General features: G+C 41.4%; 1 protein-coding gene across 1 annotated transcript; it reads left to right on the forward strand.

Annotated features, from left to right (window-relative positions):
- Nucleotides 1–8227: 8227 nt before the first annotated feature.
- On the forward strand, nucleotides 8228–53282 carry LOC124791666. The gene is made up of 2 exons (XM_047257878.1): nucleotides 8228–8263; nucleotides 49940–53282. Exon 2 carries the CDS (start codon nucleotides 49986–49988, stop codon nucleotides 51750–51752), a length of 1767 nt encoding a protein of 588 aa, XP_047113834.1. The 5' UTR covers nucleotides 8228–8263; nucleotides 49940–49985; the 3' UTR covers nucleotides 51753–53282.
- The last annotated feature ends 83097 nt before the right edge of the window (nucleotides 53283–136379 follow it).

The raw sequence follows: 136379 nt of genomic DNA on the forward strand, positions 1-136379 counted from the left end.
ATGATACAGGACAATGTTATAAATAATATGTTCATAGTACATACGATCCTCAGCAGCGGATGAAGAAGTGGAATTGTGAATACGATCATTCGGTTTTGTGCCCTGCCTTCATCAAAAATTTTATTATTCACCTTCACATTTCTGAGAGCTTCTGGGACTTGCCATTTTCAATACATTACTATTAAGCATGAAACTCAGAGATGTGTGTAAATATTCAAAACACGTTGCTTATCTGATAAAAAGAAACTACCACTCAGAACAATAAATATAACAAAGATTGACACACATGAGAAAGAATTAAAAGGTGACTTAGTCTCACTATCAGTTGTCTGTAATATATAAAGGAAAATTTACAAGCTAGTCATTTTAGGAGAATTCTTTTCAAAACAAGAACGTCTTCAAATAAAGCACATATGCAGATCAAATGTATTCTGGTACTGGTACAGGCATATTCCTGCTGGTGCTCTTTTTTGTTGTATCAGCTACTTTCAAGGGAAGAAGTTTACTTTTCTGGCTCTGCATTGTAATTTGTCGCACAAATTAGAACATATTTCACACAACCAGCATATTTATTTAGCAGTGGGGGAGCTTCTCATCAAGTACTTTTTGAAAGACATCTCGCTCCATATATAACGATCATTTAGTAGTCAGGTTCTCAAATTATGGCAATAGTTGTAATTCTTCACATAAATTAGAACACACTTTACACAACCACAACATTTATTTAGTATTAGGTGAACTTCTTAAGTACTTTTTGTAATACGTGACGCTATGTAAATAACGAGTATGCGGTGGCCAGGTTCTTCAGCTAAGCCATGCTGCAAGGTCAATACCTCGTTCCCGACTCACTAGTATGTCTGTGGTGCTCCAAGATGAGGCTCTATTTGGTTTGCATAGACAGAGCAGTCTGGGGCGCATCTCGGGAGAGATTTCTGGTAGTTGTCGTTGAAAGAGGTCACTGGAGGTGTGTTTTAGCTATGAGGCGCTTGGTATGGAAGGACTCTGTTTTGAGCTCGCTGGGAAAGTAAGGAGAAACAGCGTAAACATGCCAAGGAGGACGTTCCCGCACAGGAGAAGCGCCACAATGAGAAGACTTGCATCCTGTGCGACTTCTGTTTTCTAGATCTCGCTAACGGTGCTGGTTTATCTGGAGAATGAAGCCTTGCTGCTCCTGAAGTTATTTAGACTGGGTGAGCGCTGTAATTATCCTCATGACTTGATGGTTTTCCTCGGATCCGGCAGTGGAGTGTTTAGCACAGTTCTTGGAATATTATTTGGCAGCATGCCCGTTTGCCCTGCTGTGGTGCATCATTTCTTCTTTATTTCGAAACATGCCTATATTGCTTATTAAGTGTGACTTTGGAATGTTCATGTCGATCTAGGAATGCTGTGTTCAATCTACTTCTTGGATGTAATTTGTTTTCGCTATTGGCTCCTGTTGCCAGGCGTTTCTGTTTTATTGTGTTCATCTGTTTAGTGAGCTTTGTATGTTATCATGTTCTGGCTAGTGCAGCCGGTGTAAAGTTTTTGAAGCACGTGTGGCTGTTTGAGCCACCTTTTGGTATTTCACTTCTGAATTTGTTGAAATTTGCAACCTCTCTTGAGGCACCCTTTTTTTAAAATTATTTTAAAAAAGCCAGCTATAATACGCATTTCCGAACTTGTTTTAAAGAGTTTTGGTTTAGGGTAGAAATCAATTGTAACGTGGTCCCCCCTCAGTGTGTGCCTGTGCAGCCAGGGTGGATCTTGTGCATGCCTGTTATGGTTGACACATCAGCTGGGAGTTTTGACTGGTCTTAGGACATGCTGTTGGTGATCACCACTATTGTCTGTATTCTGCTAGTTGTGTTTGGTATTTCTATCTTTTATCATTTGTAAAGATTACTGTTGTGTGTGTGTGTGTGTGTGTGTGTGTGTGTGTGTGTGTGTGCGTGTGTGTGTGTTCATGTGTGTGGTTTTTTCTTATACGAAGCACTTCAAACCTGTTCCTTAGGGGATTTGGACAAAACTTAAATGATTCTTGAAAGAGCACTAAAATTCTGTTGTCTATCTTGTGTTTTCATGGTTCCATTTTACGTTCTTTCTAATGAAATTGTGATTCCCTCGTTATGATCACGTTAATTGACAATAATTATCTGGTGCTCAATTTGAATTTGTAATAATAATAATTTTGTGGCCCAATAAATTTAAAAATGTTTTAAATGAACAGTGCTCAATTCCTCCTCCATGGTCCAGCCATTCCTAATGTGAGAAGCTGAGTACATCCAGTGGTACCATAGTGCCACACCACAACAGCAATAGTTTCCAAATTTGCAATGAATGAACTAGCTGAACATACAAATAGCGGGCTTTAATATGTCTACTAGAATGGCTGCTGCATTCATGATGATACCTTGACAAAAGACACATCTGCCGATTGTGTCAAAAAGCCAAAGTATATCTTTGAAATGAATGGAGCTGCAGTATTTTTTTTCTTTGTTGTTATTTCAGTCCCCCACAAAGGGGCCGGCTGCCAGCATATAAAATCCGATCTTCAGCCAAAGGTTACATAAACTAGATTTGAAAGGCCATTAAAACATATAAAAAGGCGACAATAATAGATGATTTTGTAAAGAAAACTCAATGGTGGACGATATTTACGATTTTTACATAAAACAGATGATGATAAACGAGGTTTTTGTAAAATACACATAGATAGAAAGTAGTGATGGTTTTTAAATCTTATTTGACTATTTTATGCTATAGATAGTTTACAATCACTAATGAATGTATGTGATGCCATGGTGTTATGGTGATACTGGATGATACATGAGAAAATCATCATGATGAAGGTGCAATGATGAGTATGACTACAGGGCTCTGTATAACTGCAAGTAGCGACTAGGAGCCAGCAAGGTGAATGAAGGGGAAGGAGAAAATGGAAGGATGGTGCTAGGTGCAGTACTGTGGTTTCGGTTGGAGTGAGAGATATATCTCAGGACAAATATCGTTATTGACGAGCTAGAGTTGATTGAAACTCTGGTGGGAGAAAATAGATAAGACGTGAAGTTGCATGGAAAGTGGACTGTGGATGTAGTGGTGTAGCAGGGTTGTTAATGGGTGAAAAATTCTGTGTTGGTACTGGGTTTTGCGATTAATTTATCGGTTCTGAAGGTGCTCTAGGAAGAGAAGAAGATGTAGGAAGTGGATGAGTAGTATAATATTTGAGTTGGGGAAGGTAGGAGGATGCAGAAGACAAGGTGGTATTCATATCTTTCTGGAATTTCGAGGAACTTCCAGAATTTAGATAAGGAAGAGATCCAAGCAATGCTGGTGTAGGTTAGGATGGGGCGGACGAGCGGTTTATAGATGAGGATAATGGTAGAGGGATGTAGACCCCAGGTGCAACCTGCTAGTAGCTTCAGTAGTTTTAGTCAGTTTCAGGCTTTTGTTGCATGGAAGGGAATGTGAATTCCATGCTAATTTTCTGTCAGGAACTGATTCTAAATACTTTACTGTGTTAGTCAGAGGGATGAATTGGTTGTAGATGGAGAGGTGGAAATCTGGACGCCAGAAAAGCCAAGCAATGCGACCAAAGATGTTATCTTGGCTTTTCTGTGGACTTACTTCAAGTTTCCATGTACTGCACCGCTCGACCAGGAGATTCAGGTGGTACTGGAAGGACATGTGGGAGAGTTGATGGTTATGGTAAATGGGTAGGTAGATGGTGTCGTCAGTATACTGAAAAACGTAATTTTGAGGGACTGCAGTTTGAGAATGTCTACAGAGTACAGGATGTAAAGGAGGGATGAAAGGACAGAGTGTTGAGGCTCGCCTGCAGTGAGCTGAAAGGTTCAAGAGAAGGTGAGGTTGATTGCTACTTACATAGGACAGTGGTGAAGAAAGGATTCTATAAGCTGCACATAGTTACCTGTGAGTTCATAGGTTTGTTGCTTGAGGAGCAGTTCAGACAGCTACACCCATTCAAAAGCTTTTTGGATATCAAGGGAGACAAATTTGGCAAACTTCCGTCATTCAGTTGATAGGAGATAAGGTGGGTAAGAAAAAGAAGTTTGTCTTTGATGAAATAGGTAGGACAAAAGCCACACTGGGTTTTGGAAATGCGTATGTGGATTGCAAGGTGCTGATGGATTCGTGGACAACAACGGTTTCAAAGATTTTGATGAAAACTGACCTGAGGCTGATAGGCCAATGTGATGAAGTCTGTGAGGGTAGTTTATCAGGTTTCAGGAAGAAGAGGTCTTTTGATGTTTTCCACTGCTCTGAATAATAACCTGCATAATGGATGGTAAGGGTTACATGAAAGGCTCTGGGATATTACTTGAGGTGGCAGTAGGTAAATGTACTGTGTATGGGTGCAGTGTTTCGCTTTTTAGTGAGTGTTTATGTAATGTCACCAACTGTTATTGATGTGTTTAGTCCTGTTTGTGGAGTGCTGTGTAAGTACTGGAAGTTTGGAGCGAGAGATGGGATAGGTAGGTTGGTTTAAAAAGGGGGTGAGGGGGTGAGGGGGGAAGGGACAACACTTCATCATCAGTCCATACAGGTAGGATGGTTGTGTTGGTATGTTCATGTGCATGTGGGATGGTGAACGTGTTTTCCAGGTAGTGTTTGGCTTTGGTGAGGTAGTCTTAAAGTGGTCTGTTGTTCTATAGAATTGGATAGGTGGGATTGGGATATTTTCCAGAGAGTCTATGGAATGGTTTTAAATACTTTATAGAGTTTATAGTAATTTCGTTTAGTTTAGTGCGCATCAAGAGCCAGTCCGGACATAATTCTACTTGTAAGCAGCTGCCGACATATCACTGGAGCTGTCAGTGCTGTGTGAACATGTCCCAGACGTGAGTATGAAGGAATTCTCTGTATGTACGATGTGATTCTTGGAGTAGGGCAAGAGCACATGATGGGAGAATAGGACAGCTGTAGTAGACAGTACAGAGTAAGATAGGTTGGAAATTGCATCTGACATGGCGTATTGTAGGAAGCAGTTTCACTTTGGATGTCATCAGGATTTTGAAGGTTGGAACCATGGCTTTCGATTATGGTATGATTTTTGGCATTGGGTGCATCCCCGTCTGCATAGTAATAATCCTGGATATGTCAGGGCAGATGATTACGAGCGAGGCAGATTTGATTTGGTACATGATATGAGATCTGGAGAGAACACGTAGGTGATCACTCCCAGTTGGATCTAGGACTTCTACTGTGGTGCACCCCAAGAGATTTGTGGAGACAATAATGGAATTAGGGGTGGTATCTATGTTAGGATGGGTGTGGACAGGGATAGAGATAGTGTGGTCATTGAGGCTGTTGATAGATTGACACCACCGCCGTTTTCCAGCAGGTGTGTTGGGGTGAAGCTAAGGTCAGATGAACTTACGTATGTGGTAAAAGTTAAGTCTACATGGGTCAGGAAATCGTCAGGGGTAGGATGGTTAGGGTGGATGCAGATAGTAGCGAGGGTTAATGTGAGTTTTTGGAGAAAGAAGGTGGCAGCGAGCTGCTCAGTTGGATCGTTTAGGGATAGCTGAGGAATAAAGGCGACATTTTGGGGATGGACGATTGTTATTGCACCATGAGCAATGGAATTGGGATAAACAGTGCCATGTAGGATGTAAGGAGATAGGCATATGTAATGGTGGGGTTGGAGAAAGGTTTCGTTGAGGTGGGGGGCATGAATTTTGTGTTGTTGGAGGGCATGGATAAGAAGATGTTTATTGGAGCAGAGGGAATGGATATTTTAGCATAGAAGGTTGTATGTCTGCTTCGCCATTTTCACTAAAAGAAGGAGGAGTTTGAGGATAGATTAGATTAGTGTTTGGAGACGATCAAAAATGAAATAGGTTTGGGTTTGGGAGTGTGTACTGAAATGAAAGATGGTGATGGTGGCGAGGGTTATTTGTTTAGGATGTGGGGTCTTTCAAGAGGCTGTATCTCTTACAGGATTATTATTACCAAATTGATTATATCATCAGCTGTGGATGGAAGACAGAGGGAGTTGTTCATGGGGAGCAGTTTGTCAACTTTGAGTATGGGAATGATGAGTTCAGGCTTTTGGAGAGAGTGTTTGGATTTGCATTTGTGGGAGTAGGAAGAGTGAAGTTGGCCGCTGGTATTGCAGGAAGAGGGAGGGGGGGCTAGGTTTTGCTTGTAGTGAGGGCAGGTGGGTGGATTCCTGCAACGTCGTGTCGTGTGGCCATAGTATTGGAGGAATCGCTGACATCTATAAGCTTGTGTAGTGGATCTCCAAAAGATGATTCCTGTGGTAAATCGAGGCCCTTTTCTGCGATAAGTGTGTAAGTGTTGTCGGGTAATTCTGAGGATACTCATACTAAGTAGCGAGACTCGTTATAATTTTGAATGCAGAGTGCCTTGCTCACATCGATTCCTGGTTGTGTGTTGAGTTCATTTACAGTCTCTTTGCCTGTGGACTCTAAGTTAACCTTTTTGATCTCTGCTGTGAATGTTGGGCGTCGGTGTGGAGGCTGGTGTTGTTTGCACACAGGGGCTGTAAGGGTCATAACAGTTTATATTTCCTCTGAAAGAGGGGATAATTCGGTGGAGCGATGAATGGGAATGAGGATCATTAGTTTTAATGACGATGGAGCCTCTCCTGTTGACAAGCTGCTGAATTTGCATTGCTGGTATGTTGTACTCAGCAAAAAGGAAGAGGAATATAATTAGTATTGCAGTTCTGGGATGATTCGATCATCATGCTATCAGTAGTTTCACCCTGACGATCACTGGTATTCATACTTTCGTTAGTTTTAGTGACATTCTTTGGTTGGGTGTGTAAGGGTTGTTGTGGGATGACTGGAGGGAGGGAATGCTTACCTACTGGTATCGGCGTATTCATCGTAGATGGTATTGTGGCTGTCAGTGTTGGGGCTGCTCCTGTTGATGGTATGGCTACTGCTGACGATCCTGTGGTGGTGCCACTGTTGGCAATTATGCAGGTGGTGCTGGGAGAGCTGATGGTGATGGTGCTGTGTCCTGGGTCATTGGCAGTGTCATTGTTGGGGCTTGAGTGTTGTTAAAAGGATCTGCATACATTTCGCTGGTAGTTGTAGTTCATACTGTTGTCCAGGTAGCGGGTGGAGTTCCATAGATTGTGTCCATAGTTGTTGTGGCAACAGTTGTGGGTGATGTCCTCTTGATGACTCGATCGTTGTATAGCAGTCTGGCGAGGGAGGCAGCATATGTCCATGACAGAAGAAGCTGACTTCTCAACATCGATTTTGTGAACACTACTGGAGGGTGTAGTGGCGGCAGTGACATTTTGATACAATGACGGAGTGGTTTTAACCAACAGATTCCAAATATAGAGCTTCTAGTGATTCAGTCACTGTGAGTTAAGGGGTTCCAAGCCTTGCTGTGTCACCCACAGTACCTCTCGTGACGTATATGTAAATAAGTGCATGTATATAAGGATGGGAGCAACAATCAAAGACAGTCACTACTTGACCATGCCCAAGGAGTACTTGCCCGAAAGCTCGAAGATTTTAAACCTACACTGCTGGAAACTCGAGAATTTTGTCAGTTCATATTGGTGTGAAACCATGGATTCGTACAATTTATGTTCTTATTTACACACAGTGTAGGCCTCAGCTCTGTTCTGTTATTGAAAACTAAAACATTTTTCACCTTCAGGTATCTGGCCTTGCTCACTGAATGATACTCAGTGGAATAACTATTGCAATTAATCACGGAAATGAAAGCAAAATAATAAAAAGGTGATGATTAACAAGAAAGAAAAACGCACAAAATTTGCTACTATAACATAGAAGCACGAAATAAACTACTACAACTGGCGTTACGGCGCGTGAATATTTTAATGTACGATGTTAGCAGATGCCGGCAGAGTCAAAACTCCCTTCTAGAGAACCGTAACGGTGACGTGACTTTACGTGACGTAACATGACATTGATGGTATGTGCTATTGTCTCCATTTGAAACACAATACAGAATGTTTTGACGCGACGTAAAATGTCTGCCATACCTCCATCAGGACTCAGCTACCGTACGGTCGAACCTCTATCGCGCATACGCAACGTCAGCCACTTCTAATAAATCATGCTCATGTATTTTCTGTTTTCATGTCTGTGGTGTGGAAATTTTATCAGACATTCATTCACTATCGTTTAAATCGAAACTCATCGAACTGTCTAACTCATCGATATATCGTATAGGCGTGGGATTTGAAATTTCAAATAAGTGGCATGCTAGTGTTACGCACGTGTGACAGCAAAAATTTAATTCTATGGTAGTTACAAGATACTATATCTCATTGAAGTGCTTTACGAAAGTAAGTTCTGTACCTGCAACCCCTGTCTGAGAGACTGGTGGGTGGCAGATGGTAGTAAAAGACTTGCAGCACTGTGGAGCTACATTAGAGGAACACTGCTGGTTGTTTTTAAAATTAATAAATACGGGAAAACAGTTGTTTTTGGGCTAAGAGACCTTATATTCCGAACGTAAGAAAATGTAATGGAGATGTGCGGCGATATGCTTCATTGCCTGTTTGACAACGCACAACCTTATATTGTATACAGTATGTGTAATGTTTTACCTACTTTTTAGCCTATCCATAAGTATTAGCTTCATCCGACAGGTGCTTACCGCCCGACAGCACTTCCTATTTCCAAGTTTTCTATCCTCCATTTTGTCCATCGAAAAATATTTTGTCGCTAACATTTACTTTGGATTATTGCCTTAAATCACATATACAAAGTGTTACGATCACTCCCAAAGGAGGGCATAGTATATTTTTCCCTCCGACCAAGCCATTTTCATCGTTTATGATCCACTTGTGTAGGTGGAATGCAATATTTGTGTACCATCTTTTACTTTGTTTCTGTATACTTCGATGAATCGCAGTTAGAGTGGACATAATGTATTTTCCAAAATTCCCATCATTTTAAGTTGTGATACTATTTATCCCACGACAGTGCTACAGATTGTTACAAAAGTTCCTTTATTTGGGTATTCAAAATTCTTGCCTTCACCAACTGTCAACAGAATTGTCACGTTTGTGTAGTGAATACCATTAAAATGGAAATCCTGCCAGTTACTATAAAATCGTGACTAATAGCTACAGTACCTAATTATAAAATTTTCCTTACTGACATACACAGGTATTTTTAAAAGTGAACTAATCACTGGTGAACATTTACGGTAATTTACGTTACTATGACATACAGATATCTTTCACTTTCCACAGACAGTGAAAATCTGAATTTACGACAAGAAAGGGCAAAGAATGTGATCAATATAATATCTTTGATATTGTTGAGATAGAACTGATCATGATCATGTCATAGAAGTCAAAGTTCAAGCTTCACATTGTCAATGATGGATTTCTGTGGTTTGTACCTGTAAGAGCCTTTTTCCTGAAACCCCACCTGTGACCCCGCCCCTCCCCCCCCTCTCTTACGATAAAAATTGTTTTAATCCATGTTTCTCTTGTATACAAACTGATATTAAAGGTTAATACCTTCAAAACGGGCTGTTAACAAATTCCACAACTTCAGAAACCCTTTTCTTGCTATTGCCAGTCCGCATTGTACATCATTTCTGCTTTGACCGGTTTTTCATTCTTCTCTGTGAACTTTAATTTCCTCTCAACATTTCTTTTTGGTTTCTTCAGCGTCTGCAATGTACAGATTGAATAACATTGGAAACGCTACAACCCTCTCCCATGTCAGAAAAGCTACAACCCTGTCTCTCTCCCTTCTCAAATATTGCTTTCTTTCATGCCCACCAACCATTACAATTACAGACTAGTTTCTGTACAAATTGTGAAGAACCTTTTGCTCCATGTAATTTATTGCTGCTACTTTCAGAGTGTACTGAACTCAACATTGTCAAAAACTTTATATCTTAAATTTTTAGAAATGTAGATTCGCCTTTTTTGTGTGTCTTGTGATGTAAAAAACAGTGTCAGTATTACCACACTTGTTACTATATTTCTCAGGAACCCAAATTGATTTTTCCTGGGTTTGGCAGTTTTTCCATTTTTCTGTAAAAAATTTGTCAGTATTCTGCAGCTGTGACTGAACTGATAGTTCAGTAACATTCCCACTTTTTTATATATATAATTAAAATTGCAAAGTAAATTAAGATACATTGTGCTACAAACTATATATACAGTACGTATATTACACAAAAAATGGGAAATGCAGTCATAGCATTACTATATTTATAAAATATGGTTATGTTTTAACTGTAATAAATGGTAGCATTAGACCATTTTATGTCCTATACAGAATTGAACAATGCATTTAGTGTGAGAGTAGTCTCATCATCAGGTTGTCAAATCAGGTCAACACTTAAATCTGCCAACACATTTGCAACATGTGTAAAATTAAAATGAATAAAAAACACACTGGACTTAAGACCTTTGTCTTAAATTAAATTGTCAACTTCTGTCCCTTGCAAAATAACAGGGAGACAGAATGACTGGTTAGGAGCTCTTTCACCCATAACTGTGCCCAAACTTTGGAAGAAAACACAGGTGACACCTGTATGCAGGAAACATACTGGTAGAGATCTACAAAGTAACTATTCAGTTGCATTGACATATATCTGTTGTTGGACATATTCTGAGCCCAAGGGTAATGAGGTGACCATGCCAACGAGCATAAATTCTGATAATACTGTGTATTTTAAACTTATCTCAAGGCATTCAGGTGGATCGAGTCAAATATGTATATGAAAAAATTCGACTCATTACCACACCAACACTTTCAAGGTGTAATCATAAGGTTTTAGTTACCAACTCGAAAAAAATCTTCGTGTGGCCATGAAACTTGACTATGGTGTTAGTCTTCCTTTATATAGCCTTCTTTCTCGGCGATTCATGACTTGGTCGTCTTCGTTGTGGTAGTCTGCATTTAGGCTGTTCAGGAAGTTTTCCACCTTGAAAATCGCAGTGTCATCATTGTGGAAATGTCTCTAAAAATGGTTTCCTCATCCAACACAATTAAAGAATTTGCTGGACACCCAAAAATGTAACAAGGGTGACTGTCATGCACAGAATCAGCTGTAGTGATGTGATGGAACAAACACAGATCTTGGAAACTTTCCTGGACTTTGTCTTGATGTCCGTAACCTTGTCTGAAAATTTTAGTAATATATTGCTATAACAGTGCCCCTTATAAAAATCATCTGTTTGCAACACATCATGGCAGCCTTACCAGGGTACCCAGATATTTTTCAATTCTTGGTGCTTCAAAAAAGAATTTCTACAATTTCATTCATCATTCAGACCACACTTAGTAGCATCTGCACCATCTAACCATGTGCCATATGATGATGCATTGTAGCATTACATTTCCACTAATTCATCATGAGCTAGTGTAGCATTTTCCCCCTTGAGATGCAAGAAAATGAATTGCCGCACAACACTCCACTTTTCTGTGGTGAATATTTTGTTTCAACTCCTCTAGTGGTGTGCCATGACGCTGAGGCATGGGGATGTTAGTATGTACGAGAACTTTCATAATAGAAAATGTTATATCTGAGGGAACTTTGACCACTTGTAAGTATAATAGAAAAATACTGTCTGGGTCACTTTGGATGCTTATTGGGATAACTGCATCCAGCCTTTCGTACTGGTCATCCTGAGATCCAATATCTAATTACTGCAAAGTGCCCACTCTGCTGATGAGCTGTACTTCAGGTTAATAATTTGTTGAATCTTAGGATGAGCTATAACAAAAGCCATACACCAGGACTGCAGACTTGTACAATTAGTCTATGAAATGAAGTACTGTCTGAAAAAATTGCACACATACTCAGTAGGATCTTACAAAGATTTCAGAATTGTGCTAAATATGAGGCGTGTTTTCATTTTGAAATTAAAAAATGATGTGCTAAGATATCTCAATAATTTTATTTTTACATGAAAGCCTGTACCTTAATCTACTTTTTTACATAATTTCCGTCAATACTGAGCCACTTGTCATAACGTTGTAGCAGTTTTTGAATACCCCACTCATAGAAGTCTGCCGCCCGACTTGTTAACTACTGCATCACCACTGTTTTGACTTCGTCATTGTCTTGAAGACACTGACTGCTCAGGTGTTTCTTCAAGTGCAGGAACAGATGGTAGTCACTGGGGGCAAGATTGGGGCTGTACGGAGGATGATCTAGAGTTTCCCATCGAAAAGATGTGATGAGGTCTTTGGTCTGATTTGCCACATGCGGATAGGCATTGTCTTGCAGCAAAACGATGCCCTTGCCCAACTTGCCACGTCCATTTGTTCTGAATTGAATGGCGCAGTTTGTGCAATGTCTTACAGTAAGCTGCTGCATTTATTGTCTAATTATGAGGCAGAAATTCCACAAGCAATACTCCTTTTATGTCCCAAAAAACTGTGCACATGATTTTCCGGGTTGAAATTGTTTGCTTAAACTTCACTTTTCTGGGTGAATCTGAATGCCGCCTTCCATGGACTGTTGCTTTGATTCTGGTGTGTTGTAGGCCACCCATGTTTCATCGCCTGAAACAATTTGGCTTAAGAAATCACCACCGTTGTTGTGGTACCGCTCAAGGAAAGTCAATGCACTGTCTAAACGTTTGGTTTTGTGCACATCCGTCAACATTTTCGGTAATTCAAGTGCTCGGTCACAGTGCCATACAAACACTATGAGAAACATTAGGAAAGTCATCCCACAAGGAGGAAATCATAAGGTGTATGTTTTCTCTCACCTTCCTGCAACAAACTTTCATTAACGACCCAAGGACGCCCACTCCGTTGTTCATCAAGCACTTTTGTGTGGCCATCTTTAAATGCTTTCATCCACTTTCTTACCATTCGATCACTCATAATGTTTTCTCCGTAAACTGCACAGACCTCATCATGAATTCGATCACTTTTAGGCCTTTAGCACTAAGAAATCTTATAACAGCCCGTACTCCACAGTCAGCGGGACTCACGGTTATCGGAGGCATCTTACTCAGTCAGTACACAATGTAAACAAGGAAGAATCAGACTGTAATGGCGTCAGTGCATAGACAACAGATGTAGGTACACAGTGCGCATGCGCAGAACGCCGACTGCAGCGCTGCGACAGCAGTGTGACAAAACGGTACTTACTTAAAAAACACACCTCGTATTCAGAAATGTAGAACTTTACATTTCACATAACAAAAAAATATATTGATGTATCCTATGACTACAGTATGAATGAGTCAGCTCATACTAATACAAGGGGATCACAATTTGTACAGATACGAAATTGAATGTTTACATAGGCTGAGTGATAGGTAAAGCAGGTGGCAGACTTTCCTTACAAAGTTTCCTTACAAAGCACTTGTATAACTCACCTTACGAGGGTGGTTTGAAAGTTCTCTGAATCACCACGAGAGGTCAGCATGAGCGCAAAGAGTTGTTCACATGATATTTATTGGACTGTTGTGCATGCCACATCAGTGCTCTTGGAAGAGAGCTGTGGCATTGACATGGCTCTGTTGTTGTTCCTGCATAGTGATTTGTGAAGATGGAAAAAATTGAGATTCAAGCAGTGATTAAGTACTTCATAAAGAAAGGTATGAAAGCAAAGGACATTCATGCTGATTTCCAGAATACACTGGGGGACTCTGCTCCTTCATATTCATCTGTTGCCAAGTGGACAAATGAATTTAAATTTGGTCGCGAGAGCAAAACTGGAGGATTAGAAATGGAAGAATTACCTGCAAGATGGGTGCCGTGACTCATGACTCTGGATCAAAAACATATGAAAATGGACATATCGGAACAATGTTTGGCCCATTTTAGGACACGTGTGTGCACTACTATACCTGAGAGACAAAACAACAGTCAAAGCAGTGGAAACATGCTGATTCTCCACCGCCAAAGAAAGCAAAGACAATTTCTTCAGCAGGGAAGGTCATGGCGTCAGTGTTCTGGGATGCGAAGGGAATTCTGTTTGTAGATTATCTCCCCTTTAGGCGAACAATTACTGGAGAATACTATGCTAACCTCCTGGACAAATTGCAACAAAAGATACACGAGAAAAGGCCAGGTTTAGCAAGGAAGGAAGTCATCTTCCATCAAGACAATGCGCGCCTGCACACGTGCCATTGCCATGGCAAAATTACTCGAATTAAGGTATGAATTGTTGTGACACCCACCTTATTCACCTGATATGGCTCCGTCAGACTTCCATCTATTCCCAAAACTGAAAATTTTTCTTCGTGGACAAAGATTCACTTCAAACGGAGAATTGATAGCCGGAGTTGACAACTGTTTTGCAGGCCTGGAGGAAACTCATTTTTGAGATGAGACCAAGGCACTGGAACATTGTTGGACCAAGTGCATTAATCTACAAGGAGACTACATTGAAAAATAAAAAAAAGTTTCAGTGATACAAGTACTTTTTTTCTATTCTGTACTGAGAACTTTTCAAACCACCCTCATAGAATACTGAAACTGTGTGTGACTCATAGGAAATAGAATTAATGGAGGGTATTGAAAGTTTTCAAAGAAAAGCACCACTGATGGTCACTGATTTGTTTGGTATATGGGAGAGCATTATAGAAACACAGAAAAAAATGTAATGGGACATGCTTGAAGACAGACACCGATAAATTTCAAAACCGGTATTAAGTAAATAAAGTAAGAGTGTAGTAAAACGCCATAGATATTGCTACTGTCATGAGGACAAGATTAGATTAAATTCAGTGTGCACAGAGGTGTCTAAGCCACCAGCCTTCCTGTGCTCCATGCACGAATAGAACAGAAAGAAAATGTAATGTGTAGTACAATAGGAAGCACCCTCACATCCATTTTCAGTGTATAGATGTGGATAAAAATGAAAATACTAAAACATGAGAAAGTAGGAGATGAGCTACTGTGAGGCCGGGTCGTGAGTCGCATTTGGGTAGCTCAGTGGGCGGAGCACTTCCCTGCGAAAGGCAAAGGTCCCGAGTGCAAGTCTCGGTCCAGCACACAATTTTAATCTGCTAGGAAGTTTCATGTCAGTGCACACTCCACTGCAGAGTGAAAATTTCATTCTATGAAAATACTGTTTTACATACAAATCCCAAAAGCTTCATCCACAGTTCATTCAATGAACTGTGGATGATTCCCGACCGACAGGCATTACATGCATTGATAAAAAAAATGATAGTGCATTGAGAATGGCTAGTTTCTAGCTGAAATCTAGATCGTTGGTTGTTGTGGCCGAGCGGTTCTAGGCACTTCAGCCTGGAACCGTGCGACTACTACGGTCGCAGGTTCGAATCCTGTCTCGGGCATGGATGTGTGTGATGTCCTTAGGTTAGTTAGGTTTAAACAGTTCTAAGTTCTATGGGACTAATGATCTCAGATGTTTACTCCCATAGTGCTCAGAGCCATTTTGAAATTTAGATCTGCCAATAAAATTTAAAAAACGATGACTGATAGATTAAATATATTATTTACAAGTCAATATAACAGTCGCTGAGTGCAACAGCCTTCTGAATGGAAGGTAACCTGAGGTGAGAGTCTGAGAAGCCAACAAATGTTTTGAATGTTTTGTTATGGCACACATTGTATGCATATTGGATTTTGACAAATTGTTTATGTCTGCTGCTATTTTGATTACATCAGTGGTCAAAATTGATGGCTGATATCAACATGTTTGGCATTTGTAATTAGGGGTTATAATGAGTTAGTATTGGTATACTAGTATTGAAATTTTCATAGCTATTCACACGTGCTAATGAACACTATACAAGAGAAACATGTTATACTCGCTGCATTGCCAGCTATCTCACAGAACATAGTCAGCATGTGCGTTCAGAACAAGTTAGTGCGATTACTGGATGACACACTTTTAAAACATCAAGCTTAGCATTTCAGAAATATAATTGGTCTCATGTTACAGACACATGCAGAACAGCCATTTCCTCTTTCATAATGAAGTGGTAATTTCATGTAATATTGATGAGACTAACCACACATTTTGACCTATAGTGTAAAATATTCAAAAATTCTCTGAGAAGTTGGTGCTCAAGCAATGCAATTCTCACCAAAAAGTTGCAAACTATATCAGTATCTAGTTTTGGAATCATGAATATTCAGTTCGGTCTGTGGAAATTTTTTTCTGTGGCTACTGATCTACGTATCAGGGACTCAGTACAGACAAATGTGAGATGTTGAATCATGTGATGTGAACAAGCCATGGGGAAGATATTTTACTCAGCAATGTATTTTTAAAGAAATTATTTACTACTTGAGAGACTGTCTGTGTAATGGTTCTTACTAATTGTATTATGCTTGCATCGAAAATAGCATATTGGCCGTTACTTTTTTTTCCTCTTGGAGAGGCTTTGGAGTTCTTGTCTTTGTGCTTATCAATGACAAAGGTACTTGAACTTTTCCATCTCATGTTCCGTGCAAAATTTCTAAGTGAAATAATTCTCCTGAATGGATATTGGTTGGAGCCAACTTGGCTGATTTCAGTGACAAATAATTTCCCTATGATAGCCATTGTTTTCCACTTCTAACTGCAGAGAAAGTTAGGAAATTCTTGGTAGAAAGTAGTGCCTCACAGAAGCCCTATAAGCAGGAGCAAAAAATGGCCAATGAAAATACCTACAGTTTTCTCCTGATTCTGTCTGGCTGGAATGGTTAAATGTTAAATTAGTTTCATGGAACGGTTTGGAGCTTGAAAAATCAGGCAGATGGCCAGCAACCCTTGCAGGGTTGAGGTGGCAAGTTGGGGTCCTGCTGGAGTGGAGTTCATTGTGGAGTGGTTATTTGGGAAATCATGAGCCTGTGATCCTTTGTGATCGACAAGATTACTTTTTCAGTGTAGAAATCCTGCAAAGCATTTGAAAGTGCAGTTTCATCTGCAGTCATCGTATTTTGCTTAGACACGTTTCTGCTTTTCTTAGCGAGTGTTGTGTATTAGAGCCCACAGACCTGCTCCCCTCCAGGGAGCTCGTCACTCTTTTGCGGGTTTGGGCTTGGCTACCATGGGGCCGTGCTGCATGTCTATCCTCTTGCTATTCTTTTTACCCTCCCTTGGGGAACATGTCTGGGGTGTTATTGGGAATGTTCCGCATTGTTTGTAGCTGACATAAGAACAGTTGCACCACTGTCTTTTGTTCCCTTTTCCTTTCTTTGTTTCCCTTCTCCTCTCGTTCCTACTCTTTTTTTTCTCCCCCCTTTGCGCTCCTGATGGCCAGCCCATGTGTCTGCCGAGTAACAGGTGACTGTGTAATGCATAATTCCCAGCCCCGGATTGAAGGTAGGGTTTGCATGTACCCCCTGGTACAGGCCAGGCCCAGGAAGGGGTGACTGCCTCAGCTGCTACCTTCCCAAACTGCCGATTGATCCCTCTGTCAGGTGTTCGGGAGGTGTAAACAATCACCTAAGGCAAGTGCACAATTGGAGACGCTGGCAGTGATGGATTTTCTCACAATGAGCCAATCATCTCCACAATCAACATCTACGAAACGTAAATAGGATGAGGATAATGATTCAAAGACCCTTCCATCTGCACCATGGTTCCTTGTGGTTTTATGTACTGAAGTTGGTCAGTCCTTTGCAATGGTAAATCCATTTATTATTCAGAAATGTGTTGATGCCGTTGCCGGTCCTGTGAAGTCCTGCTCTCATTTATGGAATACACTTTGCTTTTGGAGACTGCTTCTGGTTCTCAAGTTCAACAACTGCTTGCCGCCTCGCTTCTCCAGGCTATTCCATTCGTGTCGAGGCCCATATAACTTTGGATTCTTCCCGCGGTGTTATTTACACTAGGCTGTTCAACGAGATCCAGTCTTATCTCTCTGATCAGGGTGTCATCGGCATCCATCGGGTGATGAAAAAGGTAGATTCCTCCTTAGTAACAACCACACTCTTTTTCTCACCTTTGATAGAGTGGTGCTTCCGTCCATCGTAAAGCAGGCTATGAAATTATCACAGTCCGACTGTACATTCCAAACCCAATGCGCTGCTACCAGTGTCATCATTTCAACCACACTAGAACGTCGTCGACACCCAGCCAAATGTGTAACCTATGGCAGGGATGTGCATGAGGGCGATTGTCTGCCTCCTCCTCCCCGCTGTATCAGCTGCAATGGCGGCCACCTCTTGATGAGCGGGCTGTCCAGGAGATATGGGTAAAGGAAGAAGTGCCTTACCCAGTCGCTCCCAAGTTATTGGCTTGCCGCAAATCCTGAGATCTCCCGTCTGTCACTTATAGTTCTGTTCTTTTTACCTCTCACTCCATGAAGGACATGGCCATGCAGACATGTGACCCCAAATTCATCTCTGAGATTGTGAAATTGCCCAGTGTCGAGGCAGCATCGCCATCTCCCCGTCCAGCTGTGCAACAAACCATCAAACTCTCGCTTCAAGGGGCAAAGCCACTGGCTACGCAAGTGGTAGGCCAGAAAGGACAGGAGGAGTACTCCCATGAAGGCTTCCTGCATTCTTCCAGCTAAGCAACACCTGAGTCTTCCTGTGCTAACCGAAATCCTCCTTTGTCAACTCAAAGATCCCCTTTGGCGGTGTTGCGACGTGATACCTTAGCCCTGCCTGTTGTACGAGATGACTAAAAGGAGTTTCACACATCTCGGCCTTTATGTGATGGTCCCCTGTAGGGTTTGACTTCCATTCTTCAAAATTTTCATGAAGAGCAAGACAATTGGGGGAAGGCGCCTTACAAGGTGCATTGTGTCCATCGTGCATTGAGATCTTTAGCCCACTTTCTCATCGTCGCATTGCAATCCTGCCCATTCTCCATCTCTGGGTGAGGACACCTTCCTGAGTGTGTTTTCCACCATGCACTATGCAGTGTCGATTTCTGCCTCGACGATGACCATGGACTTCTTTGCACCTGATATCCAGCACGGTAGCCAGTACATTGTGGTGGAGCCGCCATGTACCCTGTTGGCTGTAGCCCCCCGACCCCACAGGGATCGCTCTGCTGGTGCCTATGCTGTTAACTCCCCATGTATGCCATCCCCCTGGGGCATCGAGTCTCCTGGCAATGGCCATCCTGGCAGGTGGCATTTGCTGCGACTGGGTGGCGCCCGTGAGGAGGCCCCCTGGGCGGAGAGGGTGGCATCAGGGCAGATGACATGTGATGAAGCGTAGTCCATCATCTCATGCTGGTGGTGAAACACCAGCAGTCTCTAAGCATTCACGAGCTCAATTCAACACACAGAAGAACGACCCCAAATTGTTCCCCTCCCTGGGCACGCCATTGGAGGAACGTCAGGCTAAGGATGGCAGCAGATCTTATTCACCCCAGTACCTTGTATGTTCGAGAGCTGACGAGGAATCTTTCATGATCATGAAGCCTCATTTTTTTGTTGAGCATTTAGAGGAGAAGTTCAGAGAGGTGGAGGGTTTATCCAAAATGAGATCTGGGTCAGTCTTGATCAAAACAGCGTCCTCTGCCCAGTCATGGGAGTTACTCGCTTGTGACAAGCTGGGGGATGTTTCTGTAACCATCACACCCCATAAGAGCTTAAATATGGTCCAGGGTATCATATTTCACAGAGACCTTCTTTTGCAGTCCGAGATGAGCTGCGTGCCAATTTAGAGCGCCGAAGTGTACATTTCGTCCGGTGTGTCCACTGGGGTCCGCAGGATAATCAGGTTGCCACCGGTGCCTTCATCTTGGCCTTTGAGGGTGATACGTTGCACAAGAAGGTCAAGGTGATGGTCTACCAGTGTGATGTAAAGCCCTATATCCCTCCCCTGATGCTGTGCTTTAAGTGCTGGAAGTTTGGCCATATGTCTTCCCGCTGTACTTCCAGCGTCACATGCTGAGATTGCGGACACCGATCACATTCCGATACTCCATGTGCCCCACCTCCCATCTGTGTCAACTGTGGAGAGCACCATTCGCCGTGCTTGTCTGACTGCAGGATTCTCCAGAAAGAAAGGAAAATCATGGAGTACAAGACACTGGACCGACTGACCTACACTGAGGCTAAGAGAAAATTTTAACGCCTGCATCCTGTGCGTATGACATCGTCTTACACCGCCGCTACAACAGTTCTGGCACTATCAGCTCCGCCAACCCAGGTCACCTCTCAGAGCAGGAATACTGCACCTGGCCCCTTGATGGTGGGGGCATTTCCCTCCCTGTTGCTCCTGCACCACCTACTTCGGGAGCAACACCGTCCCAACCGTCAGGGATGTCCATCCCCACTTCTAAGTCGGAGAAGTGTAAGTCTTCTTCGGCTTCTCTCGCTAGGAAGGGGTCCTTGGGTCACTTCCTTCCCAGGTTTCTTCTAGTGGGAAAGACGACACCGCCAGTGGCTGAAGAGCCCAAAAGCAGCTGGTCGTAGGGCTTAATGGTCATCCTCAGTCCCGGAGACTGAGCCGGTGAAGTCCTCCCAGCCAGGGAAACCCAAGGAGCAGCGAGAGAAAACCCCTAAGACCAAGGAAATTGCGGTGGCACCCACACCACCACTACCTACAAGCTCTGCATCTGAGGATGGGGTGGAGATTTTGGCGTCTGCTGAGGACCTAGATCTCGCCAGACCCTCACTCACAATGGATATAGACTGCTCAGGCAATTAATCGGTGGCATCATGTGACTATGAGGCGGAAACTGCCTCATTGAACGTTCCATGCCTTCCCAGTGTCACAATATCATCCTCCAGTGGAATTGTGGCAGATTTTTGCACCGCCTGGCTGAGGTACAGCAACTTAACTAAGCTTTACACCTGCCATCTGCATTGCCCTTCATGAAACCTGATTCCCAGCAATGCGGACCCCTGCCCTCCGCGGCTATAAGGGATATTAGAGGAACCGTAGCGACTATAATTGAGTGTCAGGTGGAGTTTGCGTTTATGTCCTAAACTCGATCTGTAGTGTACATGTGCCTCTTCAAATCTCTCTTGAAACTGTGGCTGTCAGAATAAGGACGATGCAGTAAATAACTGTCTGCAATGTATCTCTTCCTCCAGATGGTGCAGTGCCTCTGAATGTATTATCTGCACCGATTGATCAACTCCCTGCACCTTTCCTACTTCTGGGTGATTTGAATGCCCATAACCCCTTGTGGGGTGGTACCATGCTTACTGGCCGAGGCAGAGATGTCGAAACTTTACTGTTGCAATGTGACCTCCACTTCTTAAATACTGGGACCGCCACACATTTCAGTGTGGCTCATGGTAGTTACTCTGCCATTGACTTCTCCCATCTATCCACTGGAGAGCACATGACGACCTGTGTGGTAGTGACCACTTCCCCATCTTCATGTCAATGCCCCAGTGTGAGGCATATGGACGCTTGCCCAGATGGGCTTTGAACAAGGCAGACTGGGGAACTTTCACCTCTGCTGTCACCACTGAATCTCCCCCACACGGTAACATCGATGTGATGGTTGAGCAGGTGACTAGCACAATTGTTTCTGCGGCCAAAAATGCAATCCCTCGTTCTTTAGGATGCCCGAGGCGTAAGGCAGTCCCTTGGTGGTCGCCGGAAGTCGCTGAAGCAAGTAAGGAGTGTCGGCGAGCTCTACAGTGGCACCTTATAGCCTTTAAATGGCACTGTGCCCGTGTTCGCTACCTTATCAAACAACAGAAGAAGGAGTGTTGGGAGAGATACGTCTCCACCATTGGGTGCCACACGTCACCTGCCCAAGTCTGGGCAAAGATCAAACGTCTTTTCGGGTACCAGGCCCCAACATCTGTCCCCGGTGTTACCATAAATACCGAGTTATGTACTGACGCAAACACAGTTGCCAAGTACTTTGCTCGAGCCTCTGCGTCAGAGAGTTACCCCCCCCCCCCCCTCTCCCCCCCAGCCTTTCATACACTCAAACGGCTGCTGGAAGGGAACGTCCTCTCATTCACTACACGCTGCAGTGAATCCTATAATGCGCCATTTACAGAGTGGGAGCTCCTCAGTGCCCTTGCACATTGCCGCAACACAGCTGCTGGGCCTGATCGCATCCACAACCAAATTGTATGAGTGGGGTCTCCGGGGACCACTCCCGATTTTTATCCAAAACTTCCTGTTGGCTCGGTACTTTCCATGTGCAAGTTGGTGACTCTGATAGTCCATCCATATCCAGGAGAAGGGAGTCTCGCAGGGCTCTGTATTGAGTGTCTCTCTCTCTTTTTAGTGGCCATTAACAGTCTAGCAGCAGCAGCTGTTGGGCCCTTTGTCTCACCTTCTCTGTATGCAGATTCTGCATTCCGTACTGCTGCTTCAGTACTGTTGTTGCTAAGCAGCACCTCCAGGGAGCCATCCACAAGGCGCAGTCATGGGCTCTAGCCCATGGCTTCCAGTTTTCAGCTGCAAATTCGCGTGTCATGCACTTCTGTCGGTGTCGTACCATTAATCTGGAACCCGCACTTTACCTTAATGATGATCCACTCACTGTAGTGGAGACATATCAATTCCTAGAACTAGTTTTCGACGCTCGATTGACTCGGCTCCCTCATCTTCGTCAGCTTAAACAGAAGTGCTGGCAGCATCTCAGTGCCCTCCGTTGCCTGAGCAACACCAATTGGGGTGCAGATCGCTGTACGCTGCTGCAGATCTACAGAGCCCTTGTCCAATCCCGAATTGACTATGGGAGTGTAGTTTATGGTTTGGCAGTGTCTTTAGCATTGCATTTACTTGACCCTGTGCACCACTGTTCGATTAGTGACAGGAGTGTGCTCCCTGCCGCTGTTGGATAAGCAGCTGCAGCAGCAAGTCGTATACCCCTAGCTTACTTATTTGTTACATAGTTTCATTCTTAATTTCTTTGCGTGCTTTTGGGTACTTGCATTGTTTAATTCATAAATTTCGGGCGTATTATAGTATTTGAGAGTTGTTGCATTGCGCTTTAGTACCTGAATAGTGTAAATTCGCGTAGTCGTCTGTCTTCTGTTTTTGTTTTGAACAGCCAGTGTCGGTTGGTCACAGCCAGTGTGCTCCCTGCCGCCGTTGGATAAGCAGCTACAGCAGCAAGTTGTATACCCCTAGCTCACTTATTTGTTACATAGTTTCATTCTTAATTTCTTTGCGTGTTTCTGGGTACTTGCATTGTTTAATTCATAAATTTCGGGCGTATTATAGTTTTTGAGAGTTGTAACATCGCGCTTTAGTGTTTACTTCGTAGATTCTTACTTAAATTGCGTGAGAGTTTCGTATAGGAGGTGTAATTTCGAGTTTTAGTTACTGTAATCGTAAATTCAGGCAGATTGTAGCTCAGTCGTTAGGCATTTGTACAGGTTAGTTAATACATTCTTTGCGTGTTTCCCTTGCGTTATCTAGGCATGGACTCGTGTTTCAGTAACTGTTGTTCAACATCGATTAAAATGGACAGGGACTGTGATTGCTGTGTTCGGATGAGGGCTGAGTTGGCATCCCTTCGCTCACAGCTGCAAGCGGTGCTGACTTCGGTCGCGCAGCTTGAGGCTGTTGCCAAGGGGCACCATTGTGGGGAGCCAGACTTGGGTATCACGGGGATGTCAACCTCGTCCCGTCTGTCCCCAGATCGGTCTGCCGCTGTGGTTGCCCCGGTTGCTGCCTGCAGTGGGGCTGAGCCCTTGCCTGTGGTTGATTGGGAGGTCGTTCCAAGGCGTGGCAGGCAGCGAAATACGTCCCCGGAGGCTGATCAGAAAGCCTCCCCGGTGCATCTGACAAACAGGTTTCAGGCATTGTCTCTGGCTGAGCCATATGCAGCTGCCTGCCCTGTTTCAGAGGATGATTCTCAGCCTTCAAGGTCCGGGCAATCACAGAGGGTGGGCTTATTGGTAGTTGGGAGCTCCAATGTTAGGTGCGTAATGGGGCCCCTTAGGGATATGGCGGCTAAGGAGGGGAAGAAATCCAGTGTGCACTCCGTGTGCATTCCGGGTGGAGTCATTCCTGATGTGGAAAGGATCCTTCCGGATGCCATGAAGAGCACAGGGTGCAGCCAGCTGCAGTTGGTGGCACATGTTGGCATTAATGAAGTGTGTCGCTTTGGATCTGAGGAAATTCTCTCTGGATTCCAGCGGCTATCTGATTTGGTGAAGGCTGCCAGTCTTGCTTACGAGATGAAGGCAGAGCTCACCATCTGCAGCATCGTTGACAGAACCGACTGCGGACCTTTGGTGCAGAGCTGGGTGGAGGGTCTGAATCAGAGGCTCAGACGGTTTTGCGATCGTGTTGGCTGCAGATTCCTTGACTTGCGCCATAGGGTGGTGGGGTTTCGGGTTCCGCTGAATAGGTCAGGAGTTCACTACACTCAGCTGGCGGCTACACGGGTAGCGGAGGCTGTGTGGCGTGGACTGGGCGGATTTTTAGGTTAGAAGGCCTCGGGAAAGTACAGGGTGGGCTGCAATCTCAAAGGGTGCATGGCAAATGCAGGACGTGCTTGGATCAAGGAACAGTCGGAATTGTAGTTGTCAATTGTTGTAGTTGTGCTGGGAAAGTCCCTGAGCTTCAAGCGCTAATAGAAAGCACAGAAGCTGAAATCGTTATAGGTACAGAAAGCTGGCTAAAGCCTGAAATAAGTTCTGCAGAAATTTTTACGAAGTCTCAGACGGTGTTCAGGAAAGATAGATTAGGCAGAATTGGTGGTGGAGTGTTTGTGTCTGTCAGTAGTGGTTTATCTTGTAGTGAAGTCAAAGTAGATACTCCTTGCGAATTGGTATGGGTGGAGGTTATACTTAACAGCCGAACTAAGTTAATAATTGGCTCCTTCTACCGACCCCCAGACTCCGATGATATAGTTGCTGAACAGAAAACTTGATCTCTTAGCCACAAACAATCCAGAGCTGATAGAGAGCATCATGACTGATACAGGGATTAGTGATCACAAGGTCATTGTAGCTATGCTCAATACCGTTTCTTCCAAATCCACCAGAAACAAACGCAAAACAATTTTATTTAAAAAAGCGGATAAAGTGTCACTAGAAGCCTTCCTAAGAGACAATCTCCATTCCTTCCGAACTGACTATGCAAATGTAGACGAGATGTGGCTCAAATTCAAAGCTATAGTAGCAACAGCAATTGAAAGATTCATAACTCATAAATTGGTAAGAGATGGAACTGATCCCCCGTGGTACACAAAACAGGTCCGAACGCTGTTGCAGAGGCAACGGAAAAAGCATGCGAAGTTCAGAAGAATGCAAAATCCTGAAGATTGGCTAAAATTTACAGACGCATGAAATTTGGCACGGACCTCAATGCGAGATGCCTTTAATAGGTTCCACAACAAACCATTGTCTCGAAATTTGGTAGAAAATCCGAAGAAATTCTGGTCGTATGTAAAGTACACAAGCGGCAAGACGCAGTCAATACCTTCGCTGCGCAGTGCCGATGGTACTGTTATCGACGACTGTGCCGCTGAAGCGGAGTTATTGAATGCAGTTTTCCGAAATTCCTTCACCAGGGAAGACATATGGAATATTCCAGAATCTGAAGCACGAACAGCTGCTAGCATGAGTTTCTTAGAAGTAGATACCTTAGGGGTTGTGAAACAACTCAAATCGCTTGATACGGGCAAGTCTTCAGGTCCAGATTGTATACCGATTAGGTTCCTTTCAGATTACGCTGATACAATAGCTCCCTACTTAGCAATCATATACAACCGCTCGCTCACTGATAGATCTGTACCTACAGATTGGAAAATTGCGCAGGTCGCACCAGTGTTTAAGAAGGGTAGTAGGAGTAATCCATCGAACTACAGACCTATATCATTGACGTCGGTTTGCAGTAGGGTTTTGGAGCATATACTGTATTCAAACATTATGAATCACCTCAAAGGGAACGATCTATTGATACGTAATCAGCATGGTTTCAGAAAACATCGTTTTTGTGCAACGCAGCTAGCTCTTTATTCGCACGAAGTAATGACCACTATTGACAGGGGATCTCAAGTTGATTCCGTATTTCTAGATTTCCGGAAAGCTTTTGATACCGTTCCTCACAAGCGACTTCTAATCAAGCTGCGTGCCTATGGGGTATCATCTCAGTTGTGCGACTGGATTCGTGATTTCCTGTCAGGAAGGTCGCAGTTCGTAGTAATAGACGGCAAATCATCGAGTAAAACTGAAGTGATATCAGGTGTTCCCCAGGGAAGCATCTTGGGACCTCTGCTGTTCCTGATCTATATAAATGACCTGGGTGACAATCTGAGTAGTTCTCTTAGGTTGTTCGCAGTGCTGTAATTTACCGTCTAGTAAGGTCATCCGATGACCAGTATCAGTTGCAAAGCGATTTAGAAAAGATTGCTGTATGGTGTGGCAGGTGGCAGTTGACGTTAAATAACGAAAAGTGTGAGGTGATCCACATGAGTTCCAAAATAAATCCGTTGGAATTCAATTACTCGATAAATAGTACAATTCTCAAGTCTGTCAATTCAACTAAGTACCTGGGTGTTAAAATTACAAACAACTTCAGTTAGAAAGACCACATAGATAATATTGTGGGGAAGGCGAGCCAAAGGTTGTATTTCATTGGCAGGAAACTTAGAAGATGCAACAAGTCCACTAAAGAGACAGCTTACACTACACTCGTTCGTCCTCTGTTAGAATATTGCTGCGCGGTGTGGGATCCTTACCAGCTGGGACTGACGGAGGACATCGAAAGGGTGCAAAAAAGGGCAGCTCGTTTTGTATTATCACGTAATAGGGGAGAGAGTGTGTCAGATATGATACGCGAGTTGGGATGGGAGTCATTAAAGCAAAGACATTTTTCGTCGCGGCGACATCTATTTACGAAATTTCAGTCACCAACTTTCTCTTCCAAATGCGAAAATATTTTGTTGAGCCCAACCTACATAGGTAGGAATGATCATCAAAATAAAATAAGAGAAATCAGAGCTCGAACAGAAAGGTTTAGGTGTTCGTTTTTCCCGTGCGCTGTTCGGGAGTGGAATGGTAGAGAGATAGTATGATTGTGGTTCGGTGAACCCTCTGCCAAGCACTTAAATGTGAATTGCAGAGTAGTTATGTAGATGTAGATGTAGATGTAGAGCTTTTAAGTCAAGTCCGGTGACCAGTGTACTGGTGGACGCTGGTGTCCCTCCACTGCAGATCAGACGTGCGCAACTGCTCGCCAGTTACGCAGCACACATTCATAGTTCCCCTGAGCATCCGAATTACTGTCTCCTTTTCCTGCCCGCGGCAGTCCACCTCCTGCATTGGCGGCCCAGATCGGGGGGGCTAACAATTGTGGTTTGCATGCGGTCCCTTTCTCTCTCAACTGGAGTCCTTTCCTTTACCACCTCTACTTGCAGTCCATTCACATACGCCGTCTCGGCCGCAGCTTTGTCTGGACCTTTTGCATGGCCTTAAGGACTCCGTTAACATCTCTGCTGTCACTTCCTCTTGATTCTTGACGTGTTCCGGGGCTCTGAAGGGGCTTACATCAATGGCTGATGGTCACATAAGCTTCGCATATGTTCATGGAGGACATACTGAGCCGCATTCCTTGCCAGTTGGCTACAGTGTTTTCACTACAGAGCTGGCGGCCGTATCTCATGTTCTTGAGTACATCCGCTCATGCCCTGGTGAGTCGTGTCTCCTGTGTACTGACTCATTGAGCAGCATACAAGCTAGAGAGAAGAAAAAGAAATTGGATTGGGCATATATTAAGAAAGAATGACGGACTGATAAAAACAGTTTTAGAAGGTTATGTAGAAGGGAAAAGAAAGCGAGGAAGAAAGAGATTCCAGATACTGGATGACATGATGGACGGTACAACATACAGCAGCCTTAAGAAGGAAGCAATGGATCGCAGAAAATGGAGAGGCAAAGGACCTGCTAATATAGCAGATAACTGATGATGAACTGATGATGATGACAAGCTATTGACCAGTGCTACCCACGCCACCATCTGGTAGCGTCCATTCAGGAGTCCATCTATGCCCTGGAACAGTCCCGCCATTCTGTGGTGTTTGTGTGGACCCCAGGACACGTTGGAATCCCCGGCAACGAACTTGCCGACAGGCTAGCCAAACAGGCAACGTGGAAACCGCTTCTGGAGATAGGCATCTCCGAAGCTGACCTGCGTTCTGTCTTATACTGCAGGGTTTCCCGGCTTTGGGAGATGGAATGGCGTAACAGCACGCACAACAAACTGTGTGTCATTCAGGAGACTATGAATGTGTGGAAGTCTTCCATGCAGGCCTTTCGCAGGGAATCAGTTGTCCTCTGCCGGCTCCGCCATTGGCTGTACGTGGCTAACGCAAGGTTACCTACTCCATTGCGAGGACCCACCTCAGTGTCGCCGTGGCTCCCAAATGACAGTCATCCACCTCTTGTTGGACTGCCCACTTTTAGCCGCTATGCGGCAGACTTTTAACTTTCCTAGCCTCCTGCCTTCGGTGTTGGGCAAAAATGCCTCCACAAGTTTTACGTTTTATCCGTGAGAGTGGGTTTTATACTTCTATGTAGGTTGTAGCGCATGTGCTTTGTCCCTCTGTGTCCTCCACCCTAGTGCTTTTAGGGTGTAGTTTTTAATGTGTTGCAGAGTGGCTGGCTTTCCCTTTTTATTCTCGTGATTGGCCAGGCACTGTAATCTGCTTTCATTTTTTACTCTCTTCTGTTTCTAGCATCTCTCTGTTGTTTTCTTGTCCTCTTTTGTTCCTTTTAGTGTTCGTTGCCTTCCCTTCGTTCTTGTGGCTTTTCCTTTCATTCCGTTTTGTGTTACATGTTTCGTCCGTTGTATTCTGACACTTGTGGCGTTGTGTTATAAGGAACAAGCAACCGATGACCTCGTAGTTTGGTCCCTTCTCCTGCCTTTAAACCAACCAACCAACCTTCCTACAAAGGCAAACATCATTCATTATAAACAGGTGCATGCAAAGTTTTCTTGCATTCTTCAGGGTAGCAAAAAAAACTAGCTCGATTTCATTCACAAGTTCTTTTAACAGTTCCACCACTTCCTCTGTTGTATGGGCCAATCCCTGACGGCTCTCTGGGACCAAGATCCATTCGCCAGTTTCCGACCTGACAGTATCAGACGATGTCATCGTGGACCCTATTGCTGTCTCCAACCCCTTGGGCCACCATTTTGTGATTTTTCGAGTTCTTCGTACTATGACCCTGCCTTCCTCTATTGGAAACAATCGGAGGCGGCTCGGGTGATACCCTTCTCTTCTCAGAGTCGTGAGTGCTACAATGTCGCCTTTACTATGAGGGAGCTAGATCATGCTCTCAGTTCATCTTCATCCTCCTCCCCTGGGCCAGGTGCTGTCCACACTCAGATGTTGCAGCACCTTTCTTATGCGGGCAAGCAGTTTCTGCTTAATACGTACAACTGCATCAGGGCAGAAGGCACATTTCCCGGATGTTGGCATGAAGCCACTGTCATGCCCATACCTAAGCCTAATAAGGACAAAAATCTTCCTTCTGCCTACCACCTTATCTCTCTCACCAGCTGCGTTTGCGAGTTGATGGAACATATGATTGATGCCCAGCTGGTATGGTGGCTCAAGTCTCTCAGTTTACTAATGACTGCATAGTGTGGATTTCAAGCACGCTGTTCTGCAGTTGACCATCTCATTACTTTGTCCACCCATGTCATGAATGGTTTTCTGTGGAAATCTCAGACTGTGGCCGTGTTTTTTGATTTGGAGATGGCCTATAACACCTGTTGGAGAACTGATATCCTCCGTAGTCTTTACACATGCGGCTCCTGTGGCCAGCTGCCCTGTTTCGTTCAGGAATTTTTAAAAAGATAGAGTTTTCAAGGTGCATCTTGGTTCTTCCTTGTCAGACACTTTATCCAGGAAACCCGGGTGCCTCAGGGTTCCATCCTGAGTGTCGTCCTCTTTGCTGACACCATTAACCCTACAGAATTGCCTATCTGCTGTCAGGCATCTCTGGCTCCCTTTTTGTTGATGATTTGCCGTTTATTGCAGTTCTCCATAGACCTGTCTCACTGTGCGGCATCTTCAGCAATGTCTTGATCGTCTTTACTCCTGGAGCATCGACAGTGGCTTTCATTTTTCCACTGACAAAACCGTCTGTATGAATTTCTGGTGGTGCAGTAGGTTTCTCCCACTGTCTTTACATCTTGGGCCTGTTGCTCTTCTATTCGTTGAAACTACAAAATTCTTGGGGCTCATGCTTTATAGGATACTCTCTTGGTTCTCCCATGTGTCTTACCTGGCAACCCGCTGTATGTGGTCCCTCAGTGTCGTATGTATCCTCAATGGTACTTCCTGGGGAGCAGATCGAATTACCGTCCTCCGTTTGTACCAGTCCCTTGTCCATTCAAAACTATGCTATGGGTGCTTTGTTAACCTTGGCCTTCTTTCACTTCCTAAGGACACTACTCCAGCCTCACTCATCACCTTCAGTTTCACAACCTTCGCATTGGAACTTTGCGATAGTGCCTTTGTGTACACTGATGGCTCTCAGACCGACCATGGTGTCGGGTTTGCCTTCATCACAGGCGTCTGTGCCTTTCAGTATCGGCTTCTGGTACGCTACTCAGTATTTATAGCCGAGCTCTTCGCCCTGTATCGGGCCACGGAGTAGATCCGGTGACAGAGACTTTTCAATTGTGTTCTCTGTTCAGACTCGCTCAGCGCCCTTCAAAGTCTATGTGCGCTGTACACTGCCCATCCCTTAGTGCAACAGGTCCAGGAAAACTGTCACTTGCTCACTCTTAGTGGAGCCAATGTGATGTTTATGTGGGTTTCTGGTCATGTCAGTCTGCCAGGAAATGAGGCTGCTGATGCTGCTGCCAAGCCTGCAGTCCTTGTACCTCAGCACACCAGTTCCTATATTTCCTCCAATGATCTCTGTGTTGCCGTCTGTCAGGACATGGTGTCCCTTTGGCATCGCCATTGGTCCTTCCTTCATGGGAATAAACTCTGGATTATTAACTTGGTTGCGTATTGGGCACTGCCTCTTTAGCCATTGTCATTTTACAAGTGATGTTCCTCCACCACTTTGTACACATTGCGCCCAAGTTTTAACTGTCCGCCACTTCCTGATGGAATGCCCATTTTTAACCGTTTATGTTCCCGCTTGGGTTTGCCGTCTGAGTTATCAGCTGTTCTAGCAAATGTTGGGTGTGTTGTCGACTGCTTTTACTTTTTAGCAGTCAAAGCAATATTGTGAAAGGCATTTAATTTTTACTTTTAGACCTCCGTAGTTGTATGGTGTCCTTTCTAGCTGTTTCTCCACATCCCTACATCTACATCGATACTCTGCAAATCACATTTAAGTGCCTGGCAGAGGATTCATCGAACCACCTTCACAATTCTCTATTATTCCAATTTTGTATAGTGCGCAAAAAGAAAGAACACCTATATCTTTCTGTACGAGCTCTGATTTCCCTTATTTTATTTTGGTGATTGTTTCTCCCTATGTAGGTCAGTGTCAAGAAAATATTTACGCCTTCACAGGAGAAAGTTGGTGACTGGAATTTTGTGAGAAGATTCTGTCGCAATGAAAAAGCCTATCTTTTAACGATGTCCAGCCCAAATCCTGTATCATTTCAGTGACCCTCTCTCTCATATTATGCGATAATAAAAAACGTGCTGCCCTTCTCTGAACTTTTTCGATGTACTCCATCAGTCCTATCTGGTAAGGATCCCACACCGCACAGCAATATTCAAAAGAGGATGGGCAAGTGTATTGTAGGCAGTCTCCTTAGTAGATCTGTTACATTTTCTAAGTGTCCTGCCAGTAAAATGCAGTCTTTGGTTAGCCTTCTCCACAACATTTTCTGTGTGCTCCTTCCAGTTTAAGTTGTTCATAATAGTAATTCCTAGGTATTTAGTTGAATTTACGGCCTTTATATTAGACTGATTTATCACGTAACTGAAGTTTAACAAGTTCCTTTGAGCACTCATGTGGATGACCTTACACTTGTCATTATTTAGGGTCAACTGCCAATTTTTGCACCATCCAAATATCTTTTTTAAATCGCTTTGCAATTTGATTTGATCTTATGATGACTTTATTAGTCGATAAACGACAGTGTCGTCTGCAAATGACCCGAGACAGTTGCTCAGATTGTCTCCCAAATCGTTTATATAGATAAGGAACAGCAAAGGCCCTGTAACACTACCTTGGGGAACACCAGAAATCACTTCTGGTTTACTCAATGATTTTCGATCAGCTACTATGAACTGTGACCTCTCTGATAGGAAATCACAAATCCAGTCACATAGCTGAGACATATTCCATAAGCACACAATTTCACAACAAGCCACTTTTGTGGTAGTGTCAAAAGCCTTCTGGAAATCCAGAAACATGGAATCGATTTGAAATCCCTTGTCAATAGCACTCAACACTTCATGCGAATAAAGAGCTAGTTGTGTTTTACAAGAACAATGTTTTCTAAACCCATGTTTACTGTGTTTCAATAGACCGTTTTCTTCAAGGTAATTCATAATGTTCGAGCACAATATATGTCCCAGAATCCTGCTGCATATCGTCGTTAATGATATGGATCTGTAAGTAATTGCTTGAATATTGGTGTGTCCTGTGCAACTTTCCAGTCTTTGGGCACGGATCTTTCGTCAAGCAAATGGTTGTATGTGATTGTTAAGTATGGAGCTAATGCATCAGCATACTCTGAAAGGAACCTAACTGGTATACAGTGTGGACCAGAAGACTTGCTTTTATTATGTGATTTAAGTTGCTTCACTACTCAGAGGATATTCACTTCTATGTTACTCATGTTGGCAGCTGTTCTTGATTCAAATTGTGGAATATTTACTTCGCCTTCTTTTGTGAAGGCATTTCGGAAGGCTGTGTTTAGTAACTCTGCTTTGGCAGCACTGTCTTCAATAGTATCTCCATTGCTGTCACTCAGAGAAGGCATTGATTGTTTCTTGCCACTAACATACTTCACAGATGACCATAATCTCTTTGGATTTTCTGCCAGGTTTTGAGACAAAGTTTCATTGTTGAAACTGTTATAAGCATCTCGCATTGAAGTCCACATTAAATTTCGAGCTTCTGTAAAAGATTGCCAATCTTGGGCATTTTGCATCTGTTTAAATTTGGCATGTTTGTTTCATTGTTTCTGCAACAGTGTTCTGACCTGTTTTGTGTACCAAGGAGGATCAGCTCCGTCGTTTGTTAATTTATTTGGTATAAATCTCTCAATTGCTGCTGATACTTTCTTTGAATTCAAGCCATATCTGGTCTACACTTATATTGTTAATTTGGAAGGAGTGGAGATTGTGTCTCAGGAAGGCGTCAAGTAGATTTTATCTGCTTTTTTGAATAGATATATTTTTGTTTATTTTTGGAGGGTTTGGGGGGTTTACAATATTCAGTCTTGCTACGGTAACCCTGTGTTCACTAATCCTTGTATCCCTGTTTCTAGCTGTCTTCTCTTATGTAAATTGGGATTGACGAATAGTTGTTGTTTAACTCCTCTCTGTCCTCGTGTTCTATAGTTTTGACTTGGGCGCATATGATCCCAGTTGTTTTTGCCCTGCGCCCTAAAACAAAACAAAACAAAACAAATAGGCCTGTTCAGTAACAGATGGCCTCACACCAGAGTGTGGAGCCATTAGGTAGCTAGAGGTGGCGTTCGATAAGAATGATGGACTTGATTCTAATAGAACTCATTTGTTTCCATGCACATTTCAGTGAGTTGTTTTCTGTGACTTTTCCTCAGTTAACTTTTTCTCTCAGTATTCCTGTTTTGTTGTGGAGATCATCATTGGAAAGTGCCAGGAGTGCTGTGTCAAACTGTGTGGTCGAACCCGGGAATCTTTTTGAAAGTGCTTAGATATTTATTGGGTTTTAATTATTGACTTTTGACTATCTCAAAGGTCAGAGACTGGCTACCCTTATTTAGACTGATTTTACATTTGTAAAGGATAGAGAATTAATCTGGCTCACCTAACAAATGTTTCTGACTAAATCTGTGGAGCAATATGTGGAATGCTGCACATCACCAAGAGTGATGCAGTCACAATAGGGATTTTGCTCAATGCCACATAAGCTCTGAAATTGGCAAAAACATTTTAAAGTGTATCGAATATTGCACAATTGTAGACATCAGTCAGTGTCACAGGTGAATCTATTACCACAGTCTTTACTTTGCAGTCTCATTTGTTGGCTTTGCAAATTCACAACGAGATTATCATCTTTCTGCTTAATCTAGACCATACAAACACTTCAGATCAGTCTGTCACCACAACCTAGATCTCAGGAAGAGGGAGGATGCTATCACTGTGTAGCGTACTGCTGTCACATTGTAGTACACTTTACCCCACAGGTAATGAACTATAAATGGACTCATTTGACATAAAAATGTGTGAAAGTAAAAAAGATATGAAGTGGACTATAATCTGTTCGGTTCATTTGTAGCTGAAGTGAATGGCAGAGTGCAATACATTGGTCAAATGTAGTTAAACTGTAGTTTGGCCACTAATATGGCCAGTGCTGATGTTGGAGAGAGAGAGATTAAAAAAATCACATATTATGTCAGTTTCGAAATTTATGACCAAGAGGGAATAGTGGAAAGAATATTAAAATAATATAGCAGATAGCTGTGGCTAGCTGATCATTTGACAAGGATGAGCCAATCATTTTGCAGGGCATTAAAGTCTTCAGCCTAAAAATTTACACCGGAGTCTAGACACTACATACAATTTTGAGAAACTTTATCAGAAACTTAAGTTCATCGCACATGTTTCTTTTGATAGTCCACAGGCCAGATAGGTCAGACCAAATGGCAAGCATCTCAGGAAACTGTTTTATTGGAGGAGTACAGATTTGGCAAATACTGTCAGTCCTCTCTAACAGTAAGCTCTGGTCTTCCTTCAGCAACCACCGTGATGACTGTTGGGCTAGACAGTTATTATTGTGCAACCTCTGGGGAGCATGCCACACTTCAGTTGTGTAATGTTTAATCAGGTAAGCTGGACTCTCCCTCTCTGGACTTTATAGATCCCTAGCTGTTCATGGTAACACCATGGAATTTAACATGAAAACAAATATCTAAACCAGGGTTGGACAAGCATGCTAAACTTCACCCATGTACAATATTCTGCCTGTGTGCACAAGGCTCTGTAGCCAGCATGTGCACCTCACCGTTGTTTTGATGCATTGAATGTTTATCGCAAATATGTCACCCTTGGTAGTGTGTCTTGTAATTAAATGGCAGTTAATGATGAATTGGCGGTGAAAGCCTAACATCAGTGATAATATTCTTAGCGATTGCCCACATTCAGTGTGGACCTGTGGCAAGAGATGTTGAGTTACGGAACAGGAGGAGGTAGGTTTGTGTCCTACTATATGTTAAGCTTTATTTTTTTTTTTTTTTACCTTGTTTGTGTTTGTAACAGATTCTTGGACCAGCAATGACACTTGTGTTTTTACTTGTTGTATATATTTGGCCTTTGTTTGTGAATTTGTCACAGTTTCTGAGGCTGTTGCTAGAAAACAGCCTAAGAGTACAGCTTCAGTTGCTGCAAATAAAATTGAGGAGCAATGTTGTCTCTAAATCCTCATTTGTTACAAATGGTTGCTGTTTATTTCCAAATATATTGCAATTTCTGAGGGTGTGGTTAGGCAGAGACCTAAGAGGACACCTTAAATTGCTGTGAGTGAAACGAGCAGCAGTGACATTTATATTCTTCATTGTCACAAATATTTAGCTGTTTTAGAAGTGTAAAGGGGGGGTGGGGGGCTTGTGTAGGCACAAGGTGATGAGGTGCGGATCTGGCTACAGAGTCTTGCCGTGCGTGTGTTTAGAGACTTGGCCTGTCACTGCTTTGAAAAGTCTTTCTTGGTATAGCATACCATTTCTATTAGCTTTGCAGTTAAACATTTCCTTTCAGCATTTGGTCCAGCTTATTTTGGTGGGCACAACTGTCTTTAGTTTGGTAGAATCATGGTGAAAGTGCTGTATATCATTTGCTACTAGTTCATGGCATAAAGGAAGCTCACAGGTCCAATGGCTGTTTGTACAAAAAGAGGGCAGTGTAGTGATCTATTGTTGTGATCCCTTACAAATGAATGGGAATTACAGAGGAGGAAGATAAGAACTCTCAATATCAATAATGTAGTTGCTTAATTGACAGGTGTTGCAACTTTGCTTGGAGATGGCATCACAATGCCATGCAGAAAGAATTTAAAGATTTGGTTGACAATGGAAGAGCTAGAACTTATAAGGATCAATAGACAGCCTGTATGGGATTCATTGTTCTGTACACCAAGAAGCACTTTTTGTTAAACATGCAGCCTTGGGAAATGTGATGAAATTGGTGGTGTGAATAGTAAATTTTCTGTATTTACTCGCAGAAGCACACCGGGAAACCTGCCGTGCTCTGACAAGAACTAAACCGATCAAGTCGAATATTACCAGCAGGGAGAGGGCAGTCATTCGAGACCTGAGACAGAGTCTTGAAATTGTTGTCTTACCGGCTGACAAAGGCAATGCTACGGTTGTTCTTTCCCATAAGGACTACATTGAGAAGTTGCAGAGCCTTCCAAATGACGAATCTTACAGGAAGATCAATGCTGATCCCACAAAAAAGTTGGAGAACAAGACTAGGACTCTTCTCAAGGACGCGGGGTTACCAGAGGATGTCGCCAAGAAATTGATATCTCAAGGACCTGAATCGCCAAGACTTTATGGACTCCCTAAAGTCTACAAAGAAGGGGTGCCATTACGCCCAACTGTCAACTGTCAGCAACATTAGGGCACCTACATATTTGCTGGCCAAATACCTGGCAGTATTACTGAGCCCTTATGTGGGTGCCCTCATCACGTTCATAAGTCTGTGGATTTCGTAAAATGTCTGGACAACTTCAAGCTGAAAGACTAGGATATCCTGGTGAGTTACGCCGTTGTTTCATTATTCACCAGGGTGCCTCTTCGAGAGTCAGTTGAGCTTATTGCACAGAAATTTGATGAGAAGACGATCGACCTTTTCAGGCACTTTCTGACCTCCAAATATTTTCTCTTTAATGGAGAATACTAACAGGGAATTGGATATGAGAAAATTATCTATCAGATGGATGCCACACCACTTCATTAAGAATCAGAAATGCATCAGAACTGAAATTTCTGAACAGTATTTGACTGGTCTTCAGAGCAATGAACAAGATTTTTTTGCAGTGGTTTGGGACCACGCATGAAATCCCAGAGACAAAACAACCATCAAAGTAGTGGAAAAATGTTGATTCACCACCACCAAAGAAAGCAAAGGCAATATGGTTGGCCAGAAAGGCCATGGCATCAGCTTTCTGGGATGTGAAAGGGATTCTTCCAATAAATTACCTTCCCAATGGTCAAAGAACTGCAGAAAAATACTACGCTAACCTCCAGAACCAGCTACAGAAAAAGAGAGACTAGGTCTGACAAGGAAGAAAGTCATTTTTCTTGAAGACAAAGTGCACCCAAGCACAACTCTCATTGCTGTAACAGCTTCACTGGGGTAAATTGTTCCCTTTCTTTCCATTCAGAGAACTTTCTACACTATGCTCATACAGCTTATGACAAGCAAAAAGACTATAACAGAACAGAATAAGTCTTCAATCACCATTTTGCCACAGCAGGCCAAAAACTAAGAGAAGAAACAAACACTAAACACAATAACACTTGACAAACATTTATTAGCTGGCACAAACGTCATGCTTCAAGTGACAAGAAACAATACAGATAATAAAAGACCTACAACAAAATCCTGTAGAACTAATAGATTATCATCTAGAGAAATTAAATATTATATGCTGGAACTCAAGAAACCTCTTAAAAAATTAATGAACACAACAGATACATTTTTGAAAAACTTTTTTCCTCTTTGCAACAGTAAAGACATTCTGACACTGTTGTTCCCTCTTACAGTCATTAAGGTTTTATTTTCATAATGCAATTCCAAGGGAATTATTCCAGTGAACCCTCTTAGCTGTGTGGATATTGGTGATCTCTTAATGGCCCACCCACACTGTTTCAGAGTGGGGTAAATGAAGAACTGCTCATGTGTGATGCTTGTGCACACCGGCAAATCTCTCTCGCCTGAGGGCACACTTCTCCTCTAATCACACCATGTTGTCTGAGAGGAAAAGGGGGAGGGGACTGCGAGAGCACAGCATGTGGCCTTGTTTTATATCCCACATTTCATAACAACAAAGATCGCGAGCAAAACAAATTTTAGTACCATTTGCTTATTTTTGGCGAGTTGAAGATGTATAATAAAATGTATATCTGGCACAATCTGTTGGCATGCATACAAATACACAGAGTTTCACAGATTTTCATCACTCATGTTGCCATGTAATCTTGAAGTATTTATTTTCGGAATAAAAAAAAAAAAGCCTTTCATGCACATATGTTGATCGAAACTTTGATATCATGTTTACATCATCATTATGGAGACGTAGAAACTCTTTCCAAGGAAAATAACATAGAACTACTGGACAGTTTTACCATAAAAGAATTTGCCTTTTAAACAGGAATTACACTGCAGATCAACCAGTTCCATCTGCAGATGGAGTGATTTAAACTGAAATAGTAAACACACTCAAAAACACAAAAAACAAATGCAAGACTGGCAGTGTTCTCAAATGTTTAATGAGCTATTTCTGTAATTCTTTCAATGCCACAATGGATTGTTCAAAATTTGACAGTGTTCCTCATCAGAAGTAGTCCCTTCGACAATTCCATTTACTTTTTAAATGCTTCCACTTTTGCCATGAAATCAGAAATAAGTTGCTTCTCATCTTGCAATGTCTTACTGAGGGCAGTCTGCAGTCAACACTATTTAAAATCCAAGGTCTATGATTCATTCCAGATCTTCTAATTTTCATTTTTGCTTTCCTTCTTCCTTCAAAAATTCAACAATAGTGGGTCTTAAACTGAGTACGTTCCAGGCACATCCTTTGACAAAACCAATGTACACTGCAGTAATATCTCCATACTCTTTGTTCAGTTCCATCAAAAACTATTGCAAGTAGCGTCACTCAATAGTCATATTACATACAGAAAACATACACTACAGAGAATGGATAGTATTGTCAGTAAGAGAGAACTTCATTACAGGTTTATATATGAGTAAAAGATGTAGCATCCGAAAACGAAAAGAAGAAAGAATGCTTCATAGCTCGGAGACCTAGTGCTCGCCACGCACTTGATGCAAGGATGTGTCCTCCTGAGGGCTTTTACATCATCTTATTTTTTCTTGGTGTTTGGCACTTGCTTATAGGCGTTCAGTTCAGTTATGTTATGTAGACGAAATAACCTTCCAGACTTTGGATACACTAACGTGTATGCATTTGGATGTGGCATAGACTGAATTTTGAATGGACCAATATAGATGTCAAAGAATTTCATATCGACCTGCCAGCACTTTCGTTCGGTAAGTCACATCATCTGTGTTTTTAGGTATAAATTTCGTTAATTCATTATTTATAGCCTTGGATTTTTCATGTGTTTTCACCAGATCTAGATCATCAATTTTAAAATATGTAGGTTTCAACTTCTCATAATGTTTGTTTTTCTCAGTTTCTTCCCCTGTTGTTCCATTACTTTCTTGACTATTTCTTCTCTTTCCTGTGGACTCATAACCTTACATGTTGGGAATTCAATTAAGTCGTTGATCAGATTTGGTGGTTTCCCGTGATACATTATTTCACATGGACAGAACCCAGTAGATGAATGTTGTAAGCTATTCAGTATATCTTCAAAGCTGTCTACATACTCTATCCAACTTACATGATGTTTGTTGCAGTAAGTTCTAAATAATCTCCCTATTGCTTGTTAGGTGATTAGCAGATATCAGAATTGGTTTATGTTCTCATCCTCAAAAAATGTTTTCCAAAGCTTAGAAGTAAATAGTGCTCCATTGTCAGAAAGTATGCTATTCGGTTTGCCTACCTATGTGAAATAGTCTCTTCTAATTTTCAAAATGATGTTCTTGCTTGTTGCTTTCTTCAATGCACATAGTTAAATGAATTTTGAAAAAAGATCCACCATGACAAATATGTAACAGAATCCTCCTTTTTAAGGCATCTATTTGTATTAGTTTGTCAAAAGGTTCGTCTGAGTGTACTAGTTTTATCAATTGGTTTTCACAAAAACACTTGAAACTAACGTCACCTTCCCTATACATTCAACCATTCAAAAGCTCACTTTTAATCCTAGCTTGCTCAGATTCTGACCAAAACTTAATTAAGATCTTTCTCTCAAATTCATCATGTGACATGGTAGAATTTACATTCTGATTGGCCCATGAGATTGCTTCTCCATCCAAAAACCGCTTAACAAATTTAATTTTAACATTGTCTGTCATGTCGTTACTAAAATTATCCTGACAATGGTGTAAAAAAATCAATAGGATGCAATTTCCCATCTCCTGGAAAACATTTTAAAGGTATGCCACCCCATACACAATTAAAATTGTTAGCAAAATTTCTTTGGGCTACACCCACTTGAAATTCTACAACTTTCTTACTTAAATCTATAACATTCTTTTTACACAAATCTATTTTTTCATCACACTTTAGATCTACATTACTTATTTGATTGGAAATGTCTGTAAGTTTTAGCTCAGTTCCTTTTGTAAGCTTCTACTTTTTCTTCTAAGATTCTCCTAGTCTGAACAACCTCTACTTTAAGTTTATAATTTTCTATTTCTACGCGCTCATCTAGTTTTTTGAATCTCTCCTTGTTTTTGGACAACTCTTGTTTGAAATTAGTTTCTAATATTTCTAACCTTCCTTCTACTGCTCCTACACAAGTACTGAGTTCCCCCTGCTCTGTCTCAACAGTAATTTTTAGTACTGCCAAACCATCCTGGATTTCCCTTATCTTACTAGTATCCTGCCTAATCTGTCCCATCTGTTCCTTCGCTTCTTGTCTAATCTGTCCCATCTGTTCCTTCACTTCTTGCCTCATCTGTTCCTTCGCTTCTTTCACATGCTGCATTAATAACATTAACAAATCATCTCCACCTACTCTCCCCTGTGCAATTGGAGTACTTGTGCTGACATTTTCACTGGACCCCTCTCCACCAAAGCTTTGATCTACACTTTGAATACTACTGGGTGATAGTTCACTGATACTTGTTCCTAGGTCTGAAGTGTTTTCCACTGGCTTGCAACCTAAAAGTTTTTCCTCACTTATTTTTACCTTGTCGTTATCGGCCATGGTAAAATATAAAACTTCCCACACAAATGTTTGTCACTTTCACAAAAACACTCCTTAAGAAAATGAACTGTTACTCATCTGATGGGGTGACAGTACTGTTCGAGAATGTGGTCCTTTTTATCCACACTAATTCTTCCCATGGGGCAACATCCATTCGTTCTGTGTGAGCATAAAACAAAGTTTTTCAAGACAATTTATGCTTGGCATTTGTCTTACGTTCACGTGAAACAGTCACTTGTTAAACATATTTCCACATTTCAGACATCAGTCACAGCTCAACTCCACCAAATGTAACGATTCATGTTGAATGTTACTTAACTTAAGTTTCTTCTGCCTGGTCCATTGATGAATGAATGCGAAATTTTCATGTTTAACAAGATTTACTGACATTAATTGACATCCAAACTGCACACTCGTCATGTAAACAAAACACAGACTTCACAGATCTCTTTGACTTCCAATCAAACTCTCTAGCAGACTCAACAACAATTAACTGACTGCCACACAGCCTCGCTGCTTTCCTTTATATAGAATTTTAACAATTGCTCACAAAATATTCCATTATTAATTTTGTATAATTTCAATGCTGCAATTAAATTTACAAAACATAAAGAAATTGATGTTCAGCTGAATAAGGTATAAAATACAATATTTGAATTACAATCATCTCTAGTAATATCTTTAGTTTTCCATATGAAAATCATTCTGAACTTTTATTACAATAATGCCCCTCATATTATTTTAGTTACGTAATTAATTACAGTTTGGATTTGTTTCCTAACATGTAATGATAGTACAGAGCTCGTGCTTTATCCAATTAAATACATTGAATTACGTACGAATAAGGCCTCAATTTCTGCAGTTGGAAAACTGTGAGATGTAAACAATTGGAGAGTTAATTAGAAATGTAATTACGAAGGATACTAATTGCACAGGAAGACATAAAAATAAATAACAAATGAAAGTACATCGCTTTGTAATAACTTTTAAACTGAATTTTAAGATAATGAGCTTCTTTGTGTTAACTCGTTACTCAATTGTAATTATAGGCACTGGCCACCTATGCCAACACTTCCACAGTATTTTAACATTTTCTGCCAAATATTTATGCCTTCAATTTCTTTACTATACATTCAATCCAGCATTTGTATGTAATTTTGTTAATGACAACAATCTCTTGATAATTATGACAATATACGTTTTTCCGGAACCTTCTGTTTGCTTTCACAATTAATATCAAGTATTATTAGCAAATTGGACAGAATGATATACATATAGACACACATACAAGTCCCTAGGAAGCACTAACTTGTCCAATAATTATCCGGATGCATATAAAAATGTGGCATCAGACATTTCGTATGAATTTTGGGGACGGCTGTATCATTATATGTCCTAGGGCAATTTCAGTTTAAATGTATCCCATCCGATCTTGGGCAATATCACATGGAAATTTGTTTTGGTCAGTGAATATAGCTCTAAAACAGTCACATTGGTCTGAAGAACAGTTTGTCTTGGAATTATATTTGTCATTCACTGACCTACTTTTTGTGATTACATGAAGTATGAGCTTGGATGCCACGTAGTCACTCCTTGTCACATGAACAATGTTCCTTGTATAGTTTGTAGTTTGTTCTTCGCAGTTACTGCTTCTCACCAAATTCATTTCAACATGTACAAAGACACCTCTGTAATTATGTTTAGGTTTGGAATCCAGTTCTGCCATTGCTTGTTTTGCATGTACTATATTTTTAAACCTACCACCATGGACCTTGCCGTTGGTGGGGAGGCTTGCGTGCCTCAGCGATACAGATGGCCGTACCGTAGGTGCAACCACAACGGAGGGGTATCTGTTGAGAGGCCAGACAAACATGTGGTTCCTGAAGAGGGGCAGCAGCCTTTTCAGTAGTTGCAGGGGCAACAGTCTGGATGATTGACTGATCTGGCCGTGTAACACTAACCAAAACAGCCTTGCTGTGCTGGTACTGTGAACAGCTGATAGCAAGGAGAAACGACAGCCGTAATTTTTCCTGAGGGCATGCAGCTTTACTGTATGGTTAAATGATGATGGCGTCCTCTTGGGTAAAATATTCCGGAGGTAAAATAGTCCCCCATTCGGATCTCCGGGCGAGGACTACTCAAGAGGACGTCGTTATCAGGAGAAAGAAAACTGGCATTCTCCGGATTGGAGCGTGGAATGTCAGATCCCTTACTTGGGCAGGTAGGCTAGAAAATTTAAAAAGGGAAATGGATAGGTTGAAGTTAGATATAGTGGGAATTAGTGAAGTTTGGTGGCAGGAGGAACAAGACTTGTGGTCAGGTGAATACTGGGTTATAAATACAAAATCAAATAGGGGTAATGCAGGAGTAGGTTTAATAACGAATAAAAAAAAAATAGGAATGCGGTTAAGCTACTACAAACAAAATAGTGAACGCATTATTGTGGCCAAGATAGACACGAAGCCCACGCCTACTACAGTAGTACAAGTTTATATGCCAACTAGCTCTGCAGATGATGAAGAAATTGATGAAATGTATGATGAGATAAAAGAAATTATTCAGGTAGTGAAGGGAGACGAAAATTTAATAGTCATGGGTGACTGGAATTCGAGAGTAGGAAAAGGGAGAGAAGGAAACATAGTGGGTGAATATAGATTGGGGGAGAGAAATGAAAGAGGAAGCCGCCTGGTAGAATTTTGCACAGAGCATAACTTAATCATAGCTAACACTTGGTTCAAGAATCATCAAAGAAGGTTGTATACATGGAAGAATCCTGGAGATACTAGAAGGTATCAGATAGATTATATAATGGTAAGACAGAGATTTAGGAACCAGGTTTTAAATTGTAAGACATTTCCAGGGGCAGACGTGGACTCTGACCACAATCTATTGGTTACGAACTTTAGATTAAAACTGAAAAAACTGCAAAAAGGTGGGAATTTAAGGAGATGGGACCTGGATAAACTGACTAAACCAGAGGTTGTACAGAGTTTCAGGGAGAGCATAAGGGAACAATTGACAGGAATGGGGAAAAGAAATACAGTAGAAGAAGAATGGGTAACTCTGAGGAATGAAGTAGTGAAGGCAGCAGAGGATCAAGTAGGTAAAAAGGCGAGGGCTGGTAGAAATCCTCTGGTAACAGAAGAAATATTGAATTTAATTGATGAAAGGAGAAAATATAAAAACGCAGTAAATGAAGCAGGCAAAAAGGAATACAAACGTCTCAAAAATGAGATCGACAGGAAGTGCAAAATGGCTAAGCAGGGATGGCTAGAGGACAAAAGTAAGGATGTAGAGGCTTATCTCACTAGGGGTAAGATAGATACTGCCTACAGGAAAATTAAAGAGACCTTTGGAGAAAAGAGAGCCACTTGTATGAATGTCAAGAGCTCAGATGGAAACCCAGTTCTAAGCAAAGAAGGGAAAGCAGAAAGGTGGAAGGAGTATATAGAGGGTCTATACAAGGGCGATGTACTTGAGGACAATATTATGGAAATGGAAGAGGATGTAGATGAAGATGAAATGGGAGATACGATACTGCGTGAAGAGTTTGACAGAGCACTGAAAGACCTGAGTCGAAACAAGGCCCCGGAAGTAGACAACATTCCGTTAGAACTACTAACGGCCTTGGGAGAGCCAGTCCTGACAAAACTCTATCATCTGGTGAGCAAGATGTATGAGACAGGCAAAATACCCTCAGACTTCAAGAAGAATATAATAATTCCAATCCCAAAGGAAGCAGGTGTTGACAGATGTGAAAATTATCAAACTATCAGTTTAATAAGTCACAGCTGCAAAATACTAACGCGTGTTCTTTACAGGGGAATGGAAAAACTGGTAGAAACCGACCGCAGCGAAGATCAGTTTGGATTCCGCAGAAATGTTGGGTCATGTGAGGCAATACTGACCCTACGACTTATCGTAGAAAATAGATTAAGGAAAGGCAAACCTACATTTCTAGCATTTGTAGACTTGGAGAAAGTTTTTGACAATGTTGACTGGAATACTCTCTTTCAAATTCTAAAGGTGGCAGGGGTAAAATACAGGGAGCGAAAGGCTATTTACAATTTGTACAGAAACCAGATGGCAGTTATAAGAGTCGAGGGGCATGAAAGGGAAGCAGTGGTTGGGAAGGGAGTGAGACAGGGTTGTAGCCTGTCCCCGATGTTATTCAATCTGTATATTGAGCAAGCAGCTATTTGGGGAGCAGAATAACTGATGATGGTTGAAGTAGAGAGGATATAAAATGTAGACTGGCAATGGCAAGGAAAGCGTTTCTGAAGAAGAGAAATTTGTTAACATCGAGTATAGATTTAAGTGTCAGGAAGTCGTTTCTGAAAGTATTTGTATGGAATGTGGCCATGTATGGAAGTGAAACATGGACGATAAATAGTTTGGACAAGAAGAGAATAGAAGCTTTCGAAATGTGGTGCTACAGAAGAATGCTGAAGATTAGATGGGTAGATCACATAACTAATGAGGAGGTATTGAATAGAATTAGGGAGAAGAGGAGTTTGTGTCACAACTTGACAAGAAGAGGGGACCCGTTGGTAGGACATGTTCTGAGGCATCAAGGGATCACAAATTTAGCAATAGAGGGCAGCGTGGGGGGTAAAAATCGTAGAGGGAGACCAAGAGGTGAATACACTAAGCAGATTCAGAAGGATGTAGGTTGCAGTAAGTACTGGGAGATGAAGGAGCTTGCACAGGATAGAGTAGCATGGAGAGCTGCATCAAACCAGTCTCAGGACTGAAGACAACAAAATATTTTTAAAATGTTTGCTGAGTTGTTGCATTCTAATTTCAAGACACATGTCAATTTTGTAGTTGGGAAGAGTGATATCCTCCAACAGTAAGTCATCACTTACTAAAAACTCACTTTTGTTTCCCTGCATAGCTGTGACCTTGTCTTTCCTCTTACTGTATGCCATCAACTTCCAGCTAAACAGTGGAAAATCCAGGATGGAATAATGACAATGTTATAAGAAGGATAGATTGCTAAGAAGTGGCATTTTGGCTGAAAGCTTACTTGTTTAGGAGTTGTGTGTGTGATTTTTTGTGCCTGACTGTCACTCAACATCTCCACTGTATGGCGAGTAACAATCTGTCCTTTTCATAGCATTTTCAAATTCCATATTTTATATTTATGTGCAGAGCTTAGGCTTGTTGGGTTTATTGTGATGTCATTGGAGGCACTGGGTATGTTGTAGAGTGTAGAGTTCTTATGCACACACTTATTTTTGGTATCATTTTGTATTTGTGTTTGACGGATTTGACTTTGACAGGACTGCTTTTTGTATTTATCTATCATTTTCTGTCTTTGCAGTTAATGTACTATTCAATAGCATGCTCATTGTTTGATGGAAGGGTCATACTTCATTGAGAAGATTAGTAATTATAGATGGTAAACAAAACAGCAGTCAATCAAATCGACCACCCATGTGTGGCTATCCTTGCATCACATTGATCTAAGGAAATAATGCTTCCCAGATCAGGGACTGGACACTGTCCATAGAAACAAAATTTCTCCTCCAGAAAGATAATCTACCAATATCTGAAGCTCATGAAATATCATTTTAATGCAACATATTTTTACTACATGCATTTCATATGGTGCACAAGGGCAACCCTCAGCGTGTCAGGAGATCTGTCCACCATCATATATATATATATATATATATATATATATATATATATAGGGAAACATTCCACGTGGGAAAAATTATATATAAAATCAAAGATGAGGTGACTTACTGAACGAAAGCGCTGGCAGGTCGATAGACACACAAACAAACACAAACATACACACAAAATTCAAGCTTTTGCAACAAACTGTTGCCTCATCAGGAAAGAGGGCAACAGTTTGTTGCGAAAGCTTGAATTTTGTGTGTATGTTTGTGTTTGTTTGTTTGTGTGTCTATCGACCTGCCAGCGCTTTCGTTCGGTAAGTCACCTCATCTTTGTTTTTTATATATATAAACAGACACACAAACATACACACAAAATTCAAGCTTTCGCAACAAACTGTTGCCTCATCAGGAAAGAGGGAAGGAGAGGGAAAGACGAAAGGATGTGGGTTTTAAGGGAGAGGGTAAGGAGTCATTCCAATCCCGCGAGCGGAAAGACTTACCTTAGGGGGAAAAAAGGACGGGTATACACTCGCGCGCGCGCACACACACACATATCCATCCACACATATACAGACACAAGCAGACATATATCTGCTTGTGTCTGTATATGTGTGGATGGATATGTGTGTGTGTGCGAGTGTATACCCGTCCTTTTTTCCCCCTAAGGTAAGTCTTTCCGCTCGCGGGATTGGAATGACTCCTTACCCTCTCCCTTAAAACCCACATCCTTTCGTCTTTCCCTCTCCTTCCCTCTTTCCTGATGAGGTAACAGTTTGTTGCGAAAGCTTGAATTTTGTGTGTATGTTTGTGTTTGTTTGTGTGCCTGTCGACCTGCCAGCACTTTCATTTGGTAAGTCACATCATCTTTGTTTTTAGATATATATTTCCTACGTGGAATGTTTCCCTCTATTATAACTATATATATATATGATTCTCATTCCATTAAGTAGCATCTCAAGTCAAGCTCAGTTTAGTTTTATGCGACTATGAAGACACCAGGGTAAATGTAGACACTAACTCTCTTATGGCTTTCTATATTCTCATCATTTATTCAAAGATAAGCAAACTTTTAATCATTCTGGCTCACTTATCAAAAAGAATTTTCTGAACCATTGTAATGTACCTTTTAGACACACTAAACTCACCCTATGGAAATTGCTAGAAGAATATTTTCAGTGTCATAGTTTAGTGCATCGTAAGGAAGTTGTTCCAAATGGTTGTTCGACTTTAATACATGATGAGATAACTTGAAAATGATTTTTGTCGGTGGTGAAATACGGTTCTGTGTCGACAAAGGCAGACATTCCAGAAAAGAAATCTGTTAAGTGTTCCTCAGGAATCATTGCAGCAATTTTGCTTGTATGTGATACCCAGTAAGTGTGATGATGAATATGCTGTGTTGAGCATCCGAAATTCATCACCACCTCCTGTACTCTTTCATATTGATCAGTTTTTGTGTACACATTTCTCTTATTTCATGTCACTGTACAATAGTTAATGTTAAATACACTAGTACACAAAAGTTAAGGACAAAAGTAACTTTCGCATGATATCACTGCCAGTTAACAGAGTTCGATAAAACTTGGACCATATGTTAAAGGAACTGTTACAGTGTACTACAGAAGATAACTGAAATAAATATGCGATGAGACAAACAGAAATGAGACTTTTATTCAAAAACAGTAATTACACTGAAGTTTAATAAATGTAAACATGGTCCGCAGTAGGCTATAATGGGATGTTTATTTAATTGTGCAATTAGCTAATTTCCACTAAGTTTCATTGTCAAGTACATTTCTAACATCTGTATTTTACGAAAGAATTACACTACAGTGACACCTTTTAAGATCATATTCTGAACTTTGCTCTATGTACAACAACATGCTAACTGACAGCAGCTGGTAATTCGTTGTCACAGGTACTTATTCATCCCTGAAGTCACCGCCATCCACATTGGTCCCCTGGACATTACAAATGATGGGACATGGTTCTTAATAGGGTGTGTGATCCCCATGGATGGCAGTGTGCGCTCTGCAACGTGCTTCTGTGCTGGCCACCAGGTTCATAATAATTTCTTGTGGCAGGGCATTCCATTCCTCCACCAGCATGGTGGACAACTGTTTGATGGTTGTTATTGTCCATGAAGATGCTCCAATACCTCTCCCCAATGCATCCTGCATGTGCTCCATGTGATTCAAGTTGAGGGAATGGGCAGGCCATTCCATTTGCCAAATATCCTCTCATTCCAAGAGCTCCTCCACCTGCGCTGTTTGATGCAGTTGCGCATTGTCATCCATAAAAATGAATTTGGGGCGAAAGCACCCCTGAAAAGATGCACATGGAGGAGTAGTACAGTGTCATAACAACACTGACCAGTGAGTGAACCATGTTCAAAGATGTGGAGCTCAATATGCCCATGCTATGTTATGCCTACCCACAATATAATACCTGGACCAACAAAGGGATCATGTTTGACAATGTTCCTGGCTGCATTACATATTCCCACGTGTCACCATATTAGTGTTCATCCAACACTGTTGTACATGATTCTTTTATATTATGGCTTGGGGAGGCATAACGTTGCATGGGCATACTAATCTCGAAATCTTTGAACTCAGTACACTCACTAGTCAACGTTACTGTGACAATGTGCACCTCCCCCATGTGCATATTTTCAAGGGTGTATCTGATCCTGACTTCATTTTTATGGATGACGGTGAACAACCACAGTGAAAAGTGTAAGTGGAGGAACTCTTGGAACAAAAGGATATTCAATGATTGGACTGGCCTGCCCATTCCCCTGACTTAACTGCCATCAAACATATGTGGGATGCATTGGTGAGAGTTTTGCAGCATGTCCATGTATACCAATGAGCATCTAGCAGCTGTCAACCACACTAGTGGAGGAGTTGAACGTCGTACCACAAGAATTCCTTATCAACCTTGAGGCCAGCATGGGAGCAAGTTGCAGATCATACATTGCAGTCCCTATTAAGACCAATGTCGCAACATTTGTAATCTCCAGGGGAACATTACGAATGGTGACTTCAGTATCAGTATTGTCATTAAAGACTCATTTCTGTTTGTCTCATTACACTCTGTACTATACTGTGGCAGTTCTTTATGCATATGGTCCACGTTTTGTCAAGCTATGTTACTTGGCAGTGACACATCATGCAAAAATTACTTTTATCCTTAAGGTTCGCATCATAATTCTGCAAGTGAAGTAGTATTGAAGTGTGTCACAGTGAATTCTGTCTCTAAAAAATCTTTTTCTTGTTTCAGGATTCAGTTTCTGCATTGCACAGGGCCATTTCTGTTGTTCGACAGAATGAGTCACATAAAAACAATAGAAGATTTAAAAACATCAGTTGCTGAATTAGCAAGCCTGATGGATGATACTTTCACATGCTGCAAGCGGAACTATGATGCCTTGCTACCATACATTGGGAAAAAGGAAACAAATTTTAAAATATATCACAAATTAATAAATGTTAATATAATGTTGAACAAGTTAAGTGAAGAACTTGTAGGACTTAGAGTTGAATATGTAACTCTGTCATCGTATGAACAAAGAATGGAGATTGCTCTGTTTGAAGGAGGTAGAAAGAGAAGAAAGTGTGATGTGCTCGAGTTAGGCAGACATGAGACCAAAAGTATAAAAATGGAAGTGCCATATTCTGATAACACCAAGTGTTGCATTTCATTAACTTCAGAGACTGGAATCAATATGCAGTCAAAGAATTTGGAATCTGAGGATACTGAAGAAACTAGACAGTCACCGTTGCCGAAGTCAGACATACACCGGCCAAAAAACGTAAAAACAGAAATACAAGATTCAAATGAAGTTGAAAATTTATTTGTTTTTCCCATTGGTAATAATGATATTCCTGCAGATCAAACATCATGTGATACTAGAAATAATAGAGTGACAGTTTGTTTTGCTGGTGATGAGGAAAGTGCTTCTGTGGCAAGTAGACTTGTGAGAGACAATGCTTATGATGAACCAGGTGATACGATTACTCAGAGAGAAAACACTGAAGAGTGTTTCCCATTGGAAAGTTTGGGAAGTCAGACTAGCAATCAAGAGAAGTACGAAGACATTGGCAGTGTTCTTCATGAAGATCATAGCATTCGCAGATATCTAGGAGGAAAAGTTGAATCATTACAAGGGAGATCAAACACTGGTAACAAAGAAAAGAAAAGAGCTCCCGATTTTCCTATCATATATGAAAATGGTCAGAGTTCAGAGGAATTGTGTGATGCAGGTGATGAACTGTATGGTATTGTAAGGCACCAGAATGGGAGATTTAAGTGTACATTACGCAATGATGGACTTGTTAATTACCAGGCAGTGCCTGTTTGTGTGAAAAGAAAGCAGCATAAAAGGAAACGAAAAATTTCCAAGAAGAACAGTTGTGCCACAGTTTCTGAAGTTCCAGATGTTAGCTGTGAAGGTGAATTTGTTAATTACCAGGCAGTGCATGGTCATTTGAAAGGAAAGGCATACAAAATGAAACGAAAAACTGCGAAGAACAACAGTTGTGCCAGAATGTCTGATGTTCCAAATAACAGCTGTGAACATGAACTTGTGAATTATCAGGCAGTGCATAGTCTTTCGAAAGGAAAGATGCATAAAATGAAACGAAAAGCTGCCAAGAAGAACAGTTGTACCAGAATGTTGGAAGTTCCAAATAACAGCTGTGAAGGTGAACTTGTTAATTACCAGGCAGTGCATAGTCATTCGAAAGGAAAGATGCATAAAATGAAACAAAAAACGGCCAAGAAGAACAGTTGTGCCAGACTGTCTGAAGTTCTAAATAATTGTTGTGAAGATAAACTTGTTAATTACCAAGCAATGAATGATCATCCAAAAGAAAAGAAGGATAAAATTAAACGAAAAACTGCCAAAAAGAACAGTTATGCTAGAGTGTCTGAAGTTCCAAATAACAGCTGTGGAGGTGAACTTGTTAATTCCCAGGCAGTGCAGGGCCATACAAAGCAAATAAAGCCTAAAAAGAAACGAATAACTGCCAAGAACAGTGGTGCCCAAAAGTCTGAAGTTACAAATAGCACCACACAGTGCAAGGTCATGTGAGAGGAGAGAAGCATAAAAAAGAAAGACAGATACTGCCAAGAAGAACAGTTGTGCCAGAATCTGTAGTTAGGAATAACAGCTGTGAAAGTACAGCATCTGTTTCTGTATGGCCTGCTATTTCCTGCTTATTTACTGACTGTTGTAGGGTACAGGTACCAAACAATATCAGTTAAACGTGCAATCAGGTTAGTTGATGTATGAATGTATGTACGTGCATCATTTCATGTTAACAAAAATTTTTCAGGTTTCATTTAGGATAAATAATCTCTTCCCTTTGTAATGAACTGGTAATAAGATAAATACCCAACATAAAGGACACACGTTTCTAGGTAGGCTAGGTCATCTTGATCAGAAAGGTATATTACGAAACGTTGAACTGAAAAATAAATCCTGCAGTAACTGTTGGAAATACCAGTCAGTCTAGAGAACATTGTTTGCAGTACTCAGTTTATTTTGGAAGACAATGTTTTTTGTAGTGTGTGCAACTTTTTCTGTGAAAGTACAGCAGCATTAAGTCATATGATGTGCAAACTGACTCAAGAAGTTAGATGAAATGATAAAAATCAATATAGAGCCAACAACCATAACAATATGAGAAAAACTGAAAGATTCAAAGTAATGTATGTGTGTATTATGAACTTATTTTCAGTGTAAATATGTTATTTCCATTGACCATTTGTTAATGTAGTGTGATGACCCAATGTTTAAGTGTCAAGACAGACATTGGATAGCTCCTGAATATGATCCTGTGTCTTGTAGGTTTTTGTGTTACGTAAAAGACAATACTCAGATGAAAATATTTTATATAATTTAACTGCATATCAGAGAAAAGAAGTCCTTTTGTGTTCAAGCCCCCCCCCCCCTTCCTCATGTACCTCCCCCTCTCTCCCTCTCCTCCCCCTCTCCCCCGCCCTCTCCCCTTTAAATGTAAAACTGCAAGATTTGTGAAGTGTTGTAAATGTATATTACATAAATCTAAGATACCTACTGATTATTGAAGTTTGAGGTCCTGGCAAAAACTGTGAAGAAAAGATTACTTCGTACAAGTGTTATGCAAATGTGTCACCAAGGAGCATATGTTTACGAATGCACCATATGGGAAAGTGAAACGAAAATTAGTGACATGACAAGAGTGAGATAAAGTAAAAATATCAGAGTTAATTAAGGAGGAAATCAGCTGTGATTTTCCCATAATTACAGATAACTAATTTGCTCCTGAGGTATCACCTTCACTTTAGTTGGCTCAGCATTTTATTTTTTCATGACCGGAGAAGATCTGGAGAAGCTCAAACTTCATTTGGAAATTCTGCAGTAGGTGCAGGTTTCAAATACAATAACTCTTCAGATTAATATCTATTTATAAGGAACACTGCAATAATCTCTCAACTTCAATCTAAATGTCCACTTGACAGCTCAAGACATAACAACAGAATGCTAACACCTATTTAACAGCTAAGTCTTTTTCTCTTGTTTTTGGTGAAATCAGCCGCACTGTCAAGACGTGCTCTTTATTTGATAGTGTGTCCTTCTCTGAGCTGGGATGTTGAAGTGCGGAATAACTGCTAACTGGCAGGTACCGCAGTGTGTAGTAAACTACTATTGTTGATTGTTGCCCCCCCCCCCCCCCCCCGCACTCCCCCCTTTTGGAGATGCACAACATCCTACCATAACGGTTTACTGCACAAACAATAACAAAGCTTTCAGGCAGTCTTTGATTGTCAACTACTTTAATAAAAATACTCTCAACTGTCACAGTCAGGCAGATGCTTGGTGACACATCCCTTTACCAAAGTGATATGTCACTTTCAGTTGGCTGAGAATGTGTGCGAGTTGCGTTTGCGCGCGCGCGCGCGCGCGCGCGCGTGTGTGTGTGTGTGTGTGTGTGTGTGTGTGTGTGTGTGTTTCTATTGTTAATAAAGACCGAAAGTTTGCGTTGTAAGAGTCTTTTTGTTGCGCCTATCTGTGACTCAGCACTTCCTGAAAATTGTGTTTTTAAAGTTTATATACCTTTTTCTTAGACTTTAAGAAGGTTAGAATTATGAAATTTTGTACACTTACTTCTATAAACCCAGTGAATGTTGTCTCCAGAGTAAATTTTGAAATTCTTAGTGTAACAGGGTGTATACGATCCGGGACAACTGGGAGATCCGGGAAAAACCTGGGAATTTTTTCATCTGGGAGAAAACCGGGAATTTTTTAGAATTCTGGTAATTTTTTGTTGTCTTAGTTTTCAGTCAATTTTTTGTAATTTTGACTGGTACGAATCGATACTCTAACAAAGGATATTACTGTATCACGCTATTGCAGAATAATTGCAACAATAAAACGTGAACAAGAAAACAAAAGGAAAATAAAACATAAATTGCAAAGGAAATGTGCCATATACATCAACTAAACACAGTGCTCATACAAGAGTTTGCCAATAGCAAAATGTGTCAAAGGCTTTAGGAAGACTGTGCAATGCTTCATAACAACAAATTGCCTCCTATGAGCGTGATGTCACAACTGTTTACATTAGATTTGTTAAGCAGTAGTGAGCGGGCTCATGTGCATGCGCAGTTGAGTGGCGTATGAGTAGTACCTTCCCCCGTTTCTGGCTACAGAAATGTGGCTGTTAGCTGTGTAAGCAATTGCAGCAAGCAGCTAGATGCTACTGGGAAAAATTTTACTGCTGCGCCCAAAAACCTTGTTTCGCAAAGCGCCTAGCATCCAGCGCACGTTGATCTATCGATTACTCATATGATTTTGATGTGCACCCTGTTGGTTTTTGAATACGCTCTGTAAGTTGTTTTCTGAATGAATCATAAGCTGCACGGGGTAGCCGTGCAGTCTGAGGCGACTTGCCATGGTTCGCGCGGCTCCCCCCCGTCGGAGGTTTGAATCCTCCCTTGGGCATGGGTATACATGTTGTCCTTAGCGTAAGTTAGATTAAGTAGTGTGTAAGCCTAGGGACCGATGACGTCAGCAGTTTGGTCCCATAGTAAAAATAAAAAGTAAAAAAAAAAATCATAAGTTGATTTTTGAACGCGTGCATAGTGTACGTGATGTCTTTCAGGGGAATCCTCGTCGAATCCAGAAGTAAACTTTCCTGCAGGCAAAGGGGACTGGGCTATACAAGCTGAGCGGAGTAAAGACGAACGAGTGAACGCCAATCGCTGTCTGATTATGCTGTTGTTTGGATTTGCGAATGATATAATTGCTATAATTACTTGGTAAATTCATAGATTCAGACTACCAGGGTGGGAATAAACAACTGACAGGAATAACAGGTAAGAAAGATTACGTATTATCTTCTCGATGTATCCCGGGAAATGAAATTTTGTCAGAAAATTTTTGGCTAGATCGCTACACTAGTAAGGGCGAGTTGTACAGTGCCCCTCTAGCATCCAATATTGATTGCGAGTTTTTTTAAAGAGGGTCAGGATGTCAAACCGGACGACTGGGAACAGGAGAGGCACCACAGGACATTTTAATTTCCACTGTCCTGAATATAGTTTGATGGCAACCAGTACAAAATATAAAAATTTCAGTTCCACGGAGCGAAATAACGTGCCATAGGAGAACGCTGTGTGAAACGGGGTGGCACTGCACTCTGGCACACTTAAGACCAAATAACATGTCTTACATTTCCTTGAACATACATGTTTTATGTATCAGACTCTTCATAAAGATGTGCACTACAAAATGAACATATTTTTGAAAATTCGATTTTTTCAAATTTTTGACACCATATCTCAAACACTCGATGGAGGGAAGTTGGGGGAGGGGGCGCCACTATCTTAGTATTGCCCTGGTTCATAAATATCGTAGATCCGAGGCTGATGTGCAGAGCAGTCTGAGTTATAGTGGGGAAGTGTGTAGTCTCCAAGTGACCCGTGTTTACATTTAGTGATTTTGCTGTTTCCTCTTCGTTTACTTCTCTCACGTCAAATGAAAACAAAGTGGATTTCTGTGGCTGGGAGCTATCAGGTGAATTAAAATACATTCACATTATTACGGAAGGCTAATATACATTGTTAGTTTCAGATTTTATTTTATTTCCACTTTTCGGATAGCCATGCGTTAATCACCTTGTAGAACAATGAAGTTATTTTTGTTGGTTTGCTAAATAAATTTGGTTTTTATTAATCTTTTACGCTGAGGCAGTCAATTTGTTTGAAACAAAGTGTTTAGTTCCACACTATTGGCTAATTTCAACTACTCGCTGCATTTCAAGTGCACGTTTTCATCTTCTAGCACATATGGCATTATGCCATAATAAAGAATCAAAAATGAGTTACTACAGTACTGGTACTCCAAGAAAATTTCCATCCCAAAACCCAACTGAAAAGCTTAATATCAGGTCGAGGCCTACTTGATTGGGAGTCTGAACATGCAAATGTGCTCTTTAAGTATGCATTTTAAATGTGCCATTTTAGTATGCTTCACGAAATTCCGATACTCTTGATTCTTTGATGTCTTTTTTCTCTTATGACATAATGTAAGATCTTCCGATGTTTTACACGTACAAACATACGGGCTTCCTGCGTCATAGCAGCTGCTGAAGTGCGGTGGCGTCTGTTATCTGGTGCTCTCTGATGACTACTGAAACGAACCTATTTCTAACAGGTCGCAGGAAAATATTACGAATGGTGGTTTGAAAAGCTTTACTTTCAAAGTAAATTTCCTTTTACGCAAGTTGAACTATGTGCGAGAATGTACGCTGAATTTCTTAAATCACAGAGCGTTTGATGATGAGCCATTTAGAAGTATTTCAAGCCCAGAAGATCATTCATGTCGTTATTATGAGCAAATTGATATGCTATGGGAAGCTCTCTCTCCTATGATGTAGCTAATTTATTTGTAGAAAACTTTGAGGGCAAGTCACTGGACTCAGCTAAAACTTTTACTGGCACATTTGTGTGATATATGTGAAAGCTTAGCTTCTGATGCAGCTTATTGACCTTAGAGATCAATGTTATATGTGAAAGCTTTGCTTTTCTTGTAGCAACATTATGTATATCAATTTAAAACATTTTTTCCTCTTTGTGCATCTGCACTACTTAACAGTGGTGTTGCTATTAGCTGACTACATCACGTCTCCTGTGGTCTGAATATCCGCTGTCATCGGCTGGCGGGATCAAGTGACATGAGTTATGACTGGCTTACAAAAGCGCATCGCAATCTCGAGTACAATGGTTCGGAAAGTAACATGCGGTGTTTAGTGGAATTCGAATTTACACTTTCATAATACGAAACTATGCAGTGTACATGTTGCTGCACATCAAAAATCTTTCCAAAAGGAGTTTTCTTCCCTGAGTTTCGTTTCTAAAGTGCTGGGAAATTCTATGCACGTGTATAAAAACATAACCATTCAAAGGACTGATAAGTTTTACAGTTCCGAGGGAAAATATACCGTCACTTAATAAACGTGTGTTTTCATCTGGGAGAAAGTGTATTTTTATATTTTTAACCGGGAAATCTGGGAATTTTTTTGCCTTGTCCATGTATACAACCTGTGTAAGCTGATATATGGGGCAAAGTGCTGGGAATTTTGCATGAATTTTATATTATACTTACAGAATTATAATTAAAAAATTTTTCTATTCAGTATACCTTATGATAGGAACTTACCATATGCAAGGTGATTAAACAGAGAAAATTTTATAGGAATCTCCTGAAATAGTCTGAGTGAGAAAAAAATACTTTTTTTTATAAATAAATTTTTTAAATTCTGTTTAAGTAACTCAACAGTAAATGTATTAATTTCATGTAAAGCATGGTACAAAATTTCATTGCCGAATCTTGAAAATTGTTGATTTGGTGCATCTTCTAAATATTGTGTGTTTTTCATGAATGTCCACCATTAATTCTTCCTTTCACAACAATAATTTAAACAGTTGTGCCTGCCAAGCAGGCCAAAGATGTTGAGAGGACAAGCTCTGTTCTAAACTCATTGCACTGCATAGACACTGTTCTTTTTTAACAATAAATTACTGTTAATTGTTTTTCATGGTTTTTACCAAAATGTACTTTATAAGAAGAAAAAAACTTTACTATTTTCATAGTAGTGATGAAAAAGAGATGACAGTTAATATTTCTTCCTACCTTTTTTTATTAGCTGCATTTAATATGTATTAGGAATTGAATTGGCTTCCAAATTGAGCAAACACTCAACAGCAGTAAACATTTCTGCAGGAGATTATAAAAGTATAGATAGAGGCCAGTGGTGTACTTATGCGTTTCGTGCAGCAATGTTGTCAACATGAGCTGTGACGTTATGACAGGAATGGAAGGGTGTGTGTCAGCTGCTGGTTCAAGAGATGGAGGAAAATATTGTCATATTCTTATGTGACTGTGGATATAAAATCCGCTATGTACTTGGAAAAAACAGCTGCATTCTCAGGTCCTACCTTAAACACAGTATCATAAATCACAACTTATTTGGGAGAAAAAGCAAAATTTTTATGACATCCAAAATTTTAAATTCAATTGTTGTTTCACGTAGAATACACTGATTCTCTCTGCACCTCTCAGTGGTTAGGTGAAATTGTCATCCCAGATAACGATCCTAGTAATTATGATATCACATACAACTGACTTAGATGCTAAGCAAATAAGAAAGTGAAGATAAAAACTAATGAAAACATCTTTTTATCAATAATTGGTGCAGATTTAAAATAGGTATAATGTTAACTTTTTAGGCAGATACTTTATGTTAATGTAACAGTTAGTAATTTTGAATAGTCAATATATGTTAAAAATAAAATTTTATCAAAGGGCCGCTTTAAAAAAAAATGAGGTCATCTTATATTCAAGTAAATATAGTAAAACCAGATGGATAAAAAATCTACTCACCCAGCAGTGGCAGGGTAACATACACACACAAAAGGATTTAAATTTTTACAAAGTTTCGGAGCCAGTGGCTCCTTCCTCTGGCAGAAGAGTTGAAGGGGAAAGAAGAGGGGACTGGAGAGGTTTAGGGAAAGAGGGCTACAGTTCAGAAAAGTCACCCAGAACTCAGGGTCAGGGGAGACTTAGGGATGGGATGCTGTTACTTATGCTACAGTGGAGCAGTGGACCAGGGAACACACAACCTTGCAGTACTGACAATTTACAGCCCATCAGCAGGACACAGATTAAACTTCATAAAGCAGCTTTTAATCAGTTCAGACCCAACAACATGTGATTTTTTGTAAAACCAACAGCCAATGGTTTATCTGGATTAGCAATAAAATATATTGAACAGTTAGGAACAAATAATAGAAGAAAAATAATGTATCATAGGACCATAAACAATGACACAGCCACAGTGTTTAGAGAAAAATTGCTGGAAGAACACAGAAGAATTTATGAAGTAGACAGTATAGATTAAATATTTAACTATTTCTTGAACATAATCTATTTTTACAGCACTTTGTTTCTTTTTTCCCCCTAAACAAGGGCAAAATCAAACAGAAACAAAGATGAGGAATGTATAACTCTAGGGATTAAAGCATCTTATGGTAGAAGACGTGAGATCTACATAATTCAGGGGATAAGCTACTGTCAAGTGTTGAATCTCCAATACCATCAGTATTAGAAAGTCCTCCAGTCTGTTATTTAAAAGTGAAATACATGCACTACACTTAGAATACTACAAGAATATGGTAAAAACTATCTGGAGTCAATAGAAACTGGCTTTGGTAGAATATAAATGATACCTTCAGATCATTGGTCACCAGCTTCACCTCAGTTTCAGCAAATAGTGCATGCACTAACAACCAACCAAATGCAGATGCATTAGATTTTCTTGCGCCAAGAGACATTAGTTTCAAAAATATTGTTCCAAAGGATACCACAAAATTCATCAATTCACTTCAACTCTTATGGTTACGATGGTGTTTCTTGCAGAATATTAAAAGCTTTTTCTGACAATAGTCTTAGCCTTAGGATGTGTTTGTAATAAATCAGTGATTGAGGGTGTACTTCCTGAAGCACACACATGCAGTAGTAACACCGGTCTATAAAACTGGACATAAGCAAACCATCTCTAATTACAGACTTGTTTCGCTTCTAAGATTTTCAAAATGAGTTTAAGAAAGTGGCCTGTTGAGATATTGTTTACAAAATTTGAAGAATTTCTGGTTGTAATGCGAAGGCACGAAAATTAGTGTTCAGTCACTCATGCACAAGAAAGCAACTGAAATTGAGAGTAGCAAAGCATGAACAGAAATGCTTAACTCTTTTCAGTAGTTGCTTTACAATGGAATAGCCAGGAGTTCCAAAGGATACCACAAAATTCATCAATTCACTTCAACTCTTATGGTTACGATGGTGTTTCTTGCAGAATATTAAAAGCTTTTTCTGACAATAGTCTTAGCCTTAGGATGTGTTTGTAATAAATCAGTGATTGAGGGTGTACTTCCTGAAGCACACACATGCAGTAGTAACACCGGTCTATAAAACTGGACATAAGCAAACCATCTCTAATTACAGACTTGTTTCGCTTCTAAGATTTTCAAAATGAGTTTAAGAAAGTGGCCTGTTGAGATATTGTTTACAAAATTTGAAGAATTTCTGGTTGTAATGCGAAGGCACGAAAATTAGTGTTCAGTCACTCATGCACAAGAAAGCAACTGAAATTGAGAGTAGCAAAGCATGAACAGAAATGCTTAACTCTTTTCAGTAGTTGCTTTACAATGGAATAGCCAGGAGTATTGCACTAATTTAATTTTCGTACCACTGGAAAGATGAGTGAAGTAAATAGTAGTGTCAGTGGTGTTAACAAACAGCTGAAATTGTTAAAATTGAACAAAGCACCTGGGCCCAAAGGAATCCTTATCAGCTTCTATACTGAATTTGCAGCTGAGTTAGCCCTTCTTCTGACTATAATCTCTCATAGATCCCTCAAAGAAAAAATTGCCCAGTTGTCAGAAGAGAGCACAGATAACACCTGTGTACAAGACGGGCAGCAGGCATGATTCGCTAAACTACTGTCCAACATCTTTGATGTCCATTTGTTGTAGAGTCTCGGAACATATTCTGAGCTCAAACATAATTAGGTATTTCAAATAGAGCGACCTCCCTCATGTCAGCCAGCACGGATTCTGAAAACATCAGTCACATGAAAGCCATGGATTAAGGCAGTCAGAGGGAGGTGGTATTTCTCAATTTCCAAAAAGCATTTCACTTAGTACCACACTGACACTTATCAAAAGAATGATTGTATAGGATATCTAGCAAAGTTTATGACTGAGTTGAGACTTCTTTGGTAGGGAGGATACAGCAAGCTATCTTGGACAGAGACTCATTGACAGGTGTAGAAATAATTTTTGGGTGTGCCCTAGGGAAGTGTTCATGTTGCATATTAATGACCATACAGACAGTAGTAACAGTAACCTCAGACCTTTCACAGATAATGCAGTTCTCTATGATGAGGTACAATCTGAAAGAAGTTGCACAAATATTCAGTCAGATTAAGATAAGATTTCGAAGTGCTGCAAAGATTGGTAACTTGCTTTGAATGTTCATAAATGTAAAATTGTGCACTTCACAAAATGAAGAAATATGACTTTAACATCAATGAGTCACAGCAGGAATCGGTCAACTCGTGCAAATGCCTGGGTGTAACACACTACATGATGCGCGTAAGCTGTACACCTATGCACCAGTGCCCCAGGCATGCATATCTGTAACTACATGCTGGTTCATGTAGTCCTATTACACCATCCACATGGGATATACCTGGCGCACATGCGCAGTAGATGGTAATAACGCACGAAACGCAAATAGAACCGTCTGGTCTCTTGTAAAGCTGTTCGTTCTACCATGCGAAACACAAGGGGGTCCGTGTGACATGTTGAGTGGTCATTCCTTCAAATTATTTATGTGAGCTGAAGGTTCCTATTTAATAAGACATTGTTTTTTATCATTATTTGTTAAGTAATTATCCTATTGTGTAAGTGACTACTGTTCTGAATTACAGACTAGACAGTTAGTTTTGTATTACGACACTTTGTACACAGGTACATGTATCCAGTATCTAAATTTATATTTTGCACATGGAGGACCCACTTGTTTTTGGAGCTGTTGGCCTGGCAGTGACAGCAAAACTTTGGATTAGGGCAGAATGACGACAAAAACGAAAAGTCAGATGTTGTTGACTTCGACCCTAGCTGAAAGCAAGGAATGAAGGCAGAGGATTATATTGCTTATGAAAGAAGTGAGGTCCGAAGATCCGCAAGAATTTTGGAACTTTGTGAGGATGGGCATGGCCTGTTTCGAGAAGCTGCTGTCTATGATAGAAGACGGAATTAGCAAGTGTGACACTGTCGTGAGGGAGACTATCTCACCTCCTCAAAAGTAAGCATTAAATCATATGTTTTATGATCATACCAACCTAGATCACTGGTAAAATACCAGTACATGCCATGTTAAGTTGCAGGCTGGTTGTAACATTACGTTTCCTATCAACTGGGGAATCTTTTACGAGTCTGGCTTTTAGCCCCAGAATAGCACAGCCCACCATTTCAAAAGTTTTGTGAGTGTATGCACTGCAGTTTGCAACATTTTAAAGGACCAATACTTAAAGGTGCACTTATGTTATTTTTCCAAGTTTGGAAAATGAAATGTAGTGTGCAATATGTTATTCAGTTTTGCAGTCCTCGTATGTCATGCTGGGCGAAACTGCACAGATTTTCTCACCATCACTGCCCGTTTCTCTTTTCTGGCACGCTGAAATAAAGCAAGAGATGCAGTCAACTCAAAACATGTACTTTTGTAAGCTAAGGCATTAAGATACAAATCAAAAATCACCGTGTAACATTATGTGTATATTACTCAGAAAGAAATGATTGCCAGTGTATTGTATTATGACAGTGGGTACACACACACACACACACACACACACACACACACACACACACACACCTTTACTCGCTGTATGCCTGAATTTAGCACTTAACGCCTCTTTGCTTCATTTCATTTCTATAATACTAAGTAATCAAAAGAAAAAATGCTGTCACAAACAGCTAGCGAAAGTCTACTGGCAAAAAAATGAAAACCACCGAACAATAAGTGAATCACAAGCAGAAAGCACTGCAGTACCCCCTTCTTCGCATGCGCGAGTTATCGCTACCTAGTGCGCATGCGCGGATTGAAGGCAGTTTAGAACTGCTCTCTATTTTGGCGCATGAATAATCTGTCTGCTAATTTTTGTAGTTTGACCCATTCTACCGCTAGAGGGTTTCCACGCTAGACCAGTACCGTTCACGGCGGACCGTCGTGTAATACCTGCTTAAGGACATGAAGTGGAACAATCATATAGTGTGTTATGTGTAAAGCAGATGGCAGACTTAGGTTTATTGATAGAACACCAGAGTAGTGCAACCCTTCTACAAAGAAGACGGCTTACAAGTCACTCTGAGGATATTACTCAAGCGTGTGAAACCCATACCAAATAGGACTAACAGGGGTTCTTGAACATATACAGAGAAGGGTAGCACAAATGATCATAAGTTTACCTGACCTATGGAAGAGTGTTGCAGAGATGTTGAAAGAAATGAAGTGGCAGATCCTTGAAGGTACACACTGTCCTGAGAAAGTCTGCTTACAAAGTTTCAAGAGATGAATAAATGATAAATAAATGATTTTGTTATAACCTTTAATCACCAATAATTGCATGGATATTCAAACACACTCACTTAGAAACAATAGCTTGTTACATGATAACAACTCAGTATCTCTTATTCGACTGCCGTGCCGTGACATGCGGCCGGCACCGTTCGTAGCTAGGTGGTGCTCCCGCGCTCAGCCGAGTTGCGGATCGCCGTTTGCGCGTACTGTCGTGGCGGCACTGTTAAATGTCGTGGCACTGTCACAACATTTTCCCCCCCTAGAAAAAAAAAACACTCACTTCCTTGGAGACATGGACAGTGTGGAGACATCCATTGCCTCTTGTGAGGCCCCGAGAAGACCCCGCGGAGAGACACGAGAGTATGGTCGAAAATGTCCAGGACGGAAGCTCGTGCGTGGAACGTGCCTCCTGGATGAGATGATGGGTGAAAACTCCGGAGCAGCATCCATAGGTGTCGTGGACCTGGGGGTGTACTCCAGCGAGACGGGTCCCGGAGAAGGCGGTGTCGCGACTGGGGCCGGTTCCGGCGTACTCGGAAGCGGTAGCGACGTTGGCTGCATCAACACGTATGGTAGATCGGCAGCAGCGACAGGACTGGCTTCTCGGGCTGGTGGAGGCGAAGGAAGGGGCGGTGGCACCGGCGTGGCCACCACTCGTGGGCGCATCTGGTCATAATGGCGACTAACCATGCCGTCGTCTGTACGTATTTCACAAAGCCGGCGGCCGCGAAGAGCCTTGACCACCCCTGGAATCCATTTAGGGCGAGATCCATACTCTCGTGCCCACACGGCACCCACTGACGGTTGGCGGCCATGCAAGAGTTCAGCAGGGCTGCGATCACCCAGACGCGTGAAGCGATAAGAACTCAGAAATTGCAGCAGAGCATCTTCTGTGGGAAAATCACTAACGCATTTTTTCATCTGGCTTTTGAAAGTGCGGACAAGGCGCTCGACCTCCCCATTCAATTGCGGATGGAAGGGTAGTGCTGTAACATGATGAATCCCTTGTGCAGTACAAAAATCACAGAAGGCCTGCAAAGAGAACTGAGGGCCATTGTCCGTGACGATCGTGGATGGAAGACCTTCCAGCGCAAAGGTTTTGGACAAAGCCAGCGTCGTCGCCTCAGTGGTGGGCGATGGACATCGAACAACAAACGGAAACTTTGAGAAGGCGTCAATCAGCAGTAGCCAATAAGTACCGAGGAAGGGGCCGGCAAAGTCAGCGTGCACCTGTTCTCATGGCTGCTCCGGATCAGGCCACAGAGAGGGCATAGTACGAGGTGCAGCCAGTTGTTGAGCACACTGACCACACGCAGCAACAATGTGGGCGATGTCCGAATCAATACCGGGCCAATAAATGTGCCTGCGGGCCAGGGACTTAGTCCGAGAAATACCCCAATGACCTTCATGCAACAGCTTGAGAACATCTTTGCAAAGGGAGGCTGGCACCACGACCCGTGGAGATGCGCCATCCGTGGCCAGAAGAACAACACCATCACAAACAGACAGACAAAGGCACAAGGCACGGTAGTTGTGAAGGGGATCCGATGCCCGGCCCTTGGTCCTGTCCGGCCAACCCCGTTGAACAAAACCGATCACCTGACGCAGGACCGGGTTCCGTGCAGTAGCCGATGCGACCTGCAAACCTGTAAGTGGAAAACCTTCGACCGCACGACGTTCTTCCTCATCAATGTGGAAACAGAGTAGTTCATCTCGATCGAAAACCGGGTCAGGGCCCATCGGTAATCGCGACAATGCGTCAGCGTTGGCGTGCTGGGCTGTGGGGCGATAGTGAATCTCATAGTGAAAACGAGACAAGTATAAGGCCCAACATTGCAGGCGGTGAGCTGCCTTATCTGGAAGTGATGCCGATGGGCTGAACAGAGAGACCAGCGGCTTGTGGTCGGTGATGAGGTGAAACTTAGACCCATACAAAAAAATGCTGAACTTTTTTAGAGCATAAATGATAGCAAGTGCCTCCTTTTTGATTTGAGAGTAACGCCGTTGCGCATCATTGAGGGTCTTGGAAGCATAGGCGATGGGTTGTTCTGACCCATCCTCATACCGATGGGCAAGAACAGCCCCTAGGCCATACTGTGACGCGTCAGTCGCTGGAACCAAGTGCTGACCCGGACGGAATGTGGCAAGACAAGGTGCTGACTGCAAATGAGCCTTCAGGCAGACAAAAGCCTGCTCACACTCGTCGGACCAACAGAAAGGGATGTTTTTGCATAACAGTTGATGCAGAGGATGAGCTACCACCGCCGCGGGTGGAATGAATTTGTGATAATAAGCAATCTTGCCCAGAAACGCCTGAAGTTCTTTGACCATAGACAGCCGGGGTAGAGTGTTAATGGCTGCAACGTGCTGACGTAGAGGACGTATACCCTCACGGGACAAGTGGAAACCGAGGTACACAATGGAGGGTTGGAAGAACTGTGACTTGTCCAGATTGCCCCTCAACCCAGCCGAATGCAAAACCCGAAACAGTGAACGCAAATTGCGAAGGGGCTCCTCAGTGGAGCCCCCCGTGACAACAATGTCATCCAGATAGTTTATGCAGCTGGGAACGGAAGCCGTGAGCTGTTCCAAAAACCGCTGAAAAATGGCCGGCGCGCTAGCGACACCAAATGGTAACCGCCGGTACTGATACAACCCACAAGGAGTGTTGATGACGAGAAATTACTTGGATGAAGCATCCAACGGCAACTGATGGTACGCCTCTGATAAGTCAAGTTTGGAAAAGAACTGGCCCCCAGCGAGCTTGGTAAATAACTCCTCAGAACGGGGAAGAGGATAAGTGTCAATGAGGCTCTGAGCATTGACAGTGGCTTTAAAATCACCACACAATCGCAGACTCCCGTTTGGTTTAGAAACCACCACGATTGGTGATGCCCATTCACTGGAGGTAACAGGAAGGAGAATCCCTGAAGCTGTTAACCTGTCTATCTGTCAGCCTTGACAGGTGCACGCAACGCCACCGGAATAGGGCGTGCCCGGAAAAACTTAGGGCGAGCTGTAGGTTTAAGAGTAATGTGGGCTTCAAAATCCTTGGCACGACCCAGACCAGCAGAGAACACGGACGAAAATTCAGAACACAATCCATCCAGCTGTTGATACGGAATATCCTCAGATATGAGGTGCACATCATCATCAATGGAGAACCCGAACAACTGGAAAGCATCATAACCGAACAGGTTTTCAGTGCCCGCATGATCCACCACATAAAACGTGAGGGGCCTAACAACAGACTTGTAGGCAGTGGAAGCATCAAACTGGCCAATGATAGGAATTTTCTGTTTATTATAAGTTCTCAGATTTCGCGTAACTGGAGACAAGGGAGGGGAGCTCAACTACAAATACATCTGAGAATTAATGAGAGTTACTGCAGAGCCAGTGTCTACTTGCATGTGAATGTCTTTATCCAGAACATGAACAGTAACAAACAACTTATTAGTTTGAGAAAGCACACAGTTAACATCCATGTCCGATGCCTCGTCCTCGTGGACAGGAACTTTAGGGGACTGACACACAGAAGCAATGTGGCCTTTTTTCCTACATGAATTACACATGGCCCAACTTTTTGGACACACGGCCCTGTCATGCTGTACGAAACAACGTGGACAAGAAGGAAGTGCGGAACGAAGCTGCTTCTGTGGTTGCTGTTTTCGCTGCGAGCGTTGCGGCCCAACGCGACATTGTTTACACGAATGAACCGCCGCCACATCTTCGTTCTCCTGTGAAACCGGCAAATTGTCTGTGTCGAAAGTTGACTGTACAGCGCCTACATCACACCACGCGTCTATTTCCGCACCAGCAACGTGAGACACTTCAAAGGATTGAGCGATGCTTAGAACCTCCGACAACGACGGGTTTGGCACTTGTAGGGCACGTTGCTGAACTCCTTTATCAGGAGCAAGCCGTAGAATAGCATCCATAACCATTGAATCAGCATAAGACTCATGATGAGTGTCCGTGACAAACTGACATTTCCTACTCAGACCGTGTAGTTCCGCTGCCCAAGCTCGGTAAGATTGATGGGGCTGTTTACGACACCGGTAGAACGCCACGCAGGCGGCAACGACGTGGGTGTTTTTTCGGTAATAGTTAGACAATAAGTCACACATTTCTTGGAAGGACGGAGAGGCAGGTTCCCGCAGAGGGGCTAACTGAGATATCAGCTGATAGATCCGTGGGGAAATCCAAGATAGAAATAACGACTTACACATAGGAGCGTCGACAACGCCGAAAGCCAAGAAGTGTTGCCGCAAACGCTTCTCATAATCCTCCCAATCTTCAGCGGCCTCGTCGTAAGGAGGGAATGGAGGCGGAGAAGAGGAAGACAGACGATGAGTAAGTGACGTCGACAACGCCTGAATAGCAACCGTCAGCTGTGTTTGTTGTGCCTGAATAGCAGCCGTCAGCTGTGTTTGTTGTTCAGTGAGTGCTTGCATAAGCTGTTCCATGTCTGCCCCGTCACGAACACACAAATCCACAACGCAATGAAAATACCCGACCTCGTCGCCAAAAAGTGTTATAACCTTTAATCACCAATAATTGCGTGGATATTCAAACACACTCACTTAGAAACAATAGCTCGTTACATGATAACAACTCAGTATCTCTTATTCGACTGCTGTGCCGTGACATGCAGCCGGTGCCGTTCGTAGCTAGGTGGCGCTCCCGCGCTCAGCCGAGTTGCGGAGCGCCTCTATCGCCGTTTGCGCGTACTGTCGTGGCGGCACTGTTAAACGTCGTGGCACTGTCACAACAGATTTATTTGTCCATAATAACTTTTAAAACTGTGGGCATATTCAGTTTGTCAACATATGAACATTAATAAGAATTTAGAAATAAAGATAAATTATACACAACAACATCAAAAATCCTTGATGGAGTACACACATGTAGCAATTAACAGTTGCTTTAATTTTGTCTTAAATATGTTTCCATTTAACAGTTTTATATTATTTGACAGTCTGTTAGAAAAATGTCTTCCAGCAGAAAATGGACTACAATCTATTGCTCTTTTATTGCTAAATTTTATGTGGTAATTCTCTCTCTCTCTTGTGTTATAATTATGGATTTCACTGTTGATTATACTATGCTCCATATTTTCTTTTACAACTGTATAGTCATGAAAACATGCAATAAATACACTGCTAGTATGTCATACATAATCAAATATTCTGTACAGGACTGATGTTTACTAATATTAGCTATTATCCTAATTGCTCTTTCCTGCGCTCTGTAATCTCAATCCTATGTATACGATTATTGCACCACTCCAAATCTTGATACTGTATTGTTGGTGGGAGTGTATGATTCCAAAATAGATTCGTCTTAAGACAGGTGGCGTTATTGATAACTCTGGCTCAGTGTCCACTGGTCTTGATTTATAATTTAGCAGAAACTCCATCAGAATTGTCTTGTATTTATTCAGTGCCAATTAGTTTTTGGTGAAATATTCTGTGATGAGGCTAATGTTCCCTGTATTATTCTGTATTATTTTGCACTGCTAAAGAGAGCCTCAGCTTATGAAGGAGATACCATCAGCATAATTTACAAGGACTGAATTTTGTGAAATTATTATATCATTGGTGTACACAATAAACAAAAAAGGTCCAATAATGCTTCTCTGAGGGACTCCACATTAAAAAATTTTATAAGACTATTTTTTCTTGCCCTCATGAACCATGGACCTTGCCGTTGGTGGGGAGGCTTGCGTGCCTCAGCGATAGAGATAGCCGTACCGTAGGTGCAACCACAAGGGAGGGGTATCTGTTGAGAGGCCAGACAAACGTGTGGTTCCTGAAGAGGGGCAGCAGCCTTTTCAGTAGTTGCAAGGGCAACAGTCTGGATGATTGACTGATCTGGCCTTGTAACAATAACCAAAATGGCCTTGCTGTGCTGGTACTGCGAACGGCTGAAAGCAAGGGGAAACTACAGCCGTAATTTTTCCCGAGGGCATGCAGCTTTACTGTATGATTAAATGATGATGGCGTCCTCTTGGGTAAAATATTCCGGAGGTAAAATAGTCCCCCATTCGGATCTCCGGGCAGGGACTACTCAAGAGGATGTCGTTATCAGGAGAAAGAAAACTGGCGTTCTACGGATCGGAGCGTGGAATGTCAGATCCCTTAATCGGGCAGGTAGGTTAGAAAATTTAAAAAGGGAAATGGATAGGTTGAAGTTAGATATAGTGGGAATTAGTGAAGTTCGGTGGCAGGAGGAACAAGACTTCTGGTCAGGTGACTACAGGGTTATAAACACAAAATCAAATAGGGGTAATGCAGGAGTAGGTTTAATAATGAATAGGAAAATAGGAATGCGGGTAAGCTACTACAAACAGCATAGTGAACGCATTATTGTGGCCAAGATAGATACGAAGCCCACACCTACTACAGTAGTACAAGTTTATATGTCAACTAGCTCTGCAGATGACGGAGAAATTGAAGAAATGTATGATGAAATAAAAGAAATTATTCAGATAGTGAAGGGAGACGAAAATTTAATAGTCATGGGTGACTGGAATTCGAGTGTAGGAAAAGTGAGAGAAGGAAACATAGTCGAATTTGGATTGGGGCTAAGAAATGAAAGAGGAAGCCGCCTGGTAGAATTTTGCACAGAGCACAACATAATCATAGCTAACACTTGGTTTAAGAATCATGAAAGAAGGTTGTATACATGGAAGAACCCTGGAGATACTAAAAAGTATCAGATAGATTATATAATGGTAAGACAGAGATTTAGGAACCAGGTTTTAAATTGTAAGACATTTCCAGGGGCAGATGTGGACTCTGACCACAATCTATTGGTTATGACCTGTAGATTAAAACTGAAGAAACTGCAAAAAGGTGGGAATTTAAGGATATGGGACCTGGATAAAATGAAAGAACCAGAGGTTGTACAGAGTTTCAGGGAGAGCATAAGGGAACAATTGACAGGAATGGGGGAAAGAAATACAGTAGAAGAAGACTGGGTAGCTTTGAGGGATGAAGTAGTGAAGGCAGCAGAGGATCAAGTAGGTAAAAAGACGAGGGCTAGTAGAAATCCTTGGGTAACAGAAGAAATATTGAATTTAATTGATGAAAGAAGAAAATATAAAAATTCAGTAAATGAAGCAGGCAAAAAGGAATACAAACGTCTCAAAAATGAGATCGACAGGAAGTCCAAAATGGCTAAGCAGGGATGGCTAGAGGACAAAAGTAAGGATGTAGAGGCTTATCTCACTAGGGGTAAGATAGATACTGCCTACAGGAAAATTAAAGAGACCTTTGGAGATAAGAGAACGACTTGTATGAATATCAAGAGCTCAGATGGAAACCCAGTTCTAAGCAAAGAAGGGAAGGCAGAAAGGTGGAAGGAGTATATAGAGGGTTTATACAAGGGCGATGTACTTGAGGACAATATTATGGAAATGGAAGAGGATGTAGATGAAGATGAAATGGGAGATACGATACTGCGTGAAGAGTTTGACAGAGCACTGAAAGACCTGAGTCGAAACAAGGCCCCCGGAGTAGACAACATTCCATTGGAACTACTGACGGCCTTGGGAGAGCCAGTTCTGACAAAACTCTACCATCTGGTGAGCAAGATGTATGAGACAGGTGAAATACCCTCAGACTTCAAGAAGAATATAATAATTCCAATCCCAAAGAAAGCAGGTGTTGACAGATGTGAAAATTACCGAACTATCAGTTTAATAAGTCACAGCTGCAAAATACTAACGCGTGTTCTTTACAGACGAATGGAAAAACTAGTAGAAGCCAACCTCGGGGAAGATCAGTTTGGATTCCGTAGAAATATTGGAACACGTGAGGCAATACTGACCTTACGACTTATCTTCGAAGAAAGGTTAAGGAAAGGCAAACCTACATTTCTAGCATTTGTAGACTTAGAGAAAGATTTTAACAATGTTGACTGGAATACTCTTTTTCAAATTCTAAAGGTGGCAGGGGTAAAATACAGGGAGCGAAAGGCTATTTACAATTTTTAGAGAAACCAGAGTCGAGGGGCATGAAAGGGAAGCAGTGGTTGGGAAGGGAGTGAGACAGGGTTGTAGCCTCTCCCCGATGTTATTCAATCTGTATATTGAGCAAGCAGTAAAGGAAACAAAAGAAAAATTCGGAGTAGGTATTAAAATCCATGGAGAAGAAATAAAAACTTTGAGGTTCGCCGATGACATTGTAATTCTGTCGGAGACAGCAAAGGACTTGGAAGAGCAGTTGAATGGAATGGACAGTGTCTTGAAGGGAGGATATAAGATGAACATCAACAAAAGCAAAACGAGGATAATGGAATGTAGTCGAATTAAGTCGGGTGATGCTGAGGGAATTAGATTAGGAAATGGGACACTTAGTAGTTAAGGAGTTTTGATATTTGGGGAGCAAAATAACTGATGATGGTCGAAGTAGAGAAGATATAAAATGTAGACTGGCAATGGCAAGGAAAGCGTTTCTGAAGAAGAGAAATTTGTTAACATCGAGTGTAGATTTAAGTGTCACGAAGTCATTTCTGAAAGTATTTGTATGGAGCGTAGCCATGTATGGAAGTGAAACATGGACGATAAATAGTTTGGACAAGAAGAGAATAGAAGCATTCGAAATGTGGTGCTACAGAAGAATGCTGAAGATTAGATGGGTAGATCACATAACTAATGAGGAAGTATTGAATAGGATTGGGGAGAAGAGAAGTTTGTGGCACAACTTGACCAGAAGACGGGATCGGTTGGTAGGACATGTTCTGAGGCATCAAGGGATCACCAATTTAGTATTGGAGGGCAGCGTGGAGGTAAAAATCGTGGAGGGAGACCAAGAGATGAATACACTAAGCAGATTCAGAAGGATGTAGATTGCAGTAGGTACTGGGAGATGAAGAAACTTGCACAGGATAGAGTAGCATGGAGAGCTGCATCAAACCAGTCTCAGGACTGAAGACCACAACAACAACAACAACAACAACAAGATCATTTTACTGTGTGTATGCCCCCGCCCCCCTGTTGTATGGTACAGCTTAACACATTGTCTCCTGTCAGCAAAGTGGGATCTTAACAAATCTACTACCACTCCTCTGACTCCATAAGTTTCTAATTTATATAGAAGAATGGAATGGTTTACCAGAGTCAAAGGCCTTGGATAGGTCTAAAAAGGTGCCAATAACTGTGCTTCCATCATCAAGTTTATCCAATACTGCTTGAAAAAATGTAGCTACAGCTGTTATTGTAGACCTGCCCTTCCTGTAACCATGCTGAGAGCTTTTTTAGCAGAGTGTACTTGCATAAAAATGACCTGGGAGTTGCCTTTCCAACAAATTACTAAGTATTGATGTCGATGAAATAGGCCTATAATTTTGTATTTCAGTAGTTATTCCCATTTTATGCACTGGTCTTATTTCTGTGACTTTTAGTGAGCCGGGAAATGACCCCACATTGAAAGAGCTGTTTATTAAATGTAGTAGTGGCTTTATTAATTCATTACCGCATTCTCTGAGAAATTTGGCTGAGATGTTATCCCAGCCACTGGATATACTTGTTTTTAAGTTGGAAATGGTTTTCAGGATTTCCAGTTCTGTAACACACCTCAGGAAGTATGAATTACTGGGATTTAGCATCTCTGGTGAGTCAATGACATCCTCCCTACTCATCCTACTAAATTCATCTTTGATTCTCTCACATACTTCCTTTGGGTCACTCAGCAATTTTTCATCACCTCTTATTATTATGTTATTGCACACTGCATTGTCACTTCCCCTTCTTTTCTTCTTTACTATACTTCACGCTGTTTTGCTAACATTGCCGGAGTGCCTCATGTGTTCTGCATACTTACGTGCTTTTAATGTCTTAAGTGCATCCCTGTAGGTTTTTCTATGGGCTTTGTATTTAGATTGGAAGTACTGCAGTTTGGTGTCCTTAAAAAGAATATATAAATTCTTCATATCTTCCATTAATTTTAACATGTCAGGGGGAAGTTTAAGGTTCTTGGAACTGTCAGTTTTCCTTTAATTTTTTTACCACTGGGCACACTTGATTAAGGCAATGGGTTAATGTTGTATAAAATTTGTCCCACTTTTCATTAATATCTTCTGTTTCGTATAGGCCTACCTGATTCCAGTTTGTGTGCCAGGGTTTCCTTTAATGTATGATACATCAGATACTATTTCTTTGTCTTTATGAATCTCTAGGACTAATGAGCTATGATCTGAAATGCGGTTCTCAACGGTTCTAACTACAAGGTCTTCCTTGCATAAGTTTGTAATAACATGGTCAATACATGTCTGAGAATCACATGTTATTCCTGCCGGTGTTGAATTTACATGGGTGGGGCTTGAAATGATGACTCTAGACATAACACCTGCTGCCCTCCACACACACTCACAGGGAAGAGATTGTGAGGATGAAGTTAATTATAGCACATGCAGAGGCATTCAAACAGTCATCTCATGCTCCATGTGTGAATGGAATGGGAATAAGCCTTAATAGCTGGTGCAGTGAGAAGTGCCCTCTGTCATGCCGTCTGATGTGGTGTGTATACTGTGGCTGTAAATATAGAAATGTGAAGCAAGAAATTGGGAAACATTACAGATTAAAAATATACATCATTAGTCTCGCCAATTACAAATTATATGAATTGAAACATTCTGTGAGCTACATGGTTGTTGTTGTTGTGGTCTTTTGTCCTGAGACTGGTTTGATGCAGCTCTCCATGCTACTCTATCCTGTGCAAGCTTCTTCATCTCCCAGTACTTACTGCAACCTACATCCTTCTGAATCTGCTTAGTGTATTCATCTCTTGGTCTCCCTCTACGATTTTTACCCTCCACACTGCCCTCAAATGCTAAATTTGTGATCCCTTGATGCCTCAGAACATGTCCTACCAACCGATCCCATCTTCTAGTCAAGTTGTGCCACAAACTCCTCTTCTCCCCAATTCTGTTCAATACCTCCTCATTATTTATGGGATCTACCCATCTAATCTTCAGCATTCTTCTGTAGCACCACATTTTGAAAGCTTCTATTCTCTTCTTGTCCAAACTATTTATTGTCCATGTTTCACTTCCATACATGGCTACACTCCATATAAATACTTTCAGAAACGACTTCCTGACACTTAAATCTATACTCAATACTAATAAATTTCTCTTCTTCAGATATGCTTTCCTTGCCATTGCCAGTCTACATTTTATATCCTCTCTACTTCGACCATCATCAGTTATTTTGCTCCCCCAATAGCAAAACTCCTTTACTACTTTAAGTGTCTCATTTCCTAATATAATTCCCTCAGGATCACCTGACTTAATTCGACTGCATTCCATTATCCTTGTTTTGCTTTTGTTAATGTTCATCTTATATCCTCCTTTCAAGACACTGTCCATTCCATTCAACTGCTCTTCCAAGTCCTTTGCTGTCTCTGACAGAATTACAATGTCATCGGCGAACTTCAACGTTTTTATTTCTTCTCCATGGACTTTAATACCTACTCCGAATTTTTCTTTTGTTTCCTTTACTGCTTGCTCAATATACAGATTGAATAACATCGGGGAGAGGCTACAACCCTGTCTCACTCCCTTCCCAACCACTGCTTCCCTTTCATGCCCCTCGACTCTGGTTTCTCTAAAAATTGTAAATAGCCTTTCGCTCCCTGTATTTTACCCCTGCCACCTTTAGAATTTGAAAAAGAGTATTCCAGTCAACATTGTTAAAATCTTTCTCTAAGTCTACAAATGCTAGAAATGTAGGTTTGCCTTTCCTTAATCTTTCTTCGAAGATAAGTCGTAAGGTTAGTATTGCCTCACATATTCCAACATTTCTGCGGAATCCAAACTGATCTTCCCCTAGGTCAGCTTCTACCAGTTTTTCCATTCGTCGGTAAAGAATTCGTGTGGCACACACAAGCACACACAAACGCAACTCACGCACACAACTGCAGTCTCAGGCAACTGAAACCTCTGTGAAATGGAGTGTGGTTTCAGTTGCCTGAGACTGCAGTTGTGTGCGTCAGTTGCATTTGCGTGAGCATGTGTGTGTCTGTAGCTAATTTTTGATGAAGGCATTACTGGCCAAAAGCTTTACTTATGACAGTCTTCTTGTTGTGCTTATCTGCGACTCGGCATCTCCACTATATGGTGAGTAGCAATTTTCCTTTTCATAATATTGTTACATTCCACCCTGGATTTTCCATTGCTTTGTATGTATGATGAAACCTTTGCGGAGAAGGGTCCAATGGGACTATCTCTATTTTGAGGCATTATATAGAGAACTATGTTCCTCATGAAGTGAAAACACCGTGTATTTTTACTGACATCTCTGCAGGCCAAAACACGAATATTTTGATGATGCAATACTTAAGCACACTAGCGACTTCAGGCAGATTTATCAACATATGTCACCATTTTCCAGAACGTGGACTTTTGTACATGCCCTGTGATTGTACATTCACACAGATTGAAAAGATAAAACCCAAGAAAGAGTGTGTTTGTTCCTCAGGAATGGTATGATATAATACCATCTTCTTCTTAACATTTTCCTGTGGTGAAAGTACTTCAGGAGATGGTATTTGATTTCAAGCAACACTTGGTACCACATTTCAAGAAAATAATAAATGATGGTACACAACCATTCAGAATAAGTAGATATCAAAAATTTGTTTATGAAGGCAGAGAGGTATTGCTTCTGCTGATCAAAACAGTTTAACGCAGACAAAATTCAGTCTCTCCAAAATGAAACATATTCCAGTATTAGATTTAGCTGAGTTCTACCATGGTCTATTGCCTGTAAATAACAATAAGCATAAATATGTAATGAAATTAGCACAGAAGTGCATTCCTGCTGTACATATGAAATGGTTTACTGATCTGAGATGTGAAGGTGAGGATAAAAGCTCTATCTCTGAAAGTAAGGCATCATACAATGAGTTGTTAAGACTGTTTTTACTCATATTTTTACTTAATAGTTATTATGTATGTCACACACTTTCATTGTAAAATAAATTATTTTATCAGAATGAGATTTTCACTCTGCAGCGGAGTGTGCGCTGATATGAAACTTCCTGGCAGATTAAAACTGTGTGCCCGACCGAGACTGGAACTCAGGACTTTTGCCTTTCGCGGGCAAGTGCTCTACCAACTGAGCTACTGAAGCACGACTCACGCCCGGTACTCACAGCTTTATTTCTGCCAGTATCTCGTCTCCTACCTTCCAAACTTTACAGAAGCTCTCCTGCGAACCTTGCAGAACTAGCACTCCTGAAAGAAAGGATATAGCGGAGACATGGCTTAGCCACTCGAACTCGGGACCTTTGCCTTTCGCGGGCAAGTGCTCTACCAAGTTTGAGTCTCAGTCGGGCACACAGTTTTAATCTGCCAGGAAGTTTCAAATTATTTTATAATTACTAAAATTTAAAGATTTTTCCTATTCTACTGATGAGGGGTGAATGAAAAGTAATGCCTCCACCTTCATTAATTGGGTTTGGATGGGAATATTTTAATAAATCAGATGCAGAAATAATCCTTAGAATGTGATCTTTAATTACCAATATTCACTTTTCCACATAATCACCAGCCAATTGGATACATTTCTGCCAATGATGAAAAAGTTTTCTGAAGCCGTCATGGAAGAAGTCGACACTCTGTTTCTGCAACCATAGTCTCACAGTCCTCTCAATGTCTTCATCAGAAGCATAATGATGTCCCCATGATCAGGAACAGATGGAAGTCAGATGGTGCTAAATCTGGACTGTATGGAGGATGCCATAGGTGGTGAGATTCAATCTCTGAAGTTCTGCTGTGGTGGCACGTGAAATGTGTGGTTTGGCATTGTCATGCTGCAGGAAAACATTTCCTTTTGGACCCTTGTGAAATGCTGATTGTGCTTGAAATTTCTCTTTGAGAGATATGACGATCGTCCTGAATCAGTCTGTCAACATTTCACTTGTGCAACTCGGTGGTTGCTGTCACACGATGTCCAACTCTTTGTTTGTCATGCAGGTCAGATGGTCCCGCCTCAACATCTTTAAACATACTTGCCCAACGACGTGCAGTACTCACATCAACACAATCACCATAAACTGCTTTCATTCTCTGATGAATCTCCTTTGGGGTGACACCTTCTGCTGTCGAGAATTCAATGACTGCACATTGTTAAAATCACATTGACCAATCATCTGCGCAGGGTTCCATACTTTACACTGTAACAACACAACCATTCAGTGCTAAGGTTTGCTGCCAATTGGAGCAGTAGAGAAGAGGCTATGGAACAAGCCAGTACCTACCACATACCAATGCTGCCAACTGTTGAAGAGTTACGAAGGCGGAGGCATTACTTTTCAGTCAACCCTCGTATTTCATACCTTAAAACATTTGAGTGTAAGAAATGGATACTTCCATCATATATTTCCTCCATTTTTTATTATTTCTAAATGGGCTAGAAGAGTGTTTATTCATGTATACTTTCACACCTAACTAAAATGTATAATGAATTACAGGACTTGTGTAGTTTTAAACATTTTTCTCATTTCTCTTAGAACTTACCTTTGGTTATTATCTAGCATTTGGCCTCAGGTCTTCCATTGCAGATGCTTTGTATAATAGCTGCTGTAACTGCTAAATCATGATTAAGAAGCCATGCCAAATATCATATCGTGCAGGATAAAATTAGAAAATTAAAAAAAAAATTACCCCTAGACCCAGAATCAGACTCTTTAGCTTGACTATTTTGAAGCAACACAATACCCACTCCACTAACTGGGCAGCATAGATGCAGAATGTCCTTCTGAATCTGCTTAGTTTATTCGACTCTTGGTCTCCTGCTACAATTTTTACCCTCCGTGCTTCCCTCCAGTACTAAATTGGTGATCCCTTGATGCCTCAGAATGTGTCCAAGCAACTGATCCCTTCCTCTAGTCAAGTTGTGCCACAAATTCCTCTTCTCCTCAATTCTGTTCAGTACCTCCTCATTAGTTATGTGATCCACCCATGTAATCTTTAGCATTCTTCTGTAGCACCACATTTCGAAAGCTTCTATTCTTTTCTTGTCTAAACTGTGTATCGTTCCTGTTTCACTTCCATACATGGCTGCTTCCCTTTCATGCCCCTCGACTCTTATAACTGCCATCTGGTCTCTGTACAAATTGTAAATAGCCTTTCGCTCCCTGTATTTTACCCCTGCCAACTTCAGAATTTGAAAGAGAGTATGCCAGTCAACGTTTTCAAAAGCTTTCTCTAAGTCTACAAATGCTAGAAACATAGGTTTGCCCTTCTGTAATCTTACTTTGAAGATAAGTCGTAAGGTCAGTGTTGCCTCACATGTTCCAACATTTTTTTGGAATCCAAACTGACCTACCCCGATGTTGCCTTCTACCAGTTTTCCATTCGTCTGGCAGTATTTTGCAACCATGACTTACTAAACTGATAGTTTGAAAATTTTCACACCTGTCAACACCTGCTTTCTTTGGGACTGGAATTATATTCTTCCTGAAGTCTGAGGGTATTTCTGTCTCATACATCTTGTGCACCAGATGGAAGAGTTTTGTCATGGCTGGCCCTCCCAAGGCTATCAGTAGTTCTAATGGAATGTTGTCTACTCCCAGGGCCTTGTTTCGACTTAGATCTTTCAGTGCTCTGTCAAATTCTTCATGCAGCATCGTATTTTCCATTTCATCTTCATCTATGTCCTCTTCCATTTCCATAATATTGCTCCCAAGTACATCACCGTTATATAGATCTTCTATATACTCCTTCCTCTGGTAATAGTAGATATAACTTGCAAAATGAGGTGTAGAATATTCTATTTTTTTCATTCATTCTTGCTGTGACATAGCGGAGGAATGTCCTTACTTCGGCCGCGCGTGGATGGCAGTGCCCGACTGTGGACAGCAAGAGGCCCCGGGTTGGAGTCCCTGGTGCTGTCGGCACCAGAAGCGTTCTCGTGCGGGGTGTACTCTATCCCACCCCGTCTTATTTCCCTGCTCCTCCTGGTAGCTCGTCCGCGGTGGACCGGTGGAACGGGCTGCAGTCCCCCAGCGTCGTCGGCTCACCCAGTTGTGACGGCGGATGCACAGGCCCTAGGCCCCGCACGATCTCGGCAACGGCTCACTGATGTGAGCATTGGTGGCGAGCGAGTCTGCCGCGATGTCTGCTAATCCTGGGTTGATGATTGACAGTGGCAGCAGAGAGGACCAGAGCTGGTACTGTCCCCTCATGTCTGCTGCTGGATGGGTCGCACTTACTGCAACATCTCCTTAATAAAGATTAACATGTCGATCACCGAGCTGAGCGCTACGCAGCGACCCAGTACACATCTAACTGTGAGTGCCTAGTTGCTATCAAAGCTGGCGTATTTAAAGGAAGCACAAATGACGTCCTGACGTCATGCTCGTTTGTAATGACTGCATTCGTTCCACTTATACTGCTGATTCATCTGTCGTACTCGCCCCTTAGGTGTTCTTGCGACAGTTACATTTTTGTTGCGGCAGACTTACGCGAAGTTGTGAAATGCAGTACAGGTGACGCTATACCTCTGTCTTGCACTCTACGAAAGTCTCCGTCTAACACAAACCCGCGTGCTAAGCAATTCTCTCTCGCCTGTTGTGTGTAACTAGGCCATTGCCCCCCTGCCTGACGACACATTCCATACATGTGCAATCCTCCTACCTCTTGGCTAACGTACTGCCTCTGGCTCTTGGCATAGGCAACGAAACTTTGACAATATTCCACGTTTCCAACTCTTTACTATTCTGCGACACTACAGATCACACAACTCATTATTAACTACTATGTAGACAGGTATTGGTTAAATGAGAAAATACACCCTTAGCAATTTTTTTTTCTTGCTTTGCCTTTGCACAAATACTTTGTCACTTACCCAAATTTTAGCTGCTCCACCATGCTCTATGTTAACACGCTAGTGACACTGAACACTAAAACATGTGGGTATACTGAAAGGGAAAATTTTAGCTGACAGTTTAGCAGCATGGTCATCCTCAAAACGGATTTATATGGATGGATCTAAACAAAAGACTGAGCATCTCAAAACGGATTTATATGGATGGATCTAAACAAAAGACTGAGCAGGAAGTGCATTTGTAAATGGCATGACTAATAGAAGGGCAAATTCAAGCTTCCTGAAGTAGCATCCACACTGATTCTGATCACTGCAGTGATTTCAGAGGGACTTAAATAAGCGATAGAAAAAACAACCATTATTTTATCAGATCCACATTCAGCTACAATGCCAATAACGCCAAAAATTATTTAGTATATCACGTTATAGAAGCACATCAGGTTTTTTTCTGTGTAAATAAGACTACCATTGTGTTTCAGCTGAAAGCGCACAGCAGACTAACATATTGGTTTAGTGATATACTATAAAGTTCCATCTGATGATCTCCTACGTACCAAGAGGACTAGGAGGAGGTCCTGAAGGTATGAACACTTGCACCTGTTGTAATTTCTCTCACTTTGTATTCTGCAATCTATAACTGTATTGGCACTCTGTGTTGATAATCTTCCTGTTGTGAAAGTATATTATGACATGTGGCAAGTAATGTACAGCACACTGCAATTTCTTCTTGTTTATTTATAACCAATGTCACTGTCTGACGACCAGCTTTGTCACAAATAATAGTTTCAGAATATAAACCAACTAGGCAGTTTCATTCATAAGCACTAAACAACACAACTAACTAATGGCAGCTTCAGACATACATTCACACTATTCAAACAGTAACTGTATGTTTTTGTGGCTAAATCACGCAGTAATTAACATTTTGATGACTGAACATGAACCACTTAACTGCTAATACTTTTGGATTAAAGATGACCAATCAGCAAAAAGCAGAAGCATTACACTGCCGATAGGCCTATCGCCTATCGATAACTCAACACTTCTGTTTTTTGGAGAGCGGTCCCCTTTAATCCAAAAGTATTTATATGCTACAAGACATTTCTAATTAACTTTTAGTGAGATATAGATGGACTGACTGATTACATGATGTTAACAAATGATTGATATCTGTCAAGTTAGTTATCGTATGAAGTTTACATTTTGGTAGCTACCACATGGTAATCAATAGCAGCACAAAGATGTTTATTGTTTCACTGTAGGGCACTTACTGATAACAAGATGACTATGAAATGAATGTTATCCTCTGATTACCTACATCACTGTATGAGATACATACTTCTGTACATGTGTAAGACTAAAAATGAACATTTGAAAATATATTTTAATACTGACATAAAAGTTAACAAAACTATACTAGGCAAAAGAGCAAGTGTATTTAACAATGATATGCATAATCAGAAAAAAATGTAAAATCATCAGTAATATTTTATGACAATGCTTTCTACTTATGCAGGATTTCCCAAAGTCTGTGAAAAAGTTTATAGAAAGTGAAATTTTCCAAAGTGAATAATTAACAAACTAATAAGTTGTTATAGTGGAACTAGGCATTTTTGGGATCAGAAAAATATGGGCTACAAAACTACAGTACTTCATTTTGGAAATAATTATTATTTATGATTTGAACCTTATGAAACATGAGAACTTTGACTATGAATAACTTTTGAAACAGGAAGCTTTTGGAAAAAGTAAAATGTTCATGGAGAGGAGAAGAATGAAGACTTTCACCTAATTTAGAAACAAACAGTTATTTTCTCACAGAAAGTTTCATCTGTACATGTTCTGAATGAACTGTAAATCATGAAAATTATTTTAAATAAAATATTTTCAGAAGAACCAAATGTTCTGTTACCTTTAGTAGTATGAAAACTAACTAGTAAATAATGAACTCCAATGAAGTAAAGCATGAATAAGAAGTTAGCTGTTATGTGTAACTGTCAAATGCATACTGTTAACAAAATGGTATTACGTTAAGAAAAAAAAAAAGATTAATGTCAGGAGTGGTATCAGAACCAGTAGGACAGCTCCATATTGCTCTGTTACATGGTCTTGCGAAACTAAGGGGAGACAGACACTATGCTGCAGTGGTACCTGATCTCTCATCACGTCTTTACCAAAGTTGTAAATACCTTAGCAACCTTATACCGACTATGACACTTTCAATTTAATTGGGGATTTCTGCAGCGTCTCAACTGTCTTTACATGACCTCACCTTCTTCATATGAATATAGCAGTGAGGAAGATGTTAACATTTTCTCCTTTTGTGACAGATGATATCAAGGAAACAAATTACTATTGTAGTGGGTGAAGTCCTTTGGCAATGCATTACCAACAAATATTGAAACCTGTTTGACAACAGAAGACCTTGAGTGTATAAAATAGTGGTAATTCTCTTCCCTTAGTTGTATGATGATGTAATAACAATCACTAATACAACATACCTTGGCAAACACTTTTATTAAATAACTGTAGCACATATACACAAGAGAAGAACCACACACAGACAAACATATGCTTCCTCACCTCACCCAAGCTGTGCAACGCACATTGAGATATTTGCATGATTTGCAGTGATTGCACAGTGCATTCGCAGATGTCCCCTTCCATACCGACTATCAAAAATTCTTCACTAAAGAGTCTACAAGTCAAACTCAAAAGATGATAATTCGAGTGGTCGATAGTAGCCACAGGCCACTATGTTAGTGTGGAGCACAGGGGAAGAATGGAGATTCTGTCTGCGATGAAATCTTAAACACATGTAGGTGGGTGAAGGTGTCATCCAGCGCAGGAGCGGGGAAGTTCATCAAGTGGAGAGATGTCCGTGACTTGCGGTGGAGAGGCATGATAACAGAGAGAATGTCATCGCCCAAGATTTTGGCCTCTATAAGACCCTGCCCAGCATCTGGTAGGAGCTTAAAGGACTTAAATAGCTGTCTGTGAGTTGTTAATATGTCGTGTTGCTTCAGCAGAAGGACAGCAAAAATGAAGACAGTGCCGTCTCATATCACAATGGAGAAGGCATCCAGGTTGATATCTGTGACATGAGTGGTAAACATTGTATTGGAAATGGAAAGGCTGTGTGGCTAGGGCTTCCCATTGGGTAGACCGTTCGCCTGGTGCAAGTCTTTCGAGTTGACGACGCCACTTCGGCGACTTGCTTGTTGATGGGGATGAAATGATGATGATACGGACAACACAACACCCAGTCCCTGAGCGGAGAAAATCTCTGACCCAGCCGGGAATGAAACCCAGGCCGTTAGATATGACATTCTGTCGCGCTGACCATTTGGCTACTAGGGGCAGACAACACTGTATTGAGAGGGGGCACAGGAGTTGGGGGGAGGATGTAACACTGAGGGTTGAAGTTGTTGCATACTCCAAGCACTGCGTCTTGTGGAGGAATTTTGTCAACTATCCAGTGAAGCTTTGAGAACAGAGAGCTGTAGATAGTCTGTTAATGACCAGGCTAGCCTTATCCTATTTCTTGAGACTGTTTGGCATTTGCTGTTTGGTAGAACGTCCAGTGTGTTCTGTCCAATGTGTTAGAGGACGTCATGAGGCCCTGAGGGATGCATGGACAGAGTCGTTGCAAAGCATAACATAACTGCAGGATGCAAGATCTTTGTAAATGAAGACTCATGGTAGGGAATGTAGTTTTGGCAGAGGAGTATGGATTTGCAAAATATGTTGATATATTGGATCATCTAGATTGGGAAGCTCATTCTTGTTCGGGTGGTGGGAGCATTCGACAAACTCAGCCAGGAGGATGATTTGTTTGCCCCAGAGGATGTCAGCAAGTGACGTTTTTAAGTCCTCTTTGTGGGCAGTGCATATTCTCACGAGGATCCGTGGCAGTGCTTCTGACAAGAGTGCCATCTTAAGGGTGTGGTGCCAATGCTCCATGAGACTGTTGCTCTGTGGGTGGTAAGCAGTTGTGTGGAACTTGTCAATACTGCACAGCTCACAAAGTTTGGAGAACAATGAAGATTTGAACTGGCAGCCTTGGTTGGTGGTTACAGAAGAAGGGCCACCAAAACGAGAAACCCAGGAGTTGATGAGGCATGGGTGTCAGTTGTAATACTGAACAGAGGAACAGTATTGACCCATGTTGCGACCTGCGAGGGTAGGAGGGGGCCAAAAATGTCTATGTGTATATGATGTAGGCATCCTTTGTGGATGCGGAACTGTCCTTTAGGGGGCTGTGTGTGTGTCCGACTTGACTTTGTAATGGTCTTGATGCCTGGGTAAGTGAGAGAGTGTAGGGAGTAGAAAACTGCTTGTTGGAGAGGGGGTGATACTACTGGTTGGAGAGTATCAGTCGAAGTGTTACATACGATGTGGGTGGCTTAATCATGTAGTTACCATGGTTCATGAGTTAGTGTGTGCATTTTGTGCCCTTTAGTATGTCTGCCACCTCAATCTCATCAGTTCGCTGGCAGCCCATCTCATTCATGTCAATGAGGGACATGATAATGTTCACACTGGACAGGTAAATTGGTGACAACATTGCCAGAACTGTGCATGTAGTGTATGTCTGTCGAATACTGGCTGATTAAGTCCATGTGCCACATGCATTGGGGAGGGACGTCTTTGCCTGGGTTGCAGATAGCACGTGCAAGTGGCCAATGGTCGATAAATATAATAAATTCGCGCCCTTTGATACAGTCACTAAATTGTGATTGCCTCACAGACCACGAGGAGTTTGCTGCCAAACACAGACCAGTTGTGTTGTGCAGGAGACTTTCTTGGAGAAAAGCAGAGAGGTTCAGTAATATTGCTGATAGGCTTTTGCAAAATTATGCCTATTGATGTGTTGCTCACATCGGCAGTCATGGAGATGTGGATGTCAGCAGTGACAGTTTCACAGCATGGGTGACAGGAGACTTGAGGGCCTCAAACACTTGGATCATGCCATCAGTCCAAAGAACTTTTCTTGTGTCTGAAGTGTTTCTAATGATCAGGGCATTAGTGAGCAGCACCTGGATGGAGGTAGCATACGGGAAGTGACAATGGTAGAGATTTATAATACCCAGAAATCTTTGTAATTCACAATAGTCTGATGATAGATAAACTCAACACAGTTGGATGTCAGACAGATGCCTTCAACCAATACTGTATAGTGAAGAAAAGTTACACTGTCGTGAGATAGTTGAGACATCTCATTGTTAATTTTAGCAGCACTCTTCTGGAGTGTGCCCTGGACTTGTGTCTAATTCTGTTTGTGTGCCTTGGGGAGGGGAGAATATCAATATGTCTTCCAAATAGATTTGTTTGAGACCATATGGTATGGAACAGTATTCAAGTAGTCCGGAAGGGGTAATTGGAGCCGTCTTGTGTTGCTTCATTTAAGGATTAAAGGGACCAAACCAGTGGTTATCACTGCCTCCTACCTGGAACAGGCAAGTCAACAAGGCTACACACCAAAGAAGGGCCTTGTGTGCGAAACCCAAGGAAAGAAAATTCCAAGGTCTACCAAAGATAAACAAAGCCTAGAGATAAAGGAACAGGGAAGAAGAGAATTGGGAAAGGAAGAAAACTGGATGAGATGCCCCATCCTGGGAGCAGCTGTAGGCCCTCAAAGCAGAAACTGCGATGGGGGACATACCCCCGCCACTTAGCACAAGCACTCCACAAAACAATGCACAGTAAAGATTAGTGACATGGACAGGGCGAGAAAAGCACAGGAAAACAAAGGAAGAACACAAAGTCAGACAGAGCAAGTGAGAAAGGGGAAGAAGAACAAAAGAAGGGGTAAGGAGAGAGCTGGGGCAGACCATCGAGCCCAGACAGCCATTGCCCAGCTGGGGTAGAGGAGGCAACAGGGCATCCTGCCAATGCCTAAATGAGTTGACACGGCTGAGGTGCTCTCTCTTAGAGATAGTGATAAAAAAAAACCTTTGTGATTAAACAGTAAAACCAAATCAGCCACTGAGGTGAGTCAGGAGGATCAAGATTCCACTGCAGGGCAGCTAGTTTAGGACAGTCCAGCAAAGTGTGGATGCCCTTCAAAGGGCCACCATGACAGTAGGGTGGATCCTCACAACAGAGGAGATGACCATGAGTTACCAAGTACGACTGATGCAGAGCCAATGGAGGCCTTGCAAGAGACCCGCATTGAGGACCTCAACAAATTCCTGGTCTCCTTTATCAGCGGCAGTTTTCTCTGTGAACTCAGAGTATGCCAATCTGTTTTCAAAATTCCTAGGACTTGATGGCATAATACTGATCGAAGGTCTGGTGCTGGAATACCAATCTCAAAAGGAAGCTTGCCAGTGGCTAATTTGAGTGTCCACAGTGTTTGAGGGTAAAAAGGAATTCCTGGAGAGTCAGCATCAAGGGATGGCGAGAGTAACACTGGTCAAGAGCTTGCAAACTGCTCGAGGAGTCGCTACAGCTGAGGAATAATGCACCAGTGCAGGAATGGATATGCTCAAGAGCACAAGAGATAGCTACCATCTTTGCTATGGAAATACTGTAGCCAGAGTTCATCACTTCCTGCATGAATGTAAGCAAAGCCAGTGTGATGGCAACCATCGGCCCATCAGAATACATTACTTCTGAAAGCCAAACACGACCTGAATGAAGAAGAATTGGTGGTGGGAAGCCTGAGGCAGAGCTGAGTTTTTCAGACCTTGTGATAGGTCAAGACAGAGCTATGGACAGAAGCTGCATCATGGAGGTGTATGTGAGTGGGCTCAGAGAAGAGGTTGTAGAGGGGAAAGCTGGAGTTCTGAAAGAAAAGGAACTGGATGCAGATGCTGATCATAGCCCAATACCTGGGATGCCATTACAGAAGGCTCTCTCCATCTGGAAAGAGGAGACGGTAGTTCCGGTGCTCAGAGGAGCATCAGATGTGTGGCGCACAAGCGATCCACTATTGTTGGCACAAAAACCACAATGATGGAACACCTACCTCTACTAGGAGGCTGATCAGGAGGCTAGTGCATAAGGTTTCAGCTGCCAGTCATACATCACAATGGTGTATCGGGTCCAGCATCTCTAATGTCAAAGGGGACGCCAAGCCATATCTAGACGGGATTGGACCAATACTTTGTAGAAGAACAGCACAGTAGAGCAGACTGTACCCCATTTGGTATTGCTGAGGCCTCGAAGAGCACAGGTGCAACCAACATATTTGCTTTGGTTGACTGAGATGAGGAAGCCATGTCAACTGACGGACATCAAAGATCCATCTCAAAAAACAAAAGGAGTCCACTACAGGGTGAGCAGCTGGCCATCAAGTTACAGATCCAAATGGGGATGCACTATATAGTGACAACAGAAATGAGAAATGCTTAAGGCAGGTCTTGGCATCCATGAGTAAGAGCTCGAGACTGCACTCTGTATATTGCTCCCTGCAGCCTGTATTCGACAGTGTCCATTATGGATGAACAAAAATAAATGCAAAAGTCATCACCACACAAAGAGAGGAGCAACACAAGCCACCACCAAACTATTGATTGTAACTCAAAAGAGAGGGACAGTCAAAACAGAACCCATTTTCTGCAGATTGGAGGTGCTACAGGAGGTGCCAACCTGTATCTGAAAAACGCAACATGAAGGAAAGTTCTGGATAAAAATTGCAAGTGGGCCATGGAGGCTCCACTCATGTAAGGTGGCAAGGATGTGGTGGCACATGTGGTATCATAAGCTTTATGAAGATCAAAGAAGACTGCAACAAGTTGTTCATGCCAGACAAATTTGGATAGCAGACTCCAAGTGGATTACATTATCTGCAACAGAAAGCCATCAACAAAAACCACCTTGGGTCAAAGCCAAAAAGACCTGAAATTAAACGATCCTATATTGCCTTTGATTCACCATATGTTCAAGTAACTTGCGCAGGGCAATGATTAAACTGATGGGATGATAGCCATCCACCTGAAGTGGTGGTTTACCCAATTTCAAAACTAGAATAATGACAATTTCGTGCCATCAGAAAGGGAATTCCCCCTCACTCCAGAATCGATTGAAAAGGGCAAGTATATGACCTTTATATACGAAGACAGTAACTTGTTCTCGAAAGAACAGTTACTGTTGGTGACCGTACAGCTTTTCCCAGGAATAAATGATGACTAACTGAAAACCTCAGCTGCCGACAGGTGTTGTTGATATACCTCGATGTAGACAGCTGAAAATGTGTGCCCCGACTGGGACTCGAACCCAGTATCTCCTGCTTACATGGCAAATGCTCTATCCATCAGAGCCACCGAGGACACAGATGAATAACGCGACTGCAGGGACCTATCCCTTGCACGCTTCCCGTGAGATTCACATTCCCAACTCTCCACAATTCTACATATGTATTGTACCTTATAGACATTTGCCCACCCTCTCATTACTCATGCATGCTTTGGCGACCAGCGAAGATGGAACACAATGGACTGACACTGAGGCCTGAGCTAAATGCCGAGCAAAATGCACAGGCTGGTGAGGATAACACCATTCAGGGAAGTTCAAATGCAGCTGATCTTTGCCCATACCTGTGAAAGGGAGTATGCAGCCCTAGCAGCAACATATTTTTTCTAGCATTTAATTACATAACAGGCCTGGACATGAAGCCATTTAAAGGCCAGACAGTGGTCAAGAGGCTGATGCCTTTTGTAGCTTTGGTGTGCATGATGGTGGACTTTAAAACCCACAACAATTTTGGGGCGCTGCCAAGGGACATTCTTCTCTCAGGGAAAGCCCAAGGAAGAGGGAATCTCTGAAGCAGCTGCCAGTCAAACTTTGTATGGACTCATCGATGCTGTTGTGTGGTAGAGCAGTTTGGATGGCAGCCAAAGAAGAAGCATCCCCATCAACATTAGTAAAGGCCTACATGGAAGGGCACCCAGCAAGTGATGCTGAAGAAAAGATGAGATGGTCAGAAAATGATTGCTATCACAAAAATTACCATGAACTCCCCATTGAATGGAGGGAAGGAATCCAGGGCCATAGATGAAAAGATCAATGTCCAGGAAAGTGCCTTGTGCCACACTAAAGTGTGTAGGAGCTCCAGTGTTGAGGAGACAGAGATCAAGACCTGCCAGCAGGTCTTCAAGAACACTGCCCCGGTCAGTGGTCACAGTACTACCCCACAGAGAGTTACAGCCATTAAAAACCCTAAGGAGACAAAAGTGTGGCAGGATCTGTCAAAGGAGGGCAAGAAGAGAAGAAAGTGTAGGAGACCAGTCTGGAGGGAGGTAAAGATTGGATACTGTTACCTGAGAATCTAAATGAATCCAAACAGCTACCACTTCTATTATCATTTGAAGAGGAATCTAGGAACTAACAATGTCCGTGCAGTCCAATGTACAGACAGCACCGGAGGCTCACAAAAGGCTGACTTGGTTCTGGCAGAATGCTTGGAAACCATGAAGAGTCGGCAAAAGAATATCCACTAAATGAGATTCCTGTAATACAACACAGTACAGAGTAGATAGAAAGAAGAGACTGAAATACCAGAAAGCGACAATAGTAACAATTATGGTTTCACTGGAGGAGAGTAGTACAAGTGCCTTGGCTGACATCCATCATTGTACTGAGTCAGTTGCAGTGTCACTCACCGGGAAGGATGGAGAGATGTCCATTATGTAAGATTGGGCCCTGATTAAGAGGGAGGGGGTGACACCCCTGGGATATCGGGCGGGTCTTGTCCTGAGACTTGCACATCTTCTTCTTCTCCTCTGGAGGGCAACATAAGATGTGGTCAGGAAGAAAGCAAGTCGCAGCAGTATCAGGATCTGAAAGGAAACGAGCAGCCTTGAGGCCCACAGAGTGTGGGTTCTGCATCCAACTCAAAGTAACATGTTTCTTAAGTAACATGCTTCCTGGGCTGGAACCACCAGGGAAGAGGACTCCTAGAGGGAGCCCTATCCTCGGCAGGTGAGAGAGAAAAGGCTTTCTTCTCCAGTTGAGGAGATGAATTGGCTGCATGAAGGGAGGGAACATGTAGTGCCAGGGAGGAGGAAAGGGAAGGAGGGATAAGATGGAGGTAAGGAGGAAGAAGTAGAAAGAAAGGACACAACAGAAGCAACGATTAACGTCAAAGATACTGGGTGGTGATGGTCAATTCTGTTGGGCCTCCAAGTAGGATAGATGGTTGAAAGTTTTGAATTTCTGAAAATTCCTTTCCTTTTTATAGATGGGGCAATCGGGTGAGTGAGGAGAATGTGGGCCAGTACAGTTCACGCACCTCAGCGCTGGGGTGCAAGGATTCCCACATCGAAAGGACAGTCACATTCACCACAAATAGGAGTTGCCTCACTTTCTGAAGACATGTGACCAAAATGTAGACGCCAGAGACAGTGCATGGGAGGTGGGATATAGGCTTTCAGTCACAACAGTAAATCATAATTTCAACTTTTTCCGGAAGGGCACCCCCTCAAACACCAGGATGAAAGCGCCGGTACCAAATGATTATCCTTGGGACCTCTCTGGACTTTCCAGATGAATAGAATGCTGCTCTGTGCCAGATTAGTCCCAAGTTCCTCATCAGATTGAAGAAGGCGGTCCCTTAGGAAAATAATGCCCCAAGTCATATTTAAGTGCTGAGGGAAGTTAACTGGCTGGCAGAAGAGGTTTTAATCAGTAGGGAGCCAGATCACATCTTAATAAGTGAGTCAACTCCACCAAGCCCAATTTCATTTGTTCTACAACAAAAAGTGGTTTGGTAGCAGTGAAGGTCTCCCCATCTGTCCTGGAATAAGCCAAGTAATGAGGGTAGGGTTCTGCCCCAAGGAGGTGGGCCGGGCTCACCCCTTGGCCACCACCCAGCTGCAGCAAGGCCCACCCGGCACAGCAGTCACTGCCAGGAGTTCTGATGCTGCAAAAAGATGACCAATCTCTCCTAGGTATACACTAGGTGGTGAAAGCTCAGGTACCAGAAGTGTGATCCCTGTGTTATCAGAGGCAGGGGGGAGGCGGGGGGGGGGGGCAGCCAGATGGGTACGTAATAGCACCACCACATGGACTGGCTACTGTGCTGGTGATCTAGCCGTATATGGGGTGGAGGCTACAATGGAGAAAGAATGGGGAAAGATGGTGGGAGGGGGGAGGAGGAACACAAAATGGAGACATTAGGGAGGAATACAAAATTGTTAAGTCTTTCGTGGTCACTTGTTGACAAACTGCCTATTGGCTTCTGTCTCGGGTTCTTCGGTTGACGTTCATCTGATGATTTTACTGATGTTTCACCAGCAGGAGTGGTTGGCATTGTCAAAGCTTCACTGAAGAAACTGAAACTTGCACCAAACGACATTCTGATCAGCTTTGATGTTGTTTTTTTGTTTACGAAAGTGCCACTCAGTGACGCTCTGGAGCACATCAGTTCCGTTTTCCTGCAAGACATCACAAAGCTGTTTCATGCATGTCTCACCATGAGCTATTTCACGTGGAATGGCAATTTCTATGAACAGCTGGAAGGCATCACCTTAGTCCAGTGGTGGCCAACTTCTTCATGGAACATTTCGAAGCACAGGCACAGGACTTGGCGACTTTTAAACTTTACGTGTGGTACAGATACATCATTGATACTTTCGTTGTGTGGACCCATGGTGAAGAACGGCTCGGTGACTTCCAAAGACACTTTAACTGCCTTCATGCCAAGATAAAATTTACCATGGAAGTAGAAAAGTACAAAAAACTGCCATTTCTAGATGTGCTGGTCACAAGGAATGGCGAAAACTTGGGACACAGTGTGTATGAAAAACCGATACACACGGGCTGATACCTGCACAAACTATCAAACCACCACCTGAGCCAGAAAAGAGGCATGATTAATATGCTAGTAACACGAGCAGGATGAATATGTGAGCCACAGCACCTAAGATGTGAAATGCAACACCTGGAAAGTGTTCTTAGGAGCAATGGGTATTCCACAAATTATATTAGAAGTGTAACAGAGCCAAACGCTCAGCAAAGCAAAAAATCGGAAAAAGAAATGTCGGATACAACCTTTCTGCTATACATTCCCAGAATGACGAATAGAATCAGCCATAAATTGTGCAAACACAGTGTAAAGATGATTTTCAAACTGACAAGGAAGATCAAAGAGTGTCTTAGATTGGCAAAGGAGAAAAGGGACCCACTTCAAATGTCGGGAATATACCGCATACCATGCACATGCGGAAAAGTTTGTCAGAATGACTGGATGATCAATCAACACCAGGATCAAAGAACTTAAGCGACTTTGCAGGTTGGGGCAGGTGGAGAAATCGGCCGTGGCAGAGCAAGCACTGAGTGACACTGAACACGTAATAAAATTCGCCAACACGGAAGTTCTGGCTGTAGAGGAGCGTTATCACACCTGGTGTTCAGAGAAGCTGTAGAAATACAAAAACATGAGAATAGCTTCAACAAGAAAGAGGAAAGCCTTAAGGTAAACGGATCCTGGCTTCCCGTACTGCAGAAAATGACTGTTGCAGGTAGCAAGGGAAGAACCGCACTAGAAATGAACACAGAGAAGCCCTTGGACGTTGGCGCGCCAGGTACATATAGTCTGCGGCTGCGTGCTCAGCTCCAGTTCATCACCAGCAATGGAGGGTGAAGCTTTGACAATGCCAGCCACTCGTGCTGGCGAAACGTCAGTAAAATCATCAGATGAAAGTCGGCTGAAGAACCCGAGACAGAAGCCAATAGTCAGTTTGTCAACTAGGGAGGAAGTTCTTCACCAAATGGCTCACAGCAAGGTAACAAACCGTAAAGGGAGATCAAACCTCAAGAGGGACAAGAAAAAGCCAAACAAAGAAAGGGAGAGTGCAAATGCATGAGAGGAAGGGGAAGAGCTAGGGTGGGAATGAGTGGATATTGGGAAGGGAATGCAGTGCAGGAGTGAAAAGAGAGGCTGTAATAGGTCGGTGCCCTGTGTGCATTACACAAGTAACCACAAAAGATGTCTGGGTTTCCAAGGGGGAGCATTCTTGGGGATGTCATCCTTGAATGTGGGATTTTGGTGGTGAACTTTGTGGCAGTCAAGTACACTGAACAAAAGTGTGCCATTGAGCAGTTGGGTGAAGTCCTGAATGTGTGGGATCAAATAATTGTTTGTAATAATGTGAGAGTTCAAATCCCTGTAGTCCCCACGGAGATGAAATGAACTGTCTTTCTTCTGGAAGGTGTGTATGGGGGAAGACTAATTCCTATCTGATGGGCATGTAAGGCCTGCATCAAGAAGTTCACCAACAGCTGATGTAGCATGGTGCAGCTTTTAGGATTGACCTGGCGAGCTTGTGCCGTAAACATGGTCCCTCAATAGTATTGACTCTGTGACAAATGCCATTGGTAACTGTACCTAAACATGCACCATATGAACTACAGAAGCAATGTCAAGGGGTGCTCCAAGGGGAGAGGATGCACTGGGAGGAATCACTGGAGAACAAAGTGTCACTGACCTTGGAGCCTTGTGCAGCAGGTGGTGCCGGAAGAGGTGTACGCACGGCTGCTGAAGTGCTGTTGGGGTGTGATGAATGCTCAACAGAGAGTTGACGTAGTGCCTGATGAGCTCGTACCAGCTGCGCAGATGCTGCGTCAATCGGCTGGTGAAGCACAGCGCTCAGCGTTCGTACATCATCAGAAGCAGTGCCCTCAAGTGAAAACTTGACCAATGATGTGGAGAGTAGAGCCATTAGAGTGGATCACTCGGAGAGACTGTTAAGGAAAGTCTTCTTAGAGGGGAAAAATGGAGTAGTGCCAAACGAGTCTAGGGAGCCAGATACATGTTGGAGCACTGAGGCCAACTGGATATTAGGTGATAACTGAAAATGTTTAATGAAGTCTGTATGCCGTATAAGATCGTCCATATTTGTGACGTGGAGAGTCCGTAGGAAACAAAAATGGGGACCAAGGTGAAGCTCAAGCTCTAGCTCTGCAGCACTGATGACACTGATATTAGAGCTATTAGCCACACATATGGTTATCTCGGTTGGTGATGTGCGAGTGGGGTCTAATGCGATAAGAATGATGCTAGCTTCCATGCCTCTATCAGTAAGAGATCTTGTGCCCAATATCTGGTCCACCATGTAGAGATGGCTGCCAGAAGTGGAACAGGTGTTTGCCAACTGTTGTTTTGTAAGGTTCTCTGTGGAAGTGGCATGGAACAGAGTGACTAAACTGGTCCACGAGCAGATTTTGGGAATGTGTAGGGAGGTCACCAGTTCTGTGTAGCATTGCTGAAGGTAACGTGGAAAAAAACAGAGATACATGGGGTGGGGGATACTCCGTGCTGCCTGCGCGACGTCTACTGGATTCCGTGATGAGTTAGACAAGTGCTTGGAATGGGCCTCAGCAGTGTTCCATAACATTTGGGTGGTAGGTGCAAGTAGTGTGTGAAGGTTGCCATCAGCTGGCTGAGTGTCCTCTGAAGTGTCTTGCTTGCTCTCGCATGTCCTCTGCCAGCTGGGCGAGGTGGATGGAGGCGGGGGGGAGGGAGGGGGGGAGGAGGTGGGGGTGACTGTCTTCCACAAGCCTATCAGGCTTTGTGAGCAGGTGCCTAAGACATAGGATGCCATAAGCCTGGTCTGCAAGGCAATAGTGTAGACACCCAGAATATAAGCATGAGAAAGGAGCAGGTCATATGATAGCTCAAGGAGCCATAATATGTGAAACACAAACTTCTCATCAACCAACGCCCATAGCTGACACCAGAGTTGGGGTGGAGTCTGCAAACCCAAGCTGTCTTCATGGAAAAAATGGTGAATAACTTAGAGGGCGTGACAGATGCTTGATTATTGATGCTAAGGTAGCTGAGTATTTCTGGAGAATAGGCGGACTGCGAATGAGATAACTGATCAAGTCTGTGTGATCATGTAGATGGCTCACCAAGCAAGCAGATAAAGCATGACTCCTCATACATGATGCTGTGCAGGTTGAAAAGGTTGTCAACTAGACTTGAAGCAGGTCTGAGGGTTGTCTTTCAATCTAGGGAGGGACGGGGGGAGGGGGGGGGGGGGAGGGGAGTGTTTAGGGAACCTGCTGTGCTGGTGAGAAAATTTTACATCGGAGAAAATTGAACCAGTGCATCCCGAGGCTTCAAGGCAGACAAAGCACTGAGAATGAAATCTTGATTGCGTGACAAGTGGTGTCCAAGAGCAGCGTTGCCCATTGTCTTTGTGGCAACGATGCCCGTGGTCGTCGAATACATCGGGGTGGGGTGGGGTGGGGGGTTGGAGTGAGACCAAGTGGTGCAGATGCATTGTAAATTGTTGGGGGTGGTATAGCTACGGCTGTGAAAGGTGATAACTGGAGATGAGTAGTATACGAGAAAAGACAATGAACAGTACCTTTTGTGACATGTTGAGTGTAATAACATCCAGTCTGGTGGCTGCTGGGTGCTGACAGTGTTGTATGCAGCACATTATCCATGCAGTGGGCAGTGATATCCAGTCTGAAACACACATGTGCAACCGTTTGTGAAACATGTGGAGTGATGAGATCAGCATGACCTCGTGGAAATACATCAGACAATGCACTTGGTTCACCACTGTGGGCCTGGATAGTTTAGAGGGGCTGTATGTGTTGTGTGAGGAAGGTAATGTTCCTGTTCCATCTCAACAGTGATGAGAGCCAGATGCTGCACTTTATATTTACAGATCACAGGCGAAACAAGATGAGGGAATATGGGATTTGTTGTGTCGTATGGTGTATGGCTCATTATTTGTAGCATGCACACAATATACAGTCACTGAAGTAATGAGTGGAAAGGCAAAAATGAGTCAGAGGTCACCAATGTGGTAATTCTCTTCCTTTACATGTTTAGGGAAGGAATAACAATCACCAACACAATGTACATTGAAGAACACTTTTATTAAATACATTTATCAGCCAGAATATTATGATCACATTCCTAATAGATGGTATGTCCATCTTTGGCGTGGATAACAGCGGCAACGCATCATGATGAGGTCACTGGAGGGAGATGGCACCACATCTGTATACACGTCATCTAATTGCCATACATTCTGGGGAGCAGCAGGGAACGATGAGCTCTGATGCCACATTCAATCACAACCCAGATGTATTCGATCGGGTTCAGAACTGGCAAGCTGGGGGACCAGCACATCAATTGGAACTTGCCACTATGTTCCTTGAACCACTCTTTCGCTCTCCTGGCCTTGTGATATGGCGCATTATCTTGTTGAAAAATGTCACTACCACCGGGAAACATGATCGTCACGAAGAGGTGGATGTGGTCTGCAACCAGTGTACGATTATTCATGGCTATCATGGTGCCTTGCAGAAGCTCCACTGGACCCATGGATGCTGGCGTGAATGTTCCCCAGAGCATAATGGAGCCACAACCAGCTTGTCTCCATCATGCAGTACAGGTAGCAAGGAGCTGTTCCCATGGAAGATGATGGATTTGCACCATCCTATCGGCATGATGAAGAAAGTATTGGGATTCATCAGGGCATGCAATGATCTGCCACTGCGTCAGTGTCAGTGTCAATGGTTATGTGCCCACTTCAGCTGTTGCCATTGGCACATGCATAGGACATCAGCTGCTGAGGCCCATCATTAGGAGCGTTCAGTGCACTGTGTGTTCAGATGCACTTGTACTCTGCCCAGCATTAAAGGCTGATGTTAGTTCCACCACAGTTCACCACCTGTCCTGTTTTACCAGTCTACACAGCCTACAACGTTCAACATCTGTAATGAGTGGTGGCCACCCCACCCCACAATGTCTGGATGTGGATTCACCTTGGTTTCGTCATGTGTTTAAGACATTCACCATACCATTCCTGGAGCACCTGACAAGTCGTGCGCTGTTCGTGTGTCTGACCAGCAGTCATTTCTTGCCAGGTGATGTTGCTATCCTGGATGGGTTTATATCAATAGTAGGTTGCTGGTCATAATGTTCTGACTGATCATTGTAACTGTAGCACTTATACACAAAGCGTGATCATACAAGGAGAGAACTGTGCAAATACAAACATACGAATGGTCCTTGATCAGTCTACAAGTCATACTTGAAGATAATGTTTCTTGTGATCAATGGTTGCCGCAGTATGATTTTGTAGCAGAAGGACAAATAATAATATAGGGAATGCATTTTTTTACATTATAACGTAGTAAATAATTATGATTTGTGTCAACACTGTTTTTGTATTAATGAATGTCTTTTAATTTTCTTAAGATTTGACTTAATTTCAGATTAAATGAACATAATTGATAATTGTTGCTGTGATGATTCTTGTCTCACATGTTTCCTTATAACAGGTTCAGGCTCTTACACTTTTAAATGCTATAAAATATTTGGCGGCTTGTTGTATAGATTTGTCCAAAAACCATTAAAAAATAAATAACACAAAAAACTTCCCTCTTTCTTGTTCCAGTCTGATGACTGCTGGTAAGCCTTTGTGTGGGCTCGAATCTCTCTCTAATTTTTTCTTGGTTGTCTTTTCACAAGACGCACATAGGAGAAAGCAATATATTGGCTGACTCTTCTAGGAATGCATGCTATCTGAACTTTAACACTAGACCATATCGTGATGCACAACACCTCTCTTGCAGCATCTGCCACTGGAGTTGGCTGAGCATCTCCATGATGCTTTCACGTGTACTAAATGAACCTGTAACAAACCCTGTTTCTCTTCTTTGGAACTCCTCTATTTCCTCTAGCAGTCCTATCTGGCAGAGATTCCATACCGACAAGTACATTTGAGCATTGGTTGAACAAGTGTTTTGTAAGCTACTTCTTTTGTTGATAGACTATATTTCATGAGGATTCTTCCAATGAATCTCAGTGTGGCATCTGCCTTACTCACAATTAATTTTATGTGGGCATTCCACTTAAAATTGCTGTGTTCATATTCTACTAGATATTTTATGAAAGTAACTGCTTCCGGTGATTGTTCTGTGATTTTTTAACCATACAATACATGGTCTTTCTTTCTATGCATTCGCAATGTGTAACATTCATTTATGTTGAGGGGCAATTGCCACTCCCTGCACCAAGTGTCAATCCCCTGCATGTCTTCTTCCATTTTGCTAGCCACATGACTTTTCTGTATACAACAGCCAGATCCGCCAAAAGTCTCTTGGAATTTCTGACGATATCTAGTAGGTCATTTATAAATGTTGTGAAAAGTAGTGGTCTTATCACACTCCCCTGAGGAATGTCTGAAGTTGCTTTTATGCCTGAAGACGTATCCTCATTGAGAATAACATGCTCTCTTCTGTTTGCTAAAAACTCTTCAATTCAATGACATGCTTGGTCTGCTATTTCATATACTTTTTTTTTTTTTTTGTTCTTCAGCTGGCAGTGCAGAACTGCATCAAGTGCCTTCTGGAAGTCAAGAAACACAGCAACTGCCTGGGCACTTGTATCTACTGCTTTCTGGGTCTCACGGTCGAAAAGAGGGCACAGTGTTTCACAAAATCATTGATTTCGGAACCCATGTTGGTTACTAAAGAGGAGATTTTTGGCCTCCAGAAATGTCATAATGCATAGGCATAAAACATGTTTCGAAATTCTTCGGCTGACTGACATCACAGATATATGCCATAGTTTTGTGTTTCAGGACCAGTGACTTTCCCTCTATTGAGCAATTTCAGTTGCTTGTCTATCCCTTGGTCACTTGTTTTGATATCTGTCACAATTGTCATTTGTGCAACAGTTTAAAGGAGGAACTACAGTGTGATCTTCCTTTGCAAAACAGTTTCAAAAAAAGATGTTTAGTACTTTGGCACTTTCGTGTCAATCTCTGTTTCAGTACTATTGTGGTCACAGAGTGTCTGGTCAGATGGCTTAGATCCGTTTACTGATTTAACGTAAGACCAGAACTTCTTAAGATTTTCTGTCAAGTCAGTAGAGAAAGTTTTACTTTCATTTTTGTTGAATGCTTCATGCTTAATCCTCCTCACTGATTTTGGCTTCATTATGTTTTTGTTTATCTGTAAGACTTTGGCTATGTTTAAATATGCAGTTAAGCTCTCTTTGCATTTGTAGCAGCTTCTGAACAACACAGTTGTCGAAGTGCAGTGGGTCTTTTCCAACCCTCACCTTCTGCTTGGTACATACTTGCATCAAGCATGTTGCATGACACTCTTTAACTTTGTCCACTAATACACGATCTTCCTGCCTTTCTTTGTATTTCTATTTACAGCTATTAACAGAATAGTTCTGCACAATAACTGAGTCATTAAGTTTGAGTCTGTATGTCACCAGTAGGTCTAAGATGTTATCTTCACGAGTTAGTTCTCTGATCTGCTGTTCAACCTTTTGGACAAGGCACTTGGAACAATTTCAAATGATTCTCTGTCCCTACTTCCCTTCATAATCACTTGAGTCTCCCAGTCTATAGCCCATAAATTAAAACCTCCATCTATAACTACAGCATGACCAGGAAATTTTCAGAAAATATTCTCCAAGTTTCCTCTCAACTGTCCGCCACGACTGCTCCTGAGGCAGGTGGTATATAAAAGCATCTGATGATCTTGTTTGATCCACCTGTAACACTTATCTTCACCCAAATTATTTTCCATTCTGAGTCTGCACTAATTTCACTACACATTATCGTATTTTTATTGACATAAGCAAGTATTCACCATCAGCATTCAACCACCTTTGCACTAAATATTCCAATTGGAGTATAAAATCTCATCGCTATTAACCTCTGGTTTCAACCAGATTTCTGTCCCTATTACTATGTGGGAATTGTGGTTTACACACATATGGGCAATGACTATACCATTGGTGGATGTTTTGCCACATGGGGAACCACAATTAAACATTAAACAAAATGTGCATTTAACTGAACTAAAACACTTTAAGAACTCGCCACTAAGAAAAATTAGCGACTGATACATTTGTGTTTGATATATTGTTTGATATATCTTAAAGGATAACACATGCTAAAAATGACCAAGCTTCAAGTTTATTTTTTCATATTTATTTTAATTCTTTCATACATTAAAATTATACAAAAACAATGGCAAAAAGTATAAGTATCCTTAAAAAAATGGTGTGGAGTGAGTTCTTGAGCAATTTCATGCTTAACTGTCTTTTCTATGGTAAAGTGGAAATGCTCAGTGGATCATATGAGTATATACCACCAGGTAACACAGGAAATGTACGGTGAACAGCAGTGAAATTTAAAATTGTGCTTGTCAGACAAAATCAGATGTTGCAATTTAATCTATGCACTTATAATCCTGCCTAACCATACCATCAGCAAACAACAGCAAAAAATTATTAATGACCAATTTTATATGTGAAAGCTTAGCTTTTCATGTAGCTATACTGTATGTGTACTGACTTGTTGAACAATCGGGTCTTCTGCCAGTTGCTTGTGTCGAACTTTCATGATATTTCGATGGTGTGACTCACTGCCTTCTTCAGGTGCTCTGTGACTGGTCCTTGAGTGTATTGGGTCGAGTATTTATACCTGGATGGTGCTAGGTGCTCCGTGTTTGGTCCACACAGTGTCAGCACTTCGTCCGCAGTCCATGCCTGCGGCTCTAGTTGTCCTCTCTGGCTGCTGGTGCTCCGACCGCCATCCGCACCCAGCTTCGTTGTCCTCTGGTGTAGTGCCCAATGTCTGATATTCCATTTTTGGTCTGCACAGTGTCAAAAGCTCCGTCTGTGATCCATGACTGCCAGGGGTGGCTCTAGGTGTCCTCTCATGCCACCTGTGTCCAGATTGCCAACCCCATCCAGCATGGTCATCCTTGTATGATGCTCATTGTCCAACTCTCTGTTTCACATCTGCACCATGCCATGCTAGGCATTCTGTTCACCTACTGCTGCTGCCTTGGCCATCCTCCGATTATCTTGGGTGTTGTGTGAGAAGTCCCTACCTGCTGGAGCAGGCCTCTGGTATAGTACTTCTACTGCACGCTCTAGGTGTTCTGTCTCCACCATGTGAATGGTCAGGTATTTGGTTCTATGTCCACAACTGTGGTGCATGTCTAGTAACATGTCACCTCTGGTGCTCTCTCCAAAAGACTGTTTTCTAGGTTCCCTCACTACCATTCCTATAGGTCACAGAACCTTGATGTTGCCTCTGTTCTGTTTACAGAAGCTTGTTTGCTGGATTCCAGGCAGTGCTGAGGTGGTATCCAGTGTCACAGTTGATGAGATTCTCTGTGACCTTGATCACAATGCGTATCTCAGGGTCAGTGACACAATCTCGCTATCACTGTAGTTCATCAAGAGACTGAGTTCTAGGCAGTGCTCCACTATTGTTAATTTGGTTGCCTGCATAAGTCTGAAATGCCTCTGGTGTTCTTCAGATCTGATGTCCACTGCCCTGACGGTCTGGCCAATGTCTGACATTCCGTATAGGCATGGTATGTTGTAAATACCTAGCTTCTATAGCCCCAGGTCATTGTTTACATTCCCTAGCAGTGCACCAATTTTAGTGGGCTGCAGAAATATGCTTTTGATGTTGTGTTTCTAGAGAATTCTGCTGATTTTGGCAGAGTTGAGTCCAACATGGCAGATATGCCACCGTCTTTGCCTCTTCTTATTCTTCTTTTGGATCCTCTGGTGGAGTGGCAAGGTGAAGTGCCTTCTGAATATCTCTGGAACAGTACCCATTTTTGCAAAACACTGATTGTGTGTTCTATTTCTTCAAACAGACTGTTGGGATGGAAGGATCTGTGCCTTATAGACAAGAGTTTTGAGCACTCTGATCTTCTGTGCCGTATGGTGGCAACTATTGGCTTGTAGATATAAGTTGGTGTGAGTAGATTGGCAGTACACACCATGTCCACAGGTGTCATCTGCCTTCCTCTTGAGTAGTAAATCCAGGAATGGGAGCACTTCGTCCTTCTCCAGTTCCATGGTGAATTTTTTATTATGGTGGCATGGCTTCAGATCTTCCAGGAAATAGTCGAATTTATCCCTGCTGTTGGGCTATCATATCTAACAAGGCATTTGGATTGATATGTGGCTGATGTAAGTGCCACATTTTTAAATTTTTCCATAAATAGGTTGGCCGCCACTGGCGATAGTGGACTGCCCATCACTACCCTTCTGTTTGCTCGTAAAATTGACCCCCATATAGGAAGTATGTCAACGTCAATATGTACCTAAACAAGTCCAGGAGAGCCCCTCTGAACTTCTCTATAGCATTTAATCAGCCAATACTAAGACTGGGTTCATGGTGCCTCATGGTCTCTAGCAGAATGCAACAGGAAGAAATCAACGTCCTGCTAATTAGCTAGGTTTGATGTCCCCAACAAAAACGCGCAGCAGACCGAGGGACACTTGCAAAGTGGTCAACCTGAGTCACAAGCAATTCAACGAGACCACCTTAAAAGTGCTCCACAAGGGTCTCAACCTCACAATGACACCTTCATCAGTGCTGTCGAGCACGTGGCCAACACACTTCCAACTTGTGTGGCCAAAGAGGTACAACAAGAGACCTCAGGGTGCTCACCAAATCCAACTTCTCAAGTGATGAAAGGCTGGCTCTTGGCCAACTCCACAAGGATGACAGCATTGTGATGATGCCAACAGACAAGAGGAACTCCATAGTAATCCTACAGAAGGCAGGCAATAACACGAAGATGTGGTAACTTCTGGAGGATCTGACTTATGGACCAGTAGGGAGCAACCCCATGAACAAATCAGACAAAAAGACCAAGATTCTTCTGCAGGAGACAGGCTTTTCTGAAAGCTATGGCCAAAAGTGCCAATGGCACCCAGATTGTACAGACTGCCCAAAGTTCACAAGGACGGGGTACCTCTGCGACCTATTGTCAGCAACATTGGCGTGGCTCCCCACCCCATAGCTACATACCTGAAGAAGATGCTTTCACCACATGTGGATAAATGCATGAACCACATTTGGAACTCAGAGGACTTCTTATAAAGTCCTAGGCAGCTACACATCATGGAGTCTAACATTATGGTCAGTTTTGACATTGTGTCCCTGTTTACCTGGGTTCCACTGGATCTTATTGGTGAAAAGTTCAATGGGGCTCTCCTAGACTTTTTCAGGCACATATTGACCTCAATGTACTTCCTATATGTGGGGCAAATTTACAAGTGAACAGAAGGGATGGTGATAGGCAACCCACAGTCACAAGTAGTGGCAGCCTACTTATGGAAAGCTTTGAAGACGAGGCACCTACATCAGCCACATATCAACCCAAATGCTTTTTTAGGTATTTGGATGACACCTTTGCCTTCTGGCCTGATGGCAGGGAGATGTTTGATGATTTCCTGGAAGATATGAATTCATGCCACCTAATATAAAATTCACCATGGAACTGGAGAAGGACAGAATTCCTGCAAGTAATAGTTAAAGAGGAAGGCAGATGGCACCTTTGGGCATAGTACATACTACAAACCTACTCACACCGACTTACATCTACAAGCCAATAGTTGCCACCATCTGGGACAGAAGATGGAAGTGCTCAAAACTCTAGTCCAGAGGGCACAGACCCTTTCAGACTCCGATGTTTTGGTGGTGGAAACAGAACACTTACAATTAGTATTCTGCATAAATGGATTTCTTCCACAGATATTCAGAAGGCCGACCTAGCCACTCCACCAGAGGGTTCACAAGAGGAACAAGAAGAAATGGAGATCTCTCACATAATCAGCAGAATGCTCTTGAAAAATAGCATCAAATGCATATTTTTCCCATCAACTAAAATGGGTTCAGTGCTGGGGAATGTAAAGGATGATCTAGGGCTATGGAAGACAGGTATTTATAACATACCATGCCAGTGTGAGATGCCATACATCAGCCAGACCTCCAGGATGGTGGACATCAGATGTAAAGAACACCAGGGGCATACCAGATTTAGACAGGCAACCAAATTAGCAATAGTGGATCACTGTCTATATCCCGGTCTCTGGATGAACTACAATGACACCAAGATTGTGTCACAGACCTCGAGGTACTGAGACAGTATCATAAAGAACCCACTGAGATCAAGGTCACAGAATCTCATTAATTGTGGCACTGGGTACCAGTTCAACACAGCCAGAAATCCAGCACTCGAGCTTCTGAAAACACAACAGACATTGTTGAGATTCTGTGAGAAATATAAATGGGAATGGAGACTAAGGAAGCAGCCCTTGGACACTGCACCAGACACTACAGACTGGAGGTGACACGTCACTAGACAAGCCTAACGATAGTGGGCATAGGACTGAACACCTGACTGTTCACATTGAGGTGATGGAATGCCTGGAGTGCATGATGAAAAATACAAAACTAGAAGCAGGCCCAACAGATGGGGACTTCACATACAATTCCCAAGACAACCAGAGGACTACCAAAGCAGCAGCAGTCAGCAGTTAGAATGCCTGGTGTGGCGCAATGCAGATGCAAAACAGAGCATCAGACAATGGGCACAACACCAGAGGATGGCCAAACCAGGTGCAGATGGTGGTTGGAGCACCAGTGGCAAGAGAGGACAATTACAGCTGCCCTGGCAGGTGCAAACTGCGGACCTGAGTGCCCGACATGGCACGAACTGCAGCTGGAGTGACTAAGTACCATTCAGTCATAAATACTGGACCTGATTCTTCCAAGGACCAGTCTCAGGGAGCTTCTTAACAAGACACATGGTCACGGCATCAAAATATCATGCGAGAATACAGGAAACTGATAGAAGATCCAATTATTGAAGATGTCAACATATTACTGGGTTTGCTTGAAGATCTGTGTGTATATTAATTTAACCCATTAACTTTCCCTACTTATGTGTTTGCACTACCTAACAGTGATGCTGCTATTGGCTGGTGGTTTGCTCTGAATATTTACTGCCATTGTCTGGTGAGATCGTGTGTCATAAGCTATGATTGGCTGAAAAAAGTGTATCGTGCAGCACAATCTTGATTTCAGTGCTTCAGAAGCTATCATGTTCTATTTCATATAATTCGTGTTTACACTTTTGTAATGCAAAAATATGCAGTGTACATGTTGTCACAAACGAAAGATCTTTCCAAGACACATTGTCTTTTATTGGTTTCATTTTCTAAAGAGACAGGAAGTTCCACGCTGATATATAAAATCTTTACCTTTATAAGGATTGGACAATTTTACAGCTCAAAGTGAATGCATATTGTCACATAACATTGAAAAGATGTACTTTCACCTGATGTATAGTGCATTTTCACATGGAAAAAAGTGTATTTTTAAGTGAGAAATCCAGTGTTTGTTTTTCTCTCTCTCTCTCTCTTTTTTATGTTTCCCAACTGTTTTCATGTAATTCATGTGAAAGTGAGTGAAAGGTTTCTTAAGTCTACAATGCCTACAGTTGATACTATTAAAATTTATAACTGAGACATTCTTTTGTGGACACACTGCACAACATTATGTTGATGGGTAGTACACCATGAATGATTACTGTTTAAACATTACTTTATTGTCTGGTTCAAAATAATCAAAAAAGAGATTTCAGTTGCTGCCAGCAACTACCAGTAGCTATACTAAAATTTCACATTATATCCTGTTTAGGCTTACAGTGGACAACATAGTTCTTAATTCTGGTGAAATTTCCTCTTAGTCCAGTACTCTCACAACCCGGGGATGTGTGTGGTTTTCTGTTCCTGGGGCCATTTCACTACTGTTCTTTGATGTACTTTTACTCTTGTTAGTAACTGGAGAGAACCTGATGAGTATTCAGTACTGATCTCTGTTGTGAATGTAGTAGATGTCAATTTCTCATCGCTCAAGGTCTTTCCTAGCTAGTCTTACCAACTTGGTATTAGTCATCTTCATTCTACAGACAATGATGAGGAGTCTTGACATGAGTCTTCAATTGTCCATCCTCATTATATAACTACTTCTTTCTCATTGCCATTGTAACACACTGTAGATACTGACAGTATTCTTTGTTGTGTCCGATTCTGTATACATCATCTTCTTTTACTTTTTTCATTAAGTTACAGTTAAGCGAACTGCCCTTTTCCTTTCACGTTTGGACGCTCTGAGGCATACTGGACTGAAGGTCACATTACAGAGCAGTAGTGCTAGAGTTTTATGTTGAGGGAAAGTGATCCAGTAGTGTGAATGTTCTTATAGAGGTGGTAGGCTTTCTCCAACTTGGTCCATCTATCGTTCATGGTCAAGTCTTCACGATTTTAAAGGCGGTTTTCCATTCTCTCAGGTATCTGATGGGGTTAGTGTTCTTCATTAACCAGTTACCCAATGGAATCATGTCGGGTGTATCTCTGAGTTTTGTTATGTACTCTGTCTTGTTGATCTTCAACCAAGCTCTAGCTATTATAGAGCTGAGAGAGAAGAGTGGCCAAGTAGCATCCTCTATGCTGGATACAAAGTGTGAGGTTGAAAAGAAATGGAGATAGGTAGTCTCCTTACCTCAGTGTTCCTTCACAGTTCTCCTCTGAATTTTACTTTGGATGTTATGCTGGTAAGCATCACTTTCACAAGTTTCAATATTATGTCTGGGCAAAGTTTGGTTAGTTTCTGGGCAAGGGAGTATCTGTCTGCAGTAAGGTCCATCACAGTGAGCAATACTGCATGCCTGCACGTGTGCCATCTGAGAATCACTGTCTCTTTAGGACTCAGCTTTCCTCGTTCATTCTCAGAAACATTTGGTACTTCATGACATTTCATTTAGCAGTGTGGCATGGTGTTTTCCAATCCGTATGTCTTTTATCAGTTACGCAGAATTCTATTGTCAGTGATGTTTATCTTTCACTATCTGTTTCTGTTATAAAAGAAATTCACAGGTCCAGTGAGTGTTTGCACCAAAAATGCCAGTGAGCTACTGTCTTAAATCTTTAAAAATAAATGGAAATCACAATGGAGGAGGATGAGAATTCTCAATAGCTATTATGCAGTTGCATATTCAACAGGTACCTCAAATTTGCTGTGGAGTGTCACAAATAACAGTGATGAAATAGAAAAAAATACAACTATCAAGACAGGATTTGAACTGGATTGATCATTATCAACCTCAAGGAGCACATCCCACTAAATTTGCAGGCATGAAGCATATGGTGGTACGAACACTAAATTTTCCACAATCGCACACATTATTTCACTGTCAGTTGCAACAGGTTTTAATGGAATTGTAAAATAGTAAAATTTGTTGGTTAAGTCAAGGGGCATGTGTGGAATGATTTTTTATCTAAAACTTGCTACAGTTGAATTTCTGAAGGTAAAAGGAAAGCAAAAACGAGAATTAGAATATTAGTCCAGTCAAGTAGCAGATATACCTTGCAAAAGGTGGGGTAGAAGAGTTTATTTTTTCAACTCATTCATATGGTTGGAAAGATTAGAAAACCGAGTTTTGCCTACAAAATTTCGCTTGGGAAATCTTTCTGCAGTCAAAAAACTTGGAAAATTTCGGCCTTTTATCAGTTTTTTCAAAATATCTCAGTTTTTTTGCTCCTGTCACTTTAACGTCTATTTTCTTTTTTAAAGAGAACAAAATTCTCTACAAATTTTATTCTTGCCATTTTTTTCTACTCCCAATATCTAAGGTACTACAGCACCTCAAAAAATACCAATTCTTCAAATTTTGAGCATAGTGGCAAGATACCTTATTTTCGAACACAATTTTTTCAGTTTCTGTTTGGTAGTATAAATACATTATACATCATGTTATATGTTGAAATTTACCACCTCATTTTCAGGTATTCAATTTCTCTGTATTGAACACGAGGATTGCTGCGCACCCAACTATTGTGATTCTTACATCATTACCTGAAGTTCAATATGGGCCACCTCAGCCCTGGTATTTGTAAAACTATAAATATAAAAATACATCATTAAGACAGACACACACACACACACACACACACACACACACACACACACACACACACACACACAAAATAAATTGTCTCAGGAAACTGAACTATTATTAGCTGCAATAGGCAACCTAATTAGGTAGGTAATTATTCTTGTGTATAAAAGCCACACAGTTGCCATTAAAAATAAGTAGCTTTATTACAATTACAATGCATTTTTAGTTATTAAAAAATGTTGACAGTTCTGGGTGTGTAATACTTGTAATATCGCACTTTAGCGCACTTGAGACAGATATGAGCATCACTTCCAACGTTTTGATGGGCCAGGTTCCTCAGTGTCACCAGAAATAACTTGAGTTATGGATTCAGGGTCTGTACATAGAGTTGATCCCAGATTGACCTCTTCTTTAAACAGCGAGTCAGCCTCAGCAAGTTCGTTGATTTTGTCAGCGGTTTCCTCAACATCCTCCATAACATCTTGTTCACTGTCTTCATATAAAAATTTTGGCATGCTTTCACAGTTGACCCAAATACATTTCTTGCAAATTGAAGAACATTTCAAACCCGCTTTTCTGCAGGAGCACACTCCGCCACAGTTCAGCTTGCATGAGCATGAAACAATGTGAAGAAGTGCTTCAGGTGCTGGATCTCAAGTCATTATAACGGGTATTGGACCGTGGTCACTGTGATTCCAGCCCCATTTCTCAGGTTTCCAGTTTCCCATCCAACTTTGGACTTGTTGGTAAGTCTGCAATGAATGATGTTCTGCAGCATCTTGTGTAGGTGGCAACCGTGCAAGATTCAGTTTGCTTTTTGTGGCAGACTTGGTGAATAGCTGGTACCACAAATGGTCTAGTGTGTGGGAACTGCTGACACCTCCACTATACAATGTGATAGTAACCTGTTCTCCTGCTGTTATTATTTATTCACGTGTAGCATGTGGTTTTTGAACTTGCTGAGGTTAGGTGTTCATTTTTCGCAACAATATTGCAGCACTTAATTTTTCCTTGACCAAAAAAAGTGGATGTTGTATCACACCTGCTAAAGGTGTGAGTGAAAAGAATATATTGACTGTCAAACTTGTAAGATGCAGTGGAAAACCACTTGTCTTCTGCATTTCCTCTTCCTGGCTTTAAGAAAAATAAGTTTTCAATACCTTGCCCCAAACCGGTCATGAGCACAAGCAGGTCAACACCTTCTCCTACAATGACAACACTTCCAAAATCTTTGGTTCTTGAAATGGCAGATGTTACAATCATAACGTCAGCATCTTCTTGGGCCTGGTGCACTTCAATGCTACACTCCAGAAATTCCTTTTTAAGAAGTGTGATCAAACGCATCTTGTTTTGTTCGTTGTACAAGAACTTGTCCTGAGGGACTTGGTTCACCATCTCTGATTCAACCACAATGTCAACCGAAGAATGTTTTTTGGACCTACGAATCCTCTCAGTACTCTTTGTAATACATTTGTCTCCCTCACATGGATACCCATCAAATACAATAGCAAATTGAGATCCAAAATGCCATCACAGGTAAGAAACATAGCTTTGGGCTATTGACTTGACGCAAACATTTCGAGTCCAAATCACTTTGTGGATAAGGTACCCTCCATCAATGACAAAAAATTTACTTGGTCCACCTGACTTCACATCTTCCACTGGAACGAAGGCATTGTAAAATGAAGATTTTGTTCCTTTTTCTGAGAATAGGGACATTGGTTAAGGAGCAAGTTCATATTTCAGAAAGGTTTTTAACTCTTCTTCACTTTGTTTCATTAAACAAATCCTTTGGAAAAGAGTTAAAGGATCAACAGGAGTAATTTTAGTGCTCCCATCTTTTACAGAATTGAACGCAGAAAGGAGAGTCACAACTTTTATCTTTTCTACAGAACTTTACATCGTGGAAATTGTCACCAACTATTCTTTTCATGCCTTTTTCCCCCTCTTTGTGACACATATGACAACTAACATCCTCCGTTCCGACAACACCACTGCTGATAGACATTATAAAATCACTTTCAGGGAAGGAAGGGTACACTGAAAACCAATCACGCAGCTTACGCAAGTCTATGCCATCTCATTCGATGCGACAACTTCTTGCATCTACATGCTGTTCTGATGTTACTGCGCTCACTTTGCAATACGACTCAATTTCTTCACAAATGTTCTGCATGTGAATCATATCCAATGTCCATCTAGTTAATAAACTATCCGTAATTCCTCGGCCAGAAGTAAGTCCTCCAGAATTATTCATGGTTCTCATCAATGTTTGTTCTATAGTCATGTCAGAAGGAACCCCTAACCAATACTTTTCTGATCGCTGGATTGTAAAATGTCCTTTCATTGTGAACTTTTCATATTCTGATAAATCCACTTTTTCCTCGAGTCTGAACATATCCTGTAAGTAGAGGTGGCCACTTTTAGCGTACATAAAATGTCCAGCTGAATGGAAGTAGGGAAGCATTTTTCACATGCTTTCAAGATGAAGTTTCCAATTGACTGATCGATCCGCTTCAATAAATTGTTTCATGAGAATGACCATCTTGTAGTACTGAACCCATAATTTTGCTGTGGGTCCCTTACTTTCAATCATTTTCAGGGCAGTTACAAATTTTTTTATGACTTGTTCCCTGAGAACACTGGTATCCTGGCCAACTGACAGTTCTGACTCACCACAAGGAGAAGACAAGTCATTCAATGTCCCATTTTCCTCTTCTGTTAGCTCAATGTGATCCCACACTTGACAGGCCAAAACAAGGTGACACAATAAATGCGCTCGCACAGCCCTGAAATATGCATGTCCTGGCAAAATCTTTTCAACACTGTTTTCAGCAAATATTACACCAAATAAGTCCTTTAATCCACTTCCACCCATGATCATACCGACACATCCCATGAACGACATAAGGAAATGGAAACCTCCAAGTCAGACCTCCACATTATGAAATTCAGGAAGGTCAATCTCCACAATATCCCTTGCCGTCCAATACAGTCGCTTATCAAATGTGACAAAGCATGTAGTCTGATTATGTCTTTTACATGCATCTCTAGCTATCATCAGAGCAGTATATATGGTGTCATAATGGGTTGATGATGAATTAAGAAATGGAAGACACTTTATTTTAGAATGTTCATATTCTTTGCCTGCCGTCAAGCGTTCCACGTAACCATTCCATCCTGAAACAACTGCATTCTGAGACCATTTACAATATAACCACGTAGTTTCCACTGTTGAGATGACGATCTCACCTTTTGCAGGAGCAATTATGTCCAAATCTTCAATTTTTATAGCCTTCAGCCCTCCAACTTGTGTTCTGTGGAATGTCTGTATGTCATTTTTTCCAGCTTCACTAACAAGTTGAGCTGAGGGATGATGATTCAACTTTTTAATATTTTTCTGAGGAAGCAATGCATCATGAGGAGTAACACACATTATACCTCCCATTGCATGGAAAGTACCAGTTCCATCTAGGGTGTTTACATTGAAATCTGCATTATCAAACACAAATTGGCAAAATGCGTCACTTCGTTGTCTTTCGTTATCAAGCTGAAGGATTGAAGACACTTCCAATAGGGCAGCTTCCGTATAAGATGCTGCAAAGCCAAGGGAAGACAAAACCTGGATGAGATGTTTTGAGCCAAACATCCAGTACAAGTATGCACTAATAGCAGTCAAAAGTGATGAAATAAATGAACGTGGCCTCGCAGCGCTTATGAGTGCATGAGCAAGAGAAACACATATTTTCCCCCATTTTCTGGGAGACCACTTGTGTTTCAAAATTATAGTTTCAAAGAATAATCTTACAGATTCTGGTATGACAGACTCTACATCACATAAAAAATTATCAGAGGGAGGATACTGTTTTACGTCGTACACCACTGATCTTATATAGTCTAATATGATATTTGCAGCTGCTTTGACGATTCATAGTCTTTCTTGCTGAGAATCTGAATTTCTTTTGGTGTACCAATTTTCACTGAGTAGTTGGTGCCCAACATTCTTGAAACATATGACTGCTGGTTTTGAAGCTGTTTCAGCTATCACCACATCAACACCATATTTCTGGAAAAGGCGAGCCTTGACAGTTCGAATATCAGGACGAGGTGATGTGGGTATTTTCTCTAACAGATCGTCAATAGGAAACTGACATTCTTCCGTATTGGTTTCCAGGTTCTCCATGCCTTCAGCTACTTGTGTTGCAGGTCGGTAACCTCGTTTCTGTCCAGTAGCTGAAACACAGTGAAAGAACTTTCTGTAGCAAAATCTGTTCAAATGGCTCTGAGCACTATGGGATTTAACTTCTGTGGTCATCAGTCCCCTAGAACTTAGAACTACTTAAACCTAACTAACCTAAAGACATCACACACATCCATGCCCGAGGCAGGATTCGAACCTGCGACCGTAACAGTCCCGCGGTTCCGGACTGTGCGCCTAGAACCACTAGACCACCGCGGCCGGCGCAAAAACTGTGGTACCACCCATCTGCAGCAACCAAATCATTTACATTTTGAATCCGCTCTATCACTTGTTGACCAAATTCATCACCACGTCGTTTAGCCTGTTCTAATACTGTCGATTGCACTTCCAATTTCATTACTTTGTACACAAAATTTCGTTTGGCATATGGCAATCTTAACTGCTTGGTTAAAAAGTCATCAGAATTCCCTTTTGCACATAAAAAGCATTTCTCTTTAAAATTGAACTGACCTTTTTCCTGCGAGCAAGTAGCACGCCTCTTGGTTGCTGAGGATGTCAGAGGCTAGCTGCTATCATTCTCTCATTAATGTACTTCTTGTAGCATGTTTCATGCACCATCACTTCACTGAGCATTTTCAAAAAACGGGTGTGAGTAGACTCCCTGCGTTTAGCACTACAATTGATAAGTGTGCTCAGCCCTTTCTTTTTCACATTGTGTCCACCACTCACCACAGTTTTTTCACAAATGAAACACAAATTCATGTCAGACATACTCATTTTCAGCACCACAACATATGCTGAATGGAAGCGACTCCAAACTGTAGGACCCTTATTGTTGTGCGCTAATAGCTGTCAGCACGCTGTGAACAATCACCAGAGATAATCGCTTTCCGCCCGCCAAAGAATAGATATGCTTTTGTCCGCTAAAGAACAATTCCTACATAGTTTTTCTTATAACTGATCATTAACGTCAATCAACTGTAGAAAATGTATGGCACCTGCTTGCAATCGTATTACATATTGTAACACAAATAAACTGCACGCAATCCGACGTGAATGTGTTCGTAGTTACTGAATATGATGCTGTTTGTCCTGGCCCTGCAGCAGAGCGAGATGGTAAATTCCAATGAATAACAAGATGAGTAATATGTTTATACTACACAAATAGAAACTGAAATAAGTGTTCAAAAATTAGGTAATTTGCCACTTTGCTCGAAATTTGAAAAATTGGTATTTTTTGATGTGCTGTAGTGCCTTAGATAGTGGGAGCAGAAAAAAATGGTAAGAATCAAATTTGTAGAGAATGTTGTGCTCTTTAAAAAAGAAAATAGACGTCAAAGCAATAGGAGCAAATGAAACAGATATTTTGAAAAAACTGAAAAAAGTCCGAAATTTTCGAAGTTTTTTGACTGCAGAAAGTTTTCCCAAGAGAAATTTTGTTGGCAAAACTTGGTTTTCTAACCTTTCCAACAATATGAACGAGTCAAAAAAATAAAATCTTCTACCCCACCTTTTGCAAGGTACAGGCTTTTGTTCTGACAGTTTCACTGGACTATATCCGGAATGGATTGCAGAATTCACACTTCAAGTGGACTTGATTGCACGCTTCTGACAGTAAGACATTGCATTGTGAGAAACAACTTATTTTTGATTGGATGGGGAAGCACTGTAAAAGAAAATTGCATTGTGAAAGGGACAATTTCTGACAGAAGAACTGCACATTCCCCTAAGATCACTTGCTTTGAAGAAACTTTGAATTTTGAGGAGTTCATTGCAGCACTGTAAGAATTACAACGATAGTTTTCTAAACATTTTGAGGACCTGTTTTTAAGCTGTTTTAGAGACTATTTGCCAACTTAGTTGAAAGCATCCTTCTGCATGTGCAGATGGAACTGATCAATCTGCTATGTAATTCTGTTTAAAAAACAAAGCCTTTTAGTTAAAATTGTCCAGGAGTTCAACTAAACTTTCCTCAGAAAGTTTCCATCTGTCCATAATGAGGTTGTAAACATGATAATATCTAGATCAACGCATGTGCGTGAAAGGGTTTTGATCTGGCCACATGCCAAACAGTCTGTGCCAGACACAAATTTTATTATGTTCAGTACACCAAAAATAATTAATACTGAAAATTTGCTTTGTTTCTGATATATGCTGGTGAGAAATATGAACCAAAGCTGCATGCAAGTCATCAGTGTTCTGCGTGCGGCTGCATTGCGATGTAAATTGCCATGTTTGCGATTTCCCACCCTTCCCCCTCCACGACTCAGACAGCATGGTGTTGCAGTAGGGGAAGTGTGCAGCCGGGTGATAAGAGCTCTGCACATGAGAGACCACTGAACACATGCAGAATTCTTCTACAGAGTCAGATATCTTTTAGAAGCCAATGAAGACTGCTGAAAATGGTGAAGCTCTTGAGTTCTTGTATATGAGGATAGTTTTCAATGAAGTATTTGAATCTTTGTCGAGAAATGACAGGCCATTCTTCCTCAAGAGATGAAACCACAGAGGAGGGTGTGGAGTGAAGTCAAGATTCCAACTCATTCCAATACACTGGGTTCAGGTCAACTCTGGATCAGCCAGTTCATTTCGGGAATGTCATTGCCCGCAACCCATTGGCTCACATATGCTGGTTTATGACAGTATACATTGTCATGTTAATACAAACAATCGTAGTTTCTAAACTGTTCCTCTACTGCACACAATGCTGTAAAATGTGTTCATATCCATTCACATTCGGCTTTTTTTTTAAGCACAATAAAGGGACCACATCCTAACCACAAAAAACACTCCCATACTGTAACACCACCTCCATACTTCACTGCTGGCACTACACATGATGGCAAGTAATGTTCTCTGCGCATTCATAAAATCGAAAGCCTTCCCTCAGTTTGCAGTAGGGTATAGGATGATTAAACACTACAGATCACTCATTTACAGCCATCCACTGCTCAGTGGCATTGCTTTTTGCAGCACCTGAAGTGTCACTTAAGACTGACTACCAAAATGTGTGGTTTATGAGTAGCTGCTCAGTCATTGTACCTCATACTTTTTAACTCCTTATGCATGGTCATTATACTAGCTGGACTGCTTGCAGCACTTTGGAACTTCCTCCACAATGCTCGACAGCACCAGTACATGAGGTTTGCCTGGTCTGGTTTAGCTGTAGTTGTTCTTTTTCATTTCCATTTCACAGTCACACCACCAACAATTATTTTGGGAAGTGTTTGAAGAGTGGAGAAATGACAGGCCATTCTTCCTCAAGAGATGAAACCACAGAGGAGCGCATGGAGTGAAGTCAAGATTCCAACTCATTCCAATACACTGGGTTCACTGATGAGTTTGATACTTAGGTGGCAAATTTGAAGTCACTGTGTGATGAAGCAAGCAGGGATCTCTTTACTTACCCTCTTGTTTTGCCATCTGCCTCTTTAAATTCATTTTATTTTCAATTTTGGCTAATTACCATTAACATACTTGAGTAGAATCTGCATTTCCATAAAAGAGAGGTTGGCCCTCAGTCTGAAAGAATATAGCACCAGATCTAATTTTGTGCTTAGTTTTGTGTATGTAATCAATTTCCTAATTCATTTTGACTATTCCTAGTTAATATATTTTGTTATATGGAGAAATCAGTACTTGTTTCGTGACTTAGATTCTATTGTTGACTTATAAACAATTGTAAATTCTATACTAATTATAAATATTTGGAAGAAGTACTACTAGGGTTCTTTAAGTATTTATTTCGCACTATTCGAAAACATGTTAGCAAAGCCAGCCCTATTCAATTCCAAAATAATTACCAGATTTGTCAAAACCATTGTTTGTATAACTATATCTGTTAATTTCATTATTTAAACAAATAATTCGGCCTAGCCTTTGTGGTAGAAGAAACTATTAAAAAGGAGCAATTCTTTCGAGATATTCAGTTAATTTAATGAGTAATGTTTTAATTGTAATTTCTGTAAATTAAACATCAAACAGTGTATAGTTTCAGTACCTATTATTGTGAGGATATAAAGGCCCGATTTTTGGTCCTGAGACCATCAGTCCACAGCCGATTTTCCGACGGGAAGTCTGTATCAGTTAGAGTAACAATAATACATTAACTTAACAGTGGAATTAGTGTAACATCAATAGGCCGTGTGTTAAAACAATGATACTGTCTGTTCAATTTATTGAAAAAATAGTGTCACACGTACCTTATTATTCTGAAAGTACTGTGTGGTTAGGTATTTACTACTCATAGATGTTCAACAGCAAACTATTGTAGCAGTATGCTGATGTTTGCCTGCAAACTATTAATGAAGCTTATCGACAGTTAACCAATAGTGAACTGGCCATGTTGTTGTTGTTGTGGTCTTCAGTCCAGAGACTGGTTTGCTGCAGCTCTCCATGCTACTCTATCCTGTGCAGGCTTCTTCATCTCCCAGTACCTACTGCAACCTACATCCTTCTGAATCTGTTTAGTGTGTTCATTTCTTAGTCTCCCTCTATGATTTTTATCCTCCATGCTGCCCTAAAATACTAAATTGGTGATCCCTTGATGCCTCAGAATATGCCCTACCATCCTATACCTTCTACTAGTCAAGTTGAGCCACAAATTTCTCTTCTTTTCAATTCTATTCAATACCTCCTCATTAGTTATGTGATCTACCCATCTAATCTTCAGCATTCTTCTGTAGCACCACATTTCGAAAGCTTCTATTCTCTTCTTACCTAAACTATTTATCATCCACATTTCACTTCCATACATGGCCATACTCTGCACAAATACTTTGAGAAACGACTTCCTGACACTTAAATCCATGCCAGATGTTAACAAATTTCTCTTCTTCAGAAACGCTTTCCTTGCCATTGCCAGTCTACATTTTATATCCTCTCTATTTCGACCATCATCAGTTATTTTGCTCCCCAAATAGCAAAACTCATTTACTACTTTGTGTCTCATTTCCTAATCTAATTCCCTCAGCATCACCCGATTTAATTCGACTGCATTCCATTATCCTCATTTTGATGTTATTGATGTTCATCTTATATCCTCCTTTCAAGACATTGTTCATTCCATTCAGGTGCTCTTCCAAGTCCTTTGCTGTCTCTGGCAGAATTACAATGTCATTGGAACCTCAAAGTTTTTATTTCTTCTCCATGGATTTTAATTCCTACTCTGAGTTTTTCTTTTGTTTCCTTTACTACTTGCTCAAAATACAGATTGAATAACATCGGGGATAGGCTACAACCCTGTCTCACTCCCTTTCCAACCACTGCTTCCCTTTCGTGCCCCTCGACTCTTATAACTGCCATCTGGTTTCTGTACAAATTGTAAATAGCCTTTCGCTCCCTGTATTTTACCCCTGCCGCCTTCAGAATTTGAAAGAGAGTATTCCAGTCAACATTGTCAAACGCTTTCTCTAAGTCTACAAATGCTAGGAACATAGGTTTGCCTTTCCTTGATCTATTTTCTAAGATAAGTCGTAGGGTCAGTATTGCCTCATGTATTCTAACATTTCTACGGAATCCAAACTGATCTTCCCCGAGTTTGTCTTCTACCAGTTTTTCCATTCGTCTGTAAAGAATTCGTGTTAGTATTTTGCAGCCGTGGCTTATTAAACTGATAGTTCGGTAATTTTCACATCTGTGAACACCTGCTTTCTTTGGCATTGGAATTATTATATTCTTCTTGAAGTCTGAGGGTATTTCGCCTATCTCATACATCTTGCTCACTAGATGGTAGAGTTTTGTTAGGCCTGGCTCTCCCAAGGCTGTCAGTAGTTCTAATGGAATGTTGTCTACTCCCAGGGTCTTGTTTCAACTTAGGTCTTTCAGTGCTCTGTCAAACTCTTCACGCAGTATCATATCTCCCATTTCATCTCCTTCTGCATCCTCTGCCATTTCCATAATATTGTCCTCATGAACATTGCCCTTGTATAGACCCTCTATATACTCCTTCCACCTTTCTGCTTTCTCTTCTTTGCTTAAAACTAGGTTTCCATCTGAGCTCTTGATATTCATGCAAGTGGTTCTCTTTTCTCCAAAGGTCTCTTTAATTTTCCTGTAGGCAGTATCTATCTTACTTCTAGTGATATATGCCTCTACATCCTTACAAATGTCCTCTAGCCATCCCTGCTTAGCCACTTTCACTTCCTGTTGATCTCACTTTTGAAATGTTTGTATTCCTTTTTGCCTGCTTCATTTACTGCATTTTTGTATTTTCTCCTTTCATCAATTAAATTCAATATTTCTTCTGTTACCCAAGGATTTCTACTAGCCGTCGCCTTTTTACCTACTTGATCCTCTGCTGCCTTCACTACTTCATTCCTCAGAGCTACCCATTCTTCTTCTATTGTATTTCTTTCCCCCATTCCTGTCAATTGTTCCCTTGTGCTCTCCCTGAAACTCTGTACAACCTCTGGTTCTTTCAGTTTATCCAGGTCCCATCTCCTCAAATTCCCACCTTTTTGCAGATTCTTCAGTTGTAAGCTACAGTTCGTAACCAATAGATTGTGGTCGGAGTCCACATCTGCCCCTGGAAATGTCTTACAATTTAAAACCTGGTTTTTAAAACTCTGTCTTACCATTATATAATCTATCTGAGACCTTGCGGTATCTCCAGGCCTCTTCCATGTATACAACCTTTTTTCATGATTCTTGAACCAAGTGTTAGCTATGAAGTTATGCTCTGCACAAAATTCTCCCAGGCGGCTGCCTCTTTCATTCCTTACTCCCATTCCATATTCACCTACTACGTTTCTTTCTCTTCCTTTTCCTACTATCTAGTTCCAGTCACCCATGACTATTAAATTTTCGTCTCCCTTCACTATCTGAATAATTTCTTTTATCTCATCACACATTTCATCAATCTCTTCGTCATATGCGGAGCTAGTTGGCATATAAACTTGTACTACTGTGGTAGGTGTGGGCTTCGTATCTATCTTGGCCACAATAGTGCGTTCACTATGCTGTTTGTAGTAGCTTATCCGCATTCCTAGTTTCCTATTCATTATTAAACCTACTCTTGCATTACCCCTATCTAATTTTGTATTTATAATCCTGTATTCATCTGACCAGAAATCTCGTTCCTCCTGCCACCGAACTTCATTAATTCCCACTTTATCTAACTTTAACCTATCCATTTATCTTTTTAAATTTTCTAACCTACCTGGCCATATAACTGTGTAATATTGGAGGTTGTGCACAGTGAAAGTAAAGAACTGTGAAACGCAACTGTTGGCTACATCATTTACAGTAGTCAGTGTTGAGCTTCCACCCCCCATTTTTCAGCCAGTATAACAATGCAGTACATCAACACCATGGACTATCGACGAATAAATAAAGCTGGCAAACGTCACAACTGGGCTCTCCTTACTGATCCATTCTGCTGTTACTGTCTCTTCGCTGACAACACTATATTCCCCCACCTCCTCTTATACTGGCTGGTCTGCGTCTCATGACATCTAGTGGTCAATTTCGCATTACATAGGGATGCCATTATACTTTTGGTCAGATAGTGGACATGCGATGCACAATATCTGCTGATATAATTTTAATTTTTCACCTGTGTTCATGTGGAATATACACACAGAAGAGTTGAAAGCTGCTATGTCTCATCTCAAGGGCACCTGTCCAGTACCAGGTGGCATTATTTTTGTTACGCAACATCTAGCATTACATCTAGCTTTGATTGCTACCACATGGTCTGCTGCTTGATGACTTGAAGTGATAAAAAGGCGTGGCCATGTGAGCAGAGGGTATTGTCTATTCTCTGCTGCATCTTAGACTGATTGTATCTTTGTGTATGAACTAGTCATCTAAAGCATTTTCTGGTATTAGTTTGCCTTTCTGACAAATTTTGATTTATTCACTGCTTTTCCTTACTGTCTCATTCACTGTAATTTCAATTGTTCAATAAGTACAGCTGTCACAACATTATACACTACTTCCTAAAAAAATAATGGAAATACTGAGAGTTTTGAAACCTTTCAGCAAGGTTGTCAAGAAAATGAAAACCTTGAATTGTTACGTACCCCGTTTTTCTCCTTCTAAAGGAATTTGCAGAACACAACAAATGAATGAATTACATCTGATTTTAGAAGTTCTACATATCCACTATGACTGTATTTAGACCCATTTTGCTTAGCGCAATATTCACTTTTCTATTCTTTTAATGACCAACTGTGACAATACCAATTTGTCTCCACTAAAAATAAAGAATTTGGAATCTTGAGATGTAATCAAATTACACAAGAAACGCCATACAACCCAAATTCTTATTTCACATTTTAAGTCAATCCTTTTGTTCATACAAAGAATGAACTTTAGGGAGTAAGGAGGGTTTACATTAGCAACACCATCACAAATAAGATACACATTGCAAAATTTATTATATACCACAGACAATTCCCTGGCTAGAAGTTCGAGGAGAAAAAATATTAGTTTAATCTGATGGTTTTCAATTGCCATCAATTATTCAAAAACAAAACAAAAAACATAATTATAACTTACATAACAGACTTGACATTCAGGTTATGTCTGAATGTGATTGTTGAAAATTGTCGTCAGAAATCAAAACGTTTTTTGCAGTATGATACAAAAGTACAGAATGATAATGACTGAAGATCAGAGCCTTCTCTAGGGGAAAGCGACCATGCGTCACCCAGGGCAGCAGATTTTTTGGGGTGGCATAATCTTTAATTTTAATATGATTCCAAATGATGATGATGATGATGATGATGATTATGATGTCCCATACTCCGAGGAGCATAGGGGACAATGCAGGAGACCCGCACGATGAATTAAATAAGACAAAGTTTTGCAGAAATGAAGAAAAGTGACAATAAGTTGAAAATACAAATTACAAATGAAATGACACAATTTCACAGACTTTGCTGGGTTCATACAGATATGCTTTTATTATGGACTAAAGTGGGGGAGTGAAAATTTGTAGGAAGGCCGGGAACTTAATCCAGATCTCCTGCTTACTAGGCAGTTGCAATAACCACTAAGCCAGTTTGGCACTGCTGTTCACACAACTGCATGGATTGCCCTGGCATGCCTCCTCCCTCAATCCAAATTCTCCCTGCCACCTCAGTCTACTTTAAGTTTGACCATCGTGCCTGTGTAAGGTTGAATTTAAGGTAGACTGGGGCGGCAGTCAGAATTTGGATGAAGGACGGAGGCATGCCAGGGTTAATCTGTGAAGTTGTGTGAACCACTGTGCCAAGGTGGCTTAGTGGCTGATGCACCTGGCCAGCAAGCACGAGACCTGGGTTCATTTCCTGGCCCTGGTACAAATTTTCACTCAGCACTTCGATCCATATATGTAAAATCATATCTATATGCTACCAGTACAGTCTCTGAAATTAAGTCACTTAATTTGTATAAGTACCTGCACCTGGGATTCAGCCAGGAAACCCCATCTACATTTGATGCTGAGGTGCTCTTCCAGAGCATAGACGTTCTTGGCAGTTCCATTCATGTGTAAAGGGGAATTTAAAGTAGACATGGGCAGCAGTGATAATTTGGATCGAGGAGGGAGGTGTGCCAGGGTAATCTGTGCAGTTGTGTCAACCGCTGTGCTGAGGTGGCTTAGTGGCTAATGCGGCTGTCTAGTGAGCAGGAGATCCAGGTTCGATTCCCGGCCTTGGTAAAAATTTTCTCTTGCAACTTCAGTCTATATACACCAAAACAAATTAATCATAAAATCTAGTGTCTTACCGAAAATTATCTGTGTTACTGTGAAACAGATGACAAATGGAGTGCGGGAGTTGGTCACCTTGGGTACCTCTTTTAAAATAGCAAATCTTGCTAGTGACACTGTTGCCAGCTCAATTTATATGAAGCATCTACACAGTACTTGAAATGTACCTATGTGAGCTTGAAAATACCTACAACAGTGAAAAAAGTTATGAGAAATAAATAAATATTAACGCCAGAATATTCAGATCATACAAAATTGTCCGACACAATAAATGATTATGTTAGGACAAGTGTAGTCAAAAAAGGCTCTCCAGAACAAATAACTGAATTTGGCAGTTGTCCTAAGTAAAGTGATGTCCTAAGATGATTCTAATCATTGCTTTACTTCTAAAAATTGTATGGGGCCAGCAACATATTTCTGTTTGAGAGCAATGCTGCAGCATATATGCAATGCAATGTAACTCCAATATGGGTATGTAAATACAGTTATGTAGGCGAGGGATTAGTGTGGTGTTCATATCTTTCCAATGTGCCTGCAGTAAATGCAGAAACATGAACTACAGCAATGTTACTACCAAATGCATCCAAAAAGGGCCAACATGTTGTCATTCTTTTCTTGGCCGTCGAAATACAAACACTAGTGGATACCCATCACAGAATGAAGAACGTGTATGTGGCATCATGTCTGTTGAAAACCACCAACTGCAACAGAAGGTGCTGTTTATCTTCATGATAACACATGCCCCATATCACAAGTGTCATAACACAAAGGTTACACCAACTCAAGTGGAAGACACTCGAGCACCTGCCCTCTAGTCCTGAACTCTCTCCTTACGGTTATCACACATTTGATCCCTTGAGAAAGGCCTTGAAGGCTTGATGATTTCTGTCAGACAAGGATGTGAAGCAGGCAGTTACAGACTTCTCCACAGAGCAGGACACAATGTTGCACCAAATGGGTTGTAACACTTATATTGATTAGTAGCAGGTTCATATTAGGTAACTGTGTATCTATGATTATGGAGTATGTGTTCTTTGTTAGTTAAGGTCATTGTTTTGTGACAGGAAATTTAGAGTTCTGTAATGTACGTATAGAAAAAGCTAAATAATGTTTAAAATAATGAAATTGTATAATATGTGTATATTTAGAAGAAAAACATTGTATACCGGAAGCTGGTCCATGCTTAGGGCACTTGTAAAATGTAAAAGATGTAGGGAAGTCCCTCCGCAACAAAAGTGGCTCGGTGCGATGTAAAAGGTAGTTTTAACAGTTGAACTGGGTGGCTACTTGGTGGGAACGATATGCAGTCAATGGCTAGCTGTTGCACGGTACACATCGAGGGTGCCAAGGAAGGCAATCGGAAGCCATTTTGGAAGGAATTTTGTCTTGGATGTGGATTTGGCTGTTGCATGGTACTCTTGGCAATAAGGAATGGCTCTAACATGTTAAAAATACGTTGCCAAGAAGAAATTGTAAAGAGCATTCAAACATCAAGAGCCGTGAGTACAGTTAGTCGCCACGTTGCTTGGCACCACTAAGTCGCCAGTGCTCCACCAACTTCATGCATACAGATATATATCAGAGCATGGACTAGTTAATTTGCGTGAGTGATTTAATAATAATCCAAGTGCTATAAATTTGTGTTTAGAACTGTATCTTTATCCTAATAATGAACATATGCAGGATCCTCTCCTAAGTGTTCAGAAAACCGAGTATCCTGTTTCAGACAAATTAGTAATTTATTTCTGTGTATTAAATGTGCAAAAACTCAGTGCCACACAATGTAAATGTTACTGTCTAAAATACCTGCTGCACAAGGGATGAAAAAAGGCAAATAAGTTATAATCATGTGAAACTTAATTTAGCTTTGACCACTATCATGAACGAATTTTTGAAGGTAATTGAGCTCAGTGTTGAATAATTTGCTTCGAAAAGAGTAAAACCATAAATTATTCCAAGTGAAGTGAAGAATTTAATTTAAGTGAATTGAATTTTGCTGCTGAAATAATCATAGAGTTTGACTAGTGACAATATCAGTTTGTGTGTCCCCACCATATTCTTCTCATATTAAAAAGATAATTGGAATATTATTGCTGCTAAGGAAATCTGATATATTTCTATAAATGGGAGCATAAACAGTGTGATTGTGATATTATTTATTTCAACTGTGGTATTTATATGTCAGTGAAGACAGAAGCCCCTCCTGGCCAATTTTAGTTGTGCAGTTCTTGCAGGAATGTTTCAGTAATGATTCAAGTAACAATATTGAGTGTAGCTCTTATTAGTGAGAGTTTGGTATGATTTTGCTTTCTGTGATTATTAGTACGTGCATAACTGGTAACTACTGCTACACACAGCTCAGAGTGCCCTGTGTCTGTTTGTATCCTGTGTGCTATTCAAATGGAATCTTAATGAAAGTCACTTCAACAACTAATATTCAATTTTCTTAAACATATATTTTCAAATTAATGTGCCTAATTGGGCTGGTGACACTTCTAACTTTTCATTCGTATATGAATTTCATTACTTTCATTAACCCCAAAGTTAAAGCATGTTTAGTTTTTCTATTAATTGCACTGTATTCAAAATTACAGTCCGATACTTTCATTCATTAGGCAAACATGCAGTCAAAACTTCCCAAATTCTCTCAGAGGGTAACATTAGTTTGTGTCATGGCAGGCTAGTGTTATAGGGTATCTTCAGTCTGGTACATTGGTGGAATGATTACATCAAGGTTCACTCATTGGCATACCAATTTTGGAACGAGTGGGGTAGCGCAATGGTAGCACACTGGACTCGCATTCGGGAGGACGACGGTTCAATCCCGCGTCGAGCCATCCTGATTTAGGTTTTCTGTGATTTCCCTAAATCGCTCCAGGCAAATGCTGGGATGGTTCCTTTGAAAGGGCACGGCCGACTTCCTTCCCCATCCTTCCCCAATCCGATAAAGCTGATGACCTCACTCTTTAGTCTCTTCCCCCCAAACAACCCAAAAACCAATTTTGGACTGCATGGCCTTTGAACAGAAACTTTTTGATCGGGTCTTATACATTCAGAGTTTATGCAATGGTGAAACTGTTCAGACAAAATGGTTAGTTTATTCAAAAGGTGCAGACTTTTTTTGTTTCTGCTAAAAACTCTTTTCAAACAATAAAATATTACTCAGTCCAGGTGGCTACATTAACTGGTAGCACATTTCTGAGATATTAGCTACTACATTAGGTCCTAAATGCACTTAGATTCACACCAAAAGGAGTGAAGCTCTCCAGAAGCGTGAAAAGGTGTAATCGAATGCCTTATGGCAATGCTCATCTTTTGGCTATACAATATCTTCCTTTAAGAGGAGCTTTGACAAAGTGTTTAATCACGACAATGAGAATTTCTTAAAGCTGGTCAAATTATTTGGAAAATTTGATTCACTTCCCAGTAAACATACAAGAAGAACAACTCGTGCTGAAAATATGTCTGATAATTATCTGGGAAAAACACACAAAATGAAATAATTCACATTCTCCATCAAAAAATTAAAAATAAAATAATGTCTTCATTGAAAGCTGCTAAACATTATAGTATTGTTGCATGCCAACCTTGTACAAGGCAGCAAACATCTACAATTTGCAAAGTCCCAGTGAAACTGTTGCTTACATTACGGCGGTGTTGACATGAGGGAGACATGAAGAATAACATTTTGCCACTGAGACTAGGTCAGGGAAAAACATGATGTCAGCACTTCTGGTGAGCCAGACAGCGGACCTCACCAGAAATGCAGTAGCCACGGTAAATAGACAGGCTCACATCATCTTCATTACATGACGAAAGAAATGCTTCTGTTAATGCAAGGACATGTGCCAAGAGCTTTTGTGAACCAGTCCTATACTATAACAAACTCATTAAGTAAGCATGGGAGAGTGAGTAGTACTGACACCTCCGTAACAGTGAGATATATACAGTCATGACATGTGGCATCGAGTAAACATTAGCAACTGCTTCACTCCATAAATACCCCAGCATTTTAGCTCATAAGGCAGTTGGTCAGATGGATCAAAGGCATGCATAACATTCACGCTCAATTACAGTAAAGTGACATCTGGCACCAGTCTTTTGTAGCTTTCCTGCACACTACTGAGCAACAGCTGCTACAGGGAAAGATGGCTATCTTGCCATAATCACCACTCGCAGAGTTCAACACCACAGCCTGTCGCTGTTACAGATGGGTGAATCTGTGGATCTTCCCTATAATGCCAGGTCAGGGCAGCAGCATTTGTGGCACTTTGGCAGATGGGCCATGGCCTACCTAATCAGCAGGCCAGGATCACCATACTACATGGCTACATGACAACCATCATCGCGATTCAACAGTTGTAGAAGAATGGCGGTGAGTGGGAGGGGACAGTGCATTCTCCCAAATTGGCATGCGTAAGTGCAACAGGCTCACTGCCTTCACTCTCTGACTCAGCGTCATGGTATAGCAAGTGTGAAGCCACCATGGGTGGCAACTGTCACAGCAAGCAGCTAGCAAGGAAATGATGTCAGCTACCTTGAGTGGACTGAAGGTTGCTTACAACATGATTCCTCAATGTGCATTGACAGCCATATCAACAGTGAGTCAAGACACTGCTTGTAACTTGTGGGAATAAATAACTAATTCTGAATCTTCTTTCACTGAGCCTACTGGAGACAACACATAACCACCATCCTTCTGAAGCAAACTGGCAAGGAGCAAACTGGGAGAAACCCTGCAGACACAGAACCATTTCTACTTCCACCCAGCCAACAGTCGCCTCTTGCAGTATACTTTTGGACTGTACTCCAGATATTTCTGGTGTTGAGCAAATGACAATGATAATGCATTTCGTTAATGCCAATTGTACTGACATTGACACTTGTATAAATAGTAGTGAACATTTTACTGGCTGTGCACCTGTAAAAGATATCTCTTGTTTGGGGCTTACAGAGGTAGTCTTACAACAGTTGGAGGAAATGAAGAGAGATTTGGAAGAGATGAAGGGCAAAGGCTATGAAAACGGTTCTAATATGAAAGGCAAGAACATAGGAATGCAAAAGCAGATTTTAGACACAAATGCTAAGGCATTTTATGTTCCCTGCAGTAGTCATTCGCAAAATCTAGTTGTGAATGACGCTTCGCAGTTTCACTCAGTTGTTTTGTAAGAAAGATTTATTTCTTCTTTCTTACATCTACACGATGCTGGGCAGCCTTGAATGGTTGTATATCTGTCCTAATATTGAAGCCATTAAGTACAAAGAGATGGGAAAGTAGGACTGATGCAATTGCCACTTTTAAGTATGACATAGAAGAGGTCTATGAAACAGTGGTTGAAATAAGCAAGGATGAAAAGATGAACAGAATGGTTGCACATGAGGCTAGGAGTTTGTAAATGTTATCTTTTTATATTCCTTGTTCAGTTGTCATATATTATGATAAATTACTCCACATTAATGTAGTCAGAAAAAAACTACGAAATGGCCTCACTAGATCCTTCCAATGCCAACTGAACAAACTCTTAAATGTGTCGAAATACCATGGCGAAAATTCTGTTACTGAACGTGAGTTTCTGTTTGGCCCTAAGACTTTAAATCTAACTGATGTTGTTTTTGGCCAGAACTAGATGAAACTGTCTGGCCCACAATTAATGCCAGGCTGCCTCACAACACACTGATAGATTAGTAGCCCTTTTTTTTCAGCTCTAGATGGACAATGAAGTGGCAGTGAATGTTAATAAAATAATTGTCTCCCGCAGGGAACAGTATTGTAGTTAATATTAACAAAAAATTGTCAGACAATGAGATCCTTTCATTATGTGTCAATAAGTCTAAAGTGGCAGTAGTTATTTACGAAGAGCATCACGTAAGCGAAGTGCAACAGTTCTTTGAAGACAACAATATCACAAAAAGTAGATTTAACTCAACCTGTAAATATCTAGCTAGCATAAAGAAGACATAAATCCTTAAAAGTTTTCCCTGATCAATATAAAAGATGTATTATGGTACCTGTGAATGCCAGTCCTCCTAGATTATATGGTGTTGTGAAAACCCATAGGCCTCAGTTTCTGATATGCCCAATCGTTAAAGCAAACAGTGGACCAGCTAATCTCATTGAAAAATTTTTAGCTGAGTATTTAGGTACAAATTCCCAACTGCCAGGTCATCTCAGTATCTCTAACAGAGGGGAATGAATTAGCAAACTTTCTGGTCTACATGTCTTCCCAGGTATATCCATGGTCTCATTAGATGTCAAAAACATGTACTTCAGTATTCTCAAGGATCAGATTAAAAATGTTGCTAGGGACAATATCAGGCATTAGAGGGGCAGACCACTAGAAGAGAGGGAGGATGTGTTGCAGCTCCTGGATTTATTTTTAAATTTCAACTATTTCAATTTTGTTGATATCTACATTCAGAGCTGTGGCCCAGCATTGGGTTCCCCTTTGTTGTTTTGTTTGGCAAACATTTTTATGACTCATTTAGAACATAGAATTCCCAGTGAGTTACCTGTGTATACAGTAAACTACTGCTACAGTCACATTATCTCGACGACGTCTTTCTTTTATAAAAGTGTTCCACCCTGAGTCTAACAATTTCCTCCATCATCTAAATGGTTTCAATAAGTATATACAAGTCACAATTGAACATAGTGTAAATAGGACTTTACCATTTTTGGACATATCGGTAAATATGACAGGGAATTCTTTTGAGTATGACATTTATATGACACCAGGAACCATGGATTTGGTTATCCACAGCTCTTCCTCCCACCCTCTACAGCATCTAAGGGCAGCTTTCTGATCAATGCATTATCAATTACTTAACATCCCATGGCTACGAACACAAATATAGGGTCATCTAGTTCATACACAATCTAATGGGTATCACGCTGATTTTGTCCTGAATAGTAACAAGCACCTTTAAAAAAGAAAATGGAAAAGAGTCTTAGCACTGCTCCTACCCAGGGTCAACAGGATATTTCAACTACATTACTCCACGTGCAGAAGATTGGCCCTAGGATTGTTTCTTATCACAGGATTCTACACTATGGAATGGTTTCACACAGTGGGTGTACAATTGGCTACAAAATATATTGTCCCAGCATATTTCATTCCAAGGAATAAACAACTGCGGTATAAACACAAGGAGATGATGAAATGGCAGCTCCATAAGTTATCAGGTGTTTACGACATCACCTGTGATGGCTACCAGTCTAAGTGTATAGGCCAAATTGAAATGTCCTTAGAAGTTAGGTTTAGGGAACATACTTCTGATTTGGGTTCCAGTTCTGCCTTGAGTTTATCCAAAATGGGTCAGTCAGTTTCTAGTATTACATCTGGTCTTACAGTTCTGCATATGGAATGCCAGGGTAACATTCTTAATATCTTGGAGAGCTGGATATGTTTTGTGTGTTAAGAAAATCTTCAGACCAAACACACAATCCTCAAACTGAATTAAGTCATAAAGCCATTTTGGTTAACTTGGATTTCTTAAATGAAAAGCCTGGTTCATTCGCCCTCTCTCCCTTACCTCATCTTCTTAGGTGCCTTTATTAGGACCATTCTCCTTTTTGAAAATTTAAAAGAAATTCTATTTTCTAATTTTTTAAAAACTGTAAGAATTTTTAATTTTTTTAATTCTAAATATTTTGTTTATAAATGGCCTACGACAGATTCCAGGCTTTTATCCCTATGTCTATGAGATATTCACATGACATTTGCTATCTTTATTAATATTTTTATTTTTGTATGTCCGGCCTCCCGCTGCTTCCTTACAGTTTATCAGGTGTTATTTATGCTTCGGTGCATGCCTATATTTTGGTACCTTGTCAGTTCAAGTATAACAGTCACAGCATTCCATCGTGGCGTAGCTTCAGCTGATGTACTGTTTACTCTATACTTGATCTTTTTCCCCCCTTCCCCGGGTGACTTTTATAGTCTTTTCTCTTGTCCGATTTGTTCACAGGTTCCAGTTTCACTGCCGTATTTTAATCCATGGCTATCACTTTTTATTAAATTTCCCAAATTTTGAAGAATGGGTTGGGATTGGACTGTAAAGGTGGTTTGGCCACTGTAATGTAATTATTCAGTCTTGCAGACATTTCTTATCACTGTGATATGGTCTTTGTGCAGTGTTGTTTATGGTCTCTTTCTTTGTTTTATTCAGATTTGCATGTGATAATGTAAGTTAAATTACAAAAAAAAGGATGCTCACCCAATAAACTGTTGTGTGTCAGAAAAAGAACTACAAAGTACAGGGTGTTTCAAAAAGAATATACGTATTTTGAATGCGCATATTTATTAAACTTTAAGACATACGAATAAGAAACTTTACACACAATTCAAGAACCTCTCAAGTGTGGATCACAGATGTCAATGTCCTCCACCAGCAACACAAACAATATCACATCAATACTCAAGTTCCTCCCGTACTCAGGCAAGTATGTCCTTCATCACTGATGTTTTGGCAGTACGGATCTGGTTCTTCAACCCTTCCAGGTTTTGTGGGAGTGGTGGTACATAAACGTCTTTAAGGAAACCTCCAGGAAGTAGTCAGAGGGTATCAAATCGGCAACCATGGAGCCCAGCTGAGACATACTAAGTCGCCAGCTCCTTGATCACCAATCCAATGGTTCGGTAGAGTTTCATTCAGATATTCACGCACTTGGCGACTCCATTGAGGGGGTGCCCCATCTTGTTGAAAAATAAAGTTGTCTTCATGCAGCCTCAGAAACAACCAGTTTTGTAACATAGCAAGATACTGCTGACCATTAATCGTGTTCCCATCAAAGAAGAATGGGCCATAAGCAGATGATTGAGATATTGTACCAAACACATTGACTTTCGGCGAATCTCGTACATGTTCAATGGCTGCATATGGGTTCTGTAGGCCCCAAATTTGAACACTGTGTTTGTTTACCTGACCACTAACATGAAAAGTCGCTTCATCACTAAACACAATGCATTGTGCGAAAGTGTTATCATTGTCAATAGCATCAAGAATCTTGTTACAAAATGCCACACATTTGCATTTGTCATCAGAATGAAGAGCTTGTAACAGCTGTAACTTGTACGGCTTCATAACCAACCGATGTCTCAAAACACACCAAATTGTTGTTGTAGGCAGTTGTAATTCCCAACTGGCACGACGAGTTGATTTTGAAGGACTATGTTGGAAAGCAGTTTGAATTCATGCAACATTTTCTTCAGGAACACGAGGGCAGCCAGGACTCCTTCCATTACATACACATCCTGTATCTAGAAACCGTTGATATCATCTGCGAATGTTCCACCCATTTGGCGGATCAAATTGGTACTTCAACCTGAAACGTCTCTGCACTGTAATCACAGAATTACACTTCACAAACTCGAGAACACAAAATGATTTCTGTTGTGGAGTAGCCATTTTAAACATATGATGGTTACCAAGCAAAACAAAGACAACTGATGTCTAGAGGTATTAATATAAACCACACTATGTATTCGTTACTCCAACAGTCGAGCCAAGTCACAGCGATCAATAGCTTGGACAAAATAATACTTTGTAAAATGTATATTCTTTTTGAAACACCCTGTATTATTACAGATAAATTGAAAGCTATTGGCTTACATAAAAAGACAACAGAGTATTTCAGAAGCTCATGGAGGACCTAAAATTCCATGGTTACCTACCACATGCTATCGAAGTAGCAACTCAACTCGATATACAAAACTTGACTGTAGGAGGTACAACACAGATACAAAAGAAGAAACAGTTCCAGTATGAAGGGGAAGATGAGAAAATTGAACATCCCGAAATGCAGCACAAAATAGATTTTTACTTTAAAGTAGCGGACGTTATACCATGCCCTCTTAGTCAGCGACTTCAATAGCTTAAATGCCCAGGTGAGCCTTTTGATTTATTTTACAACATAAGTAAATCAAAGACATGCCACCTGACATTCTAAGTGACAAGTGTTACAAACTGTGTGACAGTTTTAGTCACTGACAGGCTAAGGAAATTAGTTGTGTCAATTTTAAACATGAACTGAAATTGGTCTCAATGTTGGTAAAGCCTGTAACAAACCAATTGCAACTTTGAAACTCATACAAGAGTATGGCTTTGCGCCTAATGTAAGTGTAGCCTAAAGAATTATTACTAATGCAGATGGTGACTGTGCCAAGTTTTTTGAAGCTTAAAATGCTTGAAACATACGTGAGATCAACAATGGGTCAGGTACAACTGTGTGGGCTGGCAATGCCATCGATTGAACATGAGTTAGCTGAATGTTTGGATTTCAACAAAGTGTCATACAGGAGTTCAAAGATGCCAAATCAAAAAAATATCTGTGATATTAGGTAAATGTGCAAACATATGTTTAAGTTGTAACTGTTACCTGCCTGTGCAAAACCATTTTGGAGGGGCTATTTCACATTTTTTTGTTCATGTCCCCTCAGACCCAAAGTTCTGCTCAGAACTCGATGATGTATTTCGGGACATTTCATAAATTTTGCATCTTTTGCCAATGTAAGCAATCTACCACTGTTCAGTACTCCAGTGAATAGTCGTTTGTTGCACAGTGAAGAGGGGTGCATTTGTTTCTTTGTCTTTGTGATGTGTTATGAATATGTATTGCATGTGAAGATAAATGTGTATGTAAATATGTGCTTTCATAAAATCTGTCCTACCGATGTGTCATTTCCACCACAACAAGCAATTGGTATGAGATCTATCGCTATTCAGCACTCCAGTGAACAGTCATTCACTGCACAAGGAACAGCTGTATGTGTGTTTCTTTGTCTTTGTATTGTCCTGCAAATATATATTGTACACAAAGATAAACACACTTTCACAAAACCTGTCTTTCCCACGTATTGGTTACGCGACAATGAGCAATTGGTATGAAGTGCAAACTGTGGGCGCTCTGAAAGTACTGCAAAAACTACTCCCTGCTTGTTACTCCCCTCATGATGGTCATGGTGCTCCTCCCTCCACATCACATGCTCCTCTCTGCTCAGGGATTGAAAAAAAGTGAGCAGATTTTACTTATATACTCTGGAAGTGATATAACTTAATTGTGGTTGACATCATTAATTTTGGAATTATAGCTCAAGATGTATTACACTGTAAACTTCTGTTTCACTGACTGGTGTCCCATAACTGGCTCTGGTCTTAAAACCGTATTCATGTCAAAAAGATGTACAAGTAAGTGTAATATGTGAAAATAAGGTATCATGACATTGACCAAGTTGGCTATGTCTGAAAATGCAAGGAAGGGTGGCAGGTAGAGGGGGAGGGTGGAGATGGGGGAGGGGGGGGGGGGGGGGGGGGAGGTACATAAAATTTTCGTATTGGGTGGCAAAATCCCTGCGGCCAGGTCTGCTGAAGACAGTGGGTGAAGAAGAATGAAGGTGGGGGCAGGAATTTTAAGAAGGTAGAAAGGAAACAGGCCACACACAGCAAAGAGATGAATATACATAAATAAGATGGAACGTATGAATGGCAGGAACAGGGTTGCCAAAAGTTCCCCCAAGTGAAACTCCCTAATATTACCCTGATTTTCAGACAAGTTTTAGCATTTTTCCCTGACAAATTTTGATGTATCAAGGGTAAGTTGACAATCTATCTTTGCAGCTATGGTACAAGAAACAACAGTGCAAACAAGGAAATATCTGAAAAAATCTTGCAAGCAGATGGCATTTCCTGCTGTGAGAAAAAACTTGAAGTACTAACATCAACATCTTTTGTAATGAACAGTTTTTAGATGGATAAAGCAAGCCAAATGGTATGTGTGTTTCATTCAGACCACTGATGTTATTTTATTTCAATAAAACAAAACACATTTGTGGACAAAAATACGCATTTCCTTGGAGTCGCAAGACAGGCTGAAAATACCTTCACTGATTTCAGAAACAACCTCACAAAAAGTAGGCCTCTTGAAAGAAGTGTATAAGGTGGGGAAGAAATGTGTAAACCAACACTATAGATGGCCACCAATAAAATGTTGGTTCTATTACGTTCATTATTGTCAGTTATTACCCACTGTGCTATATTTATTATTTTACAGGTATTTTGTGATTTTTCCTCCTTCGATAAACATGTGAGTACATACCGTACAAACCACCAGAGACTGACACAATTTTCTTCTTCTTACCATTCATACACTCTAACATATAAACTACTTTTGAAATGCCAAACTGTACTAGAACAGATAACATGCCTATCAAATGCCACATTGTACTACATACAGTCAGCGAGACATGTCACAATTCATGAAATCCATTGCCCTTGGCCTGCCAGCTGAGGAGCAATGCTGTACTGGGTCCACGGATAAACCATGAAAATCTGCTGTATTAAACCACACACAAACAGACTTGGCCTGTGGGCAGATTGGTTAGACTATATCCGATAGGCAGGACCTGCACACTGGTGGAAACCAAATGGCTTCAGATCGGCAGGTCCAATCCATTACAGATACCCACAGAAATGGCCTGTGGTTTTGGCCCATTGCAGAAATACACTTGCGTGGCCAGCTATTCACGAGCCACAGACAACATGTTGATCAAATGAGACCATCCATGCAACAGATAACTTGTTCAAATACTCTGAGAATCAATAATGATGATCGATAGCAACTCACTGTAAAGACGATTGCTAAGCCACAGACAGGCACACAGAAAAGACAATCACTCTCCCACAACTAAATTTTCGGCCACACCTTTTGTCATAAAACAAGAGTGCACACACATTCACATAATCACTCAGACACAATTCATGCACACATGACCGCCGTCTCTGGCCACTGTGTCTACAATCTCTGAGAATCAGATCCAAACAAACCAGTCCTCATGCTTACAGCTTCTCGTCGGCAGCTGCTAGGCTAGTGGCAAAAGTGGCAGCACTAACTGCAAGCTGAGGGGAGTGGTAGAAAGGAGAGAAGCAGTGGTAATGATGGAGTAGGGAAGCAGCACACGTACTCAGCTGCACCCAGCCAGTGACAATGCATGACACTGTGGTAAACAAACTATTTCATCTACTGAGACAAAAACGAGATTTTTCCACTGTTTTTTTTTTTTTTTTTTTTTTTTTTTTTAATTTCCCTGCTATTTCCCAGATTTCCCTGATCTGTTTGAAATTCCCTTATTTCCAGGACCTGTGGCAACACTGCAGGAAGGATGAGAAGAAAGAATGATCAGGATATAATGGCCAGTCAGTGATGACAGCATTCGACATGGAGAAAAAACTCATACTGGTTACAGAAATTGATTGTTCCGTTTTGTAAGTGAGCACAGAAAACCAAATCTGTATTGCTGGATGGCAATCTCAACTGCTGTCATCTTGAATATGAGTTCAGTGTCTATTCACTGTGCCATCTCGCTGTGTCTGATTGGAAGAGGATGATGAGGTAGATCTTCCACAGCTTTTTCAAATGATTCATTGTTGTATTTAGGACAAGTGATTAATATCTAAACCTGGATGGTTTGATGGTGATCTGAACCTCACTTTCCCCAAATGTGAGTCTTGCATCTTAACCTCTGCGCCACATTACTCAGTATGAATGACTGGACATAAAAATTCAATGTGTACAATGCGAGTGACGTGGACTGATGGTGAATAAATGTTATGGCCAAGGCTATGGGAGGAGGAGGAGGAGGAGGAGGAGGAGGAGGAGGAGTAGTAGTAGTAGTGTACCCATCGTAACCTGCTTTAGAAAGGAATCCAGCTATAAAATTTTATGAGGACTGTTCAAAAAATAACTGACTTTTATTTATAACATGAATCTTTATTCAGATACAATTGATTGACACTAGTCACATTCAAAGCAGTCCCCTTCACCTTGTACACACCTCTCCTAACACTGCTGCCACTGCTGGAAACACTGCTGGAAACCCTCTTTTAGTATGTTGCGCAGCTGCTCCATCGAATTCTGTGTAATGTCTTCCTTTTTCTTAAATCTGGTCACTTTATTGGAGACTTTTTCAGTTTAGGAAAAGCCAGAAGTCACTAGATGCTAGTTCAGGAGAACATGGAGGCTGACGCTCACAGCCATGTTGTGTTTGGCCAAAACACTTGAATTATTTGAGAATGATGAGTGGGTGCATTATTGTGTTGGAGGTTTAAACTGCCCGCTCCGCACAAGTCCGGCCGTTTGCATCTCACTGCTACACGAAGGTGAAGCAAAACCTCCTTGTACTACTCCTTATTGACTTTAGTACTTCTAGGTTGAACTCGTTATGGACCAGGCCATTGGAGTCAAAGAAGCTGGTCAACGTGACTTTCACATTGCTGCAGACCTGCCTCACTTTTTTAGGTCTTAGGGACAGTGGATGCTTCCATTGCTATGACTGGAACTTAGTTTCTTGGTCATACCTATGAACCTAGAATTCGTCACCAGTGACCACTGTGTTAAGAACGTTGGATATTAATGTTCACAGTATCCAGCATGCCATGTGCAATCTCCAAATAAAGTTGCTTCTGCTCAGTTCTTACTCCTTTACCTATGTGGTACCCATTGCTTTGCCCCCAAACACTTTTTGAATCTTGCAGATTGTATCTATCAGAGAATCGTCAAACTTAAAACAAAATTTGATG

The sequence above is a fragment of the Schistocerca piceifrons genome, chromosome 1 (genome assembly GCF_021461385.2).
Source record: "Schistocerca piceifrons isolate TAMUIC-IGC-003096 chromosome 1, iqSchPice1.1, whole genome shotgun sequence".
Lineage (NCBI taxonomy): Eukaryota > Metazoa > Arthropoda > Insecta > Orthoptera > Acrididae > Schistocerca > Schistocerca piceifrons.

What these genes read in the sequence shown, in the direction of transcription:
- LOC124791666 (XM_047257878.1), top strand. Translation starts at nt 49,986, where the DNA reads ATGAGTCACATAAAAACAATAGAAGATTTAAAAACATCAGTTGCTGAA.